Here is a 144179-nt window from a genome sequence, read left to right as displayed (position 1 = left end):
GTCGTAGCAATGTAATGTTTCTTAGCAAGACCAGTTGTATTTTTGTTCTTCTCTCCAACACAACAAAACAATGCAAGTTACCTACCGTTTTTCTTCACTATCATAGAGTTTAGCTTTCAAGCTGCTCTTTCACTCACCCAGAGAAATACTACTCATGGAAAAACTGTTCCAAAAAGTACACTTGCTCCTGCTCTGACATTGCCCACTACCAATAAGCAAGTGGACTGTGCTAAGAACACATATTGATGTGATAGTATTGAATGTGCACATTCCTACACATACAGATTGAGACAATTTCACACACACACACAACAGACGTACAGGCATATGGACCTTCTGACACTCTAAATGACAACCTCATAACCAAGTTAGCCAGCTGAACGGGAACAGGTTCAGTAGTATAGGTACACGTTTGAACATGAGTTGACTCGGCAATGGCAGAGAAAAAGGTCTGCAGAGAACTTGTCACACATGGGATATTTATGCATAGTCAATTGTCAACACGTCAGTGCTGACAACTTATGGAGATGTGTTGTACATTGTCACCTTTCCAAATCAAAGGGCCTCACTGATGTTTAACAAATTCTATTGCATATGTTAAATTGGATGGGATGTCCAGGCCATATAGATGCAACTGTGTTACCACCACTGTGGAATTGATTCTGTGTATGGAAGTATCATGTCACCCCCAGTTAAGGCACATGGACACCTCTTTCACATGACATAATGCAAGGGAGTAAACAATGTACTGCAACTCTACAAAAATACCGCCGACATCCGGTCAATTAGCCAAACACCAGTTCAGATAATGAAACAACCCAATGCTGATGGTACATCCTAGAAGCCTAGGATTCCACACAATACACAAATACAGATGAATCACAGAAAACACAAGATAACAACTGCCATGCAAAGTGATAATCATGGTGCTAGCAACATCAACATTTTCTCACTCATTTTCTCTTTCAGCTAATTGGGGGTATGGGATCCAGTCAAGAATCATGACCCCATTTGCAAACCCAAGCACAGAATCAGAGGACACGCACCATAGTCGAGAGGACTTTTGTCATCCTGAAGTCAAGATTCAGGTGCTTCGAAATCACCGGAGGCAGCCTCCTATACTCACCAGAAATGGTCTGCAAGATCATTTTGACCTGTGCCATCCTGCACAGCATTTGTGTAAGGAGGAACATTCCCCTCTATGAACCGGACCCACAATTGCCTGAGAAGGAGGAAGAGAGGCACTGATGTTCCCGGATGAAGTGGGAATTTTATAGGCCACCCTGTGTACAAATGTTGTGAGGAAACCTGCCGGTTTAAAACTATTGATTCATTAACTTTGTGAGGACACCAAGGTCGCCCTGTGGTCAGGCTCATAAAACTTCTGCAGTGCCATAGCTGGACTATCCACATGTGTGTTGTCTATTCCTCTTTGGCTTTCGTTCAGTTCAACTGTGAAGGATACTTTGTTAATGCAGAGAATGGCTCCACAGACTCATGACTAGACCTGCACGTAACTGTGACAACATTGACCCCAATAATGATACAGGCTACACATTGGCCCACACACTTGAACTGGACACCTTTGTGCAATTAACCACTGGAAATATGTGAACACGTGCTGCTTGGTCTCCTGGTCCTCCACTGCCACATGAGAAACATAGGTCATTTATGTGACTCAAACTGTGGCGTGACATTACATTTGTGGATTGGTTTTGGGACTCTGTGTTACAAACACCATACCAACATAGCATTTTCCAATGCCTAACTCATGGGTAGTATACAAACAAGTGCCCAGGAAGTGGTATCCAACATTCCAGGACATGAAATGGCCTAGACTTGGAACATTGCCATGATCAACCGTCTTCTATCTATCGTGTCCATGGTTTGTCATTGGAGATGCTTATGTCCCAAAAATCTGGGCAGTTCACACAGCATTTGTTGCTACATGTATGACAAACACATTTCCTTTATCATTTCCACATTGAATAGTATCCGATGGTTGCCCACATTAACAATACATGCATACAAGCACATTTAAGAAAACACGTCTTGTGATGTTCACACAGTGGGCAACTAAATTTGTAAGAGCCAATTCACACACATTGACACACAGGCAATGAGTTACTGTATTGAGTTGTGTAGCCTTGGTATCCTCTATTGACGCACAACCTGCTCAAACTGGGTAATACCAATTTGTATTCCACATGTTTGGGCATCTATTGCATCAGTGAAGAGTGCAAATCCGGTAAAACAACTAGAGGATCATGGTCCGCAGTAGTATGATCTGCCACATGTGCCCATACACCGGAATGCACAATGTAGGTACAAACAGCATATCTCTGTATAGTCACACCTGTCATGTAGTAATAAAATTGAGAAAATACCCAAACCCAGTAAAAGACAGAAATTGTGACGCATATGCGTGAAAAAGGTGCATATGCGTCGAAAAATTACGCTCACTGCCATGATGCATCCATTGACCCTGAGCGGTAATTCCCACACTGTACCCCATGAAATTGGTTAACTATGAAAAATAGTTGAAAATATGGATGCGGGGTAATTTCTAAGCATGTGCGTCAAAACTAAATTGACACACAGACTGTAAGCGTTATAATATTTTTTGACGCATAAGAATAAAAACGTACCGTATTTCAGGCAGAAAGTGATGTAATAGGATATCCTGTTTACAGAATTGGTACAGTGGGTGTACTTTCACTTTCACTTTGCAGTCTGTGATTTTTCTTGACTGTGTGGCTGTGTTTGGACTTGTCTCTCTGTGAATATTGTGTTTTGTCTCCTGTGTGCTCTTTATATTGTCTTTTGGTGTTTCCTAAGTGTCTGTGGTATCCTGTGTAAGTATATTTTTGCCATTTCTGGTGTCTAATTTTGTCTTTGTACTGTTGGGAGTCTGTTTTGGGTAGTGTTAGTTTTGGGATAGTTGGGCTGTTGTAGTGTTCTTTACTTTTCATTTCCCTCTCCTCCTTTCCCTTCATTATCCTCTGTACCTCTTAATTCCTTCTTTTTTTCAAGCATGTTGGGTAGGCCATGTCTTGGTAGAATGGGAGAGGAGGAGCTGGGGGGATTTATTTGGCTGGTGTGCCACTTCCTCCCATTGATGATAGAGGCAGGTGGCCGGGTGATACAGGGGTATCACACAGAGGCAAGGAGGCTCCGGTGGGCAAAGGTCCTGTACCATCTTAAAAGAATATACAACACACGCGCAATGACCACCAGCTAAAACACCGTTGGGCTGACCTGGTTGCCAGGGAGCAAGACCGGCTGGACCACCTGGGGATTGTGATTGGTGGCCGGTAAATTAGTGCTGCCTTCACGTCAATAGATGATGGCTCTAACGTGGCTCTAACATATGTTTTATGCATGGTCTGTGAGTGTATCAGGAAAGACATGTTTTTAATCCAGGTATTTTCAAGAATTGATGTGTCCCCCAATTATTTTGGATACACGTCTGAACTGGATTTTGACACATACGTAACAAGTTATTTCTGACCTCAGGTAACATCTTAGGCTGATAGATTGACTTGGTTGTGCCACAATTAAATTAGGGATGGATGCAAAAGTAATGCACAGGGGTTCATATCTAAATGTTTGGTGCTATTTTCCATAGCTGTGGCACATAAAATGAAGCAAATGATACAAATTGAGGGGTAACAACTATCCATTGCCCTCTGTTCATTGTACCTGTGAGTTTACATTGGCCTTAGTCACAATAGCTGGACCCGAGCAAATGCATTTGCCAGTAGTGTTACTCTGTTGCCATGTACTTCGCATAAGTTATGGGATCATCATGGAATTCCTGACGTTGGGGAATGCATGATCACAATGGATTAAGTGCATGATGTCGTGCAATGGACCCCTGACCAATTCCATCATAAATATAAAGTTCACTAATACTTTGCTAGTTTAGTTTGGCACACCCATGCTGATCTAGTGCAGCATATGTTTAATAACTAACCTCCCAGTATGGAGGCTATCACTGACATGGGTGTATGCGAAGATCAGAAGACCAGCATTCCTGTGACTGCTGTCATTCCGAAGGTACATACAAATTGAAACCTACATCATCATGATTGACACAGTGGTACATTTGCTAAACCATGTGTTAATAATATCACAGTGTCAGTTTGCTGTACATCCGCTGATCAACAAACTTGGCAAATGTAAAATGATGGATGTGGCTCATCTGTGATTTCCTAAACCCATAATGGGTATACAGGGCAATGAGTGACACATTTCAGGTGCAATGACCACACCTGTGCCCATGCAGTCCGTCATGGATGACTACTATTTACACTGTCAACATATATCTCCTTGTTGTATCCAAATATTAAAACTGGTCGATCCATGGCTAGCCTCAAACTGTCACCAAATAACCCACAGGATCCCTGCCATTATGGTGTCATAGGGGGCATATGTGGCTCAGGGTACCCTGTTAATGTAGCATATGTAACCTAGACACAACTCAGGCCCTACATGTAAGGGACCATAGAAAGCATGATAAATCATGACCTTAAATCAACCCACAGGTGCGTCACACAGTAAATGATTGTCCTTTGATGCCCAAGCCACAATACCTGAGAGACTGGTATTGCAGTGCTCCAAGAAAGTGGCTTTGCATGTCTCTCATTAATACAAATGATGAGAGGAGTACACTCCATAAATGGGTCTGCAAACAAATGATGGAGCATGTTTGCCACTACATGATAGTTAGGGCCACTGCATGTGTGCAGATATGTGTGTATCACTCACTGGTGTGACCGGGTCTGTACATGTTTGCAGTGGTATGTCTGTTGCAGTATCATCATGCCTGAGAGGCTGGACTTTCAGATTTAATGTTACACACAGTAATTGTACTTGGAAGTGTTGTACAGTGCACAGACATTGAGCACATTTCTCCCTTCCATGCTTTACAGGTGGACCTGCCCCCTACACAATCGGAGAGGTGGTTCGATTTGCAGACCCAGACATCTCCAGTAAGTGTTGATATTTCTGTTCTGTGTTGTGATTGCAGCTGTTGTGTGATTGACTCCTGTGTGTTGGACACATAACAAGGTATGATGTGCTGGTAAATGATATGTTACTTGAGTGGAGTATTATTTTTTATTTTTTCCATCTTTGAGTTGGACAATCATTAGGGTATAGTCATATTTTGGGATTGTAGTGCAGCCCTGTAGGCATGGGGATGTGAATAGGGTGACATTTGTTGATAAAACTTTTATTAAGGGGGGGGCGTGGCTTCGGGCGTCAAGATGGCAGTCGCACTCTGGACCCCTCCGTCATCCGCCCGTAGTTAATGCGGTCTAACTGAGCGGAGGACGCCGTACCAAACATCTTCGTGGCCCTCGGATCCCTGGGGACCTGTCGCAGTGAGCGTTTAAAGAATACAGACCCCGTACCCGCGCCGCGGCCCGATCGGCCCGAACAATAAAATGGCGGCCGGGGCTGGGCTGACTCGGCCGGGCTGACACCGGACCGGCGGCTCCTCCTGACACGACCGCTCCGAGTCGGAGGCGCAGCGAGGGTACTGGGGGGAACTGAGGCCGTGCTCCGGGCGCGGGCCCCCACAGATTGGGGGAGCGGCGCAGCCCCGGCCCAAGAAGAAAGCTCAGAGTGGGCGGAGCCGCCTCTGCGCGCTTGCCCGGGGGCGCCGGCCGAGAGGGGCCGCGGCGCCTGCCTGCTTTGAGACGTGATCCTGCTGGACTGAACCGGGGTGGCCAGGTGGCGGTGAGGAGGACGCTTGCCCACGGCTGTCACCCCCGGTGCCCCGATTGGCACGAGGGGCGTGCTGGGGACATGCGGTGAGCCTGGGCTGAGCTGGGTTATCGGGCGCAGCCCCGTTGGAGGTGCGGACGCAACCTGAGGAAAGGGGGGGGAGGAGGGGAAGTTGAAGAATCGAAAGAAGAGAGGCACCCCCCTTGCCCCCCTAAACAACGGAAAAGAGAGCCGACGGCTCGACTCCGCCCCCTTCAGGCCCTGACCTGACGAGACCCACCACGGACCACAACAGCGGCTGGGAAGGTCCAAACCCGCCGCCGGTCGTATGAACACGTTAAACAAAAACTTAGAGCAATGCAACTTTCATACATGCTCCTCTTCCCCGCACGGCTCAAAGTCCTTATGGCTGGGAAAGCGTATTTTTTTGAAACACCGGAGGAGGCGTGGGACTGGCTAACAGAGGAGGGCGCCGGAGCCCAGAGGGGACCCCTGGGACCTGCAGGGAGGACCCCCTGTGTCGGACCCCCCCTCTCGGGAGGACCCCAGAGGAGCCGGAGGCGTACCAGATCCCGGAGGGGGAGGCAAAAAGACCCGGACACTCCTGCGGACAGTGAGGCGGCCCGAGACTCTGGTTCACAGACAGAGAAAATCCCTGCTGATCCTTTTGGGCCTCAGACCTCAGCCCAAACGACGGAAGACAATCGCTTGAGCCAGTCCCCAGTGCTCGGCTGACATGAAGCGCATGGCCCCCGTCGATGGGTGCGGAGGGGACCCAAACTGTCCGACTTGCTCACGCGGGCCCTGGGGGGGGTCACCGCTGGTGGCGTCGAGCCTCTCTACTAAATGGCACCTAGAGCTCGACTAATGACCGTTAATTGCAATTGATCCGATTGAAAGGAGGGGCCCACCACTCCACCCCAAGGACAGTCCTACTGGCTGTCTGGTTCTGGTTGGGTATTTGGGCGACAGATGCTTCCGGGGTGGGAGTATTGGGAGGGGGGTGTTGGGGGGGGGGGGGGGAGTTTGAAACAGGCTTAGATAGTAACGAGTTAGTTAGCCTCGTTTGTTGTTTTAATATTTCACTGTTAGGTTTGAAACGGTCGTCCCTAGGTCCGCAGCCAGACACTCAGCGTTGTATAGCACCTACGCAACCCACGCCTGGCCCTCACTGACTCAGGTCCTCTCTTGGAATGTAAAGGGCCTGTTAGATAAGATCAAGAGGTCAGCAGTATTTAGCACTCTCCGTAGATACTCCCCCTCAGTGGTCCTCCTACAAGAAACCCACCTCCACGGGTCTAGGTGCCCCATGCTTGCGCAAGGAGGATACGACAGAGTATACCACGCAGGCTTTTCCAGAGGCTCCAGAGGAGTGGCCATCCTACTCCATCGGTCTCTACCTATTGTGATCACAACCATGCAGTCCGACCCACAGGGCAGATTTGTAGTAGTCACTGGGATTCTCCACGGGTCACCGATAAACCTTGTATGTGCCTACGCCCCTCCGTCGGGACTTGATGCCTTCTTACTCTCGCTCTGCGGGTGGCAACGGGACTTCCCCAGGGGGCCACCTTGCTGGGAGGAGACTTTAATGCTGTTCTTGACACCAGCCTGGACGTGCCTGGCGGGGTTACCGCAGGTAGATCCAACTGGGCTTCGGCCCTCAGCAGCTGGGCGGAGAGCCTTGGCCTATGTGAAGTGTGGCGTACCTGGCACCCCAGGGAACTCCAATACACACACACATCGGCTGCTCACCAGACGCAATCCAGAATAGATCTTGTGTTCATGCCCGCCTTGGACTTCTCGAGCGTCACGGGGGGGAGATACTCCCTCGGGGAGTCTCGGACCACGCACCAATACGTGTCCGATTGGGCAGAACAGATCCCTCCAGGCGCCCAGTGTGGCGCCTGAACGCATGGTATTTACAAGACAAAGGCGGTCATTCCAACCCTGGCGGTCGGTGATAAAGCGGCGGCCAACAGGCAGGCGGTCAAAAAAATGGAATTCTGACCCTGGCGGGAACCGCCAACACAAGCCGCCGCTTTAACACTCCGACCGCCACGGCGGGACAGACAAACAGCACGGCGGTCACCGCCAACAGGCAGGCGGCAGGCAATGTACCGCCCACAGTATCACAACTCACCAATCCGCCACCTTTTCCGGGACGGGAGCCCCACCGATAAAAACACGGCGGAAACAGACTACGAACGGGAAAACGCTCACCTCTATACACTCCACGAGGACGGAATCAGCATGGAACCCGAATTAAACATCCTACCAGCTCTTGTCTACCTGCTCATCTACCACGAGTACGAACTCCGGCACAGAAGACAACAGTGAGTACTGCACCTACGACACAGGGGAGGGGGGAAGACGAAAGGTTACGGGCACACACATACGCCCCCCCACCCCAACTATCAACATACCAATGCAGAGCAACAACTGAGTGACACCCCCCAAACCCCCCTGAAAAATGCAAAGACACAATAAATTTTTTATTTAAATTTATGTATAAATTAGGTTCATTGAAGTCATGGAAAATTATCGTCATGAAATATCAAAGCAAAAATCATGAACAGTGCGAAAGCTATGTACATAGTCAATAAGTCCTGCTCAGTGTGTCAAATATCCACAGTCCGTGGGCCAATGTCTACCAAACACATGGGCAAAGCCCACACAGGAGACCTGAGTCCGTTGGAGAGAACACTGCTGGGGCATCAGATGACAAAACTACAGGCACCTCAGGGGGAAGGGAAGGGGGGGCACCTCAGCCACAGGAGTCCACGACGCCAGAACCACGAAGGGGCCACCATGCCCACTGTGCCATCCTGGGGAGTGCAAAGCCACGGTCCATCAGGTGGATTACAGACTCCACTGGTCATGGAGGAGGCAGGGTGCCCAGAGTGCAGCGTGAACACTAGCTCGACACAGAACCGGCACTGTCAATGGGCCAGCGGAGCGGTGCTTGAGACGGCGGGGCCCAGCGGAGCTGTGCTTGACAGGAAGGGCCCAGCGGAGCGGTGCTTGACAGGAAGGGCCCAGCGGAGCGGTGCTTGAGACGGTGGGGCCCAGCGGAGCGGTGCTTGACAGGAAGGGCCCAGCGGAGCGGTGCTTGACAGGAAGGGCCCAGCGGAGCGGTGCTTGAGACGGCGTGGCCCAGCGGAGCGGTGCTTGAGACGGCGGGGCCCAGCGGAGCTGTGCTTGACAGGAAGGGCCCAGCGGAGCGGTGCTTGACAGGAAGGGCCCAGCGGAGCGGTGCTTGAGACGGCGTGGCCCAGCGGAGCGGTGCTTGAGACGGCGGGGCCCAGCGGAGCGGTGCTTGACAGGAAGGGCCCAGCGGAGCAGTGCTTGAAACGGCGTGGCCCAGCGGAGCGGTGCTTGAGACGGCGGGGCCCAGCGGAGCGGTGCTTGACAGGAAGGGCCCAGCGGAGCGTTGCTTGAGACGGCGGGGCCCAGCGGAGCGGTGCTTAACAGGAAGGGCCCAGCGGAGCGGTGCTTGACAGGAAGGGCCCAGCGGAGCGGTGCTTGACAGGAAGGGCCCAGCGAAGCGGTGCTTGAGACGGCGGGGCCCAGCGGAGCTGTGCTTGACAGGAAGGGCCCAGCGGAGCGGTGCTTGAGACGGCGTGGCCCAGCGGAGCGGTGCTTGAGACGGCGGGGCCCAGCGGAGCGGTGCTTGACAGGAAGGGCCCAGCGGAGCAGTGCTTGAGACGGCGTGGCCCAGCGGAGCGGTGCTTGAGACGGCGGGGCCCAGCGGAGCGGTGCTTGACAGGAAGGGCCCAGCGGAGCGTTGCTTGAGACGGCGGGGCCCAGCGGAGCGGTGCTTAACAGGAAGGGCCCAGCGGAGCGGTGCTTGACAGGAAGGGCCCAGCGGAGCGGTGCTTGACAGGAAGGGCCCAGCGAAGCGGTGCTTGAGACGGCGGGGCCCAGCGGAGCGGTGCTTGAGACGGCGTGGCCCAGCGGAGCGGTGCTTGAGACGGCGGGGCCCAGCGGAGCGGTGCTTGACAGGAAGGGCCCAGCGGAGCGGTGCTTGAGACGGCGTGGCCCAGCGGAGCGGTGCTTGACAGGAAGGGCCCAGCGGAGCGGTGCTTGAGACGGCGGGGCCCAGCGGAGCGGTGCTTGACAGGAAGGGCCCAGCGGAGCGGTGCTTGACAGGAAGGGCCCAGCGGAGCGGTGCTTGAGAGAAAGGGCCCAGCGGAGCAGTGCTTGAGACAGCGGGGCCCAGCGGAGCTGTGCTTGACAGGAAGGGCCCAGCGGAGCGGTGCTTGACAGGAAGGGCCCAGCAGAGCGGTGCTTGAGATGGCGGGGCCCTGTTCAGCGGTGCCTGTCTTCACGGCGGGGCCCTGTTCAGCGGTGCCTTTCTTCTCGGCGGGGCCCTGTTCAGCGGTGCCTGTCTTCACGGCGGGGCCCTGTTCAGCGGTGCCTTTCTTCTCGGCGGGGCCCTGTTCAGCGGTGCCTGTCTTCACGGCGGGGCCCTGTTCAGCGGTGCCTTTCTTGTCTATCGAGGGAGCCAGACCTGGCCAGGACTCCCTGCTTAGTCGCCCTCCGACCGTGCAGTTGCTGGACCCTCCTGTGACGGAGTCCTGGGCCCGTGGGTGTCCTCCGTCACACCCGGGATGGGGCTTGTGGGGCCCTCCTGGTCCGCGCCCCTGCTGGCTGACTTCTCCGCCCTGCTGCCCTTGCCCTCCTTGGATGAGGCTCTCTGGCCCTTGCCTGCCCTTGATGTTGTGGCAGGTGACGGGCCACGACTTTGCTCCTTGGGGGAAGCCGTGTCAGCCTTCTCACGGCGGGCCTTGGTTTTACGGGTTCTCTTTCCAGGGGGGGGGGTGGCTGTTCCCTTGCTGCTGGCCGATGTATCTGTGCTGGGAAAGGGTGGACTCCAAAACCCGTGCACAATGGTCAGACTTGATGCAGGGCTGGTGGTGGCTGAGGTGCTCTTCGGACTCTTACCAGATGGAGGGGGTGGGTCAGGTGGTGCAAAGAGGTCAAGTTTGGAGAGGAAAAGTTTTTTAGGAGCAATGGGAAGGGTAGGTGCAGTGGGTATGGGAGTGGAGGGAGAGGATGTGGTTGTAGGAGAGTCAGGTGTGCTGTCTATGGGTGCAGGTGCTTGTGACGTAGGGTGTCGTGTGGTGGTTGGCTGTTGTGTGGGTGGCTGCCTGCGTTTGTGTGTTTTGGAAGAGGGGGTGACAGACACAGTGGGAGAGGACACAGGGGACGTGTAAATGGCAGTGGGGGTGGTGACTGCACGTGTGCGGACTGTACTGGAGGGTGTGGTGGTGATGGAAGTACTGGCTGATGGTGGTGTGCATGCAGGTGTGAGTGGAGACGTCACAGGGAGGGGGGAGGGAGACGAGGAGGAGGGGGACACAGAGGTGGTAGTGACTGTTGCCATGGCTGCATCTGGATGTTGCTTGGGTGAATGCTTGTGGGATCTGTGGTGCTTATGTCTGGATGAGCTGCCCTTGGGTGTTGAGGTGTGTGCAGGCTGGTCTGATGTTGTGGATGGGATAGGCTGAGGAACAGGAGACTGGGAGACGGTGGAGGCAGTTAGAAGAGGGAGGCTGGAAACAGGGACAATGGCTGCCGTCAGTGTTGAGGCCAGAGCATTGAACGATCGTTGATGGGCAGCCTCACCCGAATGAATGCCCTCCAGGTATGCATTGCTCCGATGCACCTCCCTCTCTACCCCCTGGATGGCATTCAAAAGGGTAGACTGCCCAACAATGATGGTCTGTAGGAGGTCAATGACCTCCTCACTGAGGGCAGCAGGGGTAACTGGGGCAGGGCCTGAGGTGCCTGGGGCGAAGGAGATGCCCGCCTTCTTGGGCGAGCGGGCACGGAGTGAAGGCTGAGGGGCTGCTGGGAGGGCGGAGCTGGTGCGCTGGGTGGCGGCTGTACCTGTTGAGGCGGGGGGCACGGATGTTGCCGCCACCGCTAGGGAGCTCCCTTCCGAGGACGTGTCAGAGCTCCCCTCGCCCTCCGTATGACTGGTGACCTCGGTGTCTGTAGCATGGCCCACCGGGGCCTTGTGAGTTGCAGCTCCCTCGTGCTCCAATGCCAATTCTCCTCCGCCTGATGATGCTAATGCACACATGCACAAGAAGATAAAGAAAAAGGGTGGGGGGAGAAATAAAGACAGGTTGAGTGCATGCATTGTCAACACCGTTGTCGGAGAGGACAGACACAGGAGCCTCCAGCACTACGCCGCGCAATCGGGGTACACTACTCAGTACTTGTGACTAGGCCTACAGGTCTATGGACAACAAATGCACACATGGGTGATGCTGGACCATGGATTGCTGTACTTGGCACCCTACAGAGGTGGGGGGCGGGGGCAGAGGGCCATGCCTAAAGCAGGGGACTACTCTACAGAAAGCACCCTGGCCTAATGTCACCCACAGCCCTCCTCCCCCACCCAGGCACCTCCACTGCGCATAAAGATAGCAGAATGTGCTGGTACTCACCCCCTTGTGTCTGCTGTGATGTCCTCACGCGCCCATCCAAATCGGGGTAGGCCACCGCCAGGATCCGGGACATCAGGGGGGTCAAGGTACGACTGGCACCCCTCTGACGTTGGGAGGCCATCCCCAGCAGTGACTCGGCGGTCTTCCTGGTCCCGCGGCGGATGTCCTCCCACCTCTTTCGGCAGTGGGTGCCCCGCCTGTTGTGGACCCCCCAGGGCCCGGACTTCCTTGGCGATGGCACGCCAAATGTCGACTTTCTGATGGGCGCTGACCTATTTGACATGTACAGGGTGGGAAAGGAAATTTCAACATTTTTCTGCATGTTAGATGTGATTGCCCCCCCCTCCCCAACCCTGCCATGTGGCACATGCTCTCATCTGTCGTGCCTTGCACTCCTCATTCGCTCCCCACCCCACCATCTTACATCCACCATACACAACCCAGGCATAGCCCATTCAACGTGCACCCAGTGTACTTACCTGTTGGTCTGGAGGACCGTAGAGTAGCGCATACTGGGGCAGGACCCCATCCACAAGTTTCTCCAACTCTTCTGAAGTGAAGGCAGGGGCCCTTTCCCCAGTCGCAGCAGCCATTGTCTCTTACAGACCGAGGTCACAGCAGCACTTGCAGTATAGGTCCTCTCCTGTGGATGATCAGGTTTCGAGTTATTAAGCAGATAGAAAATGGCGGTCACACCCGCGGCGGTGCGTACCGCGACCGCCGGCGCACATCGTCATTGGCTCCTGAGACCCATAGGGTGCAATGTTAACCAATGCGCCTTCGCACTGCGGTCATCGACCGCCTACCGCCACGGTGTGCCACGCCAGCGCGTTGACCTCACATCCCACTGTCACACTTCTCAGGTCAGGCAGCCGCCATTACAAGGGCCCACATGGCTTAATTGCTACTGCGTCACACAGGCCTAGGCCTTGCATTGCCACTCATACAAGCCTTTCAATGCATAGCGATTCATGTACTGTGCAAGCTGGGTGAACGTACCTGTGGGTTGCTTGACTCTGTGCTCCATGTTGTCTTTCCTAAGAACCGTCCGCTGGGACTTGCGAGGAGAAGGATGAATCCTCCCGTGTACCGACCGCTGGTGGACCTGTCGACAATGGAAGAACGGCATATTATACTTCGATACCGACTTGACCGAGCCACTATACATGAACTGTGTGCCCAGCTGGAGCCAGACCTGATGTCCCCCATCCGCCAACCCACAGGGATTCCCCCTCTGGTGCAGGTTCTGTCAGTACTCCATTTTTTGGCAAGTGGGTCTTTTCAGACAACAGTGGCCATGTCATCAGGGATGTCTCAGCCTATGTTTTCTAAGGTTTTGTCTAGAGTGTTGTCTGCCCTGATGAAATACATGCGGAGATACATTGTTTTCCCTGAGGAGGGTGATTTGGCCACTGTGAAGGGTGATTTCTATGCCCTTGGACATATCCCCAACATCATTGGTGCCATTGATGGGACCCATGTGGCTTTAGTACCCCCAAAAGACAATGAGCAGGTGTACAGAAATAGAAAAAATTACCATTCGATGAATGTCCAGGTGGTCTGTTTGGCTGACCAGTACATCTCCCATGTAAATGCCAAGTTCCCTGGGTCAGTGCATGACGCGTATGTCATGCGAAATAGCAGCATCCCTTATGTGATGGAACAGCTACAGAGACACCGTGTGTGGCTAATAGGTGACTCTGGTTACCCCAACCTGCCTTGGCTATTGACCCCAGTGAGGAATACCCGGACCAGGGCAGAGGAACGGTACAATGAGGCACATGGGCGAACTAGGAGGATTATAGAACGGACCTTCGGGGTCCTAAAGGCCAGGTTTAGGTGCCTGCATATGACAGGTGGATCCCTAATGTACTCACCAAAGAAGGTGTGTCATATCATCGTGGCCTGCTGTATGCTTCACAATCTTGCATTGCGACGCCAGGTGCCTTTCCTGCAGGAGGATGGTCCAGATGGTGGTGTTGTAGCAGCTGTGGAGCCTGTGGAGAGTGAAGAGGAGGAAGATGACGGGGACGACACGGACAACAGGGACACAGTTATACAACAGTATTTTCAGTAGCACACAGGTAAGAATCACCCACGCCATTTTACATTTACTTCTGGCCTCCTGCATCTCTACTTTCTGTGTTTCCCCCCAGTTCCTTTTAGCTGATTTTTGACTTTCCCTTTCCTTTTCAGAGCTGTATGACCCACAGCGTGACTTCTGCTTTGTTTGCCCATGGACTAATGCTTATTAACATTGGTATGTTGTCATCACAATGTAACTGAACATTATTGCACCATTATGTGTAATACATTTGTAAAGAATACAAGCAGACTCCTGAAATTTGAAGTGCAATTGGTGATTTATTTTAAGTGCTGCATATAGGTCCATGATAGTAAAACGGTGATGGGTGGGGGTGGAGTAATGTCCATGGCAGAGTCCAGTTCTCAGTAGCACAGGTGCATTGTCCATATGCCTGTGGAAGGATGGAGCAGGGGCAGTTCAGGGTTGGACAGGGTGACAATGTGGGACAGTGGGATGACATCAGGGGGTATCTTATGCTGGCGGGGGTCTTGGCATCCTACTCTGTCTTCTTGTGTGATCTCAGGTTCCGCTTGCGGGGTGGTTGATCTTCAGCAGGAGGTGGGGTTCTGGTGGCCTGTCGTTGTGTGGGGGCCTCCTGTCCACTAGCGCCGGCGGAGGTGGTAGGCTGTTCGTCGTCCGGGCTAGTGACAGGGGCCCTTTGGGGTGCCACATGGTCCCGCAATGTGGTGACTATCTGGTTGAGGGCCAGGACGATGGTCCCCATTGCGGTACCGATGTTCCTGAGTTCGTCTCTGAACCCCATGTACCGTTCCTCCTGCTGTGCCTGGATCTCCTGGAACCTGGCCAGTACCGTCGCCATCGTCTCCTGGGAGTGGTGGTATGCTCCCATGATGGTGGTGAGGGCCTCTTGGAGAGTGGGTTCCCTGGGCCGGTCAACCCCCTCTCGCACAGCAGCCCTCCCAGTTCCCCTGTCTCCCCGGGCCTCTGTCCCCTGGATGGTGTGCCCACTACCACTGCCCCCAGGTCCCTGTTGTTGTTGGGGTGGTGGGTCAGCCTGGGTGCCCTGTAGTGGCGGACACACCGCTGATTGACGCGTCCTGGAGACAGAGGCATGGGCCCGCTGGGTGGGAGCTGTGCTGGTATTCCCAGAGGGGGTTGGGTCTGCTGTGGCCTGTGTCTGTGTGTGGGGAACCCACTGTCCAGAGGTCCCCGATGGTCCGGGCTGGTCATCAGGTTCTAGGTCGACAGAGCTGCTGTCATCACTGGGGGCCTGTTCTGGGGGCGGGATGGACAAATCTGGACCCTCCTGGCCGGTGTGTTGGCGTTCGGGCCCTGCAGGGGTAAAAGAGTATGGTTATTGCTTCTGTGTGTGCCATGGCGTGCGATTTGTGGGTGCCCTTGTCCCCCAGTGCTGGCATTCCCTTGTGGGAGGAGTTGTGAGGGTGGTTTGTGGGGGGGGATGGGTATGTGCAGTGGTCATGCTTAGGTGATGGGTGTCCATGGTTTGTGTTGGCATTCAGGGATTGGTGTTGTGTTGGGAGGGTTGTGCTGGTGAGACATTGGCAGGGAGGATGTGTGCCGGGGGGTTGGGGGTGAGGGTGGGGGTGTGGGTTGGCATGCTGGTGGTTGGGGGGGTGAAGTAGTTGGGATTAGACTTACCAGAGTCCATTCCTCCGCCTACTCCAGCGAGGCCCTCAGGATGCAGGATGTTCAAGACCTCTTGCTCCCATGCTGTGAATTCGGGTGGAGTGGGTGGGGGTCCGCCGCCAGTCTTCTGCACAGCGATGTTGTGTCTTGACACCATCGACCGCACCTTCCCCCGTAGGTCGTTCCAGCGCTTTCGGATGTCTTCCCGGTTTCTGGGATGTTGTCCCACAGCGTTGACCCTGTCGACGATCCTTTGCCATAGCTCCGCCTTCCTGGCTATTGTGGTGTGCTGCACCTGTGTGCCGAATAGCTGGGGCTCTACCCTTATTATTTCCTCCACCATGACCCTGAGTTCTTGGTCCGAGAACCTGGGGTGTCTTTGGGGTGCCATGGGGTGGTGTGGGGTGGTGTTTGTGGTGATGAGTGTGGTGTGTGTGGTGGTGTGTGGTGTTTTGTGCGTGGATGTAGTGTGGGTGATGATGTTGTGTTCCTCTGTGTGTTGGGGTTTTCAATAGCTGTGCTCTCTCTCTCTCTCTCGCCTTCTCTCCGAATTTCTAGTAGTGGGGGTTTGTGGGTGATGTGGGTGTGTGTTTTATAGTTGATTGGATGTGTGGGAGTGGTGTTTGTATGTGTATCAGGTGTGTGTATTTCAAATTGTCCAATGTGGCTGTGTTTTGGAGCTGGGTGTGTATTTTGACCGCGGCGGTGTGTAACGCCAATGGAATACCGCGGTTAAATGACCGCCGCGTGGATTCGTGGGTCGTAATGGCATGGGCGTGTTTGTGTTGGCGTGACGGTGGAGGTTTGGTCATCTCCAGTATATCGCTGACCGCGGATGAGGCGGCCTTCCGTGGATGTCGGGTTTTTGGCGGTTTGGCAGTTGTGGGTCAGAATGACGTGGCGGTTTACCGCGGCCGCGGCGGTAGAATGGCGGTTTTCTGACCGGCGGTAAGAGCCTTTTACCGCCGAGGTCAGAATGACCCCCAAAGACTACACCCATGAGGTCAGGAATCATCTCACTCAATATTTTGAACTGAACCTGATCCCCAGGAACAATATGGGCCGCTTGTAAGGCTACCCTCAGAGGGCATGCCAAGCATCTTCTCCGTTCCCACGAGCGAGACCGGAACTCTCAGGTCTCCGAGCTGGAGACCAAGGCCTTAAGACTGGAGCGCCAGCAATTGAACTCAACGTCAGCCTCTACCATGAGGCAGCTGACTAGAGTTAGAGATGAAATTAAGCACATAGTGATAGACTCGGCAAAACACATTTGGAGAGCCTCGGCAGCCCGAATATATGGCTGGGGCACAAAAAATGGGAAACTTCTGCATTGGTTAGCCACCCGCCCTCTAGCCAATAGGATTATACCTGAGATTTTAGAGGCCTCGGGCTCCCTTGCCAAAACACCTGTTGAAATCGCACAAAGTTTTGCCTCCTATACACCTGCCTATATGCAATGCACCCCCACTCTGCTATTGAGAGAGAGACTCCCCTCTTAAACGATATTACTCTTCCCAAGGTCTCCCTGGAGACAAGGGACAGGTTGGAGGAAGCCATTAGCCTCGTAGAAATCACCAATGCGATCTCCAGCCTGGCATCGGGCAAGACTCCAGGCCCTGATGGATTCCCGGCAGAGTTATACAGCAAATGCAGTGATATTCTGAGTCCCCACCTGCTTAACATGTATGAGGAAGCTGAAAGACTGGGCCATTTCCCCATCGAGATCAATCAAGCGACAATTGTAGTGATCTCCAAAACCCAACCCCCGTCGCAACATTGCTCGGCGTACCGGCCCATCTCACTTCTAAATATTGAGATCAAAGTGCTCTCTTCGATCCTTGCCTCCAGATTGAAGGAGGAAATGCCCACGCTGGTACACCCTGACCAGTGTGGCTTCATGCCCACTCGTAGCACTAGGCACTGCATCAGGTGTTTACATCTGGCCCTGGCACACCACAAAACTCTGTCGCATACACCTTTGGCGTTACTCCTACTCGACTTCGAAAAAGCTTTTGATACAGTGGATTGGACCTATCTCGAGCAGGTTCTGCAAACAAACGGACTCGGGCCCAAATTCCGAGGCCTAGTGAGACTCCTATACTCCAATCCGACTGCCCGAGTCCAGGTGAATGGAGTGGTCTCGGACCCGTTCCCCATTGGCTGTGAAACTCGACAGGGATGCCCACTATCTCCCCTGCTCTTTGCGCTAATAATAGAACCCTTGGGATACTGCTGCGAGGGGACCCACTGATTGAGGGTTGGTCCTGGCCCTCCTGCTCAGAGGACCGTGTGGCGCTATACGCAGATGATGTCCTCTTGTATATTTCCAACCTGACCAAAAGCGCCCCCGCGTTTTAGAAATCCTGGGCCTCTTCGCGGAGGCCTTGGGACTGACTCTAAATCCCACCAAGTCCCTGTTGGTCCCCCTACATCGCTCCCGAGACTGTGTGGACTGGCAACGAAACATCCCAGTACGAAGAAACAGTTTTAAATACCTAGGAATACATATCTCACTTCTCCCTGAGTTGGCATGGGAACTTAATATTACACCGCTAATTAGAAGAATCAGGATTGATCTCCTGCGTTGGAGGACCCTCCCCCTTAACTTGCTTGGTAGAATAGTGCTTTATAAGATGATGATCCTCCCCAGGCTCCTGTATCTCTTGCAAAACTTTCCACTTCCCATCCCCAAGAAATGGTTCAGGGAGATGGATTCTTTAGCACGCCAATTTATATGGAGCGGCACCCGTCCACGACTGGCGCTCAAAACTTGCCAGAGAGATATATACGACGGTGGCTTGGGCATGTCCAATATTCAATACTACCACCTTGCGATGCATTTGCTCGTGATTAATGACTGGGTGGGTGGACAGACCCGGCATATCGATTGGAACTACAGACGATGGGCTACCCACGGATCTTTGGCGCCATCTACGGGAGCCCGATCTTCTGAGATGTCCCGGACGTGACTAAAGTGGTTTTACAAGGATGGTGGATGGCTCAGAGTTCGACGGGGTGGTGGGGGCGTCTTACCCAGCAGACCCCGCTGTGGCACGGGAGGCATTTGGTGGAGGTGGCGGGCCTGGAAGGTTTTCAGAATTGGGATAACATAGGTATTTCCACATTGGGCGACGTCTGGGGAGGGTCGCACATGCGGTCCTTTGAAGACCTTCAGAAACACTTTTCATTAAACAAGACACAGTTCCACAGGTATCTCCAGCTCCGCCACGCCCTGCTAGTGCATGTCCAGGCAGGAGATATCATACCCGAGTATAGCCCCATGGAGGCAAAGGCATTGATGGGAGGCCTGTGCAAGGGAGGTGTTTCCCAGATATACCGCACCCTAATCACCGACACTGCTGGTTCCCTGGGGGGGCTCCGCCAAAGATGGGAGGGATGGGTGGGCCCCATGGAAGAGATGGACTGGGCAGAAGCACTGATGGCCCCACGTGCCCTTACGATCACTACTCGCTTCCGATTAATACAAACCTACTATCTTCACACAGCCTACCTCACACCCACCAAACTACACAGAGCGGGCCTCCGCCCCACAGCGGAGTGCCCCCGTTGTAGGAACCCCGTAGCTGACTTCTTCCACATGGTATGGACCTGCCCAGCCATGGTGACTTACTGGAAAGCTGTCTTGCAGGAAGTCTCTGGGGTCTTACAGGAAGATCTTTGCCACTCCTTCTGGGGATCATGGGTGACACTGGGTTGCGGAGAACAGATCGAATTTTCCTTGGGGTGGCATTCCTGGTGGCCAAGAGGGATATAATGGTGGACTGGAAGGCCAGGGATGCCCCAACACTGACTAAGTGGAGACGGGGGTGGACTGGTACGCACAGCGTGATAAACTTGTATATGAGGCTAGAGGATGTCCGAATAAATATAATAAGATATGGGGGAAGTGGGAGGCCGCAGCAGGCTTCTAGACCGCGTATAACCTTCATTTATAATGTGTTGCTTGGGATAATGGGTTCGATCGTTGTTCGATGCCCGTTGGCATTGTGTTAAATGTATGTATCACTGTTTTTATCTCCCTGCAAAATCAATAAAAAAGTATTTATAAAAAAAAAAAAACTTTAAGATTTTTTTTGCAGAGGGCCATATTTATGATTTAGTCAGCAAGTCAAACCCTGAATCTCACAGAATAGTGATGCCAAAGTCTTACCCACAGACTTGATCCTCCCTGTTCACTAATGAACATGTTTGACTGTATGTTTGACTTCCTAGCAGCATGTAGCTCCACATGTTGTGCTACATGTATGTGGCACTTGAGTACAATGTCATAGGTGTGCATGCAGCTCATGGCCAGATGTGTGCTTGCTTCTATCTGCTTGTTGTAAAACATGTATTAGTGGTATTAAATGATGTTGACAATTGTCTGGATTTCCAAACATAAATGTGGATGGGATTGTCAAAGGTTTGGGTGTATCTGTGAGAAAGTAGCCTCTTTCTAGCCTTGTTACCCCCACTAAGGGCCTGTTTGTGAGTGTATGTCAGGGTGTTTTCACTGTCTCACTGGTATCCTGCTTGCCAGGGCCCAGTGCTCATAGTGAAAACCCTATGTTTTCAGTATGTTTGTTATGTGTCACTGGGACCCTGCTAGTCAGGACCCCAGTGCTCATAAGTTTGTGGCCTATATGTATGTGTTCCCTGTGTAGTGCCTAACTGTCTCACTGAGGCTCTGCTAATCAGAACCTCAGTGGTTATGCTCTCTCATTTCTTACAAATTGTCACTAACAGGCTAGTGACCAATTTTTCCAATTTACATTGGCTTACTGGAACACCCTTATAATTCCCTAGTATATGGTACTGAGGTACCCAGGGTATTGGGGTTCCAGGAGATCCCTATGGGCTGCAGCATTTCTTTTGCCACCCATAGGGAGCTCTGACAATTCTTACACAGGCCTGCCACTGCAGCCTGAGTGAAATAACGTCCACGTTATTTCGCAGCCATTTTACACTGCACTTAAGTAACTTATAAGTCACCTATATGTCTAACCTTTACCTGGTAAAGGTTAGGTGCAAAGTTACTTAGTGTGAGGGCACCCTGGCACTAGCCAAGGTGCCCCCACATTGTTCAGAGCCAATTCCCTGAACTTTGTGAGTGCGGGGACACCATTACACGCGTGCACTACATATAGGTCACTACCTATATGTAGCTTCACAATGGTAACTCCGAATATGGCCATGTAACATGTCTATGATCATGGAATTGCCCCCTCTATGCCATCCTGGCATAGTTGGCACAATCACATGATCCCAGTGGTCTGTAGCACAGACCCTGGTACTGCCAAACTGCCCTTCCTGGGGTTTCACTGCAGCTGCTGCTGCTGCCAACCCCTCAGACAGGCATCTGCCCTCCTGGGGTCCAGCCAGGCCTGGCCCAGGATGGCAGAACAAAGAACTTCCTCTGAGAGAGGGTGTGACACCCTCTCCCTTTGGAAAATGGTGTGAAGGCAGGGGAGGAGTAGCCTCCCCCAGCCTCTGGAAATGCTTTGTTGGGCACAGATGTGCCCAATTCTGCATAAGCCAGTCTACACCGGTTCAGGGGACCCCTTAGCCCTGCTCTGGCGCAAAACTGGACAAAGGAAAGGGGAGTGATCACTCCCCTGACCTGCACCTCCCCTGGGAGGTGTCCAGAGCTCCTCCAGTGTGCTCCAGACCTCTGCCATCTTGGAAACAGAGGTGCTGCTGGCACACTGGACTGCTCTGAGTGGCCAGTGCCACCAGGTGACGTCAAAGACTCCTTGTGATAGGCTCCTTCAGGTGTTGCTAGCCTATCCTCTCTCCTAAGTAGCCAAACCCTCTTTTCTGGCTATTTAGGGTCTCTGTCTCTTGGGATTCCTTAGATAACGAATGCAAGAGCTCATCCGAGTTCCTCTGCATCTCTCTCTTCACCTTCTGCCAAGGAATCGACTGCTGACCGCGCTGGAAGCCTGCAAACCTGCAACATAGTAGCAAAGACGACTACTACAACTCTGTAACGCTGATCCTGCCGCCTTCTCGACTGTTTTCCTGGTGGTGCATGCTGTGGGGGTAGTCTGCCTCCTCTCTGCACCAGAAGCTCCGAAGAAATCTCCCGTGGGTCGACGGAATCTTCCCCCTGCAACCGCAGGCACCAAAAAGCTGCATTACCGGTCCCTTGGGTCTCCTCTCAGCACGACTAGCGAGGTCCCTCGAATCCAGCAACTCTGTCCAAGTGACCCCCACAGTCCAGTGACTCTTCAGTCCAAGTTTGGTGGAGGTAAGTCCTTGCCTCACCTCGCTGGGCTGCATTGCTGGGAACCGCGACTTTTGCAGCTACTCCGGCCTCCGTGCACTTCCGGCGGAAATCCTTTGTGCACAGTCCAGCCTGGGTCCACGGCACTCTAACCTGCATTGCACGACCTCCTAAGTTGTTCTCCGGCGACGTGGGACTCCTTTGTGCGACTTCGGGTGAGCAACGTTTCATGCATCCTCGTAGTGCCTGTTTCTGGCACTTCTCCGTGTGCTACCTGCTGCTGAGAGGGCTCCTTGTCTTGCTCGACGTCCCCTCTCTCTCCTGGTCCAATTTGTGACCTCCTGGTCCCTCCAGGGCCACAGCAGCGTCCAAAAACGCTAACCGCACGATTTGCAGCTAGCAAGGCTTGTTGGCGTTCTTTCGGCGGGAAAACACTTCTGCACGACTCTCCACGGCGAGAGGGATCCGTCCACCAAAGGGGAAGTCTCTAGCCCTTTTCGTTCCTGCAGAAACCGCAGCTTCTTCTGTCCAGTAGAAGCTTCTTTGCACCCGCAGCTGGCATTTCCTGGGCATCTGCCCATCTCCGACTTGCTTGTGACTTTTGGACTTGGTCCCCTTGTTCCACAGGTACCCTAGATTGGAAATCCACAGTTGTTGCATTGTTGGTTTGTGTCTTTCCTGCATTATTCCTCTAACACGACTTCTTTGTCTTTAGGGGAACTTTAGTGCACTTTGCACTCACTTTTCAGAGTCTTGGGGAGGGTTATTTTTCTAACTCTCACTATTTTCTAATAGTCCCAGCGACCCTCTACAAGGTCACATAGGTTTGGGGTCCATTCGTGGTTCACATTCCACTTTTGGAGTATATGGTTTGTGTTGCCCCTATCCCTATGTTTCCCCATTGCATCCTATTGTAACTATACATTGTTTGCACTGTTTTCTAAGACTATACTGCATATTTCTGGTATTGTGTATATATATCTTGTGTATATTTCCTATCCTCTCACTGAGGGTACACTCTGAGATACTTTGGCATATTGTCATAAAAATAAAGTACCTTTATTTTTAGTATAACTGTGTATTGTGTTTTCTTATGATATTGTGCATATGACACTAAGTGGTACTGTAGTAGCTTCACACGTCTCCTAGTTCAGCCTAAGCTGCTCTGCTAAGCTACCATTATCTATCAGCCTAAGCTGCTAGACACCCTATACACTAATAAGGGATAACTGGGCCTGGTGCAAGGTGCAAGTACCCCTTGGTACTCACTACAAACCAGTCCAGCCTCCTACAGTATCCTAGTTGGAAATCCTCCATACCTGTGGTGGACTGCCCAAACCCATGTACAGCTGTCCAAAGCTTCCTGGGTGTCCAAGATGTTGGAAAGTATTTGTTGCTTGTCCATCCCCCCCTCAGGCACAGGCTTAGGGTTATGAAATGTGTACCTAACACTGATGATCCAAGTTTAGTACACAAACATGTAAATCTGTAAATCACTTGTCCAAAACTAGGATACCCACTCATGATTAGCAACTGCATTCTCTCCTGGCAATTCCATTTACAAATCACAGATCTTGTGGCCCTTGATTGTCATCCAGAAGATAGTCATTAGTTGGCCTGTCACATGTGGAGGACTTGCAGCATTTTCTACCTGACAAATGGCTGAACTATGATGCATAGGTCATTTAAGTTGTTATACATCTTTTAGAGCATTGCTGTGCAGTTAGATAGGACATGTGTAGGCTGCGTTGGCATGTACTTCCTCAGGGACAATCTGTAATCTGTACGATGATATGGCCTGTTTCTGGTACATTAGATGTATTGTCTGATTTACTTCAGTAGCTATATCACACAATGAATTACCTAATGTTTGGTTTTATCTTTTTTTGACAGCAGCCAATATGAATGCCATCCAGATTTGGGAGTTTCAGAGGCGGGCGATGCGTTACTGCCACATTCTGGATGTGGAGTCTGGGTTCCGCTACATGGCACGGCGTTATCGGCATGAAAGAGCCTCAGGAGTGTGGAGGGCATTTGCCCGAGGGGGCCCTTCGGTGTTCACCACAGCCGCCACCACCAGCACCACCACTACCACCCAGGTGGCACCAACCATAGCAGGCACCACTGCAGGACCATCAACCTCCACTGCTCCCGCACCTATCACAGCACCACCTGCACCTCCTCTTACACGCGTGGCACCGACAACCGGACAAACATCTTCAACTGGCACCCAGACCACCCCTGCTGCAGTCATTGACCCTGCAGATTTCCAACGGATGCAACGTAACATTGAACGTATGTTGAGGAAAATGAACAGGCTGCAGCAGGAGGTGGCACAAGTTAATAAGAGGGTGCGTGCCATCAAGAAGACCCTGCGGAGGGTGAACATGTGAACAATATACCCTCAGCCTTGATTCCCTCCCCCCCACCTCTTTCCTGGTTCTTTAAATTAGTGGGTTTAGGGAGCTTAGTGTTAAGTTAGAATAGGCTGTTAGTTTAGTTAGTTGTAGTGGGTTGGGGGGTGGGGGTATGATGATTTTAATATCTGTTTTTTATTATGTGTGTGAGTTGGGGATGATGTTGGAGTTTTGGTGTTTTAATAAAAAAAAATATATAAAATATAAAAATACAAAAAAATATATATTTGTTTAATATAAGATGGTATGTGTTTAGGTTAGTAAATGTTGTCCTCCATGTGTCCTGTCTAATAAGGGGGGTGGGAGGTTGATGTTAAGTTTGTTTAGTTAAGTGTGATAAGTAAGTTTAGCTTAGGTCAGTTAGGGCCTGTTGTGGGTAATGTGTAGTTAGGATAGCTTAGGTTAGGTAAGGTGTTTTCCCAGGTTTTATCTTCTTTTTTACTGTTAAATAATTATTTAGGTAATTATTTACAGTATGTTTCACATGCTTGGGGATCAGAGCCTTGCCATGGCTGAACAGTGTTACTTTAGTATTTGCATTTGTGTCCCATCCTGCAACCAATTCCCATTTCCCAATTGAACTGTTACATTGGCAGCTACACCAGAGCTACTTTGCTAAGATTCTGCCATCCTTTGCACCCACCAGTCAAGGTTACTATGGATCCCAAAGTGTTGTTAATTACTGATGTATGTTTTCAATCTCACCTACTTTGGGACCAGATTTGCTATTGATGACACTGTGTTACGTCTGCCTGCAGCCTCATGTTCAAATGAAGCCTTATAAGGTGAGTGGTAGTACGATCTCATGTAGTATGGTATACATAACTCACACCTATCATTTGTTACATTGTTCAGCCAGGTTACTTATTTATACGTACACTCATACACATCCATTCCTGCTGTATGGTGTGTGTTAGGAAAAGTTTGGGTCAAACATCACATACGTAAAGATTGGCTTGAAGAAAAATTTGAAGGCAATACTTTTTGGCTTAGAAATCCCTTGAGGAAGACTTATTCTGTCCAACACATCATTATACTGTATAGTTTCTATTTTCCTCAGAATTAACCCTCAGGAAGGGCAGATGATGGTACAATCCAGACCACCGTGCATAGTTATCAGCCCACATCCTTTCAGGGCAGTTGTATTGACATTCTATAATCATTGACATGAGGTAAACATCACTGATCTCCCTCACGGTTGAGGTGTCACATTACACAGAGGCAAAATGGTTGTGTAAGTGTTATTTATTTTAAAGTGCTGTAGTGCTAAATTTACATTGTCCATGATTGTGAGTCCATTAGTGTGACAACTTCCATTGTGATCCTACACAAGTGCAAAATGACATGTCATTGGACATGCTGGGGTGAAGTGTCAGACAGTGCAGAGGGACAGGATTTGCCAATGAGTTAGTGAGAGACAATCACATGGCAGAGTGACAAGATAAACAGTGGGCTGGAGAACAGTGCTTGAGAGCAGCTTTTGCAATACTGGCATGTTGCAAAGCACAGGACCTTGGTTATAAGTGGCCAGGTGGCAGGGACTAGTGCTACCGGGTACTCTTACGGGTGAAGGTGATCTGTTCCACGTATTCATCTTCTGATGTGTGTGTTATCTCCTCTGCCCTTGGTGGTGGTGGTTGTGAAGGGGAAACACACACCTCAGTGTTTGAAGACCTGGAGTCAGACATCCCAGTAGCTGCCAACTGTGGGGCTTTTAAGGGCATTACTGCAGCAAGGAGGAGCTGCTGGTTCTTAAGAATAGCAGCAACATCACTGTGGTAGGCAGCCAGGTCGGCCCTGAGGGGGGTCAATATTGCATTTGTGCACACATTGAAAGGTTTGTTGTTGGAGGTGTTGTGTCAACTCTCTTACAGCTGTGCTGATTTCCTTCAAACTTTTTTGGAGTTCATGCAAGATTGATGTTCGCCCTTGCATGGCTGCTGCCTGTTCTGCAGTTGACATCATGCACAAACACATCCCCTCTAGGCTGGCTGACATATTTTCCATCCCCACCCGCACCTCCTTGGCCAGCTCCCGCTGTATTCGAACTACAGTTCTCTCAAAGCTGGTGCCAGTGTTGTCAGAGTCCTCATCTGGATTGGAGCTGGCAGGTCGTACAATTCGGGTGGTGGGTGGCTTCTCTTTGATGACTGCTGTATCTGTGCTCCTCCTTGCAACTGAAGGTGGGGTCTGGAGGGTTCCAAGGACATCTTGGAGGGTCTGCTGACTGATGTTTGTCAGCTCGTCATCCATGTCATCAGGGTGGTCCAGGACAGGCATATCCCCAGGAGAACCATCGTCCTCTGCAATTAGATATTGTACAATTAGTGTCTGTGTTGTGGGATTTGTAATGTGACGTGCCTGCCTTCCTATTTGTTGCACATTGTGATCTTGGTTCCTGTTCATTACTCCTGTCCTTCATATTAGCATTCTCCCATGGCGTGTGCCCCACCTGCATGTCACATGTATTGTGGTTAGTTTGGGGACTTGTCAGCATCTCATTCTCTAGGTGTTGGTTCTGGCCAAAATGTGAATTGCCACCTTCTTGTCCTACTCAACCCTCCATCTACTTCCATTCTCAGGGTGAGGCCTTGCACTGGCTGTGGTTGTTCTGATGGCACTTGCACCACACTTCACAATCCGGAACTGAGCCAGTCTCATATATTTACCATCCAGCTGTAAGATTGCTGAGACCTATCATACACTATGTATAGCATTGGCACGGCACACTACAGATGTCAGCATTGGTAGTGTGTAATGTTTATGTTGGGAAATGTGTGCTACATTGGATTGCACTGATGGTCCTAGCAGTGTTCCTTTTCCTCTTCTGACGATGAGGGTGAATTTCACTAGCCGGTGACATATGTCCTCCCCCTCAATGCTGTTGTCTGAGCAGTATGACATTTGGGATGTTGCATGGTGTCATTGGAGCTATTGTGACTCAGGCACAGGGTGGACCTGACATATGCAGCATGGGTATGACATTAGTACTGTGTACCTCATAATGTTTATGACAATGGCTGATGTTTGTAGCAACTATGGACAATCACATTTGACAGGATTAGAATTTGTTTATTGATTACAGGGGATTGATAAAGTTGTCATCCTGAACCCTCTAATTTGGGTGTGTTTGATTCATGGGGAAGTTACTACCATTAGCTACTTGACCTGAACACACAGCAGAGGTGGTAGTGCAACTGTTGTCAATGTTAAATTCCACTTGCAGATATAGCCTGAGACTGTTAATTGAGCCCTAGTTCATGTAGGGAGAATACAAGCTGACGTGTGACAGCATGCCAGTTTTACATTGTACCCTACCATCCTGGACTGGCTTTACCTTTCCAACATTCTTGGCATGGCAGCATACCCCCATGCAAAGGTTGTTGGTGTAGTGTAGTACTGTGCCCCAGGTTTCCTCTGAATGGGCCATGCCCCTGTGCTGTGCCCCTTTACCCATTCCACTCCCTGAATATCATGATGTACATGCATTGTGTAGTAGGTATGTCTCCCCCTGCTTGCAGTTAACATTTGTGCTTTTTAATTCCCCATGCGACTTACCCTGCATCTGTGTTGTCTCCTGGTAGTCTGCGCTGTCCTGTCCTTGAATCCCTGTGACGATCTCCTCAGGGATGACGGCTGCCACCATCTCCTTCATGTGGTCCAGGGCCTCCTGCGGTGTTGGACTCCCACCTCCAGTCTGCAGTGCTGCCTTCCTGTTCCTGGCCATCTTTTCCTTTGTCCTGTGCTTGCAGTCATGCTAGCGTTTCTCGCACTCGATGACTGTTCTCAGTACTTCTGCCACACTGTTTATCTTGTCAACAATTTGTTGCCATATTGCCTCTCTCCTACTGATTGGCAACTTTGAGGTGGCAAAAAGTTGGTGCTGGTGTTCCGTCACCTCTTTCACCAGAATTTCCTGCTCCTCTGCACTGAAGCAACACTTTCTTTTCTTCTTCTTCCCCCTCTCCTGGGTCTTGTGTGGCTCTTCCTGGCTGGTTTCTGGTCTGTTGTCATCTTACTGGGGTCTGTCCAAGCATCTTGGATCCATTTTGGCTCTCCTTAGCACATTTTGCAGTGTTTGCGCCGCTTTTTGATGCTATTGCGCCAAAAAACTGTGTGTATCCGGTTTGCGGCGTCGTAAACCAGCTCACAGTCATTTTTGCCGCGTTAACGTCATTTTTCTTTATGACGTGACGCATTGGTTTGAGTAAAAAAAAAATTACTTACACCAGTGGTTTGCGCTGCCATGCGTCAAAGTATAAATTTGATGCCCGAGCGGCGCAAAGAAATGGCATTAGCCGGCAGTAAAATATTTGCGTCAGCACAATTTTGCATAAAAAATGATGGCCCTAAATACTAAGCAGAATCGTTCAACACACCTAAGGAACGTGGTTAAAACAATTCAATTCATAAGGAAATTATATGTTAAATACAATCTAAGAAACTCAAAGCAACAAATGACAAACCTGGATGCACATCTCTACAGTTTCAAAAAAGTATAAAGTTTACATATGGTGCTACAAACACTAATTACACATCTGTTGCCAATGTGTGTAAACTGTAAACTGAACCAGGACCAGATTATTTACCAAACAATACCAAGTGAGGCACACATTTGTAAACGAAATGTACATCACACAAGTATTTATTCGATCATAATAAAACGAAATACCAAAATCTTTTCAAGATAATTAATCAATAGTTCAGATTATTCATTCCGACTAATATTCCAATACACTAATAATTAGAATTATAGTTAATAAATATCCATCCAACAGTATACTCTCAAAAAGGAAAGAAATTGTATAACCGTTTTCAGTCCCAAATTTGTACGATTTGATGTTGTAACATCAGTCTTCTGCCCGTATTAGTAAAATGTTGGAATTTTCTACCCAAAATTTAGGAGAAATGTCCAGCTGTCCAAACGTTTAGAAGAAATAGCCAACACGTGTTTTGTCCTACCATAGGACTTCTTCAGGGCTGATAACAAATAAAACTGATAATTTAATGAAGGTCAATATTAATGCGCACATTTTCAAAAGGTTAAAACTTATATCAGATAGCATATGATTAATATATGCATAGAGCATGCATGTGAATTAGTATTTAATATTGTGTCAATCCATATGTGTGAATCACAAACATTATGTTAGTAGCCACTAAGTGGAAATGTATGTGACATAATTCCATTATTTAATCTCTTCATTAATTGTCCTATATGCAAGCCCTCCCAATTTAATCAAATTATCAAAAAGTACGAAATTGAAATATAGGAGCAGACGAAAAGTTGGATTCAACGTCACCCTCTCCCGTAGTCTATTCTTTGCAAAATACAAGAACCCTCACCAAAACCAATCCATATTGTTACCTTAAGTTAACCATATCAAAATCTTCAATATAAATCAAATGAGGAAGAACAAACATATTTATCTTATACATGTTGAAACGCAAAAAATCTGTATAGTACTATCCACACTACAGTCTTTATCTAATTCTTTATATTTCTAATAGCAGCCTCTTATATTATATGTACCCAGTAGTGGATTTAGCACTGCGTATGTATGTGTGTCCCAACAAATAGCGCACCACATAATACTCAATTGAATGGGTATTATTTAACATAACCATTTAAAACCACACTTTTTACGACATGTCGGTTTACTACTTAACAGTATTTAAGTGTGCCATACTGTGCACCAGTATCACACGCTACATGCTAACATGAACTCCTTACACGTATACAATAACAGAGAGTACACTCCCTGCCGGGAAACAGTTCCTAGCGACAGCGTTGTCACGAGTATAGAGGAAAGAAATTTGTTCGACCCGCTCCGTGAACTTCAAATCCTTATCTGTCCAATCCGCTAGCATCCTTAGTTACTTGGTGTCGTTGTGGACGTCGTCCGAAGTATACTCCTGTGTGGTCGCCATCTTGAAATGACTATACGTATATACTTGTTTCGTCAGTATTAGCGCTAACGTGTATTTGTTGCCATGAAGGCAAAAATTGTCAAAAGAACAAAGTAGGCATAATATATTTGTAATATGAGCATAGTAAGACATCTATAATGACATTATTCCAATATGCTATTCCCTCTCATTACGTGTAGTTAGTACGGGATGAGGATATTGTCAGTGCAAATTCTTTCATGTTCGCCATCTTTTAATGTATCAAACTAGCCATGTATATATTTCAAACCAATACCATAAGTGTTCACTAAATATATAGAATACTGGGATAACCCTATTTTATCATTAACATATCATCAAAGTTATATGAAAAAAGTGAACAATTACCTTATACAAAACACTCCTAAATATGACCAGGTTATAAAGTTCAGATGTTCTGTATGCCAACATGTCTATAGGTAATGAATGTACACTAGTCAGAACACAGTAGGTGCTGTCATTAGTAAAGTGTGAAATATTAGTATGTTAAAATCCAATAATTTGAATGATTAATTATTTGTGTAACCACATGCATCCAGTAGTAAATGTGTTCTCATTATATCAAATATGTCACCACAGTATGTAATTAATAGTAAAAAAAAAAGGCCATGATAACCATGTATAAACAAAAGTATATTAAGGCACAAATCTTTCATCAAATTCTATATACATTGTAGAATGAAATATTAGTTTCATTGAGCATATGTCCCTGCTCACAGTAACAGATCTTTTATAAGATATAACTTATTGTAAGATACATAGACCTCAATACAAAAAAATAACTGTTTTACAAAAAGTGATAAAGTTAATTATCCATGTTCATACCTAGTTCAGCTGCTTTCAATCTAATCATCCATCTTTTCTTAATTCTAGTGTCCGATTCCCACCTCTGGGATTGCTATTTGTTTGTGCTATGCCCATAAATTTGATTAATGGAATCTCTGCTGTACTGTGTTTTTCACTAACATGGCGTACTACAGGAGATAATGGATCATTATTCCTAAGTGATCGCACTTAGCTTCAGCTTCAATGATAGCCTGCTCTATGCATATATTAGTCATATACTATCTGATATAAGTTTTCACTTTTTGAAAATGTGGGCATTAATATTGTCCTTCATTAAATGATCAATATTATTTGTTATCAGCCTGAAAAAGTCCTATGGTAGGACGAAACACGTTTTGGATATTTTTTCTAAACGTTTGGACAGATGGACATTTATCCTAAATTTTGGATTGAAAATTCCAACATTTTACCAATATGGGCAGAAGACTGATGTTACAATATCAAATCGTACAAATTTGGGACTGAAAACAATTATACATTTCATAATAATTTCTTTCCTTTTTGAGAGTATACTGTTGGATGGACATTTGTTAACTATAATTCTAATGATTAGTGTACTGGAATATTAGTCGGAATGAATAATCTGAACTATTGATTAATTATCTTGAAAAGATTATGGTATTTTGTTTTATTATGATCGAATAAATACTTGTGTGATGTACATTTCGTTTACAAATGTGTACCTCACTTGGTATTGTTAAATACAATCTAAACCTCAAAAATAGGTAAAAACACAAGGAACTATGACAGGCATAAACTTTTAATATAATGAGTACTTGGGTGTTCACTGGAAAGATACTATTGGTATGTACTGGAGCCACCTGGACCAGATTCTAGCCACAAGATTCCTGGGACGATTCGTGAAGCCGGTCTCCACAGCAAATATATTACTTTCCTCCTCCTGACCTTAATGTGAAGCACCCAGGCTCTTGGAAATGTCCTTGCCTGGCCAGTGGTTAAAGTACCCCACATCTGTAGGTTGCTCCAGTACCTTTGCCATTAATCTTGGCGGTGGATCACTCTACTTGTGCAAAGATGAAAAGCACTGGTGTCGCCACATTCAGCAAAACAATTATCTGTGTTTAGTCTAGGAAATCTCATATTATGTTATTGAAATTGGCAATGGACCATATGCCTGTGGCATCTTGGCAGGCCTGACTGTTTGCTCTTCATAGTTTTTACTACATTTGTTTGCCTGGGCCTGGTTATTTTGCTTTTGGTCATTGTAACCATGTGGAGAAGGACATCTTGGCTGCTTTTGTGACTGCTGCCAACTTCAGCAATCTTGCCAAAGGACGACTGTGGAGCAGGGTTGGGTGCTTATAGGGGGTTATGTATCGGGTTTGGGTGTTTATAGGGGGTTGGCCACAGAACCTGGTCACAGATCAGGTCTTGCGGTCAACCTCCACTGCACATGGCTAAAGACTGTGCACGCCTGTGGTTGGATTAATGTACAGTAATTAAACATTACTTAAAGTAAAAAAAAACATAGAAATTCACTGAAAAACCCAAACGTTACAGGGACGGTATAGCTAGGAAATACAATTTAAAACCCATAGAAATTCTCTTAAAAAACACAAAGGTTACAGTGATGTAGTAGTTAGGCTCACATTTTACTCACAAAAACCATAGAAATTCAGAAGTTAAATTTATCTGAAGTATCTATAACTTGCGCCATGAGTTACCTAGAAAACTGTTGGGGGGGGCAAAAATGCATACTTGATATTAGGATGCAAACCAATGGTTAAGCACCCTTGTGAACTTAATAGAGAACACACTGACACAGCTACTAGGTCTGGCCTTCATAGGCGTGCATTGTTTTTGTTTAATGTTTTCAAACATATGAGTTAGAGTTGAGTAAAAGTAATGGAAAGTAAAAATTCCACATCTTAAGGTGGCATACGTGTTTGCAAAAAAAGTAGGTAAAAATAAATGACCCAAAAATAAATTTAAAACATGATGTGAAAAGGACACTAGAAAGGCAAGCAGTGATTGCCCTGTCATCCCTGACACTGTAGTGGAATACTTTCTAGGCACATGTGTGCATGTACAAGAGCAAAATGCCATCAGTCACACCGAAGAGAGGCAATGGCTGAAGTAGGCTGAAGCAAATTGTGAATACTCTTGAGCAGACCAGGGGATGAAGAGGGCTGACAGAGAGCACCTATATACCTCTATGCATGTATGTAATTTCATTATGCGTTTTACCCCTAAATATGAAGCTGGTAAAACAGTTAAAGCTGTCTCTAGGCTAGAACTAGAAATGACCTGACAGATTTTGCCTAATTTGGGCTTTCTGAATTTAGTCTTATCTTCTAAAAGGAGAAAATGTAAGCAAGCCAAATAGAGATTGTCCACTTTAGTATACATGAAAGGCTAGATTCTATTGAAGACACAAAAAGTCAAGGATCATGCATCCACTTTACTCAAAACTATCAAGAAGTGGTAAGCATTCAAACAAAGAGATTAAAGCTCCACAGAACACAGGGAAGAAGTATTATCAATAATACACATGCATTTCTCCATCAATAAGCAGTTCATAACTATGCATGCATGTTAAATCATATAAATAGACCTATTTGTGGCAAAACAAATGCTCCACCGTAAACCACAAACATATGGACACTTTTGTCACTAGATACAAATGCAGATCCACCTATAGAGAAATATACCAACGTGAAGTATCAGGACCTTCTGTATGGTCTGTATAGTTGAGCGGATTGTTAGGATTGTAATAAAAGAGCTCCTTTCTACAGTGTGTCAATGCTTGTGATGTTTTTGTTCTTCTGTCTCTCAGGGCATAAATTCTTCACTGTGGACTTTCATTCCTTTTCTGTGGGCATTCACAATGGCATTCATTGGATTTGTGAACCTGTGCCCAGCTTTTGATGACAAGATACCTTCTCAGATTGTAAAAGTAAATACTATGGGTCCATCACAAAGGTAAATATGCATGTGTGTAATTATTCTTGGTCATATATATTCCATGTAAGTCGACTCTCCACGTATTTGCTTTTCTGCATTCCCAAATGTAGATTTACACCGAGGAGTAAACATACATGCCTCCATCTGCTCCAATGGGTGGTGGAGCCTTTTACTGCTGAATTTATAAGTGTGAAGTTACTAATTGTTACTTTTTATCTCTTTGCGGAAATCTCTGGTACCAGGGTGGAGAGCTCCTTATGGGAAAGTATAGGGAAATTTAATAAAGTTTACTGTTAGTAAACTATACATATACCTAATTTGTAAATGTACAATATAAATGAAAAATAATTTCAAATATGTATTAACCTGAAAATAATAAAATAAAGTGGTAAAGCAAATGAAATCATAAAACAATGTTTATTAAAGAATAATATAATGTATGTAATTCATTCAATTCATAAATGTTATTTTTCAAATTACAGTTCAAACAAATTATTCACCCTAAACGTTTTTTTAAAATAATTAGTAAACATGGTTAAAAGTTATGCATTTACTTAATTTAAAACATGTTTACATTTCTTAAAATAAATTTAAGTGTAATTTGTTTTTAATATTTATACATATGTATATCATTTTACATGCAGCATTCATTGAATTCATCTAACATTAGTTCTTATGGGGTGGTATTTTAATTTCCTCTGTTGCTTTCTATGGAAGTGTGCTGCTGTATCCCTGGTTGACCAAGTGTGGTGGTTGACTTACTCCACTACCGGGCTTGAGTACATTTGAGCCTCTGTTGACACATTTAGGACTGTAGTGACATTAGAAGTGCACTTTGTGGGTAAATTTCCCTAAGCCGGTCCCACTTAGTAGTAAGTATTCCCCATTTTTTCACCACTCCCGGGTCCCTCCATAATTCCTGTACCTACATGTGCAGAGATCTTCATAGATAAAAGACAGGAGAAGCAGATGTGGATGCCTCCGGTGGTACGTTTGTGAATTGCATTTTGTAGTAGTACTTCTGTACTGTTACTTTACATATTGCAAAATGCAATTTGTGATTTGGGCACTTTGTGCTTGGCTTGACCATTGAACTTCACATGCAGTTTTAGAAAAATCTATGTATGAAACTTTGGATGGAATTTACAAATATAGTGAGGTCGGTGGGATGTACTTATTGGTTTGCGACTGGGAATGCAATGTGTAATTTGATCTATGTACCAATTGGTCTCATGTCAGACAGTGTATTTGCAGAGGATTGCAAAATTACCACCCTAAAACGTTTAATTAAACCTGTTGCAATTTGCAACTTGCAGCCGGATGCTGGAATAGAGAAGCCTGCAAGTGACAGGAGATCTCTGTCTCTGCTCTTGCTTTCCAAAAGCACCACTTTTTAAATCAGTCCATATTTCCTACAGACAAAGTCAATGCTTGAAAAATGATAAACGGTTTCTCCTTTGGTAATATATCAGAGGAGGAAGCAGGCATTGGCCCTTTAGACTACTGCCTGCTCCTCTAAGGCCACTGAAATGACTTACAAAACTGAAAGAGTCCTAAGGGAGGACCTTCCCCTTTCTGAATCAGTTACCAACCTAACTTTGGGGTCAGTAACTCATCAGCGCTTTATGACCACAGTTGTAGTCACAAACACAAACATTGACACATTTCTTTCCAAAATCTAAATTATAGTGGGAACATTTTACATCACTTTTTTTGTAGCGGTATTAATTGTGCTCCATTGTTTAGTGTCCATTTTTGCCATCTGGATCGTTTACCATATTGCATAGTGGTAATACTTGCTCAAGATTATGGACCTCATTACGAGTTTGGTGGAGCGGATTACTCAGTTACAAACGTGAGAGATATCCCACTCACCGTATTACAAGTTCCATTATATCCTATGGAACTTGTAATAAGGTGGACGGGATATCCGTCATGTTTGTGATGGAGTAATCTCCTCTGCCAAACTCGTAATAAGGCCCTATGTGGCTTTCATGTCAATCTCAGTTTCTTTGCTCCTATTTGTTGGTTTCATCTCATTATGTTTGACCCACTGTGGTATCAAGTACGTCAGTTACAGTGTAATAGTTATACATACTGCAATCACTGTATGAACATTGATGCAGTTAAGGTCTGTCATCAGGGATCTAAATAAAATGCAGAATCCTTCAAGTGTTTTGGAATGTTGGGCTGAGGCGACGGGTCTGGCAGTTGGAAGTTGTGTCCTGGCTGGAACGGTTTGGAGTGATTTCCATGAACTGTATTTTCATTAAATCTTCAGTGTTTTTATTGACAAATGAGCCTACTCGCTTATTTTACCCACTCTTTGGAGCTTTTTGGATCTAAACCACTGGATTCGTCATTGATCCTGGTGTGAAGGCAGTATTGTAAATCGAACTTCACCTAAACTCCATGAATTTCACTGTCACCTAGTGGTCACTATACAAACCGTAATAGAAACAGGCGTTGGCAATGCAAATGACAGTCTCAACTGTATGTGAAGATAAGTGAAACCGCTTGACATTGGCAATGCCATTATATATAGTTGTGTTAATTACATTTGACCAAATACACTTTAGCCTAAGTATTTTTTTTATTACTTGAAATGTGGATGCAAACCGTTGGAATGTAGGAGGTATATTTAAGTGTACCTGATAGGCTTGGCAGATCGTTAGGGATGCAGAGTTTCTGCATCTGCCAGTCCTGTGGCAACCCACTGAATTTAGAGAGGGAGAGAGCACTTTTGGCAAAAGTTTCATCCAACTCAGCATTGTTTGGGGTTTGTTTCTGGGAAATAACATAGTGATGGCCTAGATTCACTGGAAGTTAATCCCAGCATCTATGGACTGGGATTTCAAGTGGGGGACATTGCTGATTTTTCTTACACACGACTGCCATGCCTTTCGTGGTGGACAAGTAGGGAAAAGTAGTGTCAGAAGACTTTTCCTAAATAGTGCAGACCTTCTAAAATTCACAGGCTGGCAGACCTGTGGCATGAAGGTAGCCAACCAAGCTAAGACACCTGTTAAAATATTTCCTCTTACAATAAGAGTGCCCTACTACACCTATGGGGAACAAAATCCAATGATTTTCTTGAAAGATTATTATTTGTAAAAGCTTTACCAAGCACAGCTTGTTCTGCATTCCCAAATGTAGATTTACACCGAGGAGTAAACATACATGCCTCCATCTGCTCCAATGGGTGGTGGAGCCTTTTACTGCTGAATTTATAAGTGTGAAGTTACTAATTGTTACTTTTTATCTCTTTACGGAAATCTCTGGTACCAGGGTGGAGAGCTCCTTATGGGAAAGTATAGGGAAATTTAATAAAGTTTACTTTTAGTAAACTATACATATACCTAATTTGTAAATGTACAATAGTTGTATGCGTTTATTTACATTTTTCCCATAACTCTCTATCTGCTGACTAATTAAAGCCCTCAATAAATCAGGGGTAGAGAGGACCCCCTGGTGAAGTATTGCTAAGTTCTCCAAACTGCCTGTTAACTCAGGGCATCCAATGGGTGTTAGAGATACTAATGTCTCTCAGCAAGCGTCCCCATTTCCAGTAAATTCTGCCAAAGTGCCTTCAAATAAAGTCAATAGGGAAAATCTTAGACAATTAAAAAAAAAAAATGGTATCCCATACAACAATATCAAAGAGCTCACTTGTTTGACAAGGCAGCGCTCATGCGGAGACAGTAGATCTCTGCAGGAGACATCCACGAAAAAGCATACCACTGGTAATCCCAGGAGTTCAGAGTCCTTATAAAAACAATCAGGTATGCCCCTTTTAAACAGGAGGTTTGTAGAGACTACACATGCTAAACCAAAGGGTCCTCTCTACTCTTGATTTATTGTGTATACCTGGGAAGCTGAAGTAACCCTCTTTATCACCTTCTACCTCTCTCCATTTTAATGTAGGATTAGCAAAGAACCCTAAAAGCTCTTCTGCACTAGGAATCCATGAATAGTATAAATCTCTGCGATTAGCCAGAAAGCCATTAGTTGATGGTGGATTGTGTGACATAGTTTGGCAGTTTTTTGAAGTGATGCTTTCTTGGTCAACAACTGTGCCAAGAGTGCTTTCTTGGCCAGAGAAAGGCTGATGTTATTAGGTCTAGGTTGGAGTTTTTCAGTGTAGAGCATTTAGACCATGGATCTCCAACCTTTTCTGTAGTAAGAGCTACTTCTGATTAGGGAGACTCATCATGAGTTACTGAAGGGCAAGCCACTCAGGCAGTGGTACCAGGAACCCCACGTCTAGCTTCATTGACCTTAAGCCTAATGCCCAATGAGCCAGATACTATGGTTTGAGCACAATACTTGACTAGGGACAGTATGATAGGTCTACCATGTGTGTCAGTGAGAGTGTGGTCTTTGGGGATGTATGAATATGTGTGTGTGTGTATGAGTGGAATATGTGTATGGGTGACTGAGAGCCTGTGTCATATGTACGTACCTTTCATCATATGTGGCACTGTTACATAAAACAAACATGCAACCATTGTTCAAATGGGAGACATTTAGGGCCAGATGTAGCAAAGGGTTTTTCCCCATTCTGTGTCAATGGGAAAATGTGTTTGTACATATGGCCCTTAAAGTGCAGAAAAATGTTTTGCAAAAATGTTCATAATATTGAACATTATTCTGCACTTTAAATTTCTCCCACTTAATATAAAGGCTGCACTTTTCACTTGTAAATATGGCATTGTGTCAAGTGGCACGTTGAAATGGGAGAAACAAACTGAAGAGTTAACCTTATGTTTATATGGATTCCATAAAACACATTTTCTCCCTTTTCCAAGTGTCACATTTACAAAAAGCAGACATCTTGCTTGGAGTGGCCTGTAGACACATGGCATATTTATGACAGAAAAGACAGCCCTTTGTCTAAATGGGAGGAATTTAAAGTGAAGAAACCTGCTTCATAAAACATTAAGACAAATTGGCTTAATTGAAAGTGGAGAAAAACATTAAGACTTATGGCCTAATTATGAGTTTGGCAGTCCCACCAGCAGTGCTGGGCATCGAGGCCCATGGGCAGTGCAGGTGCCCCTCGTGGCCCCAGGCGCTTGCTTCCACCAGCCTTTTCATGTCTGGGTCCCTGCCATGAAAAGGCTGGAGGATACAGGGGTGGTAATCAGTCAGGCTGTGCGGAGTTCAGTGCTGCACAGGCTAGTGACAAACCTGACCGCCGTCATGCCGTAGGGAACCGTGATCCCAGCGGGGATTGCGGTCCCTTGGTGAGTCCGCTTGCCAGGGTCGTAATTGGGCTGTGGGACCGCCAAATTTGCAGCGGTCTGACCATCAACACGAGTTTGACGGTCTGAGGGCCGCCACACTCGTAATGAGGCCCTTAATATTTCATACAAATATTTTTTTACTTTCAATTTCTCTCATTTAAACAAAATGACTGTATTTTTCAGTTAGAAATATGGCACAGTGCTACTGGACACTGGTAACAAGAGGTCTGCAGTTTGTAAATGCCACGCTTTGAAAAGGGAGAAATTAAAAATGACGAGTTAATTTAATCATTAGGGTAACTTTTCATTTTAATTTTCTCCCATTTAAAAGCATTCAGAGCTGTAACTTTGTTCTCACGATCTAATATAGAGTTGGCAAGGGCTTTTATTTAAGAGTTAAATGCCTCAGTGCTTCAATCCTTCACCTCTCTGCCCCAGCCCGGATCATAAATTTGACTGAGCAGTGGTCATTATCAGGCCCTGCTATCTACAGACTGATGATAATAACATACATGGCAATACACCCAATTCAGGTGGGAGGCTCCTGATTTTTAAGCCTAAAGGGTCTTTATTGTGGCTGTCTCCTGCCTGAAATTACCTCAGCTGTAATAGAAGTCAATGAGAGGAATACATTCTCCTGATTATTTTCTTTTAAATCTCCTTCTTTCCCTTTCTGAAATCTTGGCATGCATGTAGTAATGTAAACTACAAACAGCTTTCCCTTAACTAAAAGGAAAATGTGACCTTGTGATTATTTTAAAATTAACTCAAGGCTGTGAGCTACTCTGAAGTTGTCTGTGAGCTACTGGTAAGTCGCAATCAACTGGTTGGAGACACCTGATTTAGACCAATGAATTCCTGCTGGCTAAAGGGTTTGCAAGTGCTTGGGGATATGAGGGCTTTCCTGGTGCCATTTGAAAATTGTGCATTTCCATCCAGAAGGCACAAGCAATAATGTGAGAGGCTGATGAGGAGTTTGATGCAGTATTCCCGTTTGTTGATGGCCAGGGTGTTGGAAGTAGATGAATTGAGATGAAGACAGTAAGTCACATTCAAGAACAAATGTGGCTGTAAGGGCCTCACTTACAAGGAACTAGCGCATCGGCCCTGATGCCCCAGTTTCCATGTATCGCCCTGCGCCCCTTTAAGGACACCATGGTAGTGATGTATTTACAATACAGTGCACCACGCCGCTCATTAGCACAACTGCGTCAAAAGTTTTGACTCATTTGTGATGCTTTGCTGGACTTGCCTAAAAATGGTTGATGCTAGTCCTGCAAAGCTCGGGGAGGCCCATTGAAAATAGCCTAGTGTCAGTTTAGCGCCTGCCCTGGGCAGGCATTAAAAATAACACTAGAATGGAGCAGTAAAATCTTGTGGATTTGTTTTGGGCCTCCCTGCGGGGGAATGCCTCCCTTGCATACAATATACCTGGCACAAGGTTTTAAAAACTGGTGCAATAATGACATTTCGCCAGTTTGTAAATATAGGGCAGGTTGGGGGGCTGTTTTGTACCACCATATCATCAAAACAAAATACACTATGGTGGGGCAAGGGGCTTGTAAATGAGCCCCTAAAGTTCCCGAGTGAAGGAAAGGATGAGTGTGTTTGAAGAGGCAGCATCAGAAAGGTAGAAGCTGGATGTTGTAACTGAGAAGTCCTCTGAGGTCTGAGAACAAAGCCACTTCACTTTGAGAACGCGATATAGTTCATTATTACCTTCTGTTGAGAGTACCACTTCTATCATTTGCTGCAGAGATCTAACATGGAGATCAAAAAGCAGCTATTAATATGTTCCAGACTTTAAACATTCCTTTATCCTTAGCAGGGTTTCATCTATTTTTGTAGTGAGTCTAGAAGTTGCCTCTTAGATTACCCTAATTTACCCTCATTTGAGGAAAACAGTGATAGAGCATCCACTTAATACATCTGCATTCCTACATTTAAAATTCAAACAAAATGATGATCTCTTTTGGTTGTTGGAAAACACTGAATAGTGAAGTCAATGATTTATTTCAATAGAACAAAGCTTGCTACTCTAGAGAAGAGGGTGGAGTAGCTTGTTTCTACCTATGATTGTGTGGCGCTTTTCCCAATTTTCTTTAACCTCACAATATCGGAGCCCCGTTTTTGTTTCTTCTATCCAGGTACCTTATTACTAGCTCCTGCTTATAAGTAATTCCCAAAAGGCGCCCCTAAAGATGGCGCACACCAAGTAGTTCATCAAAGTGTGGATATGGAGATAGTGCATAAAAACAAATCCACCCAAGACCGCTTCAGATAGTACTGAAGCAGACATGTCACCTAAAACCTTGAAACCGGTGGTGGCAGGCCAGAATACTAAGTACAGGTTCTTTCATGGTGTAAGGTGCAAAGTATACATGGCCTATGACACTGTGAAATGATCCAAACAAAGATGCACAAAGCTTATCTGTAAACAGTGACAGGGAAAGTGCAAGAACTCCAATATTCAAGTCTATTACACTTCTGATGTAGGTAGATGAGCTTTAGCAGTCTGTTTTGATGAATTCTGATGATCAAGTTTGGAAGGGCTCAACCTTTTCAGAAGTTGACTTTCCTTCCCACCCTGGAGTACAATCTGCTCAACTAAGTATGTTCTGCAATTGTGGAAAAAGATCAATGAAAAGCTGAGGAAAACAAGTAGGAAGTCATCACCTTTGTGTAGGATATGCAAATTCGGTCAGGTATTTGGAGGATAGACGTTACTGAGCTGCGTTCAGGGCAGAATCCAGATTGATAGATGTTCAGAAGGCAGTTGTTGGGATTGTGAACAAAAGGTTGGTTTGAAACTGCCGCCACAATGATTTTTCCCATAAAAGGAAGTTCAGGGAATTAGGGGTCTCTAGAATCCAGGGTGATTTTTTATTGGAAAGGGTGGCTTCTTCAGGTTGATGGTTCTTAGAATAAGATGGGTAATGCCTTGGGCAGAGGATTTCTTTTAAGGTTGCAGACATTAGTCCTCAACATATCATGAGGGATTGGTGGTAGCAAGAATTTATAATACAGGTTCACTGTCTAGTTGGAGGAAGGATGACCATTTTGGTGAGGCAGAGGTGCTGCTTTCAAGGTTCACTTGAGCTTCCTGTAAATTATTTGTATCCTCTTGAATAGTAATTTCACAAATTATGCTGAGTGACAGAGGTCAGGGGGATCCCTCCATGACATAGGACACCCCTGGCTTTGCTTTCTGAACATGTAATCTTTCCCTGCTTGCTCTTCACACTGAGAAGAAGCTGCCTTCCCTGAACAGTCTTTCCTTCTGCAGGGCCAGGCACACTACTTTCCTCTCTCAGCAGGCAGGTGGGCTTCGAGGCCCTTCAGGCAGACCCTCACCTCCTTCAGCAGAAAGTGCAGACTAAAGGTAATGTCCTCTGACACAACATGCAAGGGCCCATCAAATTCACACACCACAGGATGGATTAAGTTTGACTACATTTTACCACCTATCAAGTAACCACCTCCTTCTTCCTGAAATGTTACAGACCGCATGCCTAGTAAACCTTTACTAATGGCTCCCATGACAGCCACATGAGGCTCAGGAAGACGTCTTTCATGTGCCCTTAGTGCACTTACTAAACTAAATCCAACTCAGTTCAGTTTGTGGATGCAATTTGGGGATGTCCAAGTATGCCCCTCAGGTTCATTTCTCAAACTTGAGTGAGTATATCTATCTTTGAAACTAAGGCAAACAGTCTGGAAAATGTTCATAAGTTCTCTACAGAGAACGTCACGATCTATGAAAAAATTTAGTTTTTGACACACAGGGTAGCACATGAGAATGTAGCATATGTCCCATCCCCTGTTATGTACGGTGCTATGACTGTAATGCACTTATCATATCTGCAAACTGAACATCTACAAAGTGCTAACAGAAGATGAACATGGCAAGCAGGTCAAGTATTGACCCATATGTGCCATAGTAATTCAGGGTCGGGGCAAGTATAGCACCAATGGGTTTGAATCCATGGGTGAGGTCATGGCACATGTATCTGTACTACCTTTACTATATGCCTTCTACCTACGCAATATCCCTAGGAAAGCACACCCACTGTAACGTTTTCTGACTCGTACATGTCTCTGTCCTCATTAGAGTCCTGATTAATCCTGTATAATTGCCAAGTGAACCTATACTAGTGCCTTCCATCCCTAGCTACTTCAAGTTCAAGAAACCGTGTCTTTCATGCACCATCAGCGCTCTTACTGTGCTAAATCCAACTCTGTCCAGTTTGAAGATTCAATGTGGGGGTATCCGAGAATGCCACTGAGGCTCATTCCTCAAACATGAACATATCTACAGTTGAAACTAAGGCAAACATGCTGGGGAATACTGCCTAAGTCCCCTAAAGTAATAAACCAAAAAATGTCCTGTGGGACTCATTCAGTGACACAATTTTTGATTTGCCAGTTTGAAAACTCAATTACTAACTTGTATCATACTCAATATTACTGAAGAAGGATACATGAAACAATATTTTGTATGGGGATTCTTTTCACATCTTATACTAAAGATGTGAAAACAATCATCATACAAGATATTGTGTCCTGTGCCCTTCAGCAACACTGATTATGATACAAGGTACTAATTGAGTTTGCACACTTTCAAAGCAAGTAGAAATGTTGGTGAATAAGTCCTACTGGACATTTGTTTGATTATTGCACTTACCCTGGTTCTCGTGGGCAATCAGGGTGGTCCTTGTGTAGTATATATAAGTTCCCTAACAAGCACTTCAAAATCCAGTCACTCCTTTAACATTTTGCCACACAGTGTACTCAGTGAACATCTACCACGTTCTGACTGCAGATAAAGGTGTTGAGCAGGCCAAAAGAAAGTCCATGATTTCATGAAGTAGAAGAATTACAATTCTGTGGTTGCTTGTCTAGCGAAGTAGTGGCCTATTGATTGTAAGTATCCATGCAGAGCCATTGAAAGGTTTACCTAACGGCAGCTCCACCTCAGTCAATTTCCCAGAGGTTCGCTTTAGTATGATACAACATAAAGAAAGTAGGAAAACACAGGCCTGGTTGAGATGGGCACTGGGGAAAGTAAACACAACTCTTCTGCCTCCTTCCCTGCTTCTAGCACACTTTACATCGACAACATGGTCGATCCTTTTTGGGTGTTTTAGGAATGTGATCAGCAATCAGTGTCGCTCCTGCAGCCTTGCCACGTTCTCCAGAACACATGAAGTGGAGGTTGCCGCTTCTGTAGCAGCAGTGAGACTTTTGAATCACAAACAACTGAAAGTCAAGGAAAGACATGAGCGCTCCTGTTGTCTGAAGGTAAACAAAATATACATTGTATGTTGCCATCTGGGTCAGGTGGGTAAACAGTTTCTTGTACTAAGTGCAAGATTTGCGACTTGCATTGAATGGCTGAAGCCTACAGTCGTTCTTGTCCACTCCTCCCATGTACTTGTAATCAAGTATACAGGTGGGCTTGTGAACCTTGGTCATCTGTCCCTAAACAGTGATGGGGGAATTGCCCTCCTCATGAATTGTAGTGAGCATGTACACATCATGCCTATCCGAGAACTTGACAGTGAGCAGTTCGTTGGGACGCAATGTGTGGGATTACTGGTGCTTCTTGCAAACAAGCTCCTGAGGGAATCCTTTGTGGCCACAATGAACTGCACAGCAGGCCACATTACCAGCTTTTTAGAGTTCACTGAACAGCTCTACTCCTGTATAGAAATTGTCTACATAAAAGTTATAACCTTTTGTGAAGGAGTGGCTGGACAAGCTGCCATACAGTCTTTCTTGTGACCCCTAGCTTGGGAGGGCAATTTACAGGATTTAAAGTGGAGTCCTTCCCTGTATACACTCTCAAGCTGTGCACATACCCAATAGAGCTCTCACACAGCATGTGGCTTCATGCCACAATGAGCTCTTTTGTTCGCAATTTACTATCTAAACAGCAGCCGTCCTTTGTACAGGATCAAGGACTCAACTACGGCTATATTCTTTCCATGAGCATAAATCTCTGGAAGCCTGGCAGACAAATGTTCGGCGACAGGCTGAATTTGAACAACCTGTCATGATCTGGATGGTCCTGGGGGAATGAAGCAGAAGTGTTGCTGAAATGCAGCATGCACTGCAATAGCAAAAAACTTCTCTGCTCATGTACGGTGCGAAGATGGGGGTTGCCCAAACCATGTGAGTAGACCAGTAGGACTGTAAGGTTGCTTCCTGCAATAACCTCATTTTGAGCATAATGCCCAAAACTACTGAAGCAAAGTGCGAGTCCACTTGGGTATCCTATAACAAGGCCCTAGAGTGCCTCCATGCTTCCTCAGAAATTGTTTGGCACGCAAAGTTGTTTATTGCACAATTTTCTAAAGGAAGTTAATATCCAAAAAGAGATAGACATTGTCAATTGGCAAAAAGTTGGTTGTATCGACTTTACGTCCAGCGTTGCCTGTGAAGGGTGGAACGGAATCTGGGGCTGAACTAAATTGGGGAGCTGCTAAGAGAGCACTCTGTCTAAGCTTGCAGTTACATATGCCTGCTCTCTGGGTTGGTCTAACCTTTTACTGATTTCCTACTACATAGACTGTGCATACGAAGGGACAGCATGACTGTCATCATTGTCTCCCTCAGAATCGCTGGAAGAAGAGTCATCAAATGGGACTCCATGGACTGGAAAATCACTTACGGAATCTGCTCCATTGTCCTCTCCTACAGATGCTGTCTAAGTATCTGCTGTCTAAGTCTCTGATCCTGCCTTAGAGCTGCCCTCTATAACTCGAGTCAAGGCTTGAGTAGCAGTCATCCAACAAGACGCCATCTCTGCTACTGGCTAAAACCGTCCTCCCAAAACACTGTGCTACCTAGAAGGCAGATATGTTGTTCGCAAACTGTTGGTGGGTAGGTGTAGGTGTGTGTGCGAATGATGTGTGCAACAGTAAATTAAATTGGTCACCTTAACCTGTCTTCTTCCAACAGTTTATAGGTTTTCTAAAGACACTGAAAAAATGAAAAAGACACCGTATTATTTCACCTTGCCACATAACCATTATCACAGCCTTTAGTGCTGGTGGTGCCCAGTGCAACAATCATTTTTGGCACTCCCCCTCCCATGACCTACTCCTTCAATTCCCTCACTACCACCCAGCAAAAGTGTCCCTCATCTCTTCGTAGCCTCTCTCACACTGGTATTGGCTGGCTTTACTAATCCACTCAGCTATCTACATAAAATACAGGAATGTTCTTGGCAGCAGGCATATTAACCCTCTGTGCTACTTTATAGCAACAGAACTACCACTAGACAAACGATCAATCTTTCTCTAGCAGGAATCACAGGAGTTATTGTGTCATATATTATTTTTTTTCACTGAAAAAACAAAAGGTTACAGGGACGTTATAGTTAGGTTCTGAATTTACTCGTACAAAACCATAGAAATTCAGCAGTTATAGTTAGTTATTTCAAGTAACTATAACTTGCGCCCTGTCATGAACAGTTTTTGCTTTCATTAATTTGACTGCTAGTGCTTCATTTATATTTTTAATAACATTATAGAAGTTGTCATGAGTGCTGTAATATCTGGGGTGATTAGCAGTGTATGGGTGGGCAGCCCGGGACATAGCAGGAGCCGGCCCTGGGAGTCCCCAGGGCCATTATTGGCCTCAAACGTTTAAGTTAGCCACGGGAGGTGGTGGTCCCCAGGGCCAAGGGTCCGCAAAGGACCCCTTCATTATTTTTTTTCCAGCCCCAGGAAGATGGCAGTCCCTGGGGCTGCGGGGGCCCCATGCATTCATTTGATATTACTGCATCAGGGAGGTGGTGGTCCCCAAGGCTGTGGGTGAGGCCGTACAGGCCTTCCTTATTACAAACTGGCATTTTGCACCGGGGAGGCTGTGGTCCCTAGGGCTTTGGGGAGGGGAGGCGCGCAGGGCCCCGCATTCATTTTATATCTAGCCCAGGGGAGGCGGCTCCTCCCAGGCAGGTGGGGGAGGCCTTACAGGCCTCCCACATTACAACTTGGCATTTTGCCCCAGGAAGATGGTGGTCCCCAGGGCTGCAAGGGGGCCACGAGGGCCCCCTGCATTCATTTGATATTTAGCACTGGGCAGGTGGCGGTCAGAACTCAGCACGAAATCGGGAGTATTCGCAAAGCCTTTGCACCTCCAGATATCTATATTTCTTTTTCTATTAATATGTAAAAAACTACTGAACAGATTTACACCAAACAACAAAAAGGCTTTCTTTCTGGACCAAAAGCTACCTTTTTGCAAAATTAGGTGAAATTCCGTCCAGCAGTTCGGGCTGTGGCCGTACTCAAAATCCCTATTGGAATTATAATGAGAAAAGCACTTTTTTTTAACCCTCCTCTTTTCTCAGCCCCTGCTTAACGGATAACCCCGGAACTCCCAATGTACAACAAGATTCACTGGAACACTATTTTTTTAGAAAATGTTGTGAAGATTCATCAAACAGCACCAAAGGTTTAGGTATGTAAAAAACACTATCTATGGAAACATGGTCTTATATATATATATATATATACACATATATATATATATATATATATTACCTACTGGCAGTCACCAGTAGGTAGTTATAGTTAGGACCTAGTTTCCATATGAGGAGTGTTTTCTGTTTTACCAATAACTTTGACGCCGCTTAACAAATCTTCACGAAATGTTTTAAATTGTATACTTTGCTCAGTTCAGCTGCTATTTTGAAAGTTTCGGGGTGATCCGTCAAGCAGGGTTTCAGAAAAAGGGGGTGTCCTGAAACACATTTTCCCCCTTTTTTTATTCATAGGGTCTTTAGACACGCCTAAAGCCCAAACTGCTGAACGCAATTACACCAGATTTGGCAGAATGCTAGCTCTCGGTACGCAGATTATGCTTTTTGTAATTTGGAGTAAATCCGATCAGTAGTTTGTGAGATATCGGAGTTTTAAAAATATAGCTATATAGGGATGCGGATCCGGTCCCGCAGATCCAGGTCCTGATTTCTGAATCCTGGGGAAAAGCAAGGACCTGATTGGCTGGCTACAGCCTGACAGAAAAGTAGCAGTCGCTATTTTGTTTGTCGCATCGCTGGTGGATTGGGATAGTAGGAGTGCAGAAATCTAACTATAACATCCCTGTAACCTTTGTTTTTTTAAGTGAACTATGTATATATATATATATATATATATATATATATATATATATATATATATATATATATGTATTTCACACACCCAAAAAAAAGTTTACAGAGATGTTATAGTTAGGCTCACATTTTAAACGTACAAAACCATAGAAATTCACCAGTTATAGTTATAATTACCTCAAGTAATGATAACTCGTGCCCTAAGGTAACTATAACTTGTGCCCCCGCCATGCACAGTTTTTCTGTCAAAAACTTTACTGCAAAGATTACATTGATATTATCAATGGTGTTATCAAAGATGTCATGAGTATCGTAATTTGTGGGGTAATTAGTGCATGGTGAGGGCCCGAGTTATAGTTACTTGAGGTAACTCTAACTATAACTGGTGAACTTCTATGGTTTTGTACATTTAAAATGTGAGCCTAACTATAACGTCCCAGTAACCCTTGTTTTTTTAAGTGAATTTCTATGTTTTTTTATTCCATATCCCAACTATAATATCGCTGTAACCTTTGTTTTTTTCAGTGAATTTCTGTTTTTTTTCACATATAGTAATTTTCATTAGTATACGTCAATCCAACCACGCCACGCATGGCCTTTGGCCTACACCCAGCCTTGCACTGTGCATGGCCTTCGCCCATGAGCAGCAAGGACCGCCCACAAGACCTGGCCTGCAGCCAGACCATGCAGCCAACCCCCCTTAATCACCGAACCCCATGCTGTTCATGGCCCCTTGGGCATGCGCGGCAGGAGTTAGCCGCAGCCTCTCTGGGTGTGAGAATAGGTGTGAGAGGGTTCTCTGTGGATCAGAGTTGCTGTGAGAGTGTCTGAGTGTGAGAGTGTGTACATCAGTGTTTTAGTGTGTGCGTGGGTCTGTGAGCGGGTGCATGAGTCTGTCAGTGGGGCTCTGAGTGGGTGTGTGAGAGTTTGAGTGGGTCTGTGAGTGGGTGCGTAACTATCTAGGTGGGTCGGTGTGTGAGGGTCTGACTGGGGCTGTGAGTGGGTGCAAGAGGGTCTGACAGTGGGTGCATGAGCATCTGAGTGGGTCTGTGAGTGGGAAAAAATTGATTGAAAGCGACAGAGAGAGAGAAAGTGGGAGGGAGAGAGATAGCAAGTTTTTTAGGCTTTGATGTATGATATACTTGGAATGAGATATTTCTGTACAGTTCTAAATAAAACATGTATCTGTCAGTTTTAATAATTAAAATAATTTGTACCTTAAAAAAAAAGAAGATAAAGAGGGAAGCAAGTCTGACTGGACTTGAACCCTGAACACTCAGTGTGAAGGTCTGCGACCTTCACATTGAGCTATTGCTTTCTCTATTTTTTCCCTTTTTTAGCCGTTAATGGGCTATCTGGGACCGCAAGGGAGCCCTTAAGGGCTCTTCCGCAGTCCCTACATATGTATTTATTTAGTATTGTTTTGTAAAATGCCCTTGATATGCTATCTGGCACCATTTGTTTTTACTCTGGGTTCGCAACCCTGTTGCAATTCTGTAGTAATTTGTTTTTTAAAATGCTTTTTAGCCCTGGGGTGGTCCCTTAGGGACCCCAGCACCAAAGCTAAGGGGTCAGGGTGTTCATACCCTGGCCGCTTTTGGATTTTCTATCCTTTTTTTGTTGGACTCGGCTTAAGCTGAGTCTTAAGATGGCTGCCAACACTTCCTGGTTTGAAGTGTTGGCAGCCAATCAGATCTCAGCACGAGATCGAGAGGGGTCACGAATCCTTTGTGTCCCTAGATAAACAAATTTGGAGTTCCTTGAATTTCTCAAAAACTTCTGAATGGATTTACCCTAAAAAACAAAAAGGGCTCCAAGAGCTACCTTTCTTCCAAATTTGGTGTCATTCGGTCCAGAGGTTTTTGTGCTATCGCTGTTTAATTTTTCTTATGGGAATTAACACTGGAAACACTCTAAATTTCACCCCCTCCCCCCCCCCCCCCCCTTACGGATCACCCCCCCCCAAAAAAAAAAATATATATATATATATATATATACATATATTAGTCCAAAAAAGTTTTTAAATGTACATTCATAACTGTTGTAAACTCCATAACATAATCTTTATCAATATATGTCTTTAACTCGGGCTCAATAGTCTCTATTGCTGATAGCTAATAGCTCACGATGCATGTTGGAAATATTAATTAAATATGCTTGGCTTGATAGAGAGAATCTTCTCAAATAAATAGAGACTATTGAGACCCAGTTAAAGACATATATTGATAAAGATTATGTTATGAAGTGAACAACAGATATGAATGTACGTTTAAAAAAACATGAAGATGAGATAAAAACATGCAAATAAACAAAAAGGCTCAGAGATATTGAGGATTATGAGAGTGATAGAACCTTAAACTTTAATCGCAAATATGATACTGATTTTGACAATAGTTTTGTTAAGTCTACTACAATGACAGTGGCAAGTGAAGATCTGTCAGAGAAAGATGTAGTGCCAGAGACGGATACAGATAACTCTTCCCTGGCTGACAGTAGCTGCTCCGGGAATGGGTAAAATCCCAAGTCGGCATCTTTTTTAGAACCATATCTGCTTCTAAGGAGAAGCCGTCAAAATACCGCAGAAACATCAAACACAACAAATCTGGGCAAAAGCTTATGGCTTGGAACAGGGGAAGAGGAAAAGGAAGGGACGTTGCAAACAGAGGAAAGAAAAGTTACGACACAGAAACAGCAAGAAGTGGAGAAGAGTCAATAGGACGGATGGGAATGAGAGGGAGTCCAGATGTGGAAACCCAATTGACAAAGAGATGATTGATAAGACCATCATCAATCTTTCTGATAGGGTATTGACAGAGAATGAGAAGGAAGTATTATGTTTTGGATTATCATTTTGTCCACAAAAGAACTTTGATTATGTAGGGACACGAGTTGATCTGTTAAAATTTATTAGAAAACTCAAGTTGAAAAATGGCATTCTACCAAGGGTAGGAATATCAATGACAACGAACCAAATGATTTATCCAGTCAGATCCAGATTAAAGATGTTGAAACATTATCAATTCTGCATGAATTGCAGGGTTTTGAGACCGAATCTGGTAATCTCTATGAAGTACTTGATGCTCTTGGATTGGTATATGATGATTCCTATCCTAGTGGTTGCAAAGTCCCCTTGACCTTTTTTACTATGTATGCCTCACGATGATATAGACACTTTTTGAAAATTAGTTATCAAAGATTTGATGAAACTTAGAACAAAGAACAGGAGGAATATGGAATATAATACTACTGTAGAACAACAATAAGCCCTAGAGACACTAGCTAGAGACACAACTATTATTATACGTCCTGCTGATAAGGGCGGTAATATTGTAATACAAAGTCGTGAACAATACATATTGGAAGCAAATTGACAATTGCAGGATGAAAGAGCTTACGAACTAACTAACAGAGAAACATATACGCAAAGTGTAACTACTTTGAGGGATAAACTGTTGATTTGGAGGAACAAAGGTATCCTTGAATAGGAGGAATACAACTATTTGAAAAAAGAATATCCTAAAAAACCGGTTTTATACTTTCTGCCAAAGGTTCATAAAAATATCCGTTACCTGCCCCCCTCCCCCCCAGGTAGACCAACTGTTGCATCAAGGGATAGTGCATTTGAAAATGTACCCAGATATGTGGACTTGATTTTAAAGGATCATGTGGTCACTCTCCCTTCTTATGTGAAATATACCAAAGACTTTTTAGGAAAGATTACAGGGATCAATTGGGAAGATTATTTATTTTTGGTAACCCTGGATGTAAAGTCTTTATACACGGTTATTGATCATGACCAAGGGATAAAAGCATGCTATCACTTTTTCAGAGCTAGACCAGTTAGGATGTTGGAACATACCAACATGATTCTAGAAATTATGAGGTTGTGCCTTGAGAACAAAAGCTTTCTTTCTGTTCAGTGGTCAGGTGTATCGGCAAATTCTTGGTGCCTCAATGGGAACGTTTTGCTCCAAGCTTTGCAAACCTCTTTCTAGGTTGGTGGGAAGAAAAAGTGTTTGGCCATGAAGATATGCAATCATTATGTGATCGGGTTGTTTTGTGGCTGAGGTACATTGACGATGTTTTCATGATATGGAAAGGTTCTATGCAGGAAGTGAAGGATTTTGTATGTAGACTTAATAATAATAACAATAACCTTAGTTAGTCTCAAACCATTAGCAGGACCAGTATTAAGTTTCTAGATGTAATCGTTGAAATGCAAAATGGTAGAGTTGAAACATGGCTCTTTAGGAAGCTTACGGCAGGCAACAGCCTGTTACACGCTATGACTGGACATCCTAGCAATTTAAAATGGTTATACCATATGCTGAACTCCTGAGAGTTAGGAGAAATTGTAGCACTGATAAAGACTATAGAAGTGAAAAACAGATTATGATACAGAGATTCAAAGACAGAGGATATCCAAATTGGGTATTGAGGGAAGCTAGTAAAAAGGTGGACTGCATATCGAGAAAACAAATCTTTTTTTCGAATGAGAGGGCATTTAAAAAGAATAAAAAGAATGAAAATTCAACAACAAAATTGATTCTAACATATAACAACAATGCTAGTGCAGTCAGGAGAAGTGTATCCAAGTATTGGGACATTGTTAAGAATGATAACATTGTGAGTCCCATGTTACAAGAGAGACCTAGTATCATGTTTCGCAAAGCTAGATCATTACGTGATCTCTTGGTACACAGTGATATCACGGTAAGACAAGTGGACACAAGTTTTGGGATGCAAGGTTTCTTTCTATGTGGAAAGTGGAAAGCTTGCAAGATAAGTCAGATACAGAAAGAATATACTGTAGAACCTTTAACACACATACATGGCCCATCAAACAATTAATAACATGCAGCACACAGCATGTGATTTATGTGTTAGAATGTCTTTGCTCTTTGAGGTACGTAGGGAGTACAAAATGCACAGTAAAAAAAAAAATGGGTCCTGGAGCATATGCGTGCCATTGAACATGGGGATCAAAAGCACCCAGTAGCAAGAATTTTTGAAGAATATCATTTCAAAGACCGTATTAAATTAGTGTTCTACAGTATGGAACAGATTCTGAATAACCCGAGAGGGGGCAATAGAGTTGCACAGTTACGTAGAAGAGAATCAGAATATATTATAGATTTGCAAACACTTATCCCAAGTGGACTTAAACTTGATGAAGGATTAAGTGCATTTTTACATTAGTAGATCAATAACATTTGGGTAGCTGCTTTGAATTATGCTCTAGATAGGCATTGTTATAAATAGTAAGCAACTTGTGACAGTAAGTAGTCTGATGCATCCTTTTGTGAATAATTTTTTATTCTATATATTTTTGTATTTTTTTTATCACGATGTTGTTTGGTACAGTATTATGTCACTGGGTTTATTATGATTAATGTCGGACATTTTAGATTAATTTGATGGATTAGGGCAGCTGGCTAGACACATGAAGTAAAATATGTTGATGCAGAGTGATGGGGCGGATATATAGAAATTTTTAATAAATGCACAATCTGTAAGAGAGTGCATAATTTTGGTACATGTTCGGTAATTGACACAAATGAATGGTACAAATTTATACATCTTATTCTGGACTAATGACCAGTAGTGAGTGTGAATATACATCAAGGTCGATATTAAAAAAATATAGCTGATTCATTACATGCATGCCAACATGTTTACATCAGTAATGATTAATATAAAATGGAAAAATCGTTTGTCTAAAATGAACTTGTAGATGAATAGAAAAACAAATAAACTGCTAGCCCCAGCGCTCTGATCTGTTAGTTATGATAGAGTGAGGTATATGCTAAGATGGTGCCCATGAAAGATTGAAGTGTAGATTGATTTTAGTCTGTCATTGCTGTTTATGAATTGAATGTGTGTATTTCACGAAGACGTGCACGAAAAAGTGATTGTGTGAGCGGTACGGCCGAAATGCGTCACGAAGGAGAATAAAATCTTTCCTGGATTACCGTATCCATGCCTGAGTGGGTGTTTTATACTTTTTTGGACTGTGATTTGCATATTTGCATATATATATATATATACATATATATATATAGAGAGAGAGAGAAAGATCTCTCTCTCTATATATATATTTATAAATATTTATGTATATGCACTTTTTATATATGCAGTGCTTTTCACTGGGGGCCGATTGCGGCCCTCAGGGAAACCACACATGCATAAAAAATAAATTAGGCCCCCACAGGGGGTTGGCCCGTGCCCAGGAGGGCTGACCCCTGTCAGATTCATAAAAAAATAAAATAATTAATAGCACAGCACTGGGGTGGCACAGTTACCCTTCAGGGGAAAACCATTCTTCTATTTTCAAAGAAATATTCTCCTGGGGGGCCAGCTAATTTACATGAGCGTGACCCCCGCAAACAATCAGGTGTCTAGGACCCGTTTTCCTGGCGTGGATTGTGATCCACGGCCAGGAAACAGTGCCAGGAAGGCAGTGATGAAAAGGGGAGACTCTCCCCTTTCCATCGATGTCTCCCTGGCTTCTGGAGAGATTGTTTTGGCATTTGTTTCCATACTGGAGTAGAAGTGAATGTTTACCTGCTTCTTCGATGGCTCCAGTGGGGAGACTGTGAGGAGACTGTGGCGTCAGCGTGCCTTGCGCTGCGCTGTCGTCACAGATGAACGAGAAGGGGGTGGGGAGAGATGACAAAGTGGTTCTGCTTCTCCCCGGGGGGGGGGGGGGGGAGAATTCTCTGGTGCTTTACACCACAGATGTCTTTTAAGCCCTCCCTTGTGACGGCCAATGGCCATTTTTGTGGTGAATAGCCTAGTCGTTAGCTTATTGGTAAGGGTCTCTATCTGTTCATCTAAATTTGCCAACACTAAGCAATTGCACCTAATTCGGAGAAGCTGTCCAAAATGAAGATTTTCACTGAGGGTCCTGGGGCGAAAGCTAATGAAATGTAATAAACCATTCTAGTCTGTAGGCTTCTCAAAGACTTTAGTAAAAAACTGGTCATCCCTTCTCTATTCAGACCAAGAAAAGTAATGTCTCTACGTCTGAATGGATGGGTAAATTGAATATAGGGATCAACAGTATTGATCCATGCAATGAACTGTAGGGTCGAATCATCATCTACCTTCCAGATAATGATAACATCATCAATATATCTGCACCAGATTACAGTGTGCTAAGAGAAAGGATTGGTCGAAGGGTAGATATGGTCAGTTTCAAACTGATGTACATACTGACAGGCTAAGCTTGGGGTGAAGGCACTGCCCATCAGTGCCCCTGTATCAGGGGATATACTGTTTCATTGTACTCAAAATAGTTTTCAGTAAGGGCAATATGTGCACATTCCATTACAAATTCAATGGGGGTGGTGCTATTCACTTCAGTTTGTCTAAAAATGGCCTCCACTACCTCTAGTGTGCGTTCTTGCGGGATACTGGTGTAAAGAGCTTCTATTTCCACAGTAGTGAGGAGAGTGTTAGTCATATCAATAGCCAGGTCCCTCAGTAGAACCAGGACATCCCTGGTGTCCTTAAGATATGAAGTCATTTTCTTGACCAAGGGACGCAGGAACCAATCAAAGACTTGTGGAAGGTGCTCAATGATTGAACCAATCCTGGATACCATGGGTCTCCTGGGTGAGGGAAACGTATTCCTATGTATTTTGGGGAGGGTATAGAATTGTATGATGTGAAGTTCTTTGGAGATGTGGAAGTCACCCTCTTGTTTTGTAACTCACCCACAGGGTAATGCTTCCTCAGGCATGCTGACAACCAAATTCCTGAGTTTTCAGTCTGGTCATTGTTTAAAATATGATAGCTATTGGTGTCTGATAGGAGGAGGATAAATCCAGCTTCATACATCTTTTCATCCATGACAACAATAGCTCCTCCCTTATCAGCTGCTTTTATTACAATTCTCTGAATGTCTTTCAAAACTCTATGTGCATTCCTTTCTTTTTTGGAGAGGTTATCTAAGATTTGTTCAGCTCAGATGTCTATGGATTATATTTCCTGGGTGACTGATTTTACAAATGTGATTACCTCTACTGGTATAGATGAAAGAGAAGGTTGGAATGTGGACTTACAGTTCAAGCAAGTGTTAATTTCAGAGTCTGTTATTGTTCAAGTATTATTTTGGAAAAATGCTCTCAATTGAATTCCTCCCCCCCAAAAATGTGCCAATTTGCATCTGAGTTCAAACCGTTCAGGTTGAGAGGTAGGTCTATGGATTATATTTCCTGGGTGACTGATTTTACAAATGTGATTACCTCTACTGGTATAGATGAAAGAGAAGGTTGGAATGTGGACTTACAGTTCAAGCAAGTGTTAATTTCAGAGTCTGTTATTGTTCAAGTATTATTTTGGAAAAATGCTCTCAATTGAATTCCTCCCCCCCAAAAATGTGCCAATTTGCATCTGAGTTCAAACCGTTCAGGTTGAGAGGTAGGTAAAAATCCTAGCCCTTTATATAGTACTTGTAGCTCTGTTTCAATCAAAGTTGCCAAGCTCAGGCTTACCACTACGTTGTCTGCCTGCTGGTACTCGGCTGATTGCCCTTCAGTTTGTTTCGTGTTATTATCTGTGGCTCGTCTGTCCATTGGGCCCTAGTATTCTCTTTTTGTGTTCAATCATCCTCTGCTACCAGAACTGATAATGCGTCCCACCTTTAATAATTTAACCTACACAGGGACTCGTTTTAGGCCAATGAACCTTTTGACCCTGATTGAAGACTCCTTAGGACGAGATACCTATTCGGCATTTCAATCAATAGATCAATTCCCTAATCAATATTCACAATGACAAATCAATTGAACTGATCAATAACATTTAATAGGAGTCAAACACACCATGACCCTTCAGCCATGAATAACCACACAAACTTAGTAAGATTTAAGATATGTATTCCATATTTGTTACACTCTACTAGGAAGTTTATTAGTCTCAATACCAATAAACACATCAACAATACTACAATATGGCAACTTGAATAAGACTTTATCAAAGCAAAGATCATGAACATTAGAACAAAGTACAACGCCAACATGAATCAACTTTAGCAGAGTATCATTAGTACATTATTCAGCAAAGTAAAGATTCAGACATTTGTCTATTTGCATCCGATATTAGTGAACTCCTTAACTAACCTCGAATTAGCATCAGCATGTTGGGCTTCATGCAAAACAATTTAGCAGCACGAATTTGGAAAACATCTAACTATGGCCTCTATCAAAAGAGCAGTTGGTACCTAGAAAGAAAAGGCAAACAGACAATTACAATTTCATCATCAAATAGTTACCCATCCAAATGGGGCGGCATACAGTGTCAGTCTTCATCCTTAGGACATCAGTCGATTCGCCATCAGCCAGGATAAGCAGCAAAGTCTCAGCACGGTAGGGCAAAAAGGCTCTTCCCTCATAAGAAGGAGAAGTAATTGTCAGGCAAAAAGGATGGTTTGAAGTATCAGAACAGCAAAGTCTTAAGGCAGAATATCAGAGTAACAGCGAGAGTGTCCCTATAATGGCTGATTTCTCCTTGTGTCACGTTGTTATATTGAATCTTGTCGAACAAGTCTCTAACTTCCAATTGGGCAATATTTGGTGCATCGTTATCTCTGTCCAATGATCCGTCACACACCTTACTAGAATTTTCACCTAAGACAGTTCTCACACAGTTTATTGGTTCCTGTAATTGACGTCTTCAACGGGTAGAATGTCAGGCAAGAAAAGTTACACTTGTCGCTCCAGTCAGTGGTTCCATTGTCCTCTCCTAAGCTAGGCGACCTTGCACCTGTTGCGAATTACACTGTTGCATTCGGCAAGAATGTCTCCTTGAGCAAGTCGGGTCTCATGAGAAAGAATTTACTACGGTCACACACACATCTCTAGCTTCTGGAAAAGTACAGCTTCATGTCCTTCAGGAAGACAGCACATTACACGTTAGGAAAACACATTTAATATGAGACCAGGCAGCTAGGCCCAGACCCTTGCTAACTAAGGCCTTGTGATTAATTTAGCAAAACCTTAACACATAGCTCTTAATACTAATACAAAATCACACATTAGTATGTTATTAACTCATCATTAGTCAGTTTCATTAATCATCGTATACATTGGTGGCCACTCCCCGTGGGCACATTTCAAACGCGTATATTAGTCTTACATTAACACATTTTCTATGCAGCTTTATTATACATTATTTTGCAAGCTTTTCATGTTAATATTGATTATAAAAGTCACACTCCAACAATAATTTCAAGCGTTAGTTACAAGCCTTATACACCCCTCATTAGCTCTTCCTCCCCTCCTTTTTTAGCAGGAGTCAATTAAGTTCAGTTACTTTAAAGTTTTGGACGGGCATAGATCTAACCCTAAACCGAGCTTGGAAGTTAAGATGTGGGATAGTTATTGGGTGGTGATAAATATATCTGAACAAGATACGATGCAATGCAGGAGAGCGGGGTGATCCTAACAAGTTAGCACAGTAGGCACAATGAATACCGGGAACGCTACCTTACCTCAGGGACTAAAAAAATGTAAGTCTACATAACGTCACTTAAAGATGTAATATATTCACATACTTGAGAAGAAGAATAGGTACTGTGTTCTTGCAGGAGACACATCTTAATGCTGACTATAAGGGTCAGGAGACAATGTAGAGGCTGGCTTTTTAGTACTGCACACTCTGTCTATGCTAGTGGCGCACTGGTACAGATCCACCCAGGTTGCCATTTGAAATGGTAAGATGTTTAAACATCAATATGATTGTTATGTGTTATTGTTGTGGAAACTTGATGGTGTTGAAATCCTTCTGGTGAGTATCTGTGTCCCCCAACACAGAAAAAAGTATTTTTTATAACATAACAGATTAACGGGCTGGCTTTGTGAGTGTACCAGTAATAGTAGGCAGGGATTATAACAGGGTTGAAGATGTTATTAAAGACAGGTTACATCCACCACTTCCTAAATCTATTACAGTGAAAATAGACAAAGCTGTGTCAGACCCACTCCCGCTGGGAATTAAATGATGTATGGTGCATAGGTAACAGTGAGCCCAAAGAATTTTCATTTTATTCCTGCATGACCTACGTGTTCCTCTTGATAATATCTACTGTACCAGGGTGTTGTTCTTCCACTGATATATCTTGGTAAGATATACTGAGAATATGGCTCATTCTTGTTGCACTTGACATGGGGAAATAATAGGTCAGCCAATCGTGACTGGAGACTCCAACTTGCTATTTCCATGAAAATGAGGGGACAGAGTTGAACATGCGTACTGAATGCAAGGCCATTAAACTGAATGCAAGGCCTTTAAGATTGAGAGGCCACTGCATCAGAACCATATTTGAGGTATGGAAGTTTTTTTAATCAGAACTACACACTGCAGAGAACAAACTTCACATACTTGAAGCAATTAACTATGGGTGCTAACCACGGCTATGGAAAGAGGCGGCAGTTAGGCCTCTTCTCAAGAACCAATCTTGACCCCAACAATTTGAAGAATTACAGGCTGATCTCTCTGCTTCCTATCCAGCCAAGATCTTGGAGAAGCATCTCAACCAGCACCTAATGGTGCACAGGGAGCAATTGGGACTGCTGGATATCCCACAGTTCAGGTTTAGAAGACACCATGATACAGAAACATCTCCTATTTCAACAACAGATAGAATCAGGTGGCTTGTGGATGCAGGCCAGGCTGGGGATCTGATCCTTCTGGATCGGTCCGCTGCCTTCAACACCATCCCCCCCACCTTACTTACTGAGCAGTTGCAGGCCCTCGGGATAGAGGTTTTGGCCTTAACGTTGTTCAAAGCATTTCTGATGGACAGATCCCAGATGGTGACCATAAATGAATTCAGGCATGACCTCTTCTCCTTGACTTATGGTGTTCCTCAGAGGTCCTCCCTGAGCTCTACGCTTTTAAACGTACACATCTCTCCATTGGCCAGACTTATTTGATCCTTTGATCTGCAGACAGTGTCATATAGTGATGAAACACAGATCATTGTGTCCATCTCTAAGTACACAGATGCCACAGCAGCTAATGTCTAGTAACTGCGTGAAGGCAGTGGCCTCATGATGAGTAAAAACTACCTTAAGTTCAATGGCAAGAAAATTGAGGTGCTGATGTTTGGGAGTCAATCACCCGAATGGAACCAGAACTGGTAGCCTTATAATTTAGGGACATAGCCTACTGGTACTATCTCAGTAAGAAACCTAGGACTTATCATGGACAGTGACCTATCTTTTGATCTACAGGCCAACTACACAGTAGCAACCTGTTTCTGGATTATTAGAACCCTGCAGAAGATTTTTCCCTACATCTCCTTCCCGGCTCTGAAATAGGTGGCTCTCGCACTAATCTCATCCAGAACTGACTACTGCAATGCTCTCTACTTAGGCACTAATAGGACCACTCTAGCCAAACTACAGTTGGTGGAAAATGCGGCAGGGAGGATGCCATTAGATATTCCAAAATATTCCAAAATATAGGTCAGTTTCAAAAGAATTGTTCAAACTTCACTGGCTTCCAATACAGAAGCGTGTTACATTTAAGGCTATGGCCCTCATTATGACCCAAGGGGCTGCACCTCTACGAAAACCCTAGCTGGAAGGCTGCCAGTGACAGGAAATTCCTTTCCTGTCACCGGCAGACAACTCCACCAACCCCCCTTGCAATTACATTATCCCCATCCCCCTTCAAGGACAGCACCACCCTCCCCATCCCCCTTCCATAACATCACCCCCCCCACCTCCCCTTCCATAACAGCACCCCACTCCTCCTACCCCACTCTGCTGCAACAGCACCCCCCGCATACACACACACCCACACGCACCTCGCATACACCAACACTAACATACACGCATACACCACTCACATACACGCATTCACCAACATGCATACATTCTCATTCACTCGCGCCAACAGACACGCATTCACAAAAACATTCCAACACTCATTTCAACAATCACACACGCATTCACACATGTATACACACTCAGACACTTGCATACAAACATGCAGACACACACGCATACACACAGCAGACATACACCTACTCACACACATCACACGATCGACTTACCTTGTCCGGCGAGGAGGTCGTCCACCAAGGAAAGGGACCCGGCACTTCCACTGCTGGCAGCGCCCCACCATCAGGATACCGCCACGCCGAATTACTGCTCATAATAAGACAGGCGGAGTCCTTTTGGCGTGGCGGTTATGGTGGTGGTAGCGCTTCCGCACCGCCAGCACGACCGTTGAAGGATTTTCACCCATATTGTGGCAGAAATCCATCAGTACTTATAATATGGCAGTCGTAAGACCACCAGCACTGGCAGTCTTCTGGCACTCACAGCTTCAGTGGTCTGTGTAAAAGACCGTCGAAGTTGTAATGAGGGCCTATGTGTATTTTGCATTAAGCACTATATAGTACCAGTCCAGGGGGAATTAAAACCATTTTCCAACTTCTAAGATCAGCAACTCACAACCTTGTTGCCATCCCCAAAGTTTGGAGGAAGAGATGGGGAGGCAGGGCCTTTTCGGTGGCAGCTGCCAAAATGTGGTATTCCCTCCCCATTCATTTATCTTGGACTAAACTGCATGCACCCTATAGGAAAGCGTTAAAAGCCTGTCTTTCCTCCTTCTGGCCATAGTATTGGGCAGGGGTACCTTGAGGATCAGCACTTAGCACTGTGACGCCTGTGGGCATTGTTGCACTCTACAAAGCTATCTCAATCATTCTTTCAAGCTTGAACATACAGTGCTAAAAAGAGCTATTTTAGGAAATCTACCTTTTCTGTGTGATCCCTGATTTTTTTCTCTTTTTATGGATCCTATTTTTTGTATGTGTTGGAACCTTGCTACCCAGTGTCAAAGTGCCTGTGGTTCCCCTTTAAACAAGGTTGAATTGACATCTTCCTAATTGGTATACTTAACTTACCTAAAAGTCCGTAGTATATGGTGCAAAATGTACCCAGGACCTGTAAGTTAAATGTCACTAATGGAATGCAGCACCTATTGTGCCATCTACTAAAGTGACAGTGTAAAACATAGTTGCAGGCCTACCATTGTAGTCTGACTGTTGCAGTTTAAACACTGCAATTCGACCTGCCCAAGTAAACCATTTGACAGGCCAAAACCTCTTTTTTAAAATATTAATAAGTTGTATCACCCAAATGTATGCCTTGTAGTCCACAAGGCAGGGTGCATGGAATTTAAAAGAGGTACATGTAGACATTTAGGCCCAGTTTTAAGGGGGCCTAGCGCCTCCTTGCACCACATTAGCATAATTTTTTTTAACACTAATGTGGCCCAATGAGGCCAAAAGCACTGCGCTAGATTTACAAAGTGGCGCAATGCGCCACTTTGTACCCCTGGTTTCACATTATGCCTGCGCCAAGCATAATGTATGCAAGGGGGGCGTTCCCCAATTAGGGTGTGGGGGGAATGGTGCAAAGAAGTCTAAAAGATTTATTTGCATCATTTTTTTCGGAATTTTTAAAGCCTGCTAAAAGCAGGAGTTAAAAGGGGGCACACCATTGGTTACCATGGGCCCCTATGTACTGTTCAGGGTTAACGTCAATATTTTGGTGCTGACCCTGAACAGTACAACAATAGGGTAAATAATTCTGATGCTATTGCTCCCTACCTTGCGCCATGGTGTGCCGTATTTTAAATATGGTGTACACATGGTGGTGGCAGAGGGGCACTAAGGGGCGCAAGGAAAGTGGCGCTGCACTGGGTGCAGCTCCACTTTTCTTAAGTCTGCCCCTTAATGTTAACATGTCCTTACAGTGACGAGCACTACTGGAGTTCACCTATCTTGCCTTTTGCTTCTCCCTAAAAAAGGTGGTCAGTTTCTTTAAGGTATCTGGCAACGCCGCTCAGCACCCGAAAATGCTGCACTACGTGACAAGGAGAGAGCAGAAGAGCACCATATTTACATATATAAATATGAACTCTCCTCCCTTCTCCCTAGTGCTTCTCCCTAGCGCCAGCGCTGATTTCAGTTCCTATGTGCCACACACACACCTTAGTCCCATAGCTGCACTGTACAGCACGCCTACAAAGTAGGAAAATCTTTTTCACTTGTCTAGTTATAGTATTTTGATCAAGAAGAATACCTTCCTGTACAAAACCTATGCTAGCCTCACGCACACACCCTTGCACTATGGCGTAAAGGTGTGTTTGTGTGGCGCACAGCAGCTAATATCAGTGCCAGCGCTAGGGAGAGAGGAGGACAGAGCCACATTTCTGTAAATATGGCGCTCTTTTGCTCTCTCCTTCTCAACCAGCGCAGTGCAGCATTTTTGGCTACTGCACTGCAAAACAATTTTGTAAATCTGGGCTTAAGTTTGTGATTTTAGAGGTAGCTAAGTCCTTTAAAGCCAGTCTAACATGTAAATCAGGACTACGGAATAGAAAATGCCATGCCTAGATTGACTCTGAATGCATAAAAGTGTTTAAAAAAATTGAAAGAGGCAGCTAATAGAGTACCTAGAGGTAGTAATGACATTTAGGAGGGCTTACAAGTCCGCACTGGCATACAGGAAGAAATTAAAGCCGAGTCCTGGGCAGCACTAATTAATGCAAGCAGACGTAAAGGTAGTTGTGCATTTCGACAAATTGTAAATAGTTCATTTTTTTAAAATGTGGATACTCTGTCACTGATAGTCGCGATTTCTCAACAAAAGCGGGTGGCACTTTTCTCTTGTATTTATAACAAGGATTTATCTGACGATAATAAAGGGATTATAGTTCAGGTAGGAAACTCCGAACCTGGGAAAGGAACCACATTCCTTTTGCCTTCACTTTAGAAGTACTGAAGACATTAATGGTTCAAGCAGTGGCAAGGCCCCGGGAACAGCTAGGTTGCCAGTAGATCTCTTCAAAAGTGATTTGGAGCCGTGGGGGGCACTACTGACGAATGTTTTAAGAGCGATATGCAGAACAGGCTCTTTTGAATCCTAATTCACCTCTGTGATCGATCTAGTTTAGATCAAGTATTGGCAAAGACAATAGGTCTCAGAAATCCGAGTCAATGTGTTTCAGCCATGTGTTATGGAGTAGGGTGGAGTGGATGCATATGGTTAGGAGTTGAAATATGTTTCGTGTAAATATGTGGCATGGTGTGGAGTGGAGTGCACTACAGTGCTATTAAGTTGCATGGTGTGCATTAACGTGGAGTGGCATTGTCTGGTTTGAAGAGGCATGAAGGTTCCATTACAAAAATGTGTTTGGTTTGGAGTGGCATGTACTGCAGTTGAATTATGTGGCATGATGAATTATTTTGTGTGACTTGAAATTATGTGGCGTGAAATGATGTGGGTTAGAGAGGAATTGTTTGTTGTGCAATTGTGTGGCGTTGAGTGGAGCCATGTGTAAATTATGTAGCACAGAGTGCAGTGGAATTATGTGGATAGTAACTATGTGGCATTAAGTGTAGTGGAATTATGTTTAGTTAACTTGTGTGTCATGAAGTGGTGGGTTTTAGGTGGAATTATGGGTGTGGTGTTGCATTTTGTGGCATGATGTAGAATTCTGTGATGTGGATTGGATGCATTTGGTATGTAGTGGAATTATGTGTTGTGGAGTGGAATTAGGTGGTGGTGTGGAATGGAACTTTGTGGAGTTGAATTGTGATGTGTGGAATTGTGTGGAGATGAGAGAAATTCTGTTGAGGGGAATTATGTGGCATGGTGTGGAGTGTATTTATGTGGAGTGTTTCTATGTGGAGTGTATTTATGTGGAGTGTAGTTATGTGGTATGGACGGAATTGTATTTATGTTGCTGGGTGTGGAATTGTTTAGTGTGGCGTGTGGAATTGTGTAGTGTGGCGTGTGGAATTTTGTGGAATGTAAATATGTGGCACACCGCGGAGTTGAGTTTTGTGAAGTGTAATTATGTGTTTTGGAGCTGAGTGGATATATATGGAGAGTAATTATGAGGCATAAAGTGTAATACTGTAGGTTGGGGTGGAATTATGTGTAGTGTAAATTATCTGGAGTTGAACTGGATTGCATTGAGTGTAATGGAATTATGTTACATGGAGTGCTATTATGTGAAGTTTAATTAAGTGGCATGGAGCGGAGTGGAAATTTGTGGAGTTTAATTAGTTGGATTGTCATTATGTGGCATGGAGTAGAATGATGTGGATCTGAATTGTGTGGTGTGGAATTATGAGATGTTGCAATGTGTTGTGTGTAGTAGAATTATGTGACATGGATTTGTGTTGTGGAATTAATTACAATGCACTTAATTTTGTGGCGTTGTGTTGAATTATGTGAAGTTCAACAATTGTTGTCTTCATAGGTCAGCTAAGTGCGGGGTGCAGTATGCATCAGTTGCCTATATTGTCCAGTAATCTTTGCCGGCCTTAGTTTGCTGTTGACTTAAAATGCCTTAGGTCCAGAGCTACCAACTTTGGAACTGGGGAACCAGGTTTGAGCCTTAGTGTTGGCTCAACATCCTGTGATCCTGCACAGCTCACTTTCTATAAGAAATTAGTATGACATTGCGCAATGTTGCTGATGCTCATGTAAAGCGCTATAACCCCTTCGGGTCGTGTTTGCACTATATAAAAGTGTAAACATAATAATGATTTGGCAGTGAGGGCTGATTGGACCCGTGGACTATATGAGAAACTGGGATAATCTTGGTTGGCGAGATAAGGAAACAATTAGATTCTATAGGGAAGGTCATTTCAGTTTCAGGCTTACTTGTGGGATTTAGGGACAGTAATGTTTAGTTTGTTTTCTGGGGCGAACAGCTGGTAGAGACTGCTTGGGTTGTGGAAACAGATTGTTGACATTTTTCGAAGCACAACTTTGATTGAAGAACTGTACCGTCAGGAGAAGTGAAAGGGGTTATGGGGAAGGGAGATGAAGGTGCTGCCTGTAAGAATTTGCAGTAGTGGCTAGTACTTTAGACAGGACTGTTTAGGTTAACCCCTGTGCTGCCAGCCCCAACCCCCCGAACTCCCACCCTCACCCCAATGCCAGGCCTTTTTTTTTGTGCCTATTTGGGGCAGTTTGCGCTTAGACCCTCATAACATTTTTGTCCACATCAGCTACCCACGCCATATTTGTGTCCTTTTTTCCAACATCCTAGGGATTCTAGAGGTACACAGAGTTTGTGTGGTTTCCCTGGAGGAGACCAAGAAATTTGCCAAAATACAGCTAAAATATCGTTTTTTTCAAAAAATGGGAAAACGGCTGCAGAAGAAGGCTTGTGGTTTTTTTTCCCTGAAAATGACATCAACAAAGGGTTTGCGGTGTTGAATCACCATCTTCCCAGCTTTCAGGAACAGGCAGACTTGAATCAGAAAACCACATTTTTCAACACAATTTTGGCATTTTTCTGGGACATACTCTATTTTTACTATTTTTTTGTGCCTTTAGCCTCCTTAAATCAAATCAAATCAAATCATTAACATTTATAAAGCGCGCTACTCACCCGTGCGGGTCTCAAGGCGCTAGGGGGAAGGGGTTACTGCTGCTCGAAGAGCCAGGTCTTGAGGAGTCTCCGGAATATGGAGTGGTCCTGGGTGGTCCTGAGGATGGTGGGGAGGGTGTTCCAAGTCTTGGCCGCCAGGTAGGAGAAGGACCTCCCACCCGCTCCTTCCAGTTAGTGACAGAAATGGGAGTGAAATCAATGCTGGATCCCGGAAAGCTAAATATTTCTGAAAATTAGACAAAATTCAGAATTCAGCAAGGTGTCATTTGTGTAGATCATACAAGGTATTCCTACAGAGAATAACAGCTGAAATACAAATAAATAAAAATAAATTGAGGTTAAAAGAAAACAGCCATTTTTTTTCCACATTTTACTCTAACTTTTTCCTGTGATGTCAGATTTCTGAAAGCAATATACTGTTATGTCTGCTGGACTCTTCTGGTTGCGGGGATATATAAGGCTTGTAGGTTTATCAAGAACCCTAGGCACCCACAGACAATAAATGAGCTGCACCTTGCAATGGGTTTTCATTGTACACCGGGTATACAGCAATTCATTTGGTGAAATCTATAGAGTGAAAAATAGGCAACAAGGAAACCTTTGTATTTCCGAAATGGGCACAAGATAAGGTTTTGAGAAGCAGTGGCTATTTGCACACCTCTGAATTCTGAGGTCCCCATATTAGCATGTGAATTACAGGGCATTTCTCAAATACACATCTTTTTTTTACACACTATCCTACATTTGGAAGTTAAAAACGTAGAGAAAGACAAGGGGCTATAACACTTTTGTGTTCCCCCAAGTCTCACAATAAAAATCGTACCTCATAGGTAAGCTTAGCGCCCGTGACAGGAAACACAACATGGACACATCACATTTTTACATTGAAATCTGTTATTTTTTTTGCAAAGTACCTAGCTGTGGATTTTGGCCTCTAGCTCAGCTGGCACCTAGGGAAACCTACCAAACCTGTACATTTTTCAACACTAGACACCGAGGGGAATCCAAGATGGGGTGACTTGTGGGGCTCTCACCAGGTTCTGTTACCCAGAATCCTTTGTAAAACTCAAAATTTGGCAAAAGAACCAAAACACTTTTTCTTCACATTAGGTGATAGAAATTTCTGGAATCTAAGAGGAGCCACACATTTCCTTCCACCCAGCATTACCCCAAGTTTCCCGATAAAAATTGTATCTCACTTGTGTGGGTAGGCCTAGTGCCCGCGACAGGGAAACACCCTAAAACGCAACATGGACACATCACATTTTTACATTGACAACTGACGTGTTTTTTGGAAAGTGCCTAGCTGTGGGTTTTGGTCTCTAGCTCAGCCGACACCCAGGGAAACCTACCAAACCTGTGCATTTTTTTTAAACCGGACACATAGGGGAATCCAAGATGGGGTGACATGTGGGGCACTCACCAGGTTCTGTTACCCAGAATTGTTTGCAAACCTCAAAATGTGGCAAAGAAAACACTTTTTCCTCACATTTCGGTGCTGCAAAGTTCTGGCCCAAAACACTATGTGGACACATCAAAATTATGAAATACAAAACTACTCGTTTTTGGGGGTGGAAGGTGGGGGGGGCGGGAGAACGGGAGGGAGGGTTGATGTGGGGTCACCTGCATTTTTGGTCCTGGGCTCAGCAGCCATATAGGGAAACCTACCGAACCCAAACATTTTTGAAAACTAGACACCCAAGGGAGTCCAGGGAGAGTGTGACTTGCATGGATTCCCCAGTGTTTCCTTACCCAGAATCCTCAGGAAGCCTCAAATGTGGCTAAAAAACAAAATCAAATTTTTCCCACATTTCTGTGTGGGATCACCGCACCGGGACAAATTTCCTACCACCCCTCAGTCTCCCAGTAAAAATGATACCTCACTTGTGTAGGTGGGCCAAGTGCCTGTGACAGGGTAGAGCTAAAAACATGTTGAAATTGAGGGGGAACCAAAACGGGTCCAAAAAGGCAGTTTGAGGAAAAAAAAGTGAGGGCAGATGCGACAATGCTGGGTGGTAGGAATTTTGTGGGTTCCTGTAGATTCCGGAAGGTTCCATTACAAAAATGTGGGAAACGTGATTTCCAGCAAAGTTGGAGATTTGCAGAGCACTAGGGTTGGAAAATGGTGCAGGGTGCATATGAAGCACACCACCCCAGACTCACCCAGATGTTTCGTTTTCAGATGTGTCTACGTTTTGTAAATTCTTTTACATGGCAGCGTCCCAAAGTCCATAAAGTGCAGCCCTCACCATTCTAACTGGGACGCTTTTGAGAGTTAGACAAGCTCTCATGGCCCAAATGTAAAACCAAAACCTAAAATAATCAAATGTCCTCTTGCTTGCCGTGGGATAAGATGTTTTAGTGTGTGGGGGGAGAGATGAAAGACTGTTACCCCCTTCAGTTGGGGTGGGGGCATAACCATGCCCATACTGGTGGGTAGCCACCACCCCACCATTTTTTTTTTTTATTCTTTGGGATCTAGTAGGCTATATGCCTCCCCACCGGGGAGTGGATCAGAGGTAATTTTCCCATCTGCCCACCGGTGGGCAGAACAACTTTGTCCCCATTTATTTGGGGTGGTGGTATGGCCATACCCCCACCCTCTTTTTTGAAAAAAAAATCCTATCTGGTCTCTGGTAGGCTTTCTGCCCCCCTTGGGGGAAGATGGGCTTTCCAAAAATAGGCCGATCTAACAGTAATGAGCGACCCTTGCCCAAGGGGCTGCCCGTCCCACAAACAAAACACACACACACCAATCCCTGGTTCCTAAGTGGTTTCTGTCCCCCGGGGACAGAGCGGCCAAATAGAAATAGGCCAATCTACCCCCAAGGTAGAAATGGCCTAAAATAAATTTGCCCCACAGGGGGAACGACCCTTGCCTAAGGGGTCACTCCCCTTGTACGAAATTGACGCAAACGAATAAAAATCCCTGGTGTCTAGTGGATTTTGCCCCCCTTGGGAGCAGAAAAGGCCTAAAATAAAATTGCCCCCAGGGGAGCGATCCTTGCCTAAGAGGTCACTCCCCATCTGTAAAGAAAATCCCTGGTCCCTAGTGGTTTCTGCCCCTCTTGGGGGCAGATTGGGCTAATTAAAATAGGCCGATCTGCCCCCAAGGACGGCATAAATGGACTAAAATAAATTTGCCCCCCCTAGCCCCGGGGAGCGACCCTTGCCTTACGTGAACCTGACCTAAGAAAAAAAATCCCTGGTGTCTAGTGGTTTCTGCCCCTCGTGGGGCAGATTGACCTAATACAAATAGGCACTTTGCATTTCTTTTCCAATCCGTGCTGGACCTGAGCTTCCAGCGCAGGTGAAGACGGCATCTGATGAGGTCAGCGCACGACTGCAAGCTGACGTCATAAGACGTCACTGGAGGAGGGCTCGGGGGGGTTGGAAGGGGAAGTAATTCCCCTTCCATCCCTGCTCATGGGAGATGGGTGCTGAGCCTCCCCCCCCCCACCCAAGGGCCCATAGCAGGACGTAACTGTTACATCCTCGGCACCCGAGTGGTGCAAACGAGGACGTAACCATTACGTCCTGGGCACCCAAGGGGTTAAGGACTGGGCTGTGCATTGTTTACATATGAAGAGAGGAAAAAGGGCTATACTATGCACTTCTGCAGTCGTTGGCTCACTACACCAGTTCAGATGTAGCCTAAATGAGGTGCTTACATTTTGTGAAAAAGTTGTGATTTATGGTTAAAAAAGAAAGCCAATAATGAGCTTTGTTTATGTTGCATGTCACATAGGCAATTTATAGCTGTTCAATATACAAGATCTCTAAAAAAAAAAAAAAAAAAAAAAGGCCTGTTTGTCTTGGTGACACCGGATGTACCCTCATCGACTTGCTGGATGTTCTTCACGCAGGAGTATGTCTCGGCTGAAGAGGAATCCGCCCCCCACCGGTGAATCCCTCATGCATGATAATTACATTCAGATAAAGTCATCAGGTGGTATGCTGAATTCATAAAGCACGGTTTTGGTAAATGTCCAAATGAAGATGCATGAAACTTTACAATGAGCTTCATTTTGTGACAATCTTTTAAAAGCATCTCAAGTCATCACTTTTTGCAGTTCAAACACGAGCCCTCAGGGGATCAGATGAAAGCCAATTTTGCAGTTGTGTGTTCGCTTTGCTTACAAGGGGCGGGTGCAGCATGAGGAAGTGGGGGTGGGAGGGGAAAAAATGTAATATAAAAGATAAAACATAAAAAAAATAATAATAAAAAAAAAAAACCTTACTAGATCCGTTGTGCCGCTCCTCTTTCTCCTGTCGCTGCCCTGCCTTGCGGCCAATCCGGACGTTGCTCAGAGCAGCGTCAGGATTGGCTGGGAGCACCCAGCCAGGGCGCTCCCAGGCAATCTGGGAGCCTGTGCATGCTCTCTCCAGCCCGGAAACTGTGTTGCTAGATTGGAAAGAGCCTATTGCGCATGTGTGTTTGGCCAGCCTGAGACAGATGGCCAAGCATACATTCACAGAGAGGGGAGTGCTATGTGCACTCCCCTCAGTCCTCGTCACCCCGTGGCCCCCCTCTTTAACAAACGAAACGATAATAAACATGGTTTATTATTGTTTCGTTTGCCAAAGGTTTTGCAGCTTCTACTGCTGGCATGGAGTGATCCTCCTCCGCCCTAACGGAAGAGCCGCCACTGCAATTATGGAGCTGCGGAAAACCTCACGACAATCCATGACAAAATGGTCAATTAATCTGAGCAAGTAAACACGTTTTAAAGGTGAATAAAAATGTACCAGAACCCACTCATTCTGGTAAATTAAATATCTCTTACTTTTTTCCTCCTAAAGTCGGTTGATATAAAGCATTTCAATTAATGCAGTGTTGCAATGTTGTGTTGTTCTGCTGAGGGGGGGTGCCATTAACCAAATTACAAAACACTGCTCCATGCTGTCAAATGGCGTACAAAAGATTCTGTCTGCAGTAGTACCCGTGTGGGCTGTTGCCAGAGCTCATCTTCCTCAAATGGCAGCAAGATGACAGACTGGCAGAGACCCGGAACAGTGGGGCTAATGGAGGAGCCGTGACACTCTCACAGAGTCAAATAACCAACTGATGGGAGAGGAAAAGTGAATGGGAGGACAGGCAGGAAGGGCACATAAGGGACCTGGAAGCTGCAGGGAGACAGCTCTGCGACCAAACCAAGTTCATGAAGCGGAATGTCAGTATCTATTTCATTTTTTTTAAATAATGGAACACCATAAGCAAGTTACAGAATGGAACAGAAACGACATGGGGAGGTAAATGATAAAGTCGCTCTGTGAAGAAAAGAGGATCGGGCGGAGCTTGTAAAAACAGGAGCACTTGTGTGGAGTACCCACACACAAAGAAAAAAGTAGCTCCTAAAATGGGAGCAATGGAAGGACACACGTACTTGGTCCAAGCTCTGGCAAAGGGCTAAACGTAAGAAGAGGCATGGCCATGCTTACACCCAATTGCCATATTTAATTTACTTTTAAGTCCCTAGCAAAGTGGTACTACAGGTACCTAGGACTTGTAAATTAAATGCTACTAGCGGATCAGCAGCACTTACTGTGCCCCCTGCTTAAGTAGCCTTTCTAAACATGTCTCAGGTCTGCTATTGCAGCCTCTATGCATTTTTAATCTGCTAGTTCGACTTGCAAAAATGTTTATTTTGCCAACCCCCAAACTCCCTTTTTAATACCTCACCCCTAGGATAGGCCCGAAACAGTCCAGAGGGCAGGGTGCCTTGCAATTAAAAAGTTGAACATGTTCTTTTTAAGCTTTACATATCCTGGTAGTGAAAAACTCCTAAATGTGTTTTTCACTGCTGTGGCGACTACCGCTCTCATAGGATAACAATGGGTTATCTTCTCACATTTAATTAGTGACAACTTTTACTTGGGAGCAGGTAGATACCTTGTGTTTGACGTCTGAGGAATTGCAATTTAAAACCCTCTTTAATGGAAGTTGGACTGTAAGTCACAATTCTAAAAATACAACCTTTAGTTGCCATTTATCTGTCCTAACCATTTGGTGCCTGCACCCTGTTTGTGGGTCACAGGACAAGGTGTGAACAATGGCTGGCCTTTGTGTAGTTCTCTCAGTCACACAATAGAGGACTGAGTGTTGGCAGTATGGGCCATCCTGACTTAAAAGGAGGGGTGGGTCTATCACCTACCACATTTGCACTTCAAAGATACCGCCTCAATGCACACACAAAGAACTTCACACCAGACCATTGGGACTTCAGACAGACTGAGACCAGGGCAGGAAAGTAGGAAATCCCCAACACCTTTGCCGGGGGAAAACTCCAGAAGCTTGTCATATTTCAAAGCAAGCACAAGGTATAAAAATGGGACCCTCAAGCCCACTCTTCAGTACACTCCTGGACCTGTGGACACTACAGAAGAAGGACTGCCCTACTGCCAGGGAATTGTCATGTTTCCTGAGACGGAGGACTGGACTTGCTCCTTCATCCCAGGCTAGCTGACGGACTTCAAGGGCTAATTAGCTGGCCACATGTTCTGACCTACAGGAAGACACCAAGCTCCAGAGGTCACTCTGCAACTGCTCAACTGACCTGCAGCACTGGGCTTGCAACTGGGCCTGCCTGATTCCTTCTGGCCTCTGCTGGAGTGTGTTCCTGATCCATCAGTGGTGCCTCCCAGGTCCAGGACCCTTGGCGTGGCATCAGCTAAGCTACTCTAAGAAGAGAAGGAGAAATCCTAAGGTTTCGGGTTGTTCATGACCAGGCACTCTTCACGCTAAAGCGACGACAACCCACAACGTGTTCTCTGCTCCTCGCAGCCTCATCTAATGTGAACTGACCTATTCACAGTGGACTTTAAAAGGTATCTTTTTCAGCGGGACTAACCTAGTCCCTATAGCCAACCCACGCTCCATCACAGTCAACCTGAACTTGTGACTTTTACGCAGTCTAGCACGGCCAGATAACCAAGAATGGTGTTTTGTGCTTTTAGGAATTACACTTATCTTAAATCCTTGAAATTGCATTTCTCTGGTTCTAGTGATCGGATTTTTGTTGTTTTGGCGTCAAACAATTAAATTTTACTCTATTTTTCTAAATTAGTGTGGGATTTTTCTTGTGTTATGTTTTCACTTGATTACTGTTTGAGTGCTGCATAAACACTTTACTCATTGCTCTTAAGTTAAGTCGGACTGCTTTTGTGCCAAGCTATCAGAGGGTTAAGTCCAGTTTAATTCAGTTACATGTATGGTTCACCCTGACAAATACTGAGGGTGTTATTTAAGAAAGGCACACACAACCTCAATTAACAATCCAATTTCTCAAAAGTATGGTTTGCATTCACACTTGAGGTAGAGAGGTGTTTATTTTAACCATATGAAATCATAACACACTTGAACATGACTCAAATAATCGTGCAACAATGGCCATACACAAATACATACCTCTCCTGGCACGTATATCGGAATAACTTTAGGGGTATGGTGGGGGGGGCACCATGAACCCAGCATTATTTGACAAGTCTGACATGCAGGACAATAAAAGGCAAGAGAGAAGATACACAATTAAACTAATTCACAGAAGCCCTAAGTCTAGTGGACGTTTGGTGCACACAACACCTTGACAATAGTATTCTTTCAATTCTGGGCCCTACAATTCTTTCTGACGTTTAAATTGCATCATGACACTCGAAAATAATGTACAAACAAATCAAGGACTGCACAATTTGAAGTTCAGGGTCCCTAGTAAAGTGCACTAGAGGTGCGTAAGGCCTGTAAATCAAATGCTATGAGTGGGCCTGAGTCACGGATTGTGCCACCCACGTGTAGCCCCGTAAACATGTCTCAAACCTGCCACTGCAGTGTCTGTGTGTGCAGTCTTGCACTGCCAATTCGACCTGGCAAGTGTACCCACTTGCCAGGCCCAAACCTTCCCTTTGACTACATGTAAGTCACCCCTAAGGTAGGCCCTAGGTAGCCCCATGGGTAGGGTGTAGTCTATTTATAAGGTTGGACATGTACTGCTGTGTTTTACATGTCCTATAGTGAAATACTTTCAAATTCAGTTTTCATTATTGCAAGGCCTATCTCTCTCATAGGCTAACATGAGGAATGCCTTTAAATATATTTTAAGTACAGATAGAGAGATGGAGTTTGGGGTCTCTGAACTCACAATTTAAAAAATACATATTTTGGTAAAGTTGTTTTTTGGATTGTCAGTTTGAAAATGGCACTATTAGTGGGCATTTTCTTGCTTAACCATTCTGCGCCTCTTCCTGCTTGTGGAATAAACGTCTGGGTCAGACTGACAGTTGGGCTGTTTGTGAATTCCTGTTACATAGTGACACAAAGGGAGCTGGGGAGTGTCCTGCATATCCTGATGAGTCTCCTGGGCTACAGTGGGAAGAGAGGGGCTGACACTTGCACATGAAAGGGCTATGCCTGTTCTCACACAATGCAGTCTCCAACTCCCTCGTGTGTCTGGGGCCAGTGTTGGGCAAGGCAGGATATTGTAAACAACAGACTCTCCTTTGAAGTTTGCCTACTTCAAAGTCTGAAATGAGTATAAGTAGCAGGCCCAAAACCCCAGACTTTTTAGATTACTTGTGGATTAAGAGGAACCTCTGCCAAGGAGACGAGCTTGATGCTTGAGGAGGACCTGTCACTCTGCCTGTTGCTTTGCTGTGCTGGTCTGCTGCTGCTTCTGTCTTAAGAGGGAAAGTACTGGACTTCGCTCTCTGAAATCCTGCTTGTGAAGTTTCTTCAAGGGCTTAGTCTGAGCTTGCCTCATGTAAGAAGTCTTGGGGCAGCAAAGACGTCACCTACCAGCCTCTGGGTTCACTTGCTGTGGACCCTAACTCTCCAGGTGGTGCCTACTCCAGTTTCTGGGCCTCTGGCAGTGAAAGCTGGTTGAAAAACAAGGAATACCAGTTACATCGACTCCAGACGAAGCCCGGACTGACACCACTGCCTGACTCCATAAAGCCGCCTGCAACCGAATCTGTGGTCCCCGCTGGAGTACGATGACCCTACCGGACATCGCAGGTCTGACACCGCGGCAGCCCTGCTGACGTCCTGTGACTTCATGAGTCCCGAGTACCGTGTCACCGACGTCCATGACACCTGACTCTGCTGCAGCGCCTGCAGCCACATGGTGTGACTGCAACCCCGTAAGGTCGCTCTACCGCATCTTGACCCGCCAGACATCAACCCTGACGGAGCGTAAGGAACTGACGCCGCATCACCTCCCCTGCTTCGCAGTAAGGAACTGACGTCGCACCAGATCACGTTGCCGCAGACTCCATGCAAAGCTTCTTTCTTCGTTGCCAAGACGCTGCGATAACACCAAATTGAAGCATTTGTGTTTTCTTAGCCCTATATTGAAGTCTAATCTCTAAAAATTTACCACTTTACCGTGTATGTTGGACTTTTGACACTTTGTTCTTGTTTGACTTAGATAAATATTGGCTATTTTTCTAAACTGGTGTGGAGTCTTTTGTAGTGCTACTGTGTGTGTTTTTACAGATACTTTACACATGCCTCTGAGTTAAGTCTGACTGATTGTGCCAAGCTACCAAGGGGATAAGCAGGGGTTATCCTAGGTGTGAGGGTCCCTGCTGGGACAGAGTTCAAACTGACTGCCAACCAGAGACCCCATTTCTAACAGGGATCAAGAGATCCGTTCCTTAGCGCCAAATCTCCCTGTCTTTTATACCTTAAACAAGCTCAAGGAGAGCAATCTGGAATACCCTCTCTCTGTTATGAAATCAAATGCTGGCTGTACTTAGTCAGCGGCGAAAACACGCAAAAAGAGCTGGCCAGGTTCTCAATTCTTGTTTTGAGGCAGAATTGTACACTCCTCCGTTAAGACATACTCAGGCTTGTGACCTCGTATCTAGTCTGCATTCCACATAATATGTTCCAGCACAGTGAAGGGAAAAACATGTTTTGTTCTTCCGCTGTCATGCACCTGGGCACAAAATTGACCATTGACTCCATTTTGTCCGAGTGATTCCAACACGGAGTCAGTGGTTAAATACACACAGCATTACATCAATGCAAAATACTTGGCCGTATTTCTGAAAGCCTGGAACAATGCAAGCAAATATCTGGGGTATGACGTGGCCCATGCCTAACAAGAACCCCTCTATAGATAGTGGTATGCTGAGAGAGGTTAGCGGCATCCCTAGACTCCAGAAGTGTGACTTATTAGCAATCAACAAAATTGGCGCTAGCTGGGTTAAAACAAGCTGATATCCCCTGAGACATTGGAGAGGGAATATGGATTACGGAATACCAAAGCATACAGATATTTGCCTCAGGCTTGTCTTGGAGGATCATATCCCAAATTGTAACTGAACATGCAGATTATTCCCACTAAAGTCAGGATTCCCTCGGAAAAGCAATATCCCTAACATATATATGAAATAACTCACTGAGACGCTTACGGAGACTCAGGGAAAGAAGGGTGAAAGAGTTGAAAGAGCTGACCGAAGAAAGCACTTAAAGCCCGAGCGAAGCTGCATTAAGGCAGTTTTAGACTGGTACAAATAAAAAAATTCTACATTGGACACATTACTCCAGTGTACACCTAAATGAGATATTCAGTAGAAGGAATGCGTGTGTCACAGTTTGTGGTCAATTCAGCACCTTTATCCACACACTGTGGTCATGCTCCTGCTTTGGTTCTATTTGAAAAGGAGCGGTGGACTCTTGGACTTGGTCCCCTTGTTCCACAGGTACTCTTGTCCGGAAATCCACTTTGGTTGCATTGCTGGTGTTGGTCTTCCTTGCAGAATTCCCCTATCACGACTTCTGAGCTCTCTGGGGAATATAGGTGCACTTTACACCTACTTTTCAGGGTCTTGGGGTGGGCTATTTTTCTAACCCTCACTGTTTTCTTACAGTCCCAGCGACCCTCTACAAGCTCACATAGGTTTGGGGTCCATACGTTATTCGCATTCCACTTTTGGAGTATATGGTTTGTGTTGCCCCTATACCTATGTGCTCCTATTGCAATCTATTTTGACTATACATTGCTTGCATTACTTCCTTTTGCTATTACTGCATATTTTTGGTATTGTGTACATATATCTTGTGTATATTTGCTATCCTCATACTGAGGGTACTCACTGAGATACTTTTGGCATATTGTCATAAAGTACCTTTATTTTTTGTATATCTGTGTATTGTGTTTTCTTACGATATTGTGCATATGACACCAGTGGTATAGTAGGAGCTTTGCATGTCTCCTAGTTCAGCCTAAGCTGCTCAGCTATAGCTACCTTCTATCAGCCTAAGCTGCTAGAAACACCTCTTCTACACTAATAAGGGATAACTGGACCTGGTACAGAGTGTAAGTACCCCTTGGTACCCACTACAAGCCAGGCCAGCCTCCTACATTGGTCGTGCAGCAGTGGGATAAGTACTTGCAACTACTTACCACTTTGTCATTTTGTACTTTTCATAAGAGAAAAATATACAAAACAAGTTCAGTGTATGTACACCTAACCAAAAAGTTTTGCTTTTCTTCTCTTACTCTGGTTGCTAAGTGCTGAAAAGTACCTCTAAACTTTCAAAAAGTTTCTAAAAAGTTGAAAAAGTTTTTTTTTCTGTTTCCTTAAAAAGTTCTGAAACTTTTTCTGTCTTTTTCTGTCCCTTAAACCCTTTTCTATCATGTCTGGTACAGGTCCTACTCTTGATCTGGCCAGCACAGCTTATGATCTCCTTAGCTGGAAAGGGTTGAGGAGTCTCTGCATTGATAGAGGTTTAGGGGTAGGGAAGAATCCCTCTAGAGAACTGTTAAATAACATGCTCATTGAAAATGATAAGGCCTTAGCTGGCACATCTGTTGAGAAGTTAGGAGATGGCTCACATTCTGACTCTGGGGTACTCCCAGTAAACATGTTAGATGGAATTCTTTCCAACCTGCCCCTTAGCAGACCTCCTAGCATAACGGGTACTAATGTGAGCTCTCATCACAGTAGGGATGGCATTCCTTTAGGCCAGGTTGTTAGGGTGCCAACTGTTAGGAACAGGTCTCCTTCTGTTCATTCACATCATTCTTCTGTGTCAATGAATGCCCAACCCACCCACCCTGATGACAGAATGTTAGAAAGGGAGCTCAATAGATTGAGAGTGGAAGAGACCAGGCTGAAGCTTAAACAGCAACAGCTGGCTCTAGACAGGGAATCTTTAGACTTAGAAAAAGAAAGACAGAAGTTGGGGTTTGGACCCCATGGTGGCAGCAGCAGTATTACAGATAGTAATCCTGTAAAAGAGCATGATTCTAAGAATCTGCGTAAGATAGTTCCCCCTTACAAGGAGGGGGATGACATTAAGAAGTGGTTTGCTGCACTTGAGAGGGCCTGTGTTGTACAGGGGGTCCCTCAAAGGCAGTGCGCTGCTATCCTATGGCTGTCTTTCAGTGGAAAGGGTAGGGATAGGCTCCTTACTTTTAAGGAAAGTGATGCCAATAATTTTACAGTTTTGAAGAATGCACTCTTGGATGGATTTGGCTTAACCACTGAACAATACAGGTTTAAGTTCAGAGAAACCAGAAAAGAGTCCTCACAAGACTGGGTAGACTTTGTTGACTATTCAGTGAAGGCCTTGGAGGGGTGGTTACATGGCAGTAAAGTTTCTGACTATGAAAGCCTGTACAATCTAATCTTGAGAGAGCATATTCTGAATAACTGTGTGTCTGAGTTGTTACACCAATATCTAGTGGACTCAGATCTGACCTCTCCCCAAGAATTGGGAAAGAATGCAGACAAATGGGTCAGAACAAGAGTGAACAGAAAAGTTCATACAGGTGGTGACAAGGATGGCAAGAAGAAAGATGGTGAGAAATCTCAGGATAAGCATGGAGATAAGGATAAAAACAAAGATCCTTCTTCAAATCCTAAACACTCTTCAGGGGGTGGGGATAAAACTAATTCTTCATCTTCTTCTTCACAACCTACACACATTAAAAAGCCTTGGTGCTTTGTGTGTAAAAATAGAGGCCATCGCTCAGGGGATAAGTCCTGTCCAGGTAAACCCCCTGAGCCTACCACCACTAATACATCAAGCTCTAGTGCCCCTAGCAGTAGTGGTACTAGTGGTGGGACTGCTGGAAACAGTCAAGCTAAGGGTGTAGTTGGGTTCACTTATGGGTCCATCATAGAAACTGTGGTAGTCAGTCCCAAGACAGTTTCTGTCACACCTAGTGGCACTGGCCTTGCCACACTGGCTGCTTGTCCCCTTACAATGTATAAGTACAGGCAGACAGTTTCAATAAATGGTGTTGAGGCCCAGGCCTACAGGGACACATGTGCCAGTATCACTTTGGTGACAAGACAAAGCCTAGTGGCTCCTGAACAACACATCATTGAACAGCAGTATAAGATTATTGATGTCCATAACTCCACTAAGTTTCTTCCCTTAGCTATAGTTCAACTTAGTTGGGGTGGAGTTACTGGCCCTAAGCAGGTGGTAGTGTCACCTAGCTTACCTGTAGAGTGTCTCTTAGGTAATGACCTAGAGGCCTCAGGTTGGGCTGATGTAGAGTTTTATACCCATGCAGCCATGCTGGGTATCCCTGAGGAATTGTTCCCTCTCATTTCTACTGAAATGAAAAAGCAAAGGAGAAAAGGCCTGAAAACTCAGGATCCCTCTCCAACAACAGGTAAAAAGTGTATCACAGTATCCCCTAACCACCCTGCCATTCAGGATACCATTCCTGTGGTGGGAGAAACCTCTCCTGGGGTGGCACCTGCTCCACGGGAATCACCAGCTGGCATAGATGTACTCCCTGAGGTGAAAGTACCTCTCTGTGGGATAACTAATATTGGTGAGAAAAAGAGCACCATTTTAGTTAACATGGAGCATCCCTCCAACCCTCCCAGAGAAACTTTAGTGCAGAAACCCTGCACTGCCTCACAACACTTAGGACATCAGCCCTGCCCTGGTGTGGAGCTCATAGGACAGCATCCCTGCCCTGCTCCAAATAAAGAGAAACAGCATCCCTGTTCTCTCTTCCAGCCATATGGACAAAGTGTTTGCCCAGCTATAGCTTTACTGAGACAGCATCCCTGTCTGGCATTCTCATCACTAGAAATAGGTCCAGTGGACAATTCTCACTGTTCTAAACTAAAACTTACTGATAGAAACTCTGAAAATATATCTTCACATTGTTGCTTAGCTAAAAAACTTCAAACAGGGTGGTTTACATCCCCACAGGGAAGTAACCATATAGTGGATGATAAAGGGAGTAACCAGTCTATTGCAGAGCTACTCTCTACTTATCACCACTTAGACAATAAAGTCTCAACTGGCGAAGGTTAGCCTTATTGTCCTTCGTTAGGGGGGGGGGGAGGTTGTGTGAGAAAGTAGCCTCTTTCTAGCCTTGTTACCCCCACTTTTCGCCTGTTTGTGAGTGTATGTCAGGGTGTTTTCACTGTCTCACTGGGATCCTGCTAGCCAGGGCCCAGTGCTCATAGTGAAAACCCTATGTTTTCAGTATGTTTGTTATGTGTCACTGGGACCCTGCTAGTCAGGACCCCAGTGCTCATAAGTTTGTGGCCTATATGTATGTGTTCCCTGTGTGATGCCTAACTGAGGCTCTGCTAACCAGAACCTCAGTGGTTATGCTCTCTCTTTACAAATTGTCACTAACAGGCTAGTGACCAATTTCACCAATTCACATTGGCATACTGGAACACCCTTATAATTCCCTAGTATAAGGTACTAAGGTACCCAGGGTATTGGGGTCCCAGGAGATCCCTATGGGCTGCAGCATTTCTTTTGCCACCCATAGGGAGCTCTGACAATTCTTACACAGGCCTGCCACTCCAGCCTGAGTGAAATAACGTCCACGTTATTTCACAGCCATTTACCACTGCACTTAAGTAACTTATAAGTCACATATATGTCTAACCTTTACCTGGTAAAGGTTGGGTGCTAAGTTACTTAGTGTGTGGGCACCCTGGCACTAGCCAAGGTGCCCCCACATCGTTCAGGGAAAATTCCCCGGACTTTGTGAGTGCGGGGACACCATTACACGTGTGCACTGTACATAGGTCACTACCTATGTACAGCGTCACAATGGTAACTCCGAACATGGCCATGTAACATGTCTAAGATCATGGAATTGTCACCCCAATGCCATTCTGGCATTGGGGAGCCAATTCCATGATCCCCGAGTCTCTAGCACAGACCCTGGTACTGCCAAACTACCTTTCCCGGGGTTTCGCTGCTGCTGCTGCCAACCCCTCAGACAGGTTTCTGCCCTCCTGGGGTCCAGCCAGGCCTGGCCCAGGAAGGCAGAACAAGGGACTTCCTCAGAGAGAGGGTGTTACACCCTCTCCCTGTGGAAAAAGGTGTCAGGGCTGGGGAGGAGTAGCCTCCCCCAGCCTCTGGAAATGCTTTGATGGGCACAGATGGTGCCCATCTCTGCATAAGCCAGTCTACACCGGTTCAGGGATCCCCCAGCCCTGCTCTGGCGTGAAACTGGACAAAGTAAAGGGGAGTGACCACTCCCCTGACCTGCACCTCCCAGGGGAGGTGCCCAGAGCTCCTCCAGTGTGCTCCAGACCTCTGCCATCTTGGAAACAGAGGTGCTGCTGGCACACTGGACTGCTCTGAGTGGCCAGTGCCAGCAGGTGTCGTCAGAGACTCCTCCTGATAGGCTCCTGTGTTGCTAGCCTATCCTCCTTCCTAAGTAGCCAAACCTCCTTTTCTGGCTATTTAGGGTCTCTGCTTTGGGGAATTCTTTAGATAACGAATGCAAGAGCTCATCAGAGTTCCTCTGCATCTCTCTCTTCACCTTCTGCCAAGGAATCGACCGCTGACTGCTCAGGACGCCTGCAAAACCGCAACAAAGTAGCAAAGACGACTACTGCTGCCTTGTATCGCTGATCCTGCCGCCTTCTCGACTGTTTTCCTGGTGGTGCATGCTGTGGGGGTAGTCTGCCTCCTCTCTCGACTAGAAGCTCTGAAGAAATCTCCCGTGGGACGACAGAATCCTCCCCCTGCAACCGCAGGAACCAAAAGAACTGCATCACTGGTCCTCTGGGTACCCTCTCAGCACGACGAGCGTGGTCCCTGGAACTCAGCAACTCTGTCCAAGTGACTCCCACAGTCCAGTGACTCTTCAGTCCAAGTTTGGTGGAGGTAAGTCCTTGCCTCCCCACGCTAGACTGCATTGCTGGGTACCGCGTGATTTGCAGCTGCTCCGGCTCCTGTGCACTCTTCCAGGATTTCCTTTGTGCACAGCCAAGCCTGGGTCCCCGACACTCTAACCTGCAGTGCACAACCTCCTGAGTTGTCCTCCAGCGTCGTGGGATCTCCTTTTGTGTCTTCGAGTGAGCTCCGGTTCACTCCTCTTCGTAGTGCCTGTTCCGGCACTTCTGCGGGTGCTGCCTGCTTCTGTGAGGGCTCCCTATCTTGCTGGGCGCCCCCTCTGTCTCCTCACGCAATTGGCGACATCCTGGTCCCTCCTGGGCCACAGCAGCATCCAAAAACCCTAACCGCGACCCTTGCAGCTAGCAAGGCTTGTTTGCGGTCTTTCTGCGTGGGAACACCTCTCCAAGCTTCTTCACGACGTGGGACATCCATCCTCCAAAGGGGAAGTTCCTAGTCCTCTTCGTTCTTGCAGAATCCACAGCTTCTACCATCCGGTGGCAGCTTCTTTGCACCCTCAGCTGGCATTTCCTGGGCATCTGCCCAATCTCGACTTTGTTGCGACTCTTTGACTTGGTCCCCTTGTTCCACAGGTACTCTCGTCCGGAAATCCACTTTGGTTGCATTGCTGGTGTTGGTCTTCCTTGCAGAATTCCCCTATCACGACTTCTGTGCTCTCTGGGGAATATAGGTGCACTTTACATCAACTTTTCAGGGTCTTGGGGTGGGCTATTTTTCTAACCCTCACTGTTTTCTTACAGTCCCAGCGACCCTCTACAAGCTCACATAGGTTTGGGGTCCATACGTTATTCGCATTCCACTTTTGGAGTATATGGTTTGTGTTGCCCCTATACCTATGTGCTCCTATTGCAATCTATTGTGACTATACATTGCTTGCATTACTTCCTTTTGCTATTACTGCATATTTTTGGTATTGTGTACATATATCTTGTGTATATTTGCTATCCTCATACTGAGGGTACTCACTGAGATACTTTTGGCATATTGTCATAAAAATAAAGTACCTTTATTTTTAGTATATCTGTGTATTGTGTTTTCTTACGATATTATGCATATGACACCAGTGGTAAAGTAGGAGCTTTGCATGTCTCCTAGTTCAGCCTAAGCTGCTCAGCTATAGCTACCTTCGATCAGCCTAAGCTGCTAGAAACACCTCTTCTACACTAATAAGGGATAACTGGACCTGGTACAGAGTGTAAGTACCCCTTGGTACCCACTACAAGCCAGGCCAGCCTCCTACATTGGTCGTGCAGCAGTGGGATAAGTACTTGCAACTACTTACCACTTTGTCATTTTGTACTTTTCATAAGAGAAAAATATACAAAACAAGTTCAGTGTATGTACACCTAACCAAAAAGTTTTGCTTTTCTTCTCTTACTCTGGTTGCTAAGTGCTGAAAAGTACCTCTAAACTTTGAAAAAGTTTATAAAAAGTTGAAATTCTTTTTTTTTCTGTTTCCTTAAAAAGTTCTGAAACTTTTTCTTTCTTTTTCTGTCCCTTAAACCCTTTTCTATCATGTCTGGTACAGGTCCTACTCTTGATCTGGCCAGCACAGCTTATGATCTCCTTAGCTGGAAAGGTTTGAGGAGTCTCTGCATTGATAGAGGTTTAGGGGTAGGGAAGAATCCCTCTAGAGAACTGTTAAATAACATGCTCATTGAAAATGATAAGGCCTTTGCTGGCACATCTGTTGAGAAGTTAGGAGATGGCTCACATTCTGACTCTGGGGTACTCCCAGTAAAAATATTAGATGGAATTCTTTCCAACCTGCCCCTTAGCAGACCTCCTAGCATAACTGGTACTAATGTGAGCTCTCATCACAGTAGGGATGGCATTCCTTTAGGCCAGGTTGTTAGGGTGCCAACTGTTAGGGACAGGTCTCCTTCTGTTCATTCACATCATTCTTCTGTGTCAAAGAATGCCCAACCCACCCACCCTGATGACAGAATGTTAGAAAGGGAGCTCAATAGATTGAGAGTGGAAGAGACCAGGCTGAAGCTTAAACAGCAACAGCTGGCTCTAGACAGGGAATCTTTAGACTTAGAAAAAGAAAGACAGAAGTTGGGGTTTGGACCCCATGGTGGCAGCAGCAGTATTACAGATAGTAATCCTGTAAAAGAGCATGATTCTAAGAATCTGCATAAGATAGTTCCCCCTTACAAGGAGGGGGATGACATTAAATAAGTGGTTTGCTGCACTTGAGGGCCTGTGTTGTACAGGGGGTCCCTCAAAGGCAGTGGGCTGCTATCCTATGGCTATCTTTCAGTGGAAAGGGTAGGGATAGGCTCCTTACTGTTAAGGAAAGTGATGCCAATAATTTTACAGTTTTGAAGAATGCACTCTTGGATGGATTTGGCTTAACCACTGAACAATACAGGATTAAGTTCAGAGAAACCAGAAAAGAGTCCTCACAAGACTGGGTAGACTTTGTTGACTATTCAGTGAAGGCCTTGGAGGGGTGGTTACATGGCAGTAAAGTTTCTGACTATGAAAGCCTGTACAATCTAATCTTGAGAGAGCATATTCTGAATAACTGTGTGTCTGATTTGTTACACCAATATCTAGTGAACTCAGATCTGACCTCTCCCCAAGAATTGGGAAAGAAGGCAGACAAATGGGTCAGAACAAGAGTGAACAGAAAAGTTCATACAGGTGGTGACAAGGATGGCAAGAAGAAAGATGGTGAGAAATCTCAGGATAAGCATGGGGATAAGGGTAAAAACAAAGATCCTTCTTCAAATCCTAAACACTCTTCAGGGGGTGGGGATAAAACTAATTATTCATCTTCTTCTTCACAACCTACACACATTAAAAAGCCTTGGTGCTTTGTGTGTAAAAATAGAGGCCATAGCTCAGGGGATAAGTCCTGTCCAGGTAAACCCCCTGAGCCTACCACCACTAATACATCAAGCTCTAGTGACCCTAGCAGTAGTGGTACTAGTGATGGGACTGCTGGAAACAGTCAAGCTAAGGGTGTAGTTGGGTTCACTTATGGGTCCATCATAGAAACTGGGGTAGTCAGTCCCAAGACAGTTTCTGTCACACCTAGTGGCACTGGCCTTGCCACACTGGCTGCTTGTCCCCTTACAATGGATAAGTACAGGCAGACAGTTTCAATAAATGGCGTTGAGGCCCAGGCCTACAGGGACACAGGTGCCAGTATCACTTTGGTGACAAAGCCTAGTGACTCCTGAACAACACATCATTGAACAACAGTATAAGATTATTGATGTCCATAACTCCACTAAGTTTCTTCCCTTAGCTATAGTTCAACTTAGTTGGGGTGGAGTTACTGGCCCTAAGCAGGTGGTAGTGTCACCTAGCTTACCTGTAGACTGTCTCTTAGGTAATGACCTAGAGGCCTCAGGTTGGGCTGATGTAGAGTTTTATACCCATGCAGCCATGCTGGGTATCCCTGAGGAATTGTTCCCTCTCATTTCTACTGAAATGAAAAAGCAAAGGAGAAAAGGCCTGAAAACTCAGGATCCCTCTCCAACAACAGGTAAAAAGGGTATCACAGTATCCCCTAACCACCCTGCCATTCAGGATACCATTCCTGTGGTGGGAGAAACCTCTCCTGGGGTGGCAACTGCTCCACGGGAATCACCAGCTGGCATAGCTGTACTCCCTGAGGTGAAAGTACCTCTCTGTGGGATAACTAATATTGGTGAGAAAAAGAGCACCATTTTAGTTAACATGGAGCATCCCTCCAACCCTCCCAGAGAAACTTTAGTGCAGAAACCCTGCACTGCCTCACAACACTTAGGACATCAGCCCTGCCCTAGTGTGGAGCTCATAGGACAGCATCCCTGCCCTGCTCCAAATAAAGAGAAACAGCATCCCTGTTCTCTCTTCCAGCCATATGGACAAAGTGTTTGCCCAGCTATAGCTTTACTGAGACAGCATCCCTGTCTGGCATTCTCATCACTAGAAATAGGTCCAGTGGACAATCCCCACTGTTCAAAACTAAAACTTACTGATAGAAACTCTGAAAATATATCTTCACATTGTTGCTTAGCTAAAAAACTTCAAACAGGGTGGTTTACATCCCCACAGGGAAGTAACCATATAGGGGATGATAAAGGGAGTAACCAGTCTATTGCAGAGCTACTCTCTACTTATCACCACTTAGACAATAAAGTCTCAACTGGCCAAGGTTAGCCTTATTGTCCTTCGTTTGGGGGGGGGGGGGGGGGGGTGGTTGTGTGAGAAAGTAGCCTCTTTCTAGCCTTGTTACCCCCCCACTTTTCGCATGTTTGTGAGTGTATGTCAGGGTGTTTTCACTGTCTCACTGGGATCCTGCTAGCCAGGGCCCAGTGCTCATAGTGAAAACCCTATGTTTTCAGTATGTTTGTTATGTGTCACTGGGACCCTGCTAGTCAGGACCCCAGTGCTCATAAGTTTGTGGCCTATATGTATGTGTTCCCTGTGTGATGCCTAACTGTCTCACTGAGGCTCTGCTAACCAGAACCTCAGTGGTTATGCTCTCTCTTGACAAATTGTCACTAACAAGCTAATGACCAATTCACATTGGCATACTGGAACACCCTTATAATTCCCTAGTATATGGTACTGAGGTACCCAGGGTATTGTGGTCCCAGGAGATCCCTATGGGCTGCAGCATGTCGTTTGCCACCCATAGGGAGCTCTGACAATTCTTACACAGGTCTGCCACTCCAGCCTGAGTGAAATAACGTCCACGTCATTTCACAGCCATTTACCACTGCACTTAAGTAACTTATAAGTCACATATATGTCTAACCTTTACCTGGTAAAGGTTGGGTGCTAAGTTACTTAGTGTGTGGGCACCCTGGCACTAGCCAAGGTGCCCCCACATCGTTCAGGGAAAATTCCCCGGACTTTGTGAGTGCGGGGACACCATTACACGCGTGCACTGTACATAGGTCACTACCTATGTACAGCGTCACAATGGTAACTCCGAACATGGCCATGTAACATGTTTAAGATCATGGAATTGTCACCCCAATGCCATTCTGGCATTGGGGAGACAATTCCATGATCCCCCGAGTCTCTAGCACAGACCCGGGTACTGCCAAACTACCTTTCCCGGGGTTTCACTGCAGCTGCTGCTGCTGCCAACCCCTCAGACAGGTTTCTGCCCTCCTGGGGTACAGCCAGGCCTGGCCCAGGAAGGCAGAACAAAGGACTTCCTCAGAGAGAGGGTGTTACACCCTCTCCCTGTGGAAAAAGGTGTCAGGGCTAGGGAGGAGTAGCCTCCCCCAGCCTCTGGAAATGCTTTGATGGGCACAGATGGTGCCCATCTCTGCATAAGCCAGTCTACACCGGTTCAGGGATCCCCCAGCCCTGCTCTGGCGTGAAACTGGACAAAGGAAAGGGGAGTGACCACTCCCCTGACCTGCACCTCCCAGGGGAGGTGCCCAGAGCTCCTCCAGTGTGCTCCAGACCTCTGCCATCTTGGAAACAGAGTTGCTGCTGGCACACTGGACTGCTCTGAGTGGCCAGTGCCAGCAGGTAACGTCAGAAACTCCTCCTGATAGGCTCTTACCTGTGTTGCTATCCTATCCTCCTTCCTAAGTAGCCAAACCTCCTTTTCTGGCTATTTAGGGTCTCTGCTTTGGGGAATTCTTTAGATAACGAATCCAAGAGCTAATCAGAGTTCCTCTGCATCTCTCTCTTCAACTTCTGCCAAGGAATCGTCCGCTGACTGTTCAGGACGCCTGCAAAACCGCAACAAAGTAGCAAAGACTACTACTGCAACCTTGTATCGCTGATCCTGCCGCCTTCTCAACTGTTTTCCTGGTGGTGCATGCTGTGGGGGTAGTCTGCCTCCTCTCTGCACTAGAAGCTCTGAAGAAATCTCCCGTGGGACGACGGAATCCTCCCCCTGCAACCGCAGGAACCAAAAGAACTGCATCACCGGTCCTCTGGGTCCCCTCTCAGCACAACGAGTGTGGTCCCTGGAACTCAGCAACTCTGTCCAAGTGACTCCCACAGTCCAGTGACTCTTCAGTCCAAGTTTGGTGGAGGTAAGTCCTTGCCTCCCCACACTAGACCGCATTGCTGGGTACTGCGTGATTTGCAGCTGCTCCGGCTCCTGTGCACTCTTCCAGGATTTCCTTTGTGCACAGCCAAGCCTGGGTCCCCGACACCCTAACCTGCAGTGCACAACCTCCTGAGTTGTCCTCCGGCGTCGTGGGATCTCCTTTTGTGTCTTCGGGTGAGCTCCGGTTTACTCCTCTTCGTAGTACCTGTTCCGGCACTTCTGCGGGTGCTGCCTGTTTCTGTGAGGGCTCCCTATCTTGCTGGGCGCCCCCTCTGTCTCCTCACGCAATTGGCGACATCCTGGTCCCTCCTGGGCCACAGCAGCATCCAAAAACCCTAACCGCGACCCTTGCAGCTAGCAAGGCTTGTTTGCGGTCTTTCTGTGTGGAACACCTCTGCAAGCTTCTTCACGACGTGGGACATCCATCCTCCAAAGGGGAAGTTCCTAGTCCTGTTCGTTCTTGCAGAATCCACAGCTTCTACCATCCGGTGGCAGCTTCTTTGCACCCTCAGCTGGCATTTCCTGGGCATCTGCCCAATCTCGACTTTGTCGCGACTCTTGGACTTGGTCCCCTTGTTCCACAGGTACTCTCGTCCGGAAATCCACTTTGGTTGCATTGCTGGTGTTGGTCTTCCTTGCAGAATTCCCCTATCACAACTTCTGTGCTCTCTGGGGAATATAGGTGCACTTTACACCTACTTTTCAGGGTCTTGGGGTGGGCTATTTTTCTAACCCTCACTATTTTCTTACAGTCCCAGCGACCCTCTACAAGCTCACACAGGTTTGGGGTCCATACGTTATTCGCATTCCACTTTTGGAGTATATGGTTTGTGTTGCCCCTATACCTATGTGCTCCGATTGCAATCTATTGTGACTATACATTGCTTGCATTACTTCCTTTTGCTATTACTGCATATTTTTGGTATTGTGTACATATATCTTGTGTATATTTGCTATCCTCATACTGAGGGTACTCACTGAGATACTTTTGGCATATTGTCATAAAAATAAAGTACCTTTATTTTTAGTATATCTGTGTATTGTGTTTTCTTGCGATATTGTGCATATGACACCAGTGGTATAGTAGGAGCTTTGCATGTCTCCTAGTTCAGCCTAAGCTGCTCAGCTATAGCTACCTTCTATCAGCCTAAGCTGCTAGAAACACCTCTTCTACAATAATAAGGGATAACTGGACCTGGTACAGAGTGTAAGTACCCCTTGGTACCCACTACAAGCCAGGCCAGCCTCCTACATTCCTCCATAGCTAGTCTCATTAATCATCCTTCTTTGGCAGTACTTTCATACAAGAAGTGCTTGTATCACTGACTACAATGTCGATAAGACTAAACCTGTGCTCCTTCTCTTGAACTATCTCATTTATACTTGTGTAACAAACTGCTGAACCGCAATGCTTGGAATACATAGAATGGCTGCTGATACGAATGTGCTCTCAATAAATAAGGGATTACTGCCTAAAAATGTGAAATGAAAAACACAATGGACAATCACAATTTACCCTTGAATAACAAACACATTTGCTCTACATGGATTTTCTTCCCAAATAAGCCACAAATGCAAGTCTTCAAGAAGAAATTCTGAATTGCCTTTTATTTTTTTTAAATAAACTGTTTTAAAACAGAGCAACATTGCTATGTTGAACTTTCACGTCGGCCAATATGATAAATCTCATTGGACAGGGACAGATTTTATTGATTTTTTTTTTTTTTTTTTTTTTTAAACAGAAAGTTACGTTCCAGTTGGGGAATTTATATAAATACACTACTAAACAGGAGGTCCACTATCCCATTGTGGATAAGATCTACCAATATGGGTTTCATTTTTAGGGCCGCTGTTCTAGAACCTATTGAGTGCCTGTTACCCTTTGTGTGTCTGCCGATGCCATAATAAACATTCTGCTTAAGTGAAATGTGACCAGAGATTTTCATTTACTTTAGCTCACTTAGCAGCAGTGAAAGCTTCCGGAGATTAATTCAATTAAGTGATGCCTTATAGAACAGTGGCGGTTTATAAAATGTGTCGATGTGTCGGTGACCAAATGGAAATATTACATTTTCTCCAAATAACTTTTAGCCAATAAGTACAAAAGTCATCCTCTTTGAAAGAAAGTAACATCCACATGTGAAAACGCGATTCAAACCCTGGTCGTTAAGTGCGAGACAAATAAATCTTAATGGTTAGCTAAACAAAACCCGCAAAAACACTAGACACAATTGCCTTCCAGTGAGAATTCCTAATACCGGGGGAACCGCAGTTCTTCAGGAATATGGAACCCTATGTTGTATAATTTCCTAATATTCTGTGGTAAGGGGCATGCCAGTGACAATAACAAGGATATTTAGACAGTCTTGTGATCAATAAACAAAAAAAATCCAATCTATAAACCGCACTGCAAAAGTAACAGCCACAGGCACTTTGCCCGCTCTATTACATAACCGGTCCTAAATACTGTTTTTAGAGGAAGTCAAGTGAAAAAATATTGCAATAGAAATATCTACTTACTCATGTAGGCATTCATAATGTTAGTGCATTTTAGTTGTAATTCATTAAATGCTACTTCAATAATATTGGAAAATCACGGATATATTTCAAATAAATCATACAAATTGATTCATTTAGTTTACAATCCACAAATGCAGTTTACATAAGCATCAAATGTCCGTGTCACAGACTAATAACCTTTTTCACCAAATGGAAACAAAAACTCCAGGTCAAAGATAAGGTCATGGGTGCTTCACTTTTTTTGGCTTGATTTTATATGACGAATTGCTGTGAATTCTCACTCTCTGAAGTATTGAGGAAGTCATTTTCAATGAGTCTTTCCCCATAACATGCTTTTCAACAGCTTTGGGCTTCCATAACAACAGCTTGGCATCTTCTCCACCAGTCAACAAAGACTGGTCCTCGTCGTTCCAGTAGAAAGAACGCAGCGTGGAAGAGTGTCCACCTTGAAGGTCGCACCAATAATGCAGTCCATCAGCCTGACAGTTCATTAGATAGAGGTTTCCAGTGTGTGCTCCCCCAAGGACAAATAGCGCACCTGCCTTTTTATTGTAGAAACCACCAGTCAGATAGTCAAGGCTACCAAAATCGGTGTTAAATGCTTCCCTTGAATCCTGGATCTTCAATAAAGTGATAGGTTCTTGAGTGTCTAACTGAGCAATATCCCACCAATAAAATCCTTCATCGTGTGTTAAGCAATAGATCTGATTGTAATCTTGCCCAGACCACCCAATGAAATTTACAGAAGAATCAGAATTACAAGTGACTTTTAATGCTTCGTCCTCATTTTCTTTGTTAAGATCAAATACATTAACTAACCCATCAGTGGACCCCGAAAGTAAAAGATTTGGAGACGTGGGATGGAAACATACTTGTGTGACATCATCATTGTGCGACTCAGAATAAACACCTAACGGCTGTTTTGATGCAGATGTTTCATTGGCGTTTCTGGCATCCCAAAAAACAAGAAAGGCGTCATCTTCAACTTTCTCTGTACCTGCACAAATTAAACTATCATTACAACTGATATCAAAGCTGATGAAAACATTTGAAGGAAAACCTTTTAACATCTGTGCTGCAGTGGAGCTTGATAAGCGAGAGTCCCAGCACTTGACCGTTCCATCACTGCATGCTGAAAATAACACATTCTCGTTTGTATGAGAAAATCTGATCCCATGCAGCAGACCAGAATGCTCACTGTACTCCCGTATCAAAGTTAACTTTTCTCTGTTAAACAACTTTACAGAATTGTCAGAACAAGAAATGCCAAGGAGATGACTTGTCTTTTCTTCTCGAGTATCAGGAATGTCTATATCCAACAGGTATACAGAATCTGCGGTCAATTTGGAATCCTTTGCTATACTGAAATTAGAGAACTGCTGAAGCATTTTATCCATTGCAGGCTTGTTGCGCTCATAAAAAGGGACCATCTGAAGAAGACAAAACAAAAATCGTAAGATAATCTGAATATTTACGCCTCAACCTACAACATTTCCGAAAGATAAGTGCTATCTACTAATTTTATGATCCTTTTTATGTTATGTGTTAGGGAATTTACAAAAATAGCAAATATACTTATGGAAAGTTATCCAAAAAGACGTTTCCAAGCTTACTCCTGGTGCCGCACTTAACCTTGGCATCAAATACTGAAGACAAATTCACAACCGCAGATTCGCTTTTCCATTTTCACCACCTTAAAAAAATTCAGTCTCTGTCACCCTCATAGATATATAGAATATACAAACACACACACATATATTTATAAGCCTGTTTATATACAAAATGCTTAGAAATGTCCTTGGTCCCTAAATGGCCCACTCATAGCCGTCAGTTGGTTAGTCAATAGATCGGCACAATGTCCCTGTGACAATGACACAACTTGGCAACATGCCATTAATGACATGAAATACCCACAGAGGCCCAAACAGCATCAATAAAATTATGCACTGAGTGACTTCGGGCCTTTGGTCGCCAACATTTTCTCTGATATTACCTAAATATGCACATATGTAGCAATTTTGCTGGATGGTCCATATTATGATAATTCACAAGTCTTTGTACATACACAAAAATATTCAGTTTATTATATTTAGACATAGTTCTTATCTGCATACGTGCAGTGCATAAGAATCCACACTTTATTCTTCTCATAATGTGTCAGAGTCACAAGGACACTTTCTTATGGTGCTCATGTGACTGACTACATATGGGGGAGCTGTGCTCAGTTTCGGGCAGAGATGGCATTCGTTTCAGTCAAAGAAGATTCTCAATCACATTGCCTTCCACAGACTACTGTCAGCTCTAGCTTGGTGCGGCTTGCAATGGTCATCAAGCATGCAATGATTGTTTTCCAGCTCTCACAATGGCAAATCATTTTACCTGCTTAAATCTGGAGCAGGTGGTTTACAGGAAGGTAAAACAGAAAATATCACATTAGCTTTTCTCATGTTTACTTTGCCTAGAACAAAAAATGTGATATTTGCCATTGTTATTCTGAATATGTTTTGCACTTGCTTGTATTATAATAAAAAGTTCTGGAATCACTCTGGGGTGTCTCCTACTATGCTGATTCAGCGGGAAGGTCGAGAGGAACTCAAAAATCGAATCTGCACATCTCTGGCAGTTTTTGACTGTTCCTAAGGTGGATGCTGGCTTTGTTAATTATGGGAGTCAGACGCCAGTTCAGTCCCCCCCCCGTTCTATGGGCGAAGTTGCTATACCTGCACCACCATGGTGCCAAGGCGAATCTACCAGGTGCTAATTGGCAACAGCAGCCCAACACAACACTGCAATAACTAGACAACACAAGCACATAACTGTTCAACTTCAAAATAGAAATGCCACAATTCAAACAAAATAGCACATCAGCACAATATCACATCATAACATTGCACATAAACGACACACCATCGTTGCACCAGAATAACACTACTTGGCAACACAGAACGAGTACCTCAAAACACACAACACACTTGAAAAATAACAAAACAATACAAACAACTTAGCAGCTCAGTGGGCAGGCGCTAGAATTCCATGCATGAATTCAGCTTTTTCATAATTCTTGGCTTCCTTGTCACAAATCGTGAAAAAGGCTTCCCTACAAGAAGAAACAACTTTCTACTGACTGCAGAACATCAAGGTATTAAAGACTTTTACTCCACCCAGAGGTTGGGGATAGAAAACCACTCTGGGGAGGCAGACATGTTAAATGTGGTCGGAGAGCTACTGTGGCGATGCATTGTTTGAAGAAAGGAATAATGCTACTCAGTTTAAATGACTTGTGCAGTATGTCAATTGCTAAACGTGCGGGTCTGCATCGAGCCCTGCCATGCAGCTCAAATTCCGGTGCGGGGGCAGCTCTTTACACGCTCCTTTTGAAGCGTGTGCCAGCTTCCACTAGTAAACGAAACTTGTTGCTGATAAAGCCCTTTGCTTACGGTTTGTATTTGGACTTCAAAGACGTGGATAGCAGGATTCTCAGAAGATTGATTTCACTTTTAACTCGCTTCAAATTATTTTATTTAGCAGACAGTATGAGCTAAAGTTCCTAAAAGCTTAGTGGTAACAGCGTATTGCTCATTTTAAACAGTGAATAAGTCAAACATCGGTTTCTCACAACGGCTATTAAATTACAGGTGCTAATTCATTAAACAGTTGTTGGCACATTTAATTAGCATGACTAAAAACCCAAGGAAAACCAACAGGCCATCAAAGATAGAATAATTTATTCACATTACAGAACATACAAACGGAACAAATCTCGGTGAACTATACAGGTCGGCATATTTTACACATTGTGAAAACAATTGTCAAGTACGTGTCTTATGGAGCTTTTGAAATCTATTGTAGTTGCAGTTATGAGGCACTTCATCCCACTGCCGACACTCCATGACTGCTTTGGATGGGGGAAACTATGATACGAGGCTTGTACCAGTAATATTTCGATGATGTGTGTGAAGCCCATAGTTGTGCTTACATTGTTTTGTTGTAGCACAATGCATTCCCTTGAAGGGGAAATGAGTGAGGCAGGTCGTTTAAGCATTAAAGACTAGAGTGAGGATGGGCGGATGCTTGTGAATGGCATAAATAAGAAGTGTTTTAGTGTCGTACGTGCGTGGCTAAGACCAATCAAAGAATGTCATCGTAAGAAGCTAGCAGGGCATATGCCTGCTGTAGAAGAAAAATGAGAAACGGTCTGTACATTTGGATACCTACCATAAAGCACGTGACTATGTGCGGATATCTACCATATCGTCATTATTTGGCCTCATACAATTTAAACCACACTGAATATGAATAATTGCAAACTGGAGAGGTAAAACCTGCGACTCTTAGGCAGTGCAATATTAAATTAATTTTGGTATATGCTCTGACATGCTCCCAGAAGTCATAGAGTCAGCTGTAGTACAGGCTCTAAGGAGTATATTCAGGACTGGCAGAACATCAGCCAATTATATAATTAGCCACAGTATATAATTAACCACAGAATATGGAAGACCAGCTCACCAAGGCGCAGTAGAGGAGCAACCATTATACCTTACTATAGGCTACAGGTTCCACCAAGGATCTGCAAAGAGCAACTCTTGGGGTAAATGTTACACAATGCAGTCATATTAGAAGCATGAGGGCTAAGAACAGCAGGGGCCACCCGATCCAGCCAACACTGGCACAAGCCCAACCAATACAGAATCAGCCATAGTACAGAATGCGCAACCAGGAGGAGATGAGGAATAACCACCATTTGTCCCTCCTAGTCACGGGAGACTGTAAGGTCAATTCTTTGTTGCATTATCTATGAAAAATACAAGTTTTCAGTGCCTTCCTGAATTACGAGTGGTCTTAAATGTGTTGTATTTTTGCTGAACCAGTTTGTACAAAAAAAGGCTTCACTCACATGCTTCTTTTAGAAACAACTCAGAGCTATTAGGGTTGTAAATTCCTAATTGGACTTTTCTTGCCATATAACTTGAAAACGAAAAGTAAAACAGTTGACATAGGCAAGCTGATTCAAAGCACCACGGCCGCCATGAGCGCGAAGGAGACACAAATGGAAAAAGAAGTTTGCTCACAGTCAAACATATCGGCAAACGTGCAATTATCCATGTAACAGGGTCGATGGCCAAGGCGGAAACAAAACTTCCCCAAGGAGGGACAAACTCAAAGCATTTACCAATGATGATAAAGGATTTTTGAAAAGCAAGCCCGCGAACGAGTGATAGTGATGGGCATGTGGTGAGCATGGTTAAAAGCCCACAGATAGATTACAAAAGGACAGAGCGCTTGCACGCTCCACCTAATGAGCGTTCTCTAGTCTCAGCTAGAGAACTTTAATTGGATGCCTTCTGGCATTATCTTTATAAAAGATAAGTCTTGAGCGTCTTCCTGAATTTCAGGTCTTCAATATTTCTTACTTCTTCTGGGAGAAAGCTCCAGAGTTTGCCCCCTAGGTCAGAGAAGACTTTTCTACAGATGTATCTATGTATTTCTTCTACTAAGGTGGGATAGTCAGACAGAATGCCAGTCTAGAGGAGAGGTATCTAGTGTGAGAATATGAATATCTTTTTAGCTTTATCTGGATGAAACGGCAGGCCCTCTGCTTGATGCATGGGGTCTTCACAGCTGACCGTCAGGCACTGGGAAATGACATCCTTGAAACATCAACGAGATGTGATCAATTAGAAGGGTCTGCAGAAGCTGTTTTTTGCAACATCCTCGATAATTTGTAATCTTTACTGTAGAAACAATAATTCCAGTTAGGATCAATGATGAAACAACAAGCTGGGTGGTGGCTCGGAGTTTCTGATGCAATCACAGATGCGGAGAAAGGAGTAGCAGAATACATGTGATGGAGAAATTTTTTTGTGACTTGGTTTACTGCACAGATTGATTAGCTGACACCTTGGTGTGACAGTGGTCTATTCCCAGTCTGTCAATCTTCTTTGAATGTTTCGGTATTCAAGTGATTCTTGTGTTGTTGTCATAGATTTAGCAATTCAGGCTGAAGAACTTGATGAGATCCTGTAGAGAACTGGGGTACTGAAGAGTTACAAAGCAATAAATGATCCTTTGTGTTTACTCGCCTTAATGCAAAAAAATAATAATGTGAACTGGGGTACAGAGATGTTGGTACAATCAAAATGATAGTGTAATCCCCAGAAAATCCAAGAAAGTGACTGTGTCTGAATCAGCAGTATTACCACAAATAGATTAACCGTTCAGCTCAACTGGTTTTAGATTAAAAAAATAAAATAAAAAAAAAAAAGATCCTGGACCTTCACCTCCCCTAAACGAAAAGGCGACTCTCCTTATTTACCAGTGTTGATGGGGCTTTTTGAGAATCAATATACATAGCAGTAAGGGGCAAACCTTAACATATTGAGTCACGAAATCCCTTTAGACTGAAAGCAACACTGGTAAAAAGGCAGACTAGCAAATGTAAAAAAAAAAAAAAAAAAATAATAATAAAAAAAAAAACACACACCACAACACTTTCCCACCCACCCCCATAATCCGTACATGACGTTTTGTGAATTCTTGTTGTCCTATAACAAATTTGTCAAACAAAGTTAAGAGTAACTGGGTCATCGTCAGAGAGGCATGACCAGTGTGTAAGTTACAAGTGAATTAGGAATAATGAAATAATTCTAATTCTGGCATGTAGGAGTGAGCGCTGAAATTAACATTAATAATTATTTTCACGTATTCTGGCATTTGTTTTAGTATATACGATGTATTAACGTTAAAATTAATGTGTGACACATAATGTACCTACTTGATTGGTCTCCATCATAAGAGAATCCCCGCATATGGACTTTCACAAATAATGTACTAATATTGTATTGAGAATTCTATCTGTATTAAATGCATTGCTCTGTTATGTTAATGGCTAAAAAATGTCAACAGTACTTGTGCTAACAGAAGGGCCTCAAATAAGCAAGCAAGGTCACAGCTAAAGTTGATTGTCTGCCAAAGTGTTGAAAGATGTAACTTAGGAAGTGATCTCATGTCCGCTGCATAACAAATTCTACTGTTTGAGTTGCATATCTGTCTAAAGTTTTGTGCTAATAAAATGTATTTCTTTTGAGGAACTAAATGTGTTCTTGAAGGTTTCAACAATCTCTGTAACTGCTGTCTCGAAGTGTATTTGGAATGTGCTGAACAAAAGAGCCCACTGATCACAGACGGCAGGAAGCGCAGAACGATACATTTTGTATAGACTGGAGTTGCGCAAATGGAGAAGAAGCAATCATTAAGCTGCTTATGTCTTTTTGTGTCTTTTCTAATACACAGCTGATATCTAATGTTTTTGTAATTGGTCATTCTTTCTTCGCCCGATGTTTCTGACCAATAGCAAACGTGGGACAACTTTAACTTAACCGCACTGTTCTGAGAGTTTCCATCCATTCTCATGGCCATTATTCTGAGATTCACTGACCCATCACTTTGATCCTTGCCAGACAGTCTATTGACGTTATGGTACTTTATTTTCAAAATTTTGCTTTGTCTGTTCTATACTGAACTATGGATCTGATGGTTTAGTGATCTTAAAGTCCAAGTTCTAAACCGTCATCCTTTTCCCTGCTCCCCTATACTGATGCTGATGACCTCCTGAAGAATTTAATGTTGTTTTGCTGATCCTTAATATGAATAAACTGTGCATTGTTGTTTCTTTTTTGTTTTTCAGGTACCAACTGCTGTTTTGATAGCGCCATAGCTAGATGTTTTGTAAATTTGTGTTACTAAAACTTTTGCATGAAGCCCAACATAATAATGCTAATTTGAAGTTAGTGAGGTGTTTCTCTTTAACTATGATCTGACGTCATTCCATTGTTAAACAAATGTACGTTATTTCTCTTGCTCAAATACTGTTGCTATTAATTTTTGTTTTCATTACTGAGATAATTGTTCTAATTGCTTTGTTTAAATGGAGATTCTTTAGATGTTTCGGTCAACTTGTGATGTTTCTTTATTTGTACCATTTGCTTTTGAGAGTAATTTTCGTGACCTTAGCATTGTTAATATAGGGAAATAAACATTTTAAATTGATAACAAAAGGTGTGGTTATTCATGGCCAAAGGGGTCCTTGTGTGTTCTTTACTGATTCGCTAATGATTTGCATTGTTTGATTTTGATGTGCCTTGTGTGCTACTTTCAGTATAAACTTAAACGAGTCAAAAGGTTCATCGAACTAAGGGAAAATTCTCAGTAAAATACTGGTGCCTCAAATACTGAAGCTTATGCTGTGGCTGGTCCACGAGGACCAATGCAGATTTCTACCACACAGGAATACTCTATGCAATTCGAGAAGACTCTCTTCAGTCATGCACGACTCCGCTTTCATGCACGACTCCGCTCTTGACGAAGGCCAATTTGCGCTAGTGCTTCTTGAGAGAGAAATGGGTTTGATTTCGAGTACATGTGGAGGGTGCTGCAGAAGGTTGGCATTGGGAAGCTATATCTAAAATGGGTGCAACTACTATACAGTGACCGAACAGTGAGATGAGAAGAAGGGGAAGGTGAATGGTATTGCAGCAGTTCTACTTGCATTGTGGGACCAGAGAGGACTGCCCTCTATCTCCCCTACTATTTGTACTGCCGATGGAGCCACTGGCTAGCTGTCTCTGGGATGCGAGACGAGGTCAGGGAATACAGATTGGGGAGAATGCACATGTGGTCTCCCCTCAGGCAGATGACTCCTTGCTCTATCTGCATCAGTCTATATACTCAGTCCCCATTATGCTAGCACTCCTTTTGTTGAGTTTGGCGAGGTGTCCAGGTTGCACGTTAACCGCTCTAAATTTAAACTGTTCCCGTTAATAGATTTAGCTGGAAGGCCTGAGAAGGACCTTTCCCAAATGGATCTTCCCTCGTAAACAAATAGCATCAGGTATCTGGGGATTAGACTCATACATTGGGCACTGGAGTTCGAAACTGCAAGTACTGGTAGGGTCCTGGAAGGGATAAGGCCATGACTAAAATTTTGGAACACCCTACGTTAAACCCCGATGGGGAATTTTGTATTACTTAAAATAATAATCTTGCTCCGATTTCGCTACATTTTTTATGGGGCACTCATTGACATTCATGGAAATTACTTTGTGGAACTAGATAAGCGAATAGTCGAGTTTTTGTGGGCCTCGCTGAGGAAATGGGTTAGTCTGTCTACTCCTAAGTGCACATGGGATAAGGGAGGCCTTGAGTTGCCATACTTGGAGCTCTATTATCTTGCAGCTCAACTGCAACATGCAGTACATTAGATGGACAACCTTGAAAATTGGCAATCCAGATTGACAAGGGGTACATGTAACAACATTCCACTACCAGAACTCTTAATGATGGGTTTGAGTTTTCAACTGCGGTACCCTGTGTGGACCGATAGGTTTTCAGGACACAGGAGAGAGTGGTCCGACAGCTGTTGCATAGGGCCTCATTTACCAGACAAATATATGGATACTACACCCATTCTCGATTATTGCATGGTTGGTGTCAGGGGTGCGGGGATGGGAGGGGAAGGGATGTGAAGCCTTGCAGGACACACAACACAATGATTGCTTTATCACTCTGACAGGTGGCAAGAAAGTGTTCCACCTGTGGACAGGTCAGCTCCTACAATTTGCAACAATAGCAGCTACAGTCCCAAAAATATAGCCCTCTTTCCCAAAGGCCTCCACTGGAGTCTCAGACTCTAGTAACTATGTTGAATCTGACAGGAGGTTGGAGGCTGATATCTCACATCTGTAGGGTACTGAGAGTGGACTTACCTCTGATGGAACGTCCGATACATGTCAAATGAGATGAAGTGCTGGAGGCGCCACTATCGACTAAGGAATGGGAGGGAATCCACAAGAAGGTGAAGACCACCTCTTATTATGTGCGGTTTAAATTAATTCAATTCAATGTGATTCATCAGGTTTATCTCAGCCCTAGTACTCTGCATGTAAGTGTCACAGTGTCCTTTCCTCAGGATCTGCACGTCGCTGAACAAAAGGCCCACCTCCCTGCGTCACCAACTCAGAAAGCTATTATAGTACAGAGTTATGATGAAGCCAGTCCGGGGGCGGGAAGGAGAAGGGATTTAGGGTAGGGAACAGCAGGGAGAGAGATCTGAAAAGAAAAGGTTAGAACAAATATGCACTTACTCATTTTTAGCAGTATAACTCATCAATAGACTCTTGACTAAATGTGTCTCCGTGATATCAGATGGAGACCCCTTTTGAAATGAGGCAAAGCCCCCTTCTTTGAATCATGGAACAAGAACAAACTACAACCTCAGAACCAAGAGATGGCAAGAGCTTTGGATTATGATCATACTCTGAATATTAATCCTGTAACATCTATGCATTCATAACATAAACCTTTGATCATGACCTAGAAAATCTCAAAGAATTAAATGTGCTTTTCACGTATTATGCCTTCCAAAAAACAATGACAACTATAATTTGCTTATCTCCAAAATTCTTTCACATTCACAACTATAAGGCCGGAAAGTTTTTACTTATTGAACTGGAAGCGCTTTGTTCCTTATGCCAGATAGCACTTTCATTTGTTTCATCTGAAGCGCTACGCTCGTTATGCTAAGGGGCGCCTTTACTCATGTGGCCTGAATCACTTTGATTGTTGTGCCAAGGGTTTTTTATGCATGTGGATTGAAGCGCTTTGATTGCTGTGCCAAGGGCGCTTTCCTTATGTGGACTGAAGCGCTTTGATTGTTGTACCAAGGGCACTTTACTCATGTGGACTGAAGCGCTTTGATTGTTGTGCCAAGGCCGCTTTCCTCATGTGGACTGATTCGCTTTAATTACAGTGCCGAGGGCGCTTTACATGTGTGTCCTGAAGCGCTTTGCTCGTTGTACTAAGGGGCGCTTTATTTCTGTGCTCTGAAGTGCTTTTATCGTCGCGCCAAGGCGGCTTTACTCTGAAAATTGAAAACGCTTTGCTCGTTGTGCTAAAGGGCGCTTTACCTTTTGGAAGTAACAACTCCCTTCAAGATTTGGCTCATCAAGACCTTACCGCTACGAGTACGATCTACTCGTATCTGAATTCACCATGGAAACAAGGGTACTCCGATTTGCCGTCCATCTGCCATGCAGGAAATCTGCTCTTCTTCAGAGGAACCCCCACGAGGTCTAACTGCATTGAAGTCTTCAAAATAGTGAGCAACGTGCTTGGGTGTGGCTGGGCTTTATAGGCCTGCCACACCCCAAGATGGCTGCTGCCTCTAAAAACATGGGAATTGTAGTCCCTTCATGTAATAGCACTGATAAGTGCATCTTGTCCACCAATGTCAATGGCTCTATGAGCTTTGCCACAGGGCAGACAACGCTGATAGCCACCTTTGGAACAAGAGGGGATGACAAGTGGTGCGCATAAAGCACCGCAGAACCGCGCAGCGGAGTTTCGGGCAGGACCTGGACCGCGCATGGCCTTATTCCTGACATTAAGTTACCCGGCGCAACCCTCCTTTTGCCCTTGCTGCAGTTGGCTTGATGCAGATTTTATAAATATGATCTGGGGATGTCCTAAACTAGATGGATGTTGGGAAGCAATATTCAAACATTTGAATGCAACCACTGGTTGGTCCACATCCAGAAATATAGGGCAATGCCTGCTAGGACGGATTGCAGTAAAAAGAAAAAGAAAATTAGTAGAAAGTTAATCATGCTTGGCCTTGTACTGGCTAAACGCAGAATTGCCATTAGATGGATGTCCTCAGTAGCTCCGACTATTGCAGAGGGATGAGAGATATGGCTCAATGGGCAAATGCTGAGGATTATCACATGTGTAAAATGTGCAGGGATAACAAAGTTGCCGATGATCTGCAGGCCTGGGCAGCAATGATTACTAAGCTGCTGGGCTCCCCAGATGCCCTACCCCCTTGAGCATGACAGTGGGATGAAGGTAAGGAATGCATAATGATTGCCTGAAGAGGGAAGTTCACAGTGTTATCATTACTATAGAGAATGTACCACCTATTTGCCAATGCAATGTATATGGTTTGTTATATAGTGTTTAATTCTGTACGGGGGAAATTGATTGAATCTGCAGAGTGGGACGGGGGTCCCTGACTGTCATTGTGATTCTACACGACATTCTGAAATGTTTTTGCAGTACGCCAGTATTGTTATGTGTATTGTAAAAATACCAATAAAAAAAGTATACAAAAAAAAACCTTGCATGCGGCATACACAATATCATAATTCCAATTACTTACCCACTGTCAGAGGCTGTCCCTTCTGGTAAAGGTGCACTTACTCTGTTGGTGCCAGGGTTCTTATGCAGATTGGGAAGGATTTTGACTCGTTCCAGTTTAGCGTTGCCCCAAGAACGTGCTATCTCTTCATGGCTTTGGTGACGTAATTTGCATGTTTAGGGAGAATCCAATTGGTGCTGTAATGGTATGACAGTCTTTATACTTATCTGGCATTGTTTGAATGGTCTAACCTTTACTAGCCAGTCATCTAGGTAAGGGTAACCACGTATCCCCGATCTTCTCAAGTATGCCGTCACTACAGCGAGGCACTTCTCGAATAACCTCAAAGCAGACAATGTCAAAGGGTAAATCCCTGACCTGGTAATGTACTTTCTCCACAATGAACCTCAGGAATGCTTGTGTTTGCTGTTTATCGGCACACTATAGTCACCATATAGACTACCATCAACATGCACTGCATGATGTCTTGTGCAGTGACCATATTGAACTGTTCCGTCTTTACAAATTTGTTTAAGGCATTAAGGTTTAGAATGGGTCCAAGGGTTTTGTCTGGCTTTGGTTCCAGGAAATAAATGGAGTAGACCACTAGGTAATCCTGTCCTTTTTGGTACCCCTCCTGTTGCATCTTTGTTTAGGTATTCCTCAACTGCTTGTAGCAGGCACAGATTCTCATCTTTGTTGCAAGACCTTGTCTTTGTATTATGCTTGGTAAGTTTCAGACCCGTTCTATACAACAGCCATGCTGTATAATGTTTTGTATCGATTTGTCAGGTGATTTTTTCCCATTCTTTGAGGAATCCTCTGATTCCGACACCTACAGGTATTGAGTGTAGTTAGAGGCCTGATGGTAAGTCCATGCTTGATGCTCTGCTCCTCGTTAAGGGGTGCCTCCTTCTCTATCCCTGTATAAAAAGGTCTGGCTTGCTGGGGTATTGCCACTGAAGTGGTGCACTTTGTGAGCTGACTGTAGGCCCAGAACTGGTGTGAGGGGGGACTAGATGCAATCCTTTCCTTACTGGCAGTTCTCTTTGTGCATTGAACTAGGGAGGGCATTGAACTGATGAACTCCCATACCTTTGTCAGTAATGATTTATTTCTTTATTTTTTTGCAGCAAACTGGTTGGCCAAACAGGTTTCTCGCCTGTTAAGGACATATATATATAGAACCTTGCACTTCCTGTTTGAACCTTGAGACTCTCAGCAATAAAATGCATGGCTTCTTATGGCAGAGCCCTCATATTGCTGTCTGCTCAGTGTATTGGCCACATTTGGTGCTGACTTGAAGCATAGGTTTAAGATAGCCTTGCCTTTTTGGGTGTTTTTTTTTTTTTTTTGCAGCAGCAGCAGCTTGGTACTGCTCAGGGAGGAGCTACATCAATTTCTCCATTTCCTTCCTCTGCAGCATATTGGCTATGGAAGGCATTATAGTTGGAGATATATTATTGGGTAGCTGCAGACTTCTCCATTTCCCCCCACTATTTCCATTATCTTGCATTCAGTCCGTCCAGTAGGGGGCCACAGATAGTGGAAGCATTTGCCCCCTTAGATGCAGTAGCATCAATAATGGAGTCTGCTCTCATGCTGCGTCTGATATAAGGTGGATCGTATGAAAAATGCTAATATTTTTTTCCACCCTTAGTATCTCCACATTTGCTGTCACTGGCTCTCTAAAGGCCTCTGTCATTATTCAAGTTCTGTCACAAAAATTGATATTCCTAAATTCATTAAAGCTAGGGTTACGTACAAATTGACTAGGTCTGAGAAGGATTTTACTATAGAATTGGATGAACAGATTAGAAATTGAGAAAATGACAAGTAGAGAAGTAAGGATGGATTGAGAGAAAGAATAGGAAGAGATGAAAGTAGTAGGAATAAATTCAAAGTTAAATTTTGACTTGCAACAGTAGGAAAAGTTATACTTCCTGAGATGAATGGAACAGATTAGGAACCTCAGATAGTCGGTTGGGGTGAATATTACAGAGACTGGAAGTTACAGGTGAGCAAATATTTTAAGGAAAAGATCCTGTTATTCTTGGAGTTTATTGTGTCCGTGATTCTGCAAAATAGGCCCGGTTTAGTTATTTCACTTGTGAAAGAGGGCGGAGTCTGCAGCATGTTGCGTGTTCAGCAATGGTATACTTGTATGCTGGACACAAGTAACGAAATTAACAAATTTGTCAATTACATCGCTGATGTTTCTAGAGAAATGAAGGAGCTGGAAAAGACAGGTGTCTATGAAGCGATAGGGAAAATTAGTGAGTGGCTTAGTAGTATAGGTAGTGGATTATTAGTCAAGACCATAACCCCCATATAAGTCATTACAATTTCTGCGATAAGCTTATTTATGTTTACAAGGGATGTAAAAATGATAACTGTAAATGTTGGATGAAGATGGAATGGAGAAAAGCAACTGTCTTAATCAAGTGGGAGAAGAAAGAAAAGAGCTGTTGTGGTCCTTCAAGAGATGCAGAGCCACATCAATGATGAGCTGAAGGATCTACAGGAGTCTAGACAAAAGCCGCAAAAGTTGACAGCTGTTGTGTAAAGTAAGGCTTTAGAGGGAAACGGGGGTGTAGTGTTGTGCGACTCCGAGAGTCACCAAACAGCAGATATGAAGGGGATTTTTTTTTTTATAATGATATGTTTCACATCATATCAACATGTGACACATAAATGTACTGAATGTATATTTTTCATGCATAGATTGACCATGGCTAATGAAAGCCTGCAATTTAAAATGGCTGTCTGTTTGCCCTCATGCACCACAGAGTGCCTTTTTTTCCCCAGTCCAGGCAAAGTCGCCTCCACATGTACTCTCTCGATGGAGGCGTGGCCAAGATGGCTGAGAGAGCACAGGTGTAGTTCTCTGCTCTACTTCGGCCTGCACTACAACGACAGTCATCCCGAGAAACCCAGAGCAGGAGTAGATTCTCAGTGGTCCCTTGGGCTTCCCTGGCACCTCTGCCGCTGGTCGCTGCTCTCAGAGAGCCCTGGGACCGCTTTTTAACAGTAGAGTCCAGGGTGGTGAGGGGAGAGGCGACGGAAGTGACCAGACAACCCCCGGTAGTATAGACTGCCAAGCGCCCTTACCCTGGAGGCGAGCCACGCAATGCTCCCCTGTTAATCCCCTGAGGAGTGCAGTGATGTGTGCGTGAGGGGCCTGGCCGGCAGGGCTGGAGGAGCGCGTCCGAGAGCGGCCTTGATTGCTGCTAGCTCCACTGTGCATCATCTGACAACCCAGAGCTCCTTGAGGCGGGGGCAGACATGCAGTCCCTGCTGCCGGCGCAGGTCTGAAGGAGCACAGAGGACAACGCACGTGGCTGAGGAGGGCTGGGCCTTTCACCGGTGCAACCGGCCTTGGAGGCCCCGAGCCCGAGACTACCATAGAAGCACTGCCACTTGGGAGTGGGTAAAGACTTGGAGTACCTGTGCCTACCCTGCTGCATCCCCTCTAACTGGCACTGCTCTTTACGGTTAAGCACCACTTAATAACCATATGCACCCCCAGGTGGCAAGCACTATAATAGATCTTGGGACCCTGACGTTTATATGCCCCAACTTTACCTTCTGCGGGTCGGACCTGGGGTACAGTGGCCCTCATTTCGCACAGTGCCTGGGATCCCCCAGAGTACAGGACGCAGCACACAGTCTGGAAATTGGACAGAGCAGCAAGCTGCAAATGGCTACCAGGGCTCGGTAATCTGGCCCCAACCAACCTGCGTGGAAAGATAGTGACCCACCACGGGGAGAACTGTTATACGTCATCCCATCTCACCACAGCCCCTCTGAGCCAGAGCCCCCAGCTGGCCTAGGCTGGAATTCCGGGTTCCTAGTTTCCTTGGATTAGTTCTGGGCACCGCAGGATAGCCTTGACAGCTACCATATGGCCATGAGGAAGACAGCAAGGGAAAGTATCTGGGTATTGACCGCCTGGGGCAACAACCAGCAGACAGTGCCCTGCAACTGGCAGTCGACCTCTCCCCTCTGATCCGGAAACTCAGACATTGCAAGATATTCTACAGCCAATCACCGCATCACGAGAATTACTGGAAACAAAAATTGGTAACCTGGGGGCACAATTAGGAATTTTAAGAGATGACCATCTTTGGTTGGCAGACAGGGTCACTGCAGTTGAAAGGGAGTTCTCTTATATCCCGAATAATCTAGCAGACATTCGCCAGAGGCTCACCACAACGAAGGAAAGGTAATGTAAAGCGACGTGCAGAGAATGCCGAAAACCGGGCTAGAAAGAACAACATTCAAATAGTTGGTCTAACCGAAAAAGTGGAGGGCGGAGACATGATTACCTTCCTGAAAGCTGGGTAAAACCTGAATTGGCTCCTATTGATCTGTCACCGTTTTTTGCACTGGAGCGAGCCCACAGGGTCCCAGCTCGCCTGCCCAACCCTGGTACACCCCCCAAGTGGTCATAGCTAAACTGCTGTACTAAAAGGATAGAGACGCTATCCTGATGCAAGCCCATAAGAGGTGAGATATTACAATGGACAGCAGTAAAATCATGATTTTCCCTGACTATTCCAGGGAGGTCAAAAAGCAGTGGAGCACATTTGTGGCAGTAAAACGCAAACTTTGTGAACAGGGGATATCCTACACCATGCTTTATCCGGCCCAACTCAGAATCGCTGCTCACAGCATCACCCTTTTCTTCAATACCCCCCCAAGAGATGTGGACATGGATTGAGGCATGCGCACACCAGGTTCCTCAAGCTGAAACGATCCACGAAAAGAGCGATGCCGGTGCCTGATGGCACCCCCTCAGTGGTGGAGGCCCAGCGTGCCCAACAGCAGGCACTGGAGGACAGAGCAGCCCTTCGAGAGGGAGCTCCATCCAGCCCGACTATATCACCCATGGACCCTGGTGAGTTGTGTAAAATTGACGGCTCTATCTTGAGCAGTCAGACTGCTACATCCCTCCACTCAGAATCAGCTCCAGAACTCCCGGCCATCATGCCTAGATCTGCAGATGACTTACTCTAAAGATTGGAAATTCAGTGCCTTGTTACTGCAGATATACTGTACATCCGATACCCACAAAAAGTTGGTTATTGCTCTGTTGTTGGCCCAGGGCCTCATTGGGATTGTCTGATACATATGTACCTATATCTGGTCTTGCTGCGACTGCATTGCATGCGCTTCGAGATGGAGTGAACACATTGGGACATGCTACTCGATTCATTTGTTGTTACGGTGGGCTGGTCTGGCCCACCGCCCAATACCACTTCAACAGGGAGTGGATAATGCTACTCGAATAGTATTAGTTAGCTTAGTTTGGACAGGGAAGGTTGGCCTACCGGTCCTGGGGAGAGGGAGTTGGTTAGTTCTAGTGTTTACTGGTTTAATGGGCACAGTGTTGTGCGCAATGTGGGGTACTGTTTCTGTGCATATTGTCATGCTCTCCAACCCATTTCCATCCCTGCCTAGTCAACCTCAGACTCACACTGCTTATCACTTCACACTTAGCTTAAATTTTCCTCTCTACTAGCTATAATATACTCTCATGGAAAGTGAGAGGAATACACTCCATTGCGAAGCATTATAGGGTCTTTTCTTATCTTGCCCGCCATGGTGTGCACCTGGCCCTTCTCCAGGAAACACATATAATACAAAAAGAGGGTATCGCTTTACAAAGTAGATGGAGCGGACAGGTGTACTACACGACTTACTCTGCCTTCGCCAGGGGGACTTTATTTTGGATTAGGCCTGGGGTCCTATTCCAATACACTGCACATAAGGAGGAACCAGAGGAGTGTTATGTTGCGATAATAGGCCGCCCTGATGGGAAGGACATTACGATCATCAAATGTGTTTGAAATTTGGGGCAATCAGGCAGATTTCCTAGCAGAGCTGTCTTGACACCTTGCCCCTTATCTGACAGTTGATGTGGTTTAGGGGGTGATTTTAATTGCATAGGTGATCCAGCACTTAATAGATCACACCCCCCACTGATAGATTCCCTGATATAGAAACTGGTCCGCTCATATACTACATGGCAGGAAAACTGGAACTTAGTGGACTCCTGGCGAGCCTTGCACCCTCAGAGTAGGGACTATTCTTTCTACTCACCAATATATGCGCTCCATGTTAGACTTGATACATTTCTTTGTACACCACCAATTCACCAGAAGATACAGGACGTAGAATACCTGGCATAAACTATATCCGATCATAACCCAGTCTTGCTTCATTTGGATTGGGGGGAGGGGATCCGCCCCCATACCCTCCTGGAAACATAAACCTGAAGCTTTATCTGATTCTATTTTCGGCAAAATATTGTTGTATAAAAAGAGTGAGTCCACTAACTCACACAGTGTAGAATGGGCTGCCTTTAAAACAGTCCTACGAGGTTGCTGCGTTGCTGAGATGATTGGGATTCAAAGAACCCTTCTCTGGGAGGAACTCACTGTTGAGACTGCATTGCGGTATCTTGAACTAGATAACCAGGAAACCCCAGGTGAACCAACAGTCCCTCCTAGATGCCAAGGAGAAAGTAGCCAAACGTGTCAAACGTCTTCGCTGCTTCTACTACCGTACTTATATGATTAAGACGCACACTACACTGGATGAAGCAGGTCGTTTATTGGCCTGGTTAGCAAACCCTACCCATTGAGGCAGCCACAAAGTTTAAATACAGACTGACTCAGGGGCTTGGTCAAACAAAGGGACATTAAAGGGGAATTTTATAAATATTATTCATTCCTATACCAAAGTAAGGGGGTCACTGACCCAACTTCACCGCCAGTGTGGTGAAGCCCCCACCGGCCCTATTATGATTTTCCCGCTGGGCCGGCAGGCAGAAATAGTGTTACCACCCGCCAGCACAGCGGGAAACAGGGCCTTTACATTGACGCCGGCTCCTAATGGAGCCGAGCCAATGTGCAGTGCGGCGGATGCAGCAGCATCCATCGCGCATTTCACTGCCTGTAATTCGGGCAGTGAAATGCACGATAGGTCTGTGCATGGGGCCCCCTGCACTGCCCACGCCAAGTGCAAGGAGAGTGCAGGAGGCCGAGTCACCCAATCCACCAGCCGTTCCCTGGCGGTGTAAACCGCCAAGAAAAGGCTGGCGGAATGGGACTCATAATCCCCATGGTCGGGTTTGAAACCATGAGACCACCACCACCGTGGCATCTCCGCCAGGGCCATAATATGGCGGGCAGACCTGCCCACCATCGGAGAGTCTGGCGTCCATGGGCCGCCAGACTCATAATAAGGGCCTACATCTCTGGTCACCTCCACATCATCAGTACATTCCTGACACCACTTACATTCCCAGTATCAACATCAGAGGAGTCAGAACAGTTCATAGCGGTATCAGCTTGCCAGAGGTGAAAATGACTATTAAAACACATGGCACGAGGGAAAACTCTAGGTACTAACGGGTTCCCAATAGAGTTTTATGCCACATATGCTGAACAGCTTTCGCCTCAGTTGGTGGAACTTTTTAATGAAGCAAAAACACTGAAGGTGCTCCTGTCCATGAGTAGGGAGGCCTTAATAGTACCCCCTACCAAAACCTGGAAAACAGCCACATGTTATAAAGGTATACTGCCCCTTGTCAAATTTAAATGAGACTACAAAATATTATGTAGAATCCTAATCTCCAGACTCCTACAATTTATGCCTAGGCCGATTCATAAAGATCAGACGGGTTTCATACCTGGCAGCGTTAAATATTCAACGACTGTTGTTGATCTTGGAGAAAGCTCCAGGCACTGCGCCCTGTGCTGCTATTTTCACAGTGGATCTCGAAAAAGCTTTCAACAGCTTCAAATGGAATTACCTAGCTTAAATAATTAAACACTTCCACCTGGGTGACATTTTTTTTTTTTTGCACTGGGTTCAGTTTCTATATGCGAGTTCAGGAGCTTCAGTGCGAACCGGCAAATACATCTCGCCAAGTTATGAAATTAAATGCCGCACCCGACAGGGCTGTTCTCTCTCGCCATTGTTGTTTGCCTTAGCAATAGAACCTGTATCACTGAGAGCCCACCAGGGTCGCAATTACAAGGGCCCATTGCTCCTAGGGATCCCTCAGTATATTGCTCTCTATGCCAACAACATCCTGCTGTTTCTCCAAGATGTCCAAGAGGATCTGATGGGTGCCCAGCTTTTTACTGGAAGAGTTTTGTGATTTGGGAGCCAAACTGCATAACGTATCTCATATTAAGAACCTACCATGCTCTTTTCGATATTTTGGAGGGCAATGTCCGCCGGGCCGTTAGTGCATTGAAGCGAAGCATGGAGTTCTGGAACTCACTCCCTCTATCTGTGATGGGGAGAATTGCATTACTGGAAATGGTTGCTTTGTCCCAACTAATGTATTATCTCACAAAAATCCATTGTGCATTGCCCATCGCCTTTGTGTGGGGGGCAGGCTGCAGACCGGGTGCGTTAATGATCCAGTGGGGGTCCCCGGGCTCCAGTATTGATAAAATGGGGGTCCACAGAAGTCAAAAGGTTGGGAACCACTGGTCTAGAGTGACCAGCAAATTTGTAGATTTGGACCTAATCCTGGCTAAGAGGGAGATAACCCGCAAATAGAAGTTGAAAAGAGCGCCAAAAGTGACCATATAGAAGAAGGAATTATTGAAATGGGCGGATTATGAAGGTGAAGCCCTATTAGTGGACACCCGTCGTGACTGCCGTCCCCTGGACGGGGCCAGGGCATGGGTGGTGCTGGTAGAGGACCTTAAACAAGCTGCATCCACCCAGGCGTCGTCCTCCACACACTCCACATAATATCACCGGACCATTTGGCTACAGTTGGTCTGTGGTTACATTCCTTACATGTCTCTATATGTTTACACATTGGGCTTGGAAAGTTGAATACCACTGCACCTCGCTGCATGCAGGGGGGGAGGGGGGGAGAAGCTGATTGAGGGAGATAGGTTAGGTGGGATTGCCATGTGAAACATATATTGTCCTGAAGTTATTTTATGAGTTGGAAATACAGCATCTAGAACTGTTTCTAGATGTGAATCTCACGATTGCTTTATTGTAAACCAATAAAATCTGTTAAAAAAAAACATGTACTCTCTCGATGTGCCCTTAAGTTTTCCATTCCCAAGTAAAATGTTTTGTTTTGCACAATCCTTCTAGATTGTGTTAATGAAATATTGCTTCGTACCTGCAGAGTACAGCTTGAACCAATGTACGTCATTATATTGCAGATAACTAAGTTTGAAGGGCATTTAGAGTAGCCTCATGTGTAGTAGCTTTAGAAAATGAGCTTAGTTATCTACTAGAGCCTTAACTTGATTGGTCCTTTATATGGGAACCATGCATAGGTGAATCAAGTGTTAGAATTGTGTGATTCAACCTAATAGACTAGAGTTCAGAAGATACTCTGCCAGCCTCTTTGACCCTTAGAGAGAGCCTTTTTTTTCAGATTTGCTAGCAAAACCTTTCACCAACTTAATAGAGTAGGGTGCTTTGTTTAAAGGAGAGCAGATGTTACTAATTTTTCCTTTGAGACAACTTTATAATAGTTTGTCTTTGCTTATGTGACTTTAAATGTCTTTGAACTACACATTGACTACTACATCAATGTACTGATAACAACCAATTTGAAGATTTGAGTTTCAAACTTTGCTAATAATTTAATAAATTTGTATGGTTTGAAATGTAACCACTCTGCCTTCCTTGCGGGGCCTAATGTGCTTATTGTTATTAAAATGAATTAAAATGTTATGTTTAGCCTCGGATGTCCTAAAGATTCTTCAGAGAGTGCTTTATGCACCAGAATCTGACAAAGCAAAGTGGTCCATCAGTCTGTCAGAAAGGTTTTGGTGGGAGTTTGTTGGCAGTCAACACCAAACATACACTGTTGTATAACCTATTTAAATACTCTAGTTCTATTCTTACTCTGCCCTTACCAATGGATTTAGCAGATCCCTTACCAACTGATTTAACAGATCTGACTTGAAAAGTTTAGCATATTGATGTAAAATAAATAGGTTTAGATGGGATTCCACTTCAAAATACTAGCCTGTAAATTATGATTAATAGAACAATCGCTTCTGAAAGACTGAGATTTGAACCTTAGGTCCTTTACACATGCATGCACATACAAACAGCTGCAAACTAGCTATTGTGTATGTTAGCTCCTAGTTACCTGTGAGCAATGTAGGAAATGATGGGCATTGTGAGCACTGAAATTAACATTAATAATTATCTTTACACAATCATACCTATGTTTTAATATACGAAATGTTCTAACGTTGAAATTAACGAGTGACACATAATATGCCTCCTTTATTGGCCACCAACATATGTCAGGCCCGTAAATGCTCTTTCATAAATAATGTACTAATGCTGTATTGAAAATCCTGCTTGTTTAAAAGGCATTTCTTGGTAAAATTAATGGCTGAAATAATATGAGTTTTTCTTGTGTTTCTGCTGGGCCTCAAGCAGAAAAAGCCCACAGCGAGAAGTTATCTAACTTCCAATGTTCTAGCACATTTAACTTTTGTGTGATCTCGTGTCCACTGTACAACAGGTTCCATTGATTGATTGCATATCTGTCTGAAGTTGTATTTTCTAACTCATGTTTTTCTTCAGAGGATGTGACGTAAATCCTGCAGTCTCTGTAACCACTGTCTTGCAGCGTATTTGGGATGTGCCGAACAAAAAGGTCTACTGAACGTAGACGGAAGAAGAGCGGGATGATACATTTACTATAGTTTAGAACTACGTGAAAGGAGAAGAAACCAATCGGTATTCTGCTAACGCTTTTGTGTAACTTTCCTAATGCACTGCCGATATCTAATGTTTTTGTAATTGAATGTGCTTTCTTCGCCTGAATTTTCTGACCAATAGCAAATGTGTGATATTTTTTTCAGATTAAATGCTCTTTATTTATTAGCTATCTTCATTTTGAGTGACAGAATTCTACTCCTTCACAAAAAGCATATTAGCACAAAGTAGATTTATTCAGTATCCTGAACTACTGAAGCAAGATGTGCTTTTTGAGACCAAAAATATTTTTGCTAATGTTTGTTCTGATGGTGAGGGCCCAGCAGCTACCATAACAAAAATTATGCACAATAACCAAGTCAAAACAAGACGTGCACTGGCAAAACCAAAAGGCTAATCACCATGTCAATGTTCTCCATAATATTCTTAGAACTGGTTACACTGATCTTTCCATTATGAATATTTTTTCTGGAAATACTAGCATGCATCAACATTTTACTGAATTATGCTTCAAATAAGTGGTACCTAAATTTTCCTAGTTGCGGTTTTTCGTGAACATATTTTGAAAGCAAAGCATGACCAATCTTGTTTTCAAACTCCTGCAAATATTTGAATCAAACCAGGGAGCATGCTGGGAGCATCATACATAGCCTATCAAACATTGCATACGTGTGTATGCATTTTTATACTGCAAAGTGCCACTAGTGCAGTCCGAGCTGACAACATTTTCTTAGAGTGCTCACCCTAATAGAAAAGTGAATCATAAATAAATACAAGTTTGAACATCATTAACATATGGGCACACATATTACCTTAATTGCAGACAGTGCTCTTTCCTGATCCCTGTAAACTGGCAGCCAGAGTTTGTGCTGTAGGGAGCTGGGCCTACTTGTCCCAAGGGCAAAATGAACATTAAAACTTGTTGTTCTTGACCCCACAAAATGTGTCTTGGGCGTCAGGCTATAGGAATTCCACATCCTTGCAACCATGTCAGAAGGATCCTGCTTTCCTACAACACCCACAACCACAATTGAGGTAGTGTCACTTTTGCATATTCTACAAGCCTCTGCCCTTGTCAACAGACAGAGGGATCTACACATGGGGGCAATCCATTTGGGCCTTGGTTTCACGCACACAGGACAAAAAAAAAACATCACATTTGTCATTTTTGCGTATGGCTGTGCAGCATGTGCAGATGTCAGGTTCCTTGTTCCACTTCCTCCAATTTACCGTAAAGGCTGCTATAGGTAAACACCCATATCTGAATTGAAGGTATAGGCTTTCCACCCGTGCTGGGCGTAAAAAATCCCAAAACTCCTATGCCTTGCAGACTTATGGAGAGCAACACTCTTGTCAAACTCCCTATTGAGGAAGTGTGATCTCTAAGGCTGCTAGCTTTCTCTTCCATCAGTTTTTTAACTTCAGCGGCATCACCTGTCCAAACGGTCCGAGGCTCACTCCAAAACTTCCATAGACCCAAGTTGAGCCAATTCTTTTAAGTGCCCTTAGGCAACCAATTTTCCCCATCCCATTGGCCAAGATGACATCCCTCAAACCCTCCTTGACGTGGCGCAACTCATCAGTGCTCCAAACTAAAATCCAGTTGAGCAATAGTTTTAGCACTATCGCTAGCTCATTGATTCTTGAAACCAGGCGGAGGGAGGACTAATGGTTTACCCCTTCCTAGAGCCAAGTGACCTCTGAGGAAGTTATTTTATTTTATTTTTAGGGGGCTAATATTACAGTGGCCCCATAGTTTCGACCCATACAGTCCCACCCCTGTTGCTTGCTTATTTCTACTGCTAGGTTTACAGGAGACCACGCCATTTTTTTTTGTGCAAATCTTTATATGGCACCTGCTCAATATTTCACAAGTAGGGTACTTTTGAGACATGCGGGTTCTATGATCCTGACTCATCTACCCTGATGTCCAAGAAGTCAAACTCTCATACCCTTTCCAATACCTCAGAGCCCACCTTAATGACCCCCTTATCACCCTACCTTTCTTGGAGTAGACCATGTATTTGGTCTTATAGGTGTTCAAGGCCAAAATCTGCAAAATTGATTTAAACTATCAACTAAATTTTGCAGGCCCCTCCTAGTTTTAGACAACAATGGGTTGTCTGCAAAGAGGAGTGCTGGTATTTTTACTCCTGCCGGGGAAGGGGTCCCACAGTCAAACAGGTGGGCAATACAGTTATAGGAGGAAAAGGGTTGGGGCAAGAACCCAGCGCTGCTACACACCTTGATTAACGATAAAGGTATTATTTAACTCTCCTCCCACCCCCTTTTGCAAAATGTCCCTGATGGAGCAATCTAATCAGCTGGAGGAAGTCAGGCAGGGTACCCATTCCCTGGAGAACTTCCCAAAACCTCCCACCATCTCTCCAGGGACCAGGTCAAAAGAGGCATGCAGATCAATATATGCCACATAAAGGTCGCCGTTGGACAAATCCACCACTTTCCATTTGACCAAAAGGAAGCGGAAGACCTGATCAACAGCACTGACTTTCTGCCTAAAACCTGACCAGAGGTATGAGAGGATCTGATTCTCACTGCACCAATCTAACAAGCTCTCTAGCACCTGCTTGCAAATTTTTTTTTTTAGGTTGTCTAACAGACTAATAGGCGATAGTTTGAAGGCACAATGGGGTCCCCTTTTTAAAAATTGTGACACTCTCCATCCCTTTCCAGGAGTCTAGTATTGCCCCCTCTGCAGCGATGGCGTTAGAGACCACATTCATGTAAGGGACCCATACCTTGAGACTGGACTCAAAGTCATCACATGGGATTTTATCAAAGCCCCGAGCTTTCTCCGACTTAAACAAGACCACTATGTTTTCCGTTTCCACAAGAGAAAGAGTTACCAGATGCTGCATCTGGTTCTTTCTACTGTGGGAACCCCCACCCTCAAGTTGGCTTTCATCTACCACAGTGGGGGAATACAATTGCCCAAGTGTACAACCCACTCGCTCAGAAGAACTGAAGTTTCTGCAGGATTACCCAGATTTCCTTCATTCCTGCTAAGGACCAAAACCTTTTACTGGTCACTGTTTACCGTGACATCCAGTATATCCATCCACACGTCTTCATTCCATTCTGCTTTTGCTGCTTTTAGTGTTGCCCAGTAATTCGCCCTACACACCCTAATGACTTGGGTTTCCCCTCTTTTCATAGCTTGCAGGAGGTCTACCTTGGCCTTTTTGCATTGATGATTAAACATCCCCTTTGTAGTTTGGGACCCCTGCCACTTGAGATAGAACATCCCTCAATTTATCAAAGACTGTGTGGTGCTCTGCCAAATCCAGGTCACTTTTCTCCCAATCACACATTCTCTCCATATGAGTCACCAGGATTAAATACAGGGCCATAACTTGCTCATGTGAGGAGCTTACTACTTACCATCTCACATTCCTTCTGTTATTCGTGGCAACAAGCTGTCTATGGCCCCTGTGTGTGGGGCTGGAAATGGTCACTGATACTTTTAACCTTAGCGAAATTGGGTTATGGTTACTCTCTCCACTATGGTCATGTCACCCTGCTTGCTCCACAATCTTACATCTGGGAGGGAATGGATTGTGCTCTGGTAAGCCCCCCCTTCTATAGGTCGGGCGCTTATCTGAGCGTGAGCAGCCATTACATGCCCTGATCCCATAGTAAGGTCAACAACCTGGAGTGCTGCCCTCGAGAGAGGTCTCGCTTTGGCGGGGCCTAAGTCTGGAATACCCCACACCAAGATCTCATCTCTAGTCAGCTCGACAGCCATGCTACTTGGTTCAAGCGTCAAATTTAAGCCCCCGGCTACGATCACGTAATGGGTACTTACAGCCTCTCCTAGTACTCTATCTTTCCAGGAGATGTAGTGATCGTGATTCGTCTATGGCTGGTGCTCCTGTTGTAAACATTCATGGACGTGAGCTGGCCCATGAGAAAAACAACCCTTGACCATCCAGGGAATCCAAGTACATATGTGTCACAGTATGGGAGAGACTGCCCTGAACCAACACCAGTAGCCCAACCAGGGGACACCCAGCACTTAATTTAATCTCTGGGATGTTTTAACTTCTGAAACCACGCCTATTAACCTGCTCTATCACCAAAGTTTCCTGGATGAGACAGATGTCATGATCATCTACAAAGGTGCCCCAATCTGGATCTCCTAGATTGCCCTGGATTCCAGCAATGTTTCAACTTAACAAAAGATCTGGGAAGGGAAGGAAGTTGGTTGATACAATGGGGCCTCATAGCCTATTCTCCTCACATGTTCTATGTGGGTCAGGGACATTACTAAAATAGCTGTACTCAAATTTGTTGTTGCGCCCATAATACCTAGGTACGCTCCCTGCTCTTGGGCAGAAGACACCAATCTAGTTCAGGTAAACCTCCGTTGATTGTACGCCCACCCTTCCATTAGTCGTAGGACCCTCCTGGATAAGAGGGAGTCAGTCTAACTCTGCTAGCGAAGGAGGAGAATTTGGGGGAACAAAGTTGCTACACGGGCAAGAATCTGTTCCCCCAGAATCTATTAGGCTGGCCTTTTCTTGGTGGATGCACAACTAAACCACTCCTCTCACTCAAATGTCAATAGAAAAACCCCTGGGATTTCAAAACTCTGTTAGATCCTGCTTGGTTTGATTGTGCACTGAAGTGGAGTAAGCAACGTACGATCTCTGGGTCCCTAAAGTTTACAACAACACAGTCATATTGGATATACTAATTGTGGAAGACTCTGGATTGCCATATACTATTGTGCAACGCTCAGAGTGGGATGACAAGTTTGCAAGAGTTCTGGGTAATGAGTTAGCTCCTACTGATATACATCCAGTTACTCCCACAGGAGCAAAAATTCCAATGCTTGAGTATAGGACTTTAACTTTTAAATGTATCAAGAGGCTTTAAATATTACTCTGTATCCCAACAGCAAAGATCAGGTTTTGTTGTTGGGAGAGTCTGTGGTACACATGGAGGATGAGCTGCAAAAACAGCTTCCTGGAGTGTTCTCGGGTGCTGTTGCAGAGTTATGTGGATTTTATCACAGGATTATGTTGAAGGATTGGGCGAAATCACTGTGTTATAAAATGAGTAATGAACCCCAGAATGAGAGAGATAATGTGATGAAGGAGTTAGATAAGTTGGAGAGAAGTGGAATTATTGAACTGATGGAGAGAACTGAATGGCTGACACCCTTGGTTGGAGCCCTGAATTCCAACAAGCAAATAAGGCTGTGCATTGATGTTAGGGACCTTAATAAAACATTTGTGGTGGATAAGTTTCAACACCCCAAAAACAATGAACTCATGGCAAAAACTAAGAGTGTTAAGTGATTTTCTACAACTGATCTTACATCTGCTTTTCATCAGATTTCGCTTCACCATTCTAGTACAAGTTTGGCTTCATCAATTACGCCTTTTGGGTGTTTGAGGTTTTTGCGCATGCTGTATAGGCCAGCGTAGGTTGTAGCAGTGATTCAGCGTCTTATGCATTTGTTATTCAATGATCTGGAGGGATTAACATGCTTTCAGGATTACATACTTGTTATGGGTAGTAATAAACAAGAACACGATCACAGGAAAAAAGTGGTTTTAGAAAGACTATCTGCCAAAAGGTTGACTGCTGAACTGAGGAAGTGCAACTTTTCAATGAGGTTGGCAATATATTCTGGACATGAAGTTAGTAGAGAGTATTTCTCCCAAAAGAGACATTTTTGAATCTATTAGTAATTCACCAGCACCTACCTGCAAAGAGGAAGTCAGATCTTTCACTGGACTGTCTATATTTTATTCAAAATGTATGAAGAATGTTGCAATAAAACATAAGGATTAAGGCAATTATTGAAGGAGTGTCAAGAGTTTGAATGGCTGCATAAGGATTTAGAAACTGTTAAATGAGACATTTTTTATACTGCAGTTCCATTGCAAGGGTTTTATTCTACAGCTCCTAGTCTTTTCACTTCTGATGACAGTGGCACAGGGTTAGGCAATGCATTAACAGATTTCTGCAGATGTGTTTGAGTGTACTGTGATGTATGCTTCTCATTCCTTGCCGCCAGCTGAGGAAAAGCTTTCGTGATCTAGACAGAAATGTTGGCAGCAGTATGGGTGATGGAGAAATGCAGGCAATATTTATGGGGTTCAAGGTTTACACTGCACACTGATCATAATCCTCTTGTGACTGTTTTAACATCTGGTGGTGTGGTTAAAGCAACACTTTGTATTGCCAGGATGCCTTTGAGACTTCTTGATTGTGTGCTTGATGTTGCGTATTTGCCTGGTAACAGAAATAAGGTGGCAGATTGTTTAAGCTGATCTCCCTTACCATTAAGCGTACATTGCTGAAGTGAATGGGACGGGTATAGGGTTGCTACAGTCAACAAGAACAGTGATGCAAATATAGGTGAAGACTGGATTGCTGGCTATGGTGATAATGACATTTTCAGTACCTTTAGGTAGTGATGGGACACAGTGCTTGTGACTGGCCTTGCAACAACAAGTAGTCTGAAGAATACAGTAACTTTTGCAAACTGAAGGATGAGATATCTAAGTGATAAAGACTTCATTTTGAGAAGTGGCAGGGTGGTGCCCCCTAAAAGTCTTAGAGAGGATTTTGAGAATCACACATGAAGGACAGTTGGGCATAGTCAATCAAAAAGAAGAGTGAAGACCTCATATTGGTGGCCAGGAGTTGACACTGACATGGAAAGGTACGCAAGAGCCTGTGAGTATTGTGCTAATTCAGATAAATCGCTTTCAGTTTTCCAACCTTCACTAAGAAGTGTGAAGTGTCCAGAAAATCCCTGGGAGGAGTTGAGTATTGATGTTCTTGGTCCAATTTTAGATATGTGCGGTATAACTAAATATCTACTTGTTCTCTTAGACTTCTATTCTAAATTGTGAGGTTGGAAATTTTTTAGTAAGCCGGCCTCGACTCCGATGGTTTCCGTGCTCAAGGGGATTTTCTTGAGCGAGGGGACTCCCAAATCCTGACCAGGTGGCAATGGTCCACAATTTACTGTCAACAAGTTGGAGAAATTTTTAGCCAGGACTGGAATTAAAAAGGAAACACACTCCAGTTTATCACCCTGCTGGAAACGGCGCAGTGCACAGTTTAACAGAGTGGCCATGGGTAGTCTGCATGCTGCTATTAATGCTGGCCTGGATCGGGAAATGGAGTTGGTGAGCATGATTTGGAGTATAAAATCACTCCTACTTTGACTTGTTACATTCCTTTCAGAATCTTGAGAGGTAGGCAACCTTTTACTACGGATAACGTTTTAAAAAAAAAATATATTTTATTGCATTTATTAACAAACACCACCAAACAGAGTAAAGTTCTATACGTACAAACAGTTCAGTAAACATAGTCTGGTAATAGGCCTCATAATAATAACAACAGCAACCGAGCTTCAAAGCAATCAGCAGAATAGGGTAACTCACTAGATGAGTGCCCACCTTACAAGTCGCAAGTGAACATAGGAAACAGAACCGGGGGAGGGAGCGGGGAGGAGAGGGAGAAAAGGGGAAAAGAAAATGGGGGTGCAGGGGAGGGGGCAGCACAGCTATCCTATCTCCCATAGAAGGGGAGCAATACCTTGTTACCTCGAAGAGAGGATTGACTACAACTCCATACCCAGAGGGATGCAAAAGGAGCTAGTCACCTCCTTGTGTTCGGGCCTCGAGGAAGGATTTCAGGGCGGCCCATATATTTTGTGGGTGGGAACCCTCTGGCATCAGTTCCCAGGAAATCGATAGTTGTTCCTGGCAGTACGTGGCATCCTTCAGCCATTCATCACACCCGGGAGTCAGTTTCCTCACCCAGCACAGCGCCACCCTATGCTTAGCCAGCAGCAACAGCAGTCCCACTAACCTTCTGTACGCAGAGGAGACATCCTCAACGTATCCAAAGAGGGCAACTTCAGGGGTGCGCAGTAGCACAAGCTCAGTCATCTCTTCAAGCGCATGCAGCACGTCAGAGCAGTGGCCACGAAGCGCCCCACGACTGGACTCCACGGCAGATGCAGAAAGTCCGCTCCAGGGGCAGAACAACGTTTGCATCTAGCGTCCGCCCAGAGGCCCATTTTCTTTAATCTGCTCGGCATATAGTACAGGTGGTGTAAAAAGTTGAAATGAATAAGGCGCAATCTGTAGTTTGGGGAGAGCTTCCATATCTGCGCGAAGTAGTATCGCCACATCTTATCTGGAATGGGCGCACCCAGATCAGCCTCCCAATGAACTCTAACTTTGGACACAACAGAAAGCTCCACATTCTGCATACAAACATATAGATTCATGATGAGTCTACGGGGAGACGGTGCTGTGTATACTATTTCCAGCACTCAAAACATCGGGGGCGTCGCAGGAAAGCAGGAGTACCACGCCCACAACATGGCTCTGATCCTAAAGAAGAAGAAGAATCGGTGGAGCGCGTGTTGCAGAAGGCTCCTAGTGCGCTCTCCAAGGAGACGAACGTCCCCTCCGGAAACCAAGACCCAAAGAAGTCCTATTTAACTCACAAAGGCGTTCATTCAGTTGGCCATCCTCTGACGAAGGAAGGCCCACTACATCCCGCACTGAAGGCGCAAATATCTTGCACACCCCAGTACACCAGCGCAATCTCGCCGAGCACGACGCAGTGTCCACACCTCACCGACAGGGCCTGCACAGTCCGCCAACCACCCCAGCTATCCTGTCAGGCCATACCGAGTTGTGTTCAGGAGCCAGATACGGCAAATAACGTACGGGGTGTAACCAAAAATACACAAAGTGGGCCTGCGCGCAGTGGTAATAAAGTTCAAGATCCGGGGCAGCAAGGCCTTCCTGCTCGAACGTAAGAGTCAGAGTCTCCCATGAAATTCTGGGCTGCCAACCCACCCATACGAGAGTAACAAGCGAGGATTTAAGTTGTTTCAGAAAGCTGGTTCTGAGGACAAGAGGTAAGTTAACAAAGAGATACAATAACTTAGGCAGAATCACCATCTTCGCTATCGCAATGCATCCGGTCAGCGAGAGTGCCAGCGAGCGTCAAGCCACCACTTTGTCTTCCAGCCACACAATGGCCTTGCTGTACTTGGCCGACCACAGCTCCTCCACCTTCTGGCTCAACCAAATGCCCAAATACCACACTGGCCCGTCCACCCAGCAGAGGGGATATCCGGACCAGCACTGCAGCGTAGCATCAGACAAGGGCATCACCACCGACTTTGACCAGTTAATTGTGATCCCGGAGATCCGGCCGAATCGAATCATTTCATCCAACAATATATCGGGGTGCAACTGCGAGTCGCAGACATACAATGCAACATCATCGCAAACATAGAAACTAGTATGGGACGCTGCCAGAACGCCAGCCCCCTATGATTATGGTGCTGTCGCAGTCGCGCCGCAAGGGGTTTTATCGCCACCCCAAAAAGCAGCAGCGAGAGGGGGCATCCTTGGCGAGTGCCCTTCGGAATCTGAAAGGGGTCCAACATCATCCCGTTTATTTTCAATCTGCCAGTCGGCTTCGAGTACAACAGGTGAATCAATTGGATGAACCTAGGACTAAGCCCCACTCTAGCCAGCAAGTCAAACATGAACGGCCAAGTAAGCGAATCATCCAGAAAGACTGCCGCTGCACGATCCTCAAGGCCGACCATAAGGGAGATCGCGAAGAAGGTGCAGAGATTTATACAATGTCGAACGCCCTGGAACAAAGCCACACTGGTCCGGCAGCACCAAAGAAGGGAGCAGGGGCTGTAAACGGACCGCAATGAATCTTATTGTCTATATTAGCGAAAGTGGCAGACAGGAGTCACAACTACACGGGTCCTTTCCGGGCTTTAAAACTGTCACAAGGAGAGCTTCCCGCAGCGAGGCTGGGAGGGCACGTTTCTCAAGCGCCTCAGCATAAACCACAAAGAGGTGCGGCACCAGTATATCTGCATATTCCCTATAGAAGGCCGGCGTCAAGCCGCCAGTCCCGGGACCTTGTTGCCCAGTAAACTGCGTATAACCTGAACCACATCCTCCAACGAGAAGGGGGCATCTAGATATTGCCTGTGCGAGTTCTCAAGCCAAAGCAGGATTATATCCTCAAAGTAATCAGAAGTGGTTGTAGCGCTCATTCCCGGCTGCTCAGCATACAGGTCCAAGTAAAAGTCGGCAAAGACATGCTTAACCTCCTCCATACCAGTCCAGAGTACCCCTGCCGAGTCAGTCAATTCCACTATATAGTTCCCAGACCACGGCTTGTGGAGCATAGCAGCCAGCGTTCTTCCAGCCCTCTCACGCTCACCATATCTCCTCACCTTAGCCTCCTTACCCAGAAAGCAGACTTCGAGAAGCGCCGCCTCCTCTTCATACCAAGTCAGCGCCTCCCTGAGTTGAGCCAGGAGGCCACCAGACCAGCCAGAAGCCAATCGCCGGTCCAAGCCAGCACGCTGCGCCTCCAGGTCTGCCAACTCCCGTCTGAGCGCCTTTAACACCCACGTAATTCCACGGATTACGACCTTGAAGGCCTCCCATAAAGTTCTCACCGAGGATACCGAAACCTGATTGACATCAAAGTAGTCCACAATAGCAGTGCGGATCTCTTCCCTGAAGGCCTGGTCTCCCAGCACTCCCCAGGGCAACCTCCACGAAAATTCACAGCTGGAGCCCCCAGGAATATGCAGCTCCAGCAGGACCGGCGAATGATCAGACAAGGTGCGAGGCTTACGCTCAATTGATTTCACCCAAAGCTCCACATCCCTAGTACCAAGCCACCTGTTAATCCTGGACCAGCTGCCATGTGTGTAATTAACGCATGTGCCCTCCCTATCCCCACCATGTTTTGCCCTCCACAGGTCCACCAGAGCACCCTAAGCCATGATGGGACAATGTCCTCGCAGCCGCTGGGGTCTGGCCCGGCTCTCACAGTCTGCCTCTGGGTCCAATACCACATTGAAATCAACGCCCCATAGTAAAGAGCCGGAGCCCAACGAGCCAATCAATTGCCAAACTTCCCCAAATAATTTGGGGTTGTCAACATGGGGGCCATATATTGACACCAGACGGAATGGCCTATCTTGCAAAGTACCCTGCAGCATGACATAGCGACCCCGTTGGTATGCGAGCACCCTGCCTGTGAGCCACTGCAGCCCCTTCCTGATCAAGATCGCCACACCCCACGCATAGCTCAAGTAAACCGCCATATGGCTCTCGCCAATCCAGCCAGCCTTCACCCATGTTCTCGTTCCTGCAACCAGGTGAGTCTACTGTAGCATACAGATATCAATCAGACAGCCATCTCATCTTGCGTCCATCATTCAGCTCCCTGACATTCCAAGTAAGACAATGAACAGCAGTCACATTTGTATACGCCATCCGAGCAGTCTATCAAATCGCATAGCGCCCCCAGCTGCCACACATGAAGCATCAGCTGCGAAACGGAGGGGAGGGGGGGTGGGGAGGGTAAAACAGTGACAAAACCAACAACCCCAATAACAAACATTGCAGGTCCCCACCCACGCTGGCCCCTCAATTGGGCCAGCCCAGCAAACCCACCCACGCCCCAAACTCATAACCCACAGCATAGCAACAAACAACTTGGTTGGACTCATCCAGCGGCACGTCAGCGAGGCCATCCGTTAACCGCCCCGGTTGGGGTGGGTGGGCAGGAGCATCATGGTACCATTCATACTATAAAACCGGCCGCACCAGAGCAGGCCAAAGTCAAAACTCGTCCAATTCCAGTCCGCAATATGGGATCTCCTGCGGCCTCCAACAGCGGAACGATTTTAATCATGGTCACTGTCTACGGGGGCATCACCACTCGCCCCGTCCGCAAGCCGGAGGTGCTTTTTTGGGAACAGTCTTTTTTGATTGCCGGTTTCGGGTCTGTAAAAAAGTGTAACTTGCCCTTATGTGGTACACGCAATTTGGCAGGGTAGATGAGAGAGTACTTGGCATTCATCTGACTCAAAGTGCGCTTGACCAGGAGAAATGCCCTTCGGGCTGCATGCACCCCAGGGGTGTAGTCTGGGAAGATGCTGAGCTCGTTGTTTTTATATCACTGGGCGACTGTAAGGAAATGCCTCCTTGGCATGGTTACCCCCTGACTTTTTGCCTTTGCTGATGCCAAGTTATGATTTGAAAGTGTGCTGAGGCCTGCTAACCAGGCCCCAGCACCAGTGTTCTTTCCCTAACCTGTACCTTTGTTTCCACAATTGGCACACCCTGGCATCCAGGTAAGTCCCTTGTAACTGGTACTCCTGGTACCAAGGGCCCTGATGCCAGGGAAGGTCTCTAAGGGCTGCAGCATGTCTTATGCCACCCTGGAGACCCCTCACTCAACACAGACACACTGCTTGCCAGCTTGTGTGTGCTGGTGGGGAGAAAATGACTAAGTCGACATGGCACTCCCCTCAGGGTGCCATGCCAACCTCACACTGCCTATAGGCATAGATAAGTCACCCCTCTAGCAGGCCTTACAGACCTAAGGCAGGGTGCACTATACCATAGGTGAGGGCAAAAGTGCATGAGCACTGTGCCCCTACAGTATCTAAGCAAAACCTTAGACATTGTAAGTGCAGGTAGCCATAAGAGTATATGGCCTGGGAGTATGTCATGCACGAACTCCACAGCACCATAATGGCTACACTGAAAACTGGGAAGTTTGGTATCAAACTTCTCAGCACAATAAATGCACGCTGATGCCAGTGTACATTTTATTGTGAAATACACCCCAGAGGGCATCTTAGAGATGCCCCCTGAAACCATACCCGACTTCCAGTGTGGGCTGACTAGTTTTAGCAGCCTGCCACACACCCGACATGTTGCTGGCCACATGGGGAGAGTGCCTTTGTCACTCTGTGGCTAGTAACAAAGCCTGTACTGGGTGGAGGTGCTTCTCACCTTCCCCTGCAGGAACTGTAACACCTGGCGGCGAGCCTCAAAGGCTCACCCCCTTTGTTACAGCACCCCTGGGCACTCCAGCTAGTGGAGTTGCCCACCCCCTCCAGCCACGGCCCCACTTTTGGCGGCAAAGCCGGAGGAGATAAGGAGAAAAACAAGGAGGAGTCACTGGCCAGTCAGGACAGCCCCTAAGGTGTCCTGAGCTGAGGTGACTCTAACTTTTAGAAATCCTCCATCTTGCAGATGGAGGATTCCCCCAATAGGATTAGGGATGTGCCCCTTTCCCTCAGGGAGGAGGCACAAAGAGGGTGTAGCCACCCTCAGGGCTAGTAGCCATTGGCTACTAACCCCCCAGACCTAAACACACCCCATAATTGAGTATTTATGGGCTCCCAGAACCTAGCAAGATAGATTCCTGCAACCTAAGATGAAGAAGGACTGCTGACCTGAAAGCCCTGCAGAGAAGACGGAGGCACCAACTGCTTTGGCCCCCGCTCTACTGGCCTGTCTCCCCACTTCAAGAAAAACTGCAACAGCGACGCGTTCCAGAGGGTCCAGCGACCTCTGAAGCCTCAGAGGACTACCCTGCATCTAAAAGGACCAAGAACTCCCGAGGACAGCGGCTCTGCTCCAAAGAAGAAACATCTTTGCAACAAAGAAGCAACTTTTAAAGAACCCACGTTTCCCGCCGAAAGTGTGAGACTTTGTACTCTGCACCCAACGCCCCCGGCTCGACTTGTGGAGAAACAACACTACAGGGAGGACTCCCCAGCGACTGCGAGCCAGTGAGTAGCCAGAGTTGAGCCCCCACAGAGACACCTGCAGAGGGAATCCAGGGGCTCCCCCTGACCGCGACTGCCTGCTTCAAAGAACCCAACGCCTGGTAAAGACTCTGTACCCGCAGCCCCCAGGACATGAAGGATCCGACCTCCAGTGCAGAAGCAACCCACAGGTGGCCCTCTCCCTTGCCCAGGTGGTGGCTTCCCCGAGGAGCCCCCCCTTGCCTGCCTGCTTCGCTGAAGAGACCCCTGGGTCTCCCATTGAACTTCATTGGAAACCCGACGCCTGTTTGCACACTGCACCCGGCCGCCCCCGTGCCGCTGAGGGTGTACTTTTTGTGCTGACTTGTGTCCCCCCCCGGTGCCCTACAAAACCCCCCTGGTCTGCCCGCCGAAGACACGGGTACTTACCTGCTGGCAGACTGGAACCGGGGCACCCCCTTCTCCATTGAAGCCTATGTGTTTTGGGCACCACTTTGACCTCTGCACCGGACTGGCCCTGAGCTGCTGGTGTGCTAACTTTGGGGTTGCTCTGAACCCCCAACGGTGGGCTACCTTGGACCCAACTTTGAATCCTGTAGGTGGTTTACTTACCTGCAAAACTAACAAACACTTACCTCCCCCAGGAACTGTTGAAAATTGCACTGTCTAGTTTTAAAATAGCTTATTGCCATTTGTGTGAAAACTGTATATGCTATTTTGCTAATTCAAAGTTCCTAAAGTTCCTAAGTGAAATACCTTTCATTTAAAGTATTGTTTGTAAATCTTGAACATGTGGTTCTTAAAATAAACTAAGAAAATATATTTTCTATATAAAAACCTATTGGCCTGGAATTGTCTTTGAGTGTGTGTTCCCCATTTATTGCCTGTGTGTGTACAACAAATGCTTAACACTACCCTCTGATAAGCCTACTGCTCGACCACACTACCACAAAATAGAGCATTAGTATTATCTCTTTTTGCCACTATCTTACCTCTAGGGGAACCCTTGGACTCTGTGCACGCTATTTCTTACTTTGAAATAGTACATACAGAGCCAACTTCCTACAGCGACGCTCCCTGGCCAGTCGAAGCATTGTGTCCCTGTCTTGATAATTCAATAAGCGCACAATGATTGGGCGTGCTGGCGTCCCCGGCGGCAGCCGCGGGACAAGCGACCTGTGGGCCCGCTTCACCACCAGTACCTGAGAGAGCTTACCAGGGAAGAGCGTAGTTAACATAGTTTCCACGTAATCTTCCATCCTTCCTATGGCCGTAGTCTCCGGGAGACCCAAAATGCAGATATTGTTGCAGTGGGAACGGGCCTCGAGATCCTCGTTCTAATTGCGGATTAGCTCTAGCACACGTTCCATCTGCAACAGCTTCTTTCCATCACCACGGCGGCCATCCTCCAAATCCGAGGTGCGAGACTCCACATGCTCGAGACGGGTGGCACACTCTCCTTCAGGCGATCCATTTGCTCAGTCAAATGATCTAACTTGCCATCTATGCAGGCCAGGCTATGGTTAAGGTCCACAAACATAGCCTACACGGAGGGCGATTGCACGTCCTCCTCATGGGGCAAGTCTTCCAACGACCTGCCCGCCTGGCTGCATTTCTTTTGCCCTCAAATGTAAGTTTGGGTTGCTTCTGGTCTGCCTTCCCCATTGCAGTTAGGGCACACCACAGCTCTCAGACGTACGTCGAACAGGTGGCCATGTTGCAGGACGGCCAAGCCACACCCCCTACTACGGATAACTCTGCATGATGAATATGAAATTATAAAGCAAATGGTCAGGCTCAGTTATCAACGGAAACTTGTTGAGGGGGCAGAGTGTGTTAATGGTACTATGACAAGAAATATGGTGTGAGATGTGCCTTTGGTGCAAGGTGATTGGGTGAAGGTCAAGCTTGGTATCAAGACCAAGAAAAGTTGTAGTAAATTGTCTGAACTTCGGCAAGTGAGAGAAGTTTACATGAAGTCAGCACTGGTGAGTAATGTGAAGGTATGACACTTTGGAAGAACATCTACTTGTTACAACAGACCTCGAAAAATCTACTCGCCCACTCGCTATGGCCGTCCTATTTTACCAGGCTGAGCTACTTTTAGGACCTACTCACCCCCTTTGGCGAGTTGACAAAGAACAGGGGTTCTGTTCTTTCAGAAAGAGAAGGAGCAATAAAGACGCCTTTAAATCCTGTTCTTATCTTGTCACAAATGTTTTGTGTTCAGAGACAGAGGTCAAAAGTCAGTTTGTCTTCTTGCAATTACTTTTCCTTCTGACTGCAGACTTCCAGAATTTTGTAAGGTAAACTGTCTGATCTGCTGTACAAAGAGTGAGAAATGAAAGGCTGTAGAGTGTCAGATTTTTCCTAACACATTTAAATCACTATGCAAATTGAACAAACATTTCAAAATATATTTTAGCATTTGCGAAAGCCCATTTTTCTTAATTCTGTGTGATTAAAAAATATTTTAATAGGATGAAAGCAAAGCAGAACACTTTACTTGGTGATGTGCAAATGATAAATACAATTTTCACAGATTATTGTAAATACACTATAAAGTTTTATCAGTAAAACTGCAAGCTAGTGGGGAGGTTTTTGCACCTTTCTTCGATATTTATTAAAAGTGAGTGTTTAAACAAACTGAGAAACACTCCTGCGCTGATGGCAATGCTATTAGTAAACTAAGGGCCAGATGTACCAAAGGATTTGACCCATTCTGTGTCTATGGGGAAAAAGCTTTCGTACATATGGCCCTAAGACAAGTCATAGATCATGTGTACCCTTTATGTGGGCTACTCTTATAATACATGGACCAAACGCTCAGTCTATTTACTCAATCAAAAGAAGTTTTCTTTGTACAGCAGAAATGAAATCACGTATTTGAAGGTGCACTCATATGTGAGAATGCATGATGGCTTGGGGGGAGTATTACAGGTGGACAGTCTGGGCAGGCTCGCTAGGGGTCATCCCAGTTTGATGGGGCCCACAGTGGGTTGTGAATGCGGTCCAATTAACGGTGGATGCAGCTTATGACCCTGGGTGGTTACTGCTTCATGTCCTCTCCCCCCAACTTGCTTGTCTGCAATTAACCAAGCTTTTTGCTATCACAGAAACTTTCCAAGCGTCAATAAAGTGGCTTTTGCAAGACACCTCCACAAGAACTTGAGCTCCTGCCGAAGCTCTCAGGACTGCCAAGCATCAGGTCCATACAGCACCTACTGCGATGCAGGACCCTGGGGTTTGAGGAGGGGCATAGCTGACTGTTTACCCCGATCTCCGACCCTAGGTGGAGCATAGCTAACAGTTAGCAGGTTTTCAATCTCATACTGCTTCTGGGAAGCAAGCAAGGGCACAAGATGTTAGCCCCACAATGCCGGAGTCACTCCCCAAACTGCCCGCCATAAGGTAAAATGGGCAAGTGAAGACTGGAGACAAAGAACTCCTGAGACTGTAAAATAAAATATTTGCCTAGGATCACTTAATGTGAGACCTGTTTACGGGGCAAGTACATTACAGTTAGGTAGAGTAGATTATTCAAGTAACTCGTCCTGCAGGTCCAGTAATATTTTAATGATTTTTCGAGGCCTGAACAAGCTTTTAACTTTGAAACGTGATAAGAATTTTTGCAAGGATATGGTTAGACCAAATGTATGGTTGTGGCATGAGGATGAGCATTTGGTAAATGATGGTGTGACGCCTGAGAATGCTGTGGTTCAAGGTGACAATGTTGTACTCCGTAATGAGTGTGCTGACATTGTAAGCAATGACAATAGTCCTACAGAGGGTAACCTGTTTATAGTCTCTGATGGATTAACTGATTTGCCTGCAGAACCTGGAGTTTCTACTCATGAGGGATCAAACGTTCTTCTTAAGAAGTTTAAGGATTTTGTAATGGGGTGAATGCTGTCGCATTGTTTTGTATTATAGTTTTTTTCTGTGACGTTTCTTGGGTTTTAATTTTTTACCTTATTTTGTTTATTTCTAAGGGGTTGGATCATTTTTCTGTTGCATTGGGCCTTAGGTATTATTAAGAGGGAGGATTTGTGGTGGCATCTGGGTTAGCTGGTTGACAAGGTGTGGGACATTCCAGAACGTGGAGATCGTTGGTGAGAGGACGGTTGGAAGCAGTACTTTAAGGTTGTGGAGCATATCCTGTTTGCTCTCATAGTAAACTTCTATACAGCCTTGACAGGTCTTAACTTTACAATCAGCTCTCATTCTGCTCGAAAATTAGCCGGTTTTAGGAGAAACAATGATTTGGAAGCAGGTTTTTCATTTTGTTCAACCTCTGAATTAAAGAGATTCACGCACTTTGTCTATGAGAAATTACACAAATAAGGATTCACACAGCACACACTAATCTATTTTATTTAATTATTTTATAGAGCTAAGCATTATCATGTAGGCTGTCCGAGTCTTTACAACACAAATATTACACAGACACTATAAATCATACCAGTGTGTAAATCAATCTACAGATAATGTTACACAAGGCAATATGGGTTACAAGGTGCAGGTGTCACATACAGCCCATACTGATACGCATTACAAGTTAAGACCACCTGGTTAGGAAAAATCAGTACGGATTTAAAATGTAACACATCCAGGGAGGGCTTTATAGGTGAGTGGGTGTTTTGTGGGTTTAGTATGTTGGTCAAGTTAAGGAGATGCAAGGAACTGCATTCAGAAGAGGGTGCAGAAGAAAGAGAAGGTGTAAGGTGTGCAGAGGGACAAAATTTGTAGAGACACATACGTCTAACAGAGTAAACATAACGGGAGTGAATGAGACGCTTCGAGGAAAACACCCTTCCACAGGCCTCAGTAAGATTTAATTCACAGTCTTATTGTTGCAGAATGAATACATCCTCAATATGATTTAAAACAAATCAAATTCACTGTTATTTATTTATCTTAAACAGCTAACAACCACTGGCAAAGCCAATAGAGCTGGCTGGTTTTAGATGTTTTCCAGTTGTGTTGTGTAACTGGATGTAATAACAGAAAGCTCATAGACACACCAAAATGCCAGTCGGATCCCGGGGGTCACACACTATGAAGTAACAACGATTTAGCAGTTTGAGCTACGCCCCCTAACAGACACCTCTACAACCCTTCAGCCCACTTAAAGTACTGAATAAGAATATGTAGTGATGTTTTCCCCATCCTCCAAGAATGGTATTTTAGTGGGGTAAGGTGGCAAATGAGTATTTAAAGAAATCTGCATATTTCACTTATTTATATTTCCAAAAGGTTGGGTCATGAACAGTTAACACTTGACAAACGTTGCCCTCTATGCGGGAGTACATAACAGACAGCGCAGCTCGTAAGGCAGCTCTGCTGATCCAAGGGAGCAGTGACGACGGCATAAGATTGGGTATAAAGAAACCAAATGAAAAAAGCAGCGAGCAAAGCGCCGCTGTGCAGACCTCTTGGCGATCGACAGCACCACTCAGCTGCTGCGGGGCAAAGTCTGCCTTGATCAGCATTGGGGAAAAAAGTTTACTCACCAGTCATTAGACTCTTTACCCTGTGCGCCAAGCTGCCTCGAGCCCAGAAGTAGGTGTTGTTTATCGGTTATGACTTGTGACACAACATAACTACTACATCCTCGTTTCTCGGTTGTTTTACGGTACATTCCTCCGTGCACATGGCTGTTCCTACACCTCCCAACGTAAACGCCGCTGCAAGCTCGTCACGTAGAGCTTGCGCTTAGCCTCGCCCATTCATGGGCTCAGACCAAAGCAACAGCACACCGAGCAGAACTGGAGAAGCAGGCTTGGTGAACAGCTTTCAGCGTATAGCAGCCTCTACATTCATTAAGAGGGAGGGCCTGCGTTGGCTTGCCCACAAACTACGTTTCCCTTCACTTTCCGAGGGAGGGGAACTTGCATATTTATGTTTTTGCCGCAAAACAGTTTTGCGGCAAAATCCTTACCTATGGAATGGTACAGCAGAAGCTAAGGATAGGGTAGTGTCTAAAGAGGAAAAAAAGACGCTGCCGGAGGGGGGAATGGCAGTAGGGTAAAAGGTGCTAGTGGGACAGAAATGACGCTAGGCTGGTTATTGGCAATCAATATGCCACTAACCAGCCAAGCGTCATTCTCGGACGCACTAGCACCCAAAAATGACTTAGTAAAAACAGAAGTCATGCCCACCACCCCAACGGCCAGCACAGGGGACCAGTGTCCCCTGGGCAAGGCCATAAGACCCAGTGCCAGGCTGAGGGCCCTAAGTGAGGGGTCCCAATGGCACATACATTTTTTTTTACCCGGGATGGGGGCCCTCTGGTGGGGGGTTGCTGGGGCTTTGGGTGGGCATCTGTGGGCCCATTCGATGGTGTTTGGTCATGGAAATGGGTCCACAGATACCCTAACGCCTGGTCTGTCCCAGGCGTTAAATAATGGCGCGAAGCAGGCTTAGTGCTGTAATCTGGGTCCGTCTACTCCGTGCGTGTCCTTTCTGTGCCGGAGTATAAATATGGTGGTAGGGTGTTGGTGTCATATTGTGGACGGAAACGCCTACCTTGCATCTAATTAGCACAAGGTAGTTTATCGCATTCACAACATGATGCTAACTCCAATATTTTGATGCTAGACGAGTCTAGTGTCAAAATATAACTATGGAGTTAGCTCAGTGCCGTTGTAGCGTCAAAATTATTGATGCTAAAACGGCGCAAGCACAGTATAAATATGCCCCCATATGTCGCTATCGAATTGGGGAGGGCAGGAGTCTCCAGAATCACGGAACAAGAACTCTGGACAAACAAGCATTTGCAATGCAATGGGTCTCGCGTTTGCATGAGTTAGAACTATTAGTGTTGTAAATTCGTAACTGAACTTTTCTTGCCACATAAATTGAAAAGGAAAAGTAAAACAGTTGACAAAATCGAGCCGATTCAAAGCGCCACAGTTGCCATGATCATGAGTGCAAAGGAGTAAAAAAAGGAAAAAGAGAAAAAGAAGTTCGTTTGCAGTGAGATGTATCAGCAAACGTGCAATTATCCATGTAAGACAGTCAATGGCCAAGGCGGTAACATAATTGCCCCAAGGAGGAACAAACGTAAAGCATTTACCAATGATAACAAAGGACTTTAGAAAGGCAAGCCCATGAAAGAGTGACAGTGATGGGCCAGTGGTGGGCGTGGCTTAAGCCCACAGAGAGATTACAACGCGTCAAAGTGGTTGTGAGCTCCACCTAAAAATAAGAAAAATGAAACGTCAGCACAGAAACACGTGGCCTGCCCAGGCTGTGGCGTTACTGTCAGAGCTGCCAACTATGTAACTGGGAACCCAGGTTCGAATCTTGGTATTGGCTCAACGTCCTGTGATTCTGGGCACATTGCTTGATTTCCCTCTGCCTATAAACAACGTATGTGCTTGTGTAAAGCTCTCAGCCTTCAGCCCGAGTTTGCGCTGCATTTAAAAACTGCACAAAATTAACTAAGAGTTAAAACCAAAGCCTTAACAATAGAAAAGACAAACAAAGACCCATTTCCAGGGTGATTTGTGTAAAGTAAAACCATAAAACATGGATAAATTATTGCTTCCATACTTTAAATTGTTGATCTTAAGCAAATACTTTATTTCACCAAAACTCTTTTTCTTCATTATTGTGTATGAAAGCACTTTCAAATATGGGAGTTCAGAGTACCAGTTCTACAACTATCACTTTTAATAAGTACTTCTCAATCCACTCCTATCATGTACCTTGTTAATGTTAACTCTTCCACATGTTAAAAAAATATACTTTTCAAAATTTGAATAGACTTGATGTTCGTTGTATGATTTTCATAGCAAATATTTTCAAGGCTCATCTTGTGCTCTAAAATCCGAGCCAGACAGTTGACTTGGCTCTACCTCTTAATTTGACGACTTGCCAACCTGTATTTTCTAGTGCATGGATATGCAAGAAGCTGCCAGTGAAAAACCTACCCCATTAACTTAACAGGAGGTTTGGATTCTAATAAAGACATGGAGGCGAAGACTATGACTGTTCTTTAATGAAAATGCTAGCACCAAAGAAAAAATACAAACATTACCAGTCAACATAGAGCAAAGACGAGTGAAATAGTTTAACTGGATATAAGGTTAGTAGTCTAGCAGTATAACAACCTCCAGGGTAACTAGTGTGTAGTGTAACAACTGATCATAATACAACCAGGGGGTGGCTGACAGCTATCGAGAGTGGTGGGGTGGCTAAGTGAATGGGGGTGGATGCATGCATGCACGTATGCTACATTTAAGGATGGGGTAAATAAAATAAAAAATAACTTACCTTGCTTGCAAGGTGACTGACGTCCTCCTAGATCCGGTTTCCTTTTTCTCTCCAGGCTTCATCTCCCTTAACCAATTCTGGTGTTGCTCTCATGCTGTTAACCAGCATGAGAGATGCGCCAGGATCGGAGGGAGCGGGCTCTCTCAGCACTCCTTGAGGGCACTGGAGGGCTGTCTTTGCTCTCTAAGACAGCTGCGTTGAGAGGCTTAAAGTGTGCATGTTTGACTGCCCATCACAAGACAATCAGCCAAAGAGACAGGTGCAATTTAAACAAGTGCACAGGCACTCAGCTGGCTCCTCCTCATCCTGACACCTGCTTCCGAATGGGTAAAGACAAATAAAATGGTTATAAAAAAACATTATAACCATTTTATTTTTCACATCTTGGCAGTGTCCGTGGGCATTTTTGTCAGTGGGGCAACACACCTCCACTATAATGGAGGAGCCGCCCCTGAACACAACCAATTGCATTATCAGATCTGTAAAGTAGCAAATGTCCTCTTATTTACAACTAGAAGAATAACCTATTGATAAAAAGTCTTTTAAGTAGAAGAAGAAAAAGAGACTATTAGACATCTGAACTAATGTGGATTGAAGACTGAATTTTTAAGAAGAAGCTTCATAGCATCATAGATAATGACAGTAAACTGTCTTTCTCCATGCATAAAGAAGACTCCAAATGTAACTTGGAAAAGAGAGTAAAGATGGTAAATAAAGAGAGAGGCAGGGAAGGGCAAACTGCACCTTCTTTTCTTTAATAGAATCCAAATCCTCTGCCACGTTGGGGGTGTGGAGAGGGAAACGGGGGGTTCCATTCTATTTTAAGGTCAGAGGCACAAATATGACAAGTTGAAAGCTTTGCAATAACATTACAAGATACATGCTCAACTGGTGTATAATTAGGACCACTGGAGAAATGTGATTCTGCGGCTGCATTTTTTCACATAATTAAGGATTTGCTGCATGCCACATGATCCATCACCCGCTGCATAATCTGCAGATTTTAACAAAAAAAATAGTGTCTACCTCAAATGTATCAAAAGTTACTAAAAATGTGGTGATTTGTGTTCGCACATGTTGGAAGATATTTCACAATTGATAACTGGTCATCTTTCAGTTGCTTATTTATGTATTTGGCGGTTAACCAGCTACTAACGAGGTGAAATCTTTCCTCAGACAGTAATACAATGTGTACATATGTCCAATAATGAAGTATTACTATAAAAAATGTGCTGCATTAGGTTGCATAATTTGCCTATTCTTGCTGCATACTTTAATCAACCCGGCCACATAATTCCAGTGGCCCTGCTTATATTAAAAGGTTTTAAAAGCTTATTCTTAATATTAATTTGCTACTTTAAAAATGTCCTCCAGGTGCCCTGAAAAATGCATGCCTTAGATGCCATACCCCCTCAGAGTGGGCAACAAATTGTGATGCATTAGTACAGGCTTCTGCTATAATCCACTCGACCAGTTCTTAATTTGAGCATTAGGGGATCACTGGCACCTAATTTTGGGGACCAACACTTATGTTTTTGCATCAGATAATCCCTAGGCACAAAAGAAGAAAGACCAGGACAGAAAAAATGTCACAAATGGAGAACGCTGGAAACGCACAAAAGTCAGATAAAGGCGCGGGGAGTGTCTGGTAGTGAATAAAACAGGCTGACATTCAACTGCACTGGCCACAGGTTTTTGAGTACGAGCGTGGGGCACCGGCACCCTTACATTTACAAATTAAGCACTGCACCTGACCCATCTGGCCAAGGTAGGGGGGAGATTACTGGATTAAATGGAGTTTTGAAAGATATCAAACGTTTTGAAAAATAAAGGCGATAAACAAACGTTTAGGACTCGTAACAGTGAAGACATGAAACCACATATAACTTATTACAGTCTTGAAAAGCAGAATAAAATATATAAGTAGAATTTGACTTAGTCCATGTGGGGACAAGAAGGCAACACCCTGTGGGGAAAAGAATGTGTTATCCGCCTCTAACGCTCTCACATGAGACGCTTGTCTAAATTATATTAAGCATAATAACATGGTTAAATCTGCAGAAGTAAATTGAATCTACTGAACCTCTCACACAACGGAATACTTTGGTTTCAATGGTATCTTTGGACGGATAGATTTTACGTCTCTATAAACTAAAATATGTTTTCCCACTGATTCTCTTTTAATTAAAATGTAACATGCAGAACATGCCAATGTGAAAGTATTTATTGTCCTGTAAGAAAAAGGGAAAACAAGAATGTTACCACTTCTACAGGAGAGTAGATGTGGGATGAATGAGTGGAAGAAGTCCCTGATAACTGTCAGTGCTTCTTGCAAACATTCTGAGACATGCAAGGCTGACCTGAAATCTTCCACACCATAAATTGTAAATGACCCTGGAGGACTAGATAATGAGGGCAACTTGAAGGAAGAGGGGAACACAGAAAGAAGCCTGTGAAAATCTACAGACAATTCTAGATGTTGAGTGGACCATACCTGGACTGGGCAAAAAAAGAGTCAAAAGAATCGGGGTCATTTAGGGGCTGATTTATATTTTGGCAGACAAAATAATCCATCATAATGGTGACAGATATCCCGTCCACAGAAATATAAATCCCATAGGATAAAATGGAATTTATATTCCAGCAGATGTGATATCCGTCACCGTTGTGATGGAGTAGCTCGTCCGCCAAAATACAAATCAGGCCCGAAGTGTCGTAACATGTACTAGAGTTCTTAGAATGATAGAAAACAGAGGGCAAGCATGACCCTGAATTGACTGCCACTGTTTCATTTATTGCCTTTTCTTCTGAATCTGATGAACTGAAGAAGTGGGTCAGTTTGTTGTTTAAAGACAAGAAAAAGAGATCTATTTAAAGGTAATTTGTGGAAGAATACAGCAGTTTGCTTGATTTCGACCTAGGCTCTTTACAGTGATGAAATCTGTAAGCAGGTCTTAATAGTTTATATGAAGCTTAACTTCTTCTAGAGATCACTTTCCTCCCCCAGTACACATTCACAACGTGCCCACCTCCCATCCAAGTTTGCTGATCTCTGGCCCTAATGTGATATCTGGGGCCAGCTAAAAATAGATTTTCCATTCCAGACCTTCATCTGTTTTAATGGATGTAAAAGCCCTACATTATTGGCTAATCTTAGGGAAAGATTATATTTTTAATCTGCAGACTATCTACATTTTCTTCATTATTAATTGTGTTTTCTTTAGAGGGATGGAAAAGGACACCCTCACAGAATTCATTATGAACGGAGAGATTGGATACCCCTTATTGGATTTAAAATTGGTTTTGTCTGTTATGTTTTTTCTTTACAAAACAAACTCTGCAGGAGGTAAACCTCCAATTCTATTTGCTTGCCAAGCAGATTACTTTAGTGAGCCATCTGTAATGGCCGATGAAATCACTAGTCTGGTTCTGTGAAATTTTAGCAATGCCACAGGTTTCAGTAGCTTGGTGAAACACTGAGGGGCCGAGGCCAGTCCGAAGGGGAGTGATTTGAATTGAAATTTCTTGTCTTTCCAAAGAAAATGTCGGCCGCGCCTGTGGGACCGGTGAACTTGAACGCAAAGATAATCATGTATTAGATAACATTTTGCTAGCCAGTCATCAGTGTGCAAAGAGTGTCCCAAACAAGGCATCCCCTCCATTTTGAAATATCTGTAAAGAACAAAACCCTTTAAAGGTTTTACATATATTACTGGTCGAAACTGATGAAGCAGAACAAGAAAGACTAACAAACATTCATATATCATGTAACAAAATCGTATAAGGCAATGTGATTTTAGCAAAGAAAATTAATGTATGTAGGAAAATGTGCCCACGAAGTAGTTCGCCATTATTATAAACAAGCTTAATTAATCATGAAGAATCGACAATGTAGTAATCCGTCATAATTGCAGCTATATTCGATGATTTTCTTGTTGAAACTGTTATATGCGTAGCTTAAATTTAGCAGAGGCTTTGGCCTAGTTGCGTGGTCTCAAATTTAACTGCGTGGTTTTCACTTGTATTTAGGAATACGTGTTTTAAACTTTAAAAGCTGTTTTTTTCCAGTAGAATGACTAATACACTTAGCTCAAGGTTTCGTGCTAGGCAAGTTTCATCCCCTTTGAAGCAAGGTCAGTTTCAGCAGGTGCAAACAATAAAGACACTGATGCAGAATTAATTGGCAACTTTGTTGCTACTTGTGTTCCAAAACTCCCAGAACACCTTATGCGTAGGTGAACATTAAGAGAAGGACACTATTCATTGGTTAAAGAGAAACCACCCCATGGACCCTCCAATGGAAGACCCTGAAGAATTTGGAACGTTTCTTACTTAAACCCACTGGACAAAGAGAAGGCAGCCATTTTCTTTGATGCCATTTTGAAGTCAGATTCAAGAAGCCATTTTGACACTTTGATGCTTTTTCTCTATCCCAGAGAGAGAGAGACTTTAAAGAATTCTCACCCTAGAGACTTTAACTTTATCTTACCCTGCCCATTCCATAACTATTGTTCCCCCATTTTCCTTGCGGCTGCAAGGAGAATTTGACTTTAACTTTGCCCCCCTTGAAGTCCGCCCCATGCTGATCGAACCAGTACCTGAAGGACGAAGACTTTCTTTGAATGCTGATTGTATTTGGTAATTATAAAAGGATAATTGTATTATGCATTGTGTTTTCCTTCTTAGGTACCAACTGCTTATTTTGACAGAGCCCAAGCTAGAAGTTTTCTAAATTCATGTTGACTAAATTCGTTTTGCATGAAGCCCCACATGCCAATGCTAATCAGAGGTTAGTTGAGGTATTCATTTGATGCACCATGCTGAATTGAAATCTTGTTATGCTGACCGATGTATGCAATTAGTCAAATTAAGTTACTCTTATTAGTGATTTGCATTGCTATAACTGAGTGCACTGTAATCCAAATTTTGCGTAGATTGCGTTTCTTCCGTCGCTATGGACAGCTAGTAATGTTCGTATACGTATATCATTTGATTTTGAGACTTACCTATATTGTATTAGCTTTGTTAATATAGGGAAATAAACTCATTAACTTTTAATAAACAGGTGTGGTTATTCATGACTGAAAGGTCATGGTGTGTCAAATTACTGATTACTATTGATTCCTAATTTGTTGTTTGATTACTAATTGAGTATAGGTTATTGATTATAAATGATTATTGATCGTTGATTTGAGGGATCCGACTATTCTTGGATGAGGAGAACCCAACCCGGTGAAAAGGTTCACCGACCTCCGGCGTGCCCAAGTAGAAGTAATTTATAAGGACTGGACGCGCTATCAGTAGCTGGTAGCCGAGTTTGATGGTTTGGCCCTTTGGGACCCCATCCGAACAGTAGACGGATTCAAGTTAGAATTTTTCTTAATAAAACAAGATGGAGAGATGATGATGCCCTAAATCCCCAATGACTTTCCCGGAATCTCGGAGCTTGCGAATGGAGGAAATGGAGGTGTGAGAATATTTTTGGCGTTTCTAGTGACAGTATGAGAGAAGTTAGGGTTTCGCGCTTGCATAGCTTATGCCGCAGATGAATTGTGAAGTTTGTGAGGATTTTAGGGGGTTACGAACTCCAATCCATATTTTAGAGGAGTGATACTCCAAAGTGTGAGAGTAGGGACGTCGTCGAACTTCATATGAGTGCAGCGCTTTTGTGCAGGAAAAATTGTCCACGTGGTTGTTGATGTTGAGACGGGCCCTGCGAGGTCAAGAGACTCCGGAGTATGTTGAGAAGTGTATGAAACACTTGATTGATGTTGTAATTTGTTCAGTTTAATAGGCTGATCGGGCATGGTCAACAAGTCAGTACGAATGTTGAGGAATAAAAGAAAATTTTCGACTTTGAGATTTGGCAAATTCTAAGGCGCACTAGAATAGTTCATTGATAAGTTGAGAGTAAAGTTTTCAGGTCAAATTTTCCTTGCGAAAGTGGGAAACCGAGAAAGATGGAATAACTGCCGAGGCTAGTGAAAAATCCCTAAGGTTTCTGAAGCAATTGTATTACCTTTCCTTTAGTAAACCAACAGATTTGTTTTCCTTTTTTGATTAGTGCTCGCGATATATTGCACAAATTTGTTTTGAGTGAAGCTGAATGAAGGAGGACAAGCCGCGAGACTTTGTCAGCCGCAGTGTGTGAGTGTGACGTCACTAGGAGCCGCGCTGGGATAGGTTGGTTGGTGAGAAGGGTCGCGCACGGATTGGATGCAGTCTGTGAAGCGCAATTGGTGGGGAAAGGCAAGCGAAGAGTATTCTGGGAATTAAAGTCACTTATTGATTACATTTTGAGAAAATAAAAGACAGAAAGATTACATTTTTCAAAGCACTTAAGAGTGCCTTGAGGGGAGATGTATATATTAAAGCAAATGTAGGAGAAGAAACACCGCCTGAGTGTACACCAGCTTACATCGTGATTGAAGAAAAGGGTGTTGCACCATGTCTTTTGTTAAAACAATGGTGTAAATTAACAGAAAAGCATGGAAGTGTAGCGTTTCCCATCCATGGGACGTTTAATTTAAGAATCTTGGAGAATTTAAGATTTGCGCTATACGACATAAAAATACCTCCAAGACCAGCACAGTTTGAAGCATTAGCAATTTGGGAACAAATGGCTAGAAGGCAACTACAAAAGAAGTTTGAGACAAGAGTGAGAAAAGTAGAAAAGACACTAGCGGATGCTAGATGGGATAGTACTCAAAAGGTTTGGAGATCAGACATATTGCAGGGAATTAAATTGTTTCCTGCAATTACTGACGAAGCAGAGATGGAAGGAAAGAAAGCTACCCATAAAACAAACAGGAGTCAGTCCAGAGATAGAGAAAACAAGAGAAACTCGAAAAGGTCAGACGAATCAGACGATGAGGAGTTCATTCTGCAATTGCTAAATGACTGTCCACCACCATATCTGGAAAATGAAAATGGCCCAAGCACTAGTACCTCCCCTACAGTACCAATACAGGGTACTGTAGCTCCGAATTTGAGAATATCGCAGAGGCAAAGTAGTCCTGATATGCCTTTTACACCAGAAATACCACAAGTTCAGAGAATATATCCTGACATGACTAAACTGAAACCTGTTAATGATTATCAGCCACAGGTCCAAAGACGCTATTATGATGAGCATAATTTGGAAATGACTTCTAATTTAATGGTGCAGGGAGGACAGAATTACCAAAGACCGACATTGATTCAAACCAAATCAACACAAATTTTGAGGCCTCAAAAGCAGATGCAAGAAGTGCCAAAGTACATTCAAACAACAGAAACACAGTTAGACATGCCAGCAATGATGAACCATAATGTGGGAATTAACATGCCACAGAATTTGGGTAACAGACAGAATCCGGATGCAATATCTTTGACTATCACTGTAGGTCCGCCAGTACCATTATATATACAAGCAATGCCAAATGTATGCGATCAAGGTGTAATGACGCAGAATGAGACAGGAAGAAGATACATAGAAAATACCCAAGAGAGGACTCCCATAGGAACACTGTCAAACAGATCTGGGTCTTTGTTGGAATTTAGCCCAATTCCAATTTGTGTTCCGTCAACTGTGGTAAGGTCAAGTCCACCA

At 44.9% G+C, this 144179-nt stretch overlaps 1 protein-coding gene across 1 annotated transcript; it reads right to left on the bottom strand.

Annotated features, from left to right (window-relative positions):
• Positions 1-91814: 91814 nt before the first annotated feature.
• Positions 91815-134008, bottom strand: WDR89 (WD repeat domain 89). The gene is made up of 2 exons (XM_069207364.1): positions 133822-134008; positions 91815-93181 (listed from the first exon to the last, which is right to left on the bottom strand). The coding sequence occupies exon 2, from the start codon at positions 93179-93181 to the stop codon at positions 91973-91975; it is 1209 nt and encodes a 402-aa protein (XP_069063465.1). The 5' UTR covers positions 133822-134008; the 3' UTR covers positions 91815-91972.
• Positions 134009-144179: the final 10171 nt, after the last annotated feature.

Source organism: Pleurodeles waltl, chromosome 9, assembly GCF_031143425.1.
Source record: "Pleurodeles waltl isolate 20211129_DDA chromosome 9, aPleWal1.hap1.20221129, whole genome shotgun sequence".
Classification (NCBI taxonomy): Eukaryota; Metazoa; Chordata; class Amphibia; order Caudata; family Salamandridae; genus Pleurodeles; species Pleurodeles waltl.
Note: the sequence above shows the minus strand (reverse complement) of the source record. Positions and strands in the feature narration are given on the sequence as shown.

What these genes read in the sequence shown, in the direction of transcription:
- WDR89 (XM_069207364.1), bottom strand. Translation starts at nt 93,181, where the DNA reads ATGGTCCCTTTTTATGAGCGCAACAAGCCTGCAATGGATAAAATGCTT.